Source organism: Oryx dammah, unplaced genomic scaffold, assembly GCF_014754425.2.
Source record: "Oryx dammah isolate SB20612 unplaced genomic scaffold, SCBI_Odam_1.1 HiC_scaffold_3, whole genome shotgun sequence".
Classification (NCBI taxonomy): Eukaryota; Metazoa; Chordata; class Mammalia; order Artiodactyla; family Bovidae; genus Oryx; species Oryx dammah.
The window spans coordinates 13,011,377-13,155,555 of record NW_024070187.1 but is presented as its reverse complement, the minus strand read 5'-3'; the positions used below and the strand labels follow the sequence as shown (position 1 = coordinate 13,155,555).

The window sequence follows — 144,179 nt, the reverse complement described above, 5'->3', positions numbered from 1 at the left end:
GAAGTAGAATTACAAAATTATGGAGAGGTAGGGTATGCTTCTCCCGTTCCTCAGCAGGGTGCCAGGAGAGCCTTACATTAGATAAGATTTCTAAATTTTGATACTATACTTGGAAAAAAAATGTTTTTTGTTAAAGTGAGACTTTCTTGTGATTGTAGGAACCAGAAAGTTATTCAACCTGCCAAACATTTCATTCTAGGTAGGAAAGAGTAAGTCCAAATTTGAAAAGTGAGAATAGAAAATAATTCACACACTCGAGAGGCCAATTTGTTCAATAAAAATGCATACCTGATTTATGTTTATGTTTTGAAGCAGATGTAAAACAAGAGCTATGGAGTCAACAGAGAGCTGGAATTACCTAGAAAGCAAAGGCCACCTGGTGACTATATCGAAGCCAGATAAGATCCCCGGCCTGGTCAGGGTTAGGACTTTTTATGAAATAAATATATTAGCTAGTTCAATTGCTTGGATAAGTCATAAAAACAGAATAAGAGCAAAACTGGGCTATACTTAATATTCTTTTATACTTTTCTGTTAAAACATCTTGGTCTTTTTTATTGTTTTTTTTGAGGGGGTAAGAGGAAGTGATTCCTGGAAGCCCAGTGGATGTGGGATTAATTTTAAAATGATTCTATGTCTAATATTCTACACATGACCAGTGGATGAAGTAGAATTAGTAAGTCAGAGTAAATCACACAGAGCAAGACAAGAAGCTTGATTTTTCTCTTAGGTGGTCTTTTATAATATATCCTATAATTTAAATTCTCTTTAAATAGATATGTGTGTTCTTTTTTCTTTTATGTTCAGAAATTTTCATGCCAAGAAAGATAGAGTGCCTATATCCCCCGCTCAAACTTTGAGTGGGCATGTGGTCCCTTTTTAACCAATAGAATGGAGCAGAAGTGACACTGTACGACTCCCAAGGCTTGGTCATAAAAAGCAATACAGCCCCAATTTTGTCTGCCAAGATACTGACTTTGGGAGCCCTAATGCTGCACAAAGGGAATTACCCTGAGACTGCCGTACTTTGAGGAAGGAACCAACAGGCCAAATGGAAATGTTCCAGTTGACACCCCCATTGACCTCACAATTAACAACACCAACCACCAGGCAAATTACTTCAGCCCCCAGCTCTTGAGTCACCTCTAGCCACCGAATCTTCTCAACTGAGGCCCTGATGGACCTATGAGCAGAGAAAAGCTATGGAGCTAGGCCTCATCTAAATTTCTGACCCACAGGATCTGTGAGCATCATCAAATGTTTATTTTCAGCTGAAAAGTTACACAGCAACAGTAAGTACAACAGTAGGAATTTTGTAAAATAGTGACTGACCTGGCCAATTTCTAGAATTCACAAACTCCACCAATCTCTTTATCCTATAGGTCCACTTTTCCCTTATACATCTGTGTGGGTTGAATCTTGTCCCCTAAAATTTCATACGAAGTCTCAGCCCCAGTGCATCAGAATGTGACCTTATTTGGAGCTGAGGTAAATAGAGAAAGAAGCTAAAATGAAATTATTAGAGTGGCCCTACATTAATATCTTTATTTAAAAAAATGATAACAACTAGAGACAGACACACATACAGGGAGAAAACCCAGTGAACGTGAAGGTAGCCATCTACCAGCCAAGGAGAGAATCCCAGAACAGGTCCTTCCCTTGAAGCCCGCAGAAGGAACCAACTCTTCCAACATCTTGATTTCTGATGTCTGGCCTCCAGGATTGTGAGACAGTAAATTTCTGCTGTTTAAGCCACCAAGATTGTGGTACTTTGTTATGATGTCCCTAGAAAATGAATACAGCATCCAAGCTAAAGCCAATAGTCAGGGAGAATTCCCTGGGGCCAGAGATAGTTGGAAATTCAAATTTCAGAGTCACATCTATTGGAACTGTGCCAATGCGTGTCAGCTCCAGTAATCTCATCAAGTGGTCTGCTAACCTATTTATCCCTGCTAAAGATGTTACTCCCAAAGTTTCCACTGAATACTTACCCAACTCTGTTAACTATTTAATAGGATCACCTTTAGGATCCTAGTTGTTGCTATTGTTGCTTAGTCATTAAGTCAAGTCTGACTTTTGTATCTCCAGGGACTGTAGCCCACCATGCTCCTCTGTCCATGGGATTTCCCAGGCAAGAGTACTGGAACATGTTGTCATTTCCTCCTCCAGGGGATCTTCCCAACCCAGGGATCAAATCTATGTCTCCTGCACTGGCATGTGGATTCTTTATCACTGAGCCTCCAGGGCAGCCCTTATGATCACAAAGACTGAATTTAATCTACCTTACAAAGGATGGTTCTTTACAAATTCTCAGACAGCTGTCTATCTCCCTGAGTATACTCCTCAACAAAAGAAACTTCCCCAGCCTTATGCAGACCTTCCTTACATGATGTAATTCCATGTCCCTTCACCACCATGATTATTCTCCTCTGAATATAAGTCCATTTATGCCAAAACAAAACAATAAATTTCCTATAATAAAAACTGCCAGTAAAACCACAGACTACCTTTCAAGTAGTTTACTGTCACTTAAAAAAAGAGCTTTGAAGACTCAGGAATGCTGTAGAGCGATTACTAAATCAGAGAACACATCAGACTCATTCTCCTCAAGGATATTTTTGGATTTTATGATTTAATAACATATTAGACATTTGAGGTTCTGCTTATATTCTTTAATGAACTAAGTAATAAATGAAGTACAGAAGGGACTCACAATAAAATCTTTGATGATAGTACACTTTAGCGAGGCTTCACAAAAGTGAAAAATTGCAGGCAAAAAAAAAAAAAAAATGAGAGCATTCTGAACAATAAGCAGCAAGCCAGTTATTTATCAGTGCATCTCATTTAGCTTCCCTTTGGATAGCTAGGTCTTTAATCCTTCTACCACAGATACTCATGAGAACATTTTTTTACAGAAGCAGGTTTATGGAATTAGGTCTAATTGCTTGATTCTTTTTATTGATGTTGAAATCAGAAAGTTCAGAGGAAGATTTTTTGACATGGTTAGCCCCATGGTATTTTCATAGAAACCTATCTACAGATCACCTTCTAAAATATAGTTCCTTTTAGTAAAACATATTTGAATAAGCTTTTGTCTTTGAACAAAGGAAGTTTTTGGAGTGCCTGAGCCAAAGCACAGCGAGGTCATGAATGGTTGGTTTTAAGCTGTCCAGCTTCCTGCTTTCCTTAACAGTGCTGCTGAGCAAGAGAACTTGTCTACAGATGGAGAATTCCTAAGATTCTATGTGCCTTCATTCAAACTCCTATTCTGCTCATAAAGCTAAATGAGCTTCAGCAATGATGTTTACTAATAAAATAGCAAATACAGAATATCATAGCCTGAGGAGACCAATATTTCTGTCATGGCCTCATCTTTGCTCTGGAGATAGGGGCATTTTCCAGTTCACAAACTGTTCACTCCCTGAAACTACTCCAGAGAAGAGTAGTGTAGGAGTCAGGGGAAAGAGCTGCCTAAGGGGAATGAAAGGGTGTTTGGTGCCTTTGTATGATCTTTTAAAAAAGTAGCTTCACAAAAATAAACTCAAAATGGATTAAAGATCTAAATGTAAGACCAGACACTATAAAACTCCTAGAGGAGAACATAGGCAAAACACTCTCCAACATAAATCACAGCAGGATCCTCTATGACCCACCTCCCAGAATACTGGAAATAAAAGCAAAAATAAACAAATGGGACCTAATTAAAATTAAAAGCTTCTGCACAACAAAGGAAACTATAAGCAAGGTGAAAAGACAGCCTTCAGAATGGGAGAAAATAATAGCAAATGAAGCAACTGACAAACAACTAATCTCAAAAATATACAAGCAACTCCTGCAGCTCAATTCCAGAAAAATAAATGACCCAACCAAATAATGGGCCAAAGAACTAAATAGACATTTCTCCAAAGAAGACATACAGATGGCTAACAAACACATGAAAAGATGCTCAACATCACTCATTATCAGAGAAATGCAAATCAAAACCACAATGAGGTACCATCTCATGCCAGTCAGAATGGCTGCGATCCAAAAGTCTACAAGCAATAAATGCTGGAGAGGGTGTGGAGAAAAGGGAACCTTCTTACACTGTTGGTGGGAATGCAAACTAGTACAACCACTATGGAGAACAGTGTGGAGATTCCTTAAAAAACTGGAAATAGAACTGCCTTATGACCCAGCAATCCCACTGCTGGGCATACACACTGAGAAAACCAGAATTGAAAGAGACACGTGTACCCCAGTGTTCATCGCAGCACTGTTTATAATAGCCAGGACATGGAAGCAACCTAGATGTCCATCAGCAGATGAATGGATAAGAAAGCTGTGGTACATATACACAATGGAGTATTACTCAGCCATTAAAAGGAATACATTTGAATCAGTTCTAATGAGGTGGATGAAACTGGAGCCGATTATATAGAGTGAAGTGAGCCAGAAAGAAAAACACCAATACAGTATACTAATGCATATATATGGAATTTAGAAAGATGGTAACGATAACCCTGTATGCGAGACAGCAAAAGAGACACAGATGTATAGAACAGTCTTTTGGACTCTGTGGGAGAGGGAGAGGGTGTGATGATTTGGGAGAAGGGCATTGAAACATGTATACTATCAGGTAAGAAACAAATCGCCAGTCTAGGTTCAATGCAAGATGCAGGATGCTTGGGGCTGGTGCACTGGGATGACCCGGAGGGATGGTGTGGGTGGGGGGGAGGGGGGAGGGGGGTTCGGGATTGGGAACATGTGTACACCCGTGGCGGATTCATGTTGATGTGTGGCAAAACCAACACAATATTGTAAAGTAAAAATACTAATAATAATAATTAATAAATAAATAAAAACATTTTTAAAGAAAAAAAAAGTGGCTTCATTCTTAGCCAAAAACAAATCTAAATTTAAGATCAAAAGATTTAAACAAAACAACACAAAACAGAAACCACAAAATATCCAGAAAAAAAATGAGAGATTCTTTTTCAGTCTTGAAACATGAACTTTATAAGCATGATCCCAAACACAAAATCCATAAAAGTATAAGTTTAATGTCATAAATTTTTTAACTCTCTGAATGACAATAAACAAAACCACCGGCAACAGGATATGAAGAGAACAACTAATATAAACAAACAAACAATACTTAATTTCATTCACAATTTTTAAAATGGAACTCAAAGTGAGGAAACTGCATATTTTACCTATCAGATTAGCATTCATTTTAAAACTTAAACCCAGGAAATAGGCCTTTGCATACTGTGTTAATGAAGTAGTAAACTGTTGCAAAAATTCCAAAGGGCAATTTGGCACTATCTATCCCTGATGCTTTTCATCAGTCTTGAAAAAAATTGGCCATTATCTATGTGAATATTGCTCCTGTCTCATTATAAATCTTTTAATATTCCAATTATGTGTATGCTAGCCAAGATAATCCTGAAGAACAGGGCTGAACAACTATGGCACAGATGAAAAACCATTATAAAACTATGGCAATTAAGACTGTGGTAACAATGCTAGTATAGACAAATCAACTATGGTAGGCAGAACTCTAAAGATACCAACTCCTACTTCAAGATCACTATTCGCTGTTATTTAATCAAGCCTAATCAAAATACTGCTGTGAAGGAACTTAGCAATATAATTATAGTTACTAACCACCTGACTTTAAAATAGATTATCCTGGATTATCCAGGTGGGTGCAATGTAATCACTGCTGCTACTGCTACTGCTAAGTCGCTTCACTCGTGTCCAACTCTGTGCGACCCCACAGATGGCAGCCCACCAGGCTCCCCTGCCCCTGGGATTCTCCAGGCAAGAACACTGGAGTGGGTTGCCATTTCCTTCTCCAATGCATGAAAGTGAAAAGTGACGGTGAAGTCGCTCAGTCATGTTTGACTCTTAGCGACCCCATGGACTGCAGCCTACCAGGCTCCTCCACCCATGGGATTTTCCAGGCAAGAGTACTGGAGTGGGGTGCCATTGCCTTCTCCGAATGTAATCACATGAACCCACAAAAGCAAAAGAGGAAGGCAGAAGAGCCTGTCAGAGATGCAGCAGAAGAGTAAGTAGGAGAGATTCTAAGTGTGAGATGAACTTGACTTGCTGTTGCTGGAGAAGGGCCACATGGAAAGCATGAGGAGGAATGCACAGCTTTAAGAAGCAAAAACTAAACCCCAACTGACAGCCAATAAGGAATCGGGGAACTCAGCCCTACAACTGCAAGGAATTTAATTCCATCAACAACCTGAAGGACCCCAGAAGCAGATTCACCTCCACAGCTTTCAGACAAGGGCCCAGCCCAGCCAACACCTTGATTTCTGGCTTGTTAGACTCTAAAAGCTTGACATGGTGCAGTTCATGAAGTTGCAGAGTCAGACATGACTTAGCAACTGAATAACAACAACAAAGACTCTAAACAGAAGACCCAGAAGAGTCACACTGTACCGAGGCTTCTGACCACAGAGCTGTGACACTTAAAATGGGTGTTGTTTTAACACACTCAACCACTATTTTACATCATATACAAAATAAATTGCAGATGGATTGCAGATTTGAATGTGAAGGGGAGAGTTGTGGTATGGGGGAGGGTAAGTTTTCAGAGAAAAACATGAAAGGTCTTTGTAAGCTTCCAACTCCAGTTTTTGATGGTAATTGTATATATTTAGGGTGTACAATGTGGTTTTGTTAAAGGTTTACAGTATGATGATTTAATATATACATCTATATATACACATATATATTAGATATGTATATCTAATATATGCATATATATATATATATATATATATATAACATATCTACCACTTCACATGTCTACTACCTCACATAGGTACCATTTGTGTGTGTGTATGGTGAGACACTTTAGATCTACTCTCTTAGCAAATTCATGTATACAGTGTTATTAACAATAGTCATCATGCTGCACATTCAATTTCCAAAAGCTAGTCATCATATAATTGAAAACTTGACTAACATCTCTCCATTCCACACCCACCCCCATTCCCTGGTAATTACTACTTTAGTGTCTGGTTCTGTGAGCTCAACTTTTTAAGATTCTATACAAACGTGAGCATTGTTTGGCATTGCCTTTCTTTGGGATTGGAATGAAAACTGACCTTTTCCAGTCCTATGGCCACTGCTGAGTTTTCCAAATTTGCTGGCATATTGAGTGCAGCACTTTCACAGCATCATCTTTCAGGATTTGAAATAGCTCAACTGCAATTCCATCACCTCCACTAGCTTCGTTCGTAGTGATGCTTTCTAAGGCCCACTCGACTTCACATTCCAGGGTGTCTGGCTCTAGATGAGTGATCACACCATTGTGATTATCTTGGTCATGAAGATCTTTTTTGTACAGTTCTTCTGTGTATTCTTGCCACCTCTTCTTAATATCTTCTGCTTCTGTTAGGTCCATACCATTTCTGTCCTTTATTGAGCCCATCTTTGCATGAAATGTTCCCTTGGTATCTCTAATTTTCTTGAAGAGATCTCTAGTCTTTCCCATTCTGTTGTTTTCCTCTATTTCTTTGTATTGATCACTGAGGAAGGCTTTCTTATCTCTTCTTGCTAATCTTTGGAACTCTGCATTCAGATGCTTATATCTTTCCTTTTCTCCTTTGCTTTTTGCTTCTCTTCTTTTCACAGCTATTTGTAAGGCCTCCCCAGACAGCCATTTTGCTTTTTTGCATTTCTTTTCCATGGGGATGGTCTTGATCCCTGTCTCCTGTACAATGTCACAAACCTCATTCCATAGTTCATCAGGCACTCTATCAGATCTAGGCCCTTAAATCTATTTCTCACTTCCACTGTATAATCATAAGGGATTTGATTGAGGTCATACCTGAATGGTCTAGCGGTCTTCCCTACTTTCTTCAGTTTGAGTCTGAATTTGGCAATAAGGAGTTCATGATCTGAGCCACAGTCAGCTCTGGGTCTTGGTTTTGCTGACTGTATAGAGCTTCTCCATCTTTGGCTGCAACGAATATAATCAATGTGATTTCGGTGTTGACCATCTGGTGATGTCCATGTGTAGAGTCTTCTCTTGTGTGTGTTTTTCCAATGGTCATGTATGGATGTGAGAGTTGGACTGTGAAGAAGGCTGAGCGCCAAAGAATTGATGCTTTTGAACTGTGGTGTTGGAGAAGACTCTTGAGAGTCCCTTGGACTACAAGGAGATCCAACCAGTCCATTCTAAAGGAGATCAGCCCTGGGTGTTCTTTGGAAGGAATGATGCTAAAGCTGAAACTCCAGTACTTTGGCCACCTCATGTGAAGAGTTGATTCATTGGAAAAGACTCTGATGCTGGGAGGGATTGGGGGCAGGAGGAGAAGGGGACGACAGAGGATGAGATGGCTGGATGGCATCACTGACTCGATGGACGTGAGTCTGAGTGAACTCTGGAAGTTGGTGATGGACAGGGAGGCCTGGCATGCTGCAATTCATGGGGTCGCAAAGAGTCGGACACGACTGAGCGACTGAACTGACTGAACTGATACAAAAGTGAGGTGATACAGTTTTGTTTTTCTCTAACTTATTTCATTTAGCATAATGAACTTCAAGGTCCATCCATGTTGCTGAAAATGGCTGGATTTTCTTCCTTTATGGATGAATAATATTCTAATGTGTATGTGAGAGGGAGAGAATGTTTGTGCACTATATATATATATATTTACATATACATATATCTTACATGTATCTTCAATCTTCTTTGTCCATTCATTCACAGATGGGCATTTGTTTCCATATCTCAGCTTTTGTGAATAATTCTGCAATGAATATGGGAGTAATGGTATTTCTTCAAGATACAGTCATCCCCTGATATCCTTGAGGGACTGGTTCCAGGACCCCCAGATGGTACTGAAATCCTTGGATGTTCAAGTTCCTTATGTGAAATGATGTAGTATTCACAAATAAACTATACACAGCCTCCTGCATACTTTAAATCATCTCTAGATTACATATACTACCTAATATAAATGTTATGTAAGTGAAAGTGAAAGTGAAAGTGAAGTCGCTCAGTCGTGTCCGACTCTTTGCGACCCCATGGACTGCAGCCTACCAGGCTCCTCCGTCCATGAGATTCTCCAGGCAAGAATACTGGAGTGGGTTGCCTTTTCTTTCTCCAGGGGATCTTCCCAACCCAAGGATCCAACCCAAGTCTGCCACATTGCAGGCAGATGCTTTAACCTCTGAGCCACCAGGGAAACAAATGTTATGTAAATGTTATTGTAAATACAGTGCAAATGCTATGTAAACAGGTAATCAGCAGCAAACAGTAAGCTGCTTTTCCTTCATGAAGTTTCTGGGCTTTTTTCCCCGGCTATTTTCTACCCACAGTTGGTTGAATCCACAGATGTGGAACATGAAGATGTGGAGGGCCACCTAGACTAGTTTCAACTTCTTCAGGTATATATTCACAAGTGGAATTCCTGGATCATATAGAAGTTCTAGTTTTTTGAGGCACCTTCATGCTGTTATCCATAACAGCTGTACCAATTTACATTCCCACAGACAATGTACAAGTTCTCTTTTCTCCACATCCTTGCTAACATTTATCTCTTGTCTTTTTGATAATAAACATGCCAACAGGTGTAAGATGATAGTTCATTATGGTTTTGATTTGCATTTCCCTGATGATTAGTGATGTTGAGCTCATTTTCACATACGTGTTGGGTATTTGTATGTCTTCTTTGGAAAAATGTCTATTCAGGTCCCTTGCCCATTTTAAAATCATGGTATTTGTGTTTTTTATCTTTGTAACTTTGAAGTGGCAAAAGATTCCTTAAACAAGACTCTAAAAGAGCACACTATAAAGGAAATCTTTAAAAAAACTGGACTATCATAAAGTTAATAACTTTTCTCAAACAGAAGATATTAATAAGAGTAAAAAACAATCCATGGATTACAAGAAAATACCCACAATGCATATATCTCACAAAGGACTGACATCTAGCATATAAAGAACTCCTGCAAACCGATAAGAAAAAAAATTAGACAACCCAGTGGAACATGAACAAAAGATCTGAACAGATATTTTACATAAGAGGAAATCAAAGTGGCCAATAAACTTACAGAAATTGTGCACAAGTTCATTGGTTGTCAGGGAAGTGCAAATAAAATCACAATGAGATACACTACACACCCATCAGAATGGCTACAATGATGGCATAGATGCAAAGTAGCTAGAATTTTCATATATTGCTGGTGAGAGTATAATTTGCATAACTGGACGTCATTTAGCAGTATCTACCAAAACTGAACATATGCATAGTTTGTGACCCAGCAGTCCAATCCTAGGTATAAATGTACGTCTACCAAAATGAAAGTAAGAATGTTCACAGCATCATGATAGGTAATACACCATGTTTACAAAACCTGGAAATTACAGGTTTCCAGGTACTGGAAGAAACACAAGCTGGAATCAAGATTGCCGGGAGAAATATCAATAACCTCAGATATGCAGATGACACCACCCATATGGCAGGAAGTGAAGAGGAACTAAAAAGCCTCTTGATGAAAGTGAAAGAGGAGGGTGAAAAAGTTGGCTTAAAGCTCAATATTCAGAAAACGAAGATCATGGCATCCGGTCCCATCACTTCATGGGAAATAGATGGGGAAACAGTGGAAACAGTGTCAGACTTTATTTTGGGGGGCTCCAAAATCACTGCAGATGGTGATTGCAGCCTTGAAATTAAAAGACACTTACTCCTTGGAAGAAAAGTTATGACCAACCTAGATAGTATATTCAAAAGCAGAGACATTACTTTGCCGACTAAGGTCTGTCTAGTCAAGGCTATGGTTTTCCCTGTGGTCATGTATGGATGTGAGAGTTGGACTGTGAAGAAGGCTGAGCGCCAAAGAATTGATGCTTTTGAACTGTGGTGTTGGAGAAGACTCTTGAGAGTCCCTTGGACTGCAAGGAGATCCAACCAGTCCATTCTGAAGGAGATCAACCCTGGGATTTCTTTGCAAGGAATGATGCTAAAGCTGAAACTCCAGTACTTTGACCACCTGATGCGAAGAGTTGACTCATTGGAAAAGACTCTGATGCTGGAAGAGATTGGGGGCAGGAGGAGAAGGGGACGACAGAGGATGAGATGGCTGGATGGCATCACGGACTCGATGGACGTGAGTCTGAGTGAACTCCGGGAGTTGGTAATGGACAGGGAGGCCTGGCGTGCTACGATTCATGGGGTCACAAAGAGTCGGACAGGACTGAGCAACTGAACTGAACTGAGGTACTGTTTCTCAGCTCCAAAACCACCATTCTGTAGTCTATTTCTTTTTTTTAAATAATGTTATTTATTTATTTTTGGCAGTGCTTGGTCTTCATTTCTGCAGGCTTTTCTCTACCTGTGGCAAGCAGAGGGCTAGTCTCCATCACAGCGCACAGACTTCTCATTGCAGTGGCTTCTCTTGTTGTGGAGCACAGGCTTAGTTGCTCTGTGGCACGTGGGATGTTTCTGGACCAGGGATTGAACTCACGTCCCCTGCGTTGGCAGGCAGATTCTTATCCACTGCACCACCAGGGAAGTCCTGTAGTCTGATTTGTAATGATGAAACCTGAATTCTGCAAACCACATTTCTGCTTTGCCAGTAACTCTATGTTAGCTTCTGCCAATGGAGATGCCAAAGAAAGACTAGAGGGCCAGCAGAGGATAAAGGACCTGGATTCCTTCTTGTTTTGCTCCTTGTTCTGTCAGCATCATGCCAGTAATGATTCTTCACTCTGATATTAGCAAATGGTTGCAGCTTCCAGTTTGTCCCACACTCCCAGAACCAGTCTCCTCATCCCCTGCTCAGAATGAGAACCATTCAGGCCCCTCAAAGAACTCCTCTTCCAAGGTCCTGAGGTGCCAGCACCAGCTGAGCAGCAGCCCCTCTTTAGCTGTCATGATGCTAGTTCTGCAGAGTTACTTCATCAAACACCCAGTTTCTAATCATCCCTTTGTCCATGAGCCTTACAAGCAGTTATTAGCTTTGTATTGCCTTAATGTTCCCTTCTGTCTTCTCAGTTCTCCTATACTTACTCAGTCAATTCTTCATATTAAGTTCTCACTTTTAAATAATTGATACGTTGATAGTCCATCAACAGCAGAATGGATAAGTGTAACATATTCTCCACATGTGACACTATACAAAAATGAGGACGAATGATCTACTACTATGTTTATCTGATGATACAACTGATTCATGTTGATGTATTGCAGAAACCAACACAATATTCTAAAGCAACTATCCTTCAATTAAAAAAATAAATTTTTTTAAAAAAGAGATAAAATATAAGGGGGGAAAGTAGACCATAGCAGACAGAAAATATTGAATAAATTTAGCAGAAGAGAAGATGGAGCAGGGATAACTAAGTAACTTAGCAGTGTGAGTGCAGTGTCTACACAGAGGGGTACAGTAATCCAGCCAATTTGTAGGTTAGAGGCTCGGAGCTAAGATGTCTGAATTCCTATGGAGAAAGGTAGGGGTGAGGGATTGGAGGTAGGGAGTGTCAAGCTAAAACCAGGACCTAGTTGAAGGTCTGTAGGTTTGTACCTTAAGCAGTTGGAACTCTAGGTCCTCTTCCCACCTCATCCACCAAGGACTAGAAATTGAATCAGAGAAGCCCAGACCCTCATGATACCAGAGACTGGTGTGAAAAACAGAGGAGAGGATTAAATAAAAATCTGAATACTAAAAACTGAGGTCTTTTTCTATCCAACTCTCTACACTACTTTTTTCCCACCCTACTTTCAACAGTAGCCAGCCGTACAAGCCAACTCTCTCACATTTACCCTTCCTTTCCAATTCATGCTGCATTTACATGTATTCAAAATGCTGTTGCCAGGCGTGTGACAGAGATACAGTATTTGAAAAAATCAGCAAGGAAATCTGGCAAATGAAAAGACGAGAGAATTATTAACTGCAGGGGAAAGTAATATATGAGAAAAAGGAGTGATGTTATATACAACGTGGCTTAATAATGCATAGCACTTGCACAGTCATAAAAATGTAAACACTGAGTTGATTTAACCCAAATTTATTGTCTTACTCCATCAAGGAATGTAGCAGAAGAAAAGGAAAGTGTTTGGGACTTGGGAGTGTGCTAGGTATGATTGCCTGGTTCTCAACATATATTCTCACCCTTTCAAGGTACCCCCTTAATCACAGAAGCCACAAGCTTAAAACAACCACATTTCCCAATTCATCTTGATGCTACAGTTCTGCATATAATTTAAACTCTATCATAAGATGTACTCACTTCAGATTTAGAAAGCAGAAGTGAGGCACAGGCCATTTCCTTGTAGCTGAATCTATTGGTAATCAAGGTTGGGCAGATAAGAACATATGCAGTAGGCAGACTTTACATCCCAATGTGTATTCAGGACCCAATGGGTATGCCATGCACTCTGTAAGGTATGCCATTGAACCCAATAGTCTTGTGTGGCCTTTGCCTCCCACTAAATTGCTGCCTGGCCAACCCCCTAGCAATTTGGTAATCACCTAATTCCCTGCTCTAAATCCCTAGAATTGTTGCAGTTTCCTGAACCAAACACCGAGAAAACTTAAGTACCAAATGACAAATTGAGAAACAGCAGTATGAGCACATTATTGAGAAATCCAGAATTTCATACCAGGGAAATGAGTTAGCAGAGTGAGAGTGACCAGAGAAGCACTGGAGAACAGACCTGGGAATATACAGAAGCGAATACAATTGATAAATTACAAGCATAAACTAGATGTGGCCTCATACTAATCTAATACTGTTACAAGATTCAGGAAAATATTACCATAAGGCAGTGGTACACCTATACAGATTCCAATAGTATATTACCAAATATTTAAATGGTATATTTGAATGGTATACAGATTCAAATGGTATATTCCAAAATATTACCATAAGGCAGTGGTACATCTGTACACCTATACAGATTCCAATTCTCTTCTCTAAAAATATTTCTTCATTTCAGTTGTTCAGCCATGTCCAACTCTTTGCAACCCCATGGACTGCAGCACACCAGGCCTCCCTGTCCATCACCAACTCCTGGAGTCTACCCAAACTCATGTCCACTGAGTTGGTGATGCCATCCAGCCATCTCATCCTCTGTCATCCCCTTCTCCTCCCACTTTAATCTTTCCCAGCATCAGGGTCTTTTCCAAGGAGTCAGTTCTTTGTCTCAGATGGCCAAAGTATTGGAGTTTCAGCTTCAGCATCAGTCCTTCCAATAAATATTCAGGGCTGATTTCCTTTAGGATGGACTGGTTGGATCTCCTTGCAGTCCAAGGGACTCTCAAGAGTCTTCTCCAACACTACAGTTCAAAAGCATCAATTCTTTGGTGCTCAACTTTCTTTATAGTCCAATTCTCACATCCATACCTGACTACTAGAAAAACTATAGCTTTGACTAGATGGACATTTGTTGGCAAAGTAATATCTCTGCTTTTTAATATGCTGTTTAGGTTGGTCATAACTTTTCTTAAAAGGAGTAAACACCTTTTAATTTCATGGCTGCAGTCACCATCTGCAGTGATTTTGGAGCCCCCCAAAATAAAGTCTGTCACTGTTTCCATTGTATCCCCATCTATTTGCCATGAAGTGATGAGACCCGATGCCATTATCTTAGTTTTCTGAATGTTGAGTCTTAAGCCAACTTAAAATATTTCTTGGGTCAGGTTTATAAGTGCAGGCAGCTACGACCCAGCGCACTAAGCCCGGCCAAGAGGAGTTACCCCACGTCCGAAGTCAGGGGCAGCGGCCGAGAGTGCCAGGCTGCAACGGCGCAGGAACGGCCGAGAGGAACTACCCAAGTCCGAAGTCAGGGGTGGCCAGGAGGAGACGCCCTGCGTCCGAGGTCAGGGGCAGTGGCCGAGAGGAGCTACCCCGCGTCCGAGGCCAGGGGAGGCGGCCGAGAGGAGCTACCCCACGTCCGAGGTCAGGGGTGGCCAGGAGAAGCCACCTCGCGCCCAAGACCAGGGGCAGTGGCCCTGAGGAGCCATCCCGCGCCTGAAGGCAGGGGCGGCAGCTGGGAGGAGCAACCTGAGGAGCGGTGGCTGCAAGGGGGGCAAAAGGGCCTAGTGGAGCTATCCCACGTTGAAGGTCAGGAAGGGCAGCGGTAAGGAGATACCCTTCATCCAAGGTAAGGAGCAGCAGCTATGCTTTGCTGGAGCAGCCGTGAAGAGATTACCCCATGCCCAAAGTAAGAGAAACCCAAGTAAGATGGTAGGTGTTGCAAGAGGGCATCAGAGGGCAGACACACTGAAACCATAATCACAGAAAACTAGTCAATCTAATCACACTAGGACCACAGCCTTGTCTAACTCAATGAAACCAAGCCATGCCCTCAAGGAAACCCAAGACAGGCGGGACATGGTGGAGAGGTCGTACAGAATGTGGTCCACTGGAGAAGGGAATGGCAAACCACTTCAGTATTCTTGCCTTGAGAACCCCATGAACAGTATGAAAAGGCAAAATGATAGGATACTGAAAGAGGAACTCCCCAGGTCAGTAGGTGCCCAACATGCTACTGGAGATCAGTGGAGAAATAACTCCAGAAAGAATGAAGGGATGAAGCCAAAGCAAAAACAATACCGAGCTGTGGATGTGACTGGTGATAGAAGTAAGGTCCGATGCTGTAAAGAGCAATATTGCATAGGAACCTGGAATGTCAGGTCCATGAAGCAAGGCAAATTGGAAATGGTCAAACAGGAGATGGCAAGAGTGAATGTTGATATTCTAGGAATCAGCTAACTAAAATGGACTGGAATGGGTAAATTTAACTCAGATGACCATTATATCTACTACTGCGGGCAGGAATCCCTCAGAAGAAATGGAGTAGCCATCATGGTCAACAAAAGAGTCCGAAATGCAGTACTTGGATGCAATCTCAAAAACAACAGAATGATCTCTGTTCATCTCCAAGGCAAACCATTCACTATCACAGTTATCCAAGTCTATGCCCCAACCAGTAACACTGAAGAAGCTGAAGTTGAACGGTTTTATGAAGACCTACAAGACCTTTTAGAACTAACACCCAAAAAAGATGTCCTTTTCATTAGAGGGGACTGGAATGCAAAAGTAGGAAGTCAAGAAACACCTGGAGTAACAGGCAAATTTGGCCTTGGAATAAGGAATGAAGCAGGGCAAAGACTAATAGAGTTTTGCCAAGAAAATGCACTGGCCATAGCAAACACCCTCTTCCAACAACACAAGAGAAGACTCTACACATGGATATCACCAGATGGTCAACACCGAAATCACATTGATTATATTCTTTGCAGCCAAAGATGGAGAAGCTCTATACAGTCAACAAAATCAAGACCAGGAGCTGACTGTGGCTCAGATCATGAACTCCTTATTGCCAAATTCAGACTCAAATTGAAGAAAGTAGGGAAAACCGCTAGACCATTCAGGTATGACCTCAATCACATCCCTTATGATTATACAGTGGAAGTGAGAAATAGATTTAAGGGCCTAGATCTGATAGATAGAGTGCCTGATGAACTATGGAATGAGGTTTGTGACATTATACAGGAGACAGGGATCAAGACCCCCATGGAAAAGAAATGCAAAAAAGCAAAATGGCTGTCTGGGGAGGCCTTACAAATAGCTGTGAAAAGAAGAGAGGTGAAAAGCAAAGGAGAAAAGGAAAGATATACGCATCTGAATGCAGAGTTCCAGAGAATAGCAAGAAGAGATAAGAAAACCTTCTTCAGTGATCAATGCAAAGCAATAGAGGAAAACAACAGAATAGGAAAGACTAGAGATCTCTTCAAGAAAATTAGAGATACCAAAAAAATAAATAAATAAAATAAAAATTAAAAAAAAAAGAAAATTAGAGATACCAAGGAAACATTTCATGCAAAGATGGGCTTGATAAAGGACAGAAATGGTCTGGACCTAACAGAAGCAGAAGATATTAAGAAGAGGTGGCAAGAATACACAGCAGAACTGTACAAAAAAGATCTCACGACCCAGATAACCATGATGGTGTGATCACTAATCTAGAGCCAGACATCCTGGAATGTGAAGTCAAGTGGGCCTTGGAAAGCATCACTACGAACAAAGCTAGTGGAGGTGATGGAATTGCAGTTGAGCTATTTCAAATCCTGAAAGATGATGCTGTGAAAGTGCTGCACTCAATATGCCAGCAAATTTGGAAAACTCAGCAGTGGCCACAGGACTGGAAAAGGTCAGTTTTCATCCCAATTTCAAAGAAAGGCAATGCAAAAGAATGCTCAAACTACCACACAATTGCATTCATCTCACATGCTAGTAAAGTAATGCTCAAAATTCTCCAAGCCAGGCTTCAGCAATACGTGAACCGTGAACTTCCAGATGTTCAAGCTGGTTTTAGAAAAGGCAGAGGAACCAGAGATCAAATTGCCAACATCTGCTGGATCATGGAAAAAGCAAGAGAGTTCCAGAAAAACATCTATTTCTGCTTTATTGACTATGCCAAAGCCTTTGACTGTGTGGATCAAAATCAACTGTGGAAAATTCTGAAAGAGATGGGAATACCAGACCACCTGACCTGCCTCTTGAGAAATCTGTATGCAGGCCAGGAAGCAACAATTAGAACTGGACATGGGACAACAGACTGGTTCCAAATAGGAAAAGGAGTATGTCAAGGCTGTATATTGTCACCCTACTTATTTAACTTATATGCAGAGTACATCATGAGAAATGCTGGGCTGGATTAAGCACAAGCTGGAATCAAGATTGCCGGGAGAAATATCAATAACCTCAGATATGCAGATGACACCACCTTTATGGCAGAAAGTGAAGAGGAACTAAAAAGCCTCTTGATGAAAGTGAAAGTGGAGAGTGAAAAAGTTGGCCTAAAGCTCAACATTCAGAAAACGAAGATCACGGCATCTGGTCCCATCACTTCATGGGAAATAGATGGGGAAACAGTGGAAACAGTGTCAGACTTTATTTTGGGGGGCTCCAAAATCACTGCAGATGGTGATTGCAGCCATGAAATTAAAAGACGCTTACTCCTTGGAAGAAAAGTTATGATCAACCTAGATAGCATATTCAAAAGCAGAGACATTACTTTGCCGACTAAGATCCGTCTAGTCAAGGCTCTGGTTTTTCCAGTGGTCATGTATGGATGTGAGAGTTGGACTATGAAGAAGGCTGAGCACCGATGAATTGATGTTTTTGAACTGTGGTGTTGGAGAAGACTCTTGAGAGTCCTTTAGACTGCAAGGAGATCCAACCAGTCCATTCTGAAGGAGATCAGTCCTGGGATTTCTTTGGACGGAATGATGTTAAAGCTGAAACTCCAGTACTTTGGCCACCTCATGGGAAGAGTTGACTCATTGGAAAAGACTCTGATGCTGGGAGGGATTGGGGGCAGGAGGAGAAGGGGACGACAGAGGATGAGATGGCTGGATGGATTACTGACTCGATGGGCGTGAGCCTGAGTGAACTCCAGGAGTTGGTGATGGACAGGGAGGCCTGGCGTGCTGCGATTCATGGGGTCGCAAAGAGTCGGACATGACTGAGCGACTGAACTGAACTGAACTGATAGCCAAAGGAAGAAGTACATCCAAGTATTTCACAACGTATGCCTCACCATACAACTTTTCACTGACCTCTGAGAACAAAAGAAATAGTATGTGTTAATACAAACAAAATGTTTTGATGCTTTCTTTTTTAACCCATTAGCAAGAAGTTTTGTTGTTGTTGCTTCCCCTGGTGGCTCAGATGGTAAAAAATCCACCTGCAATTCAGGAAACCTGGGTTCAATCCCTGGGTTGGGAAGACCCCCTGGAAAAGGGAATGGCTACCCACTCCAGTAATCTTGCCTGGAGAATTCCATGGATAGAGGAGTCTGGCAGGCTACAGGCCAAGGTGTCACAAAGAGTTGGACACGACTGAGTGCCTTTCACTTTTCATCATTTCAAGTCATGTCTGAATTTTTGTGACCCCACTCACAGCATCAGGCCAGGCTTCCTGTCCTTCACTATCTCCCTGAGTTTGTTCAGACTCATGTCCATTGAGTCAGTTATGCCATCCAACCATCTCATCGTCTGTTGCCCCCTTCTCCTCTTGCTCTCAATCTTTCCCAACATTAGGGTCTTCTCCAATGAGTCTGCTCTTCACATCAGGTGGCCAAAGTATTGGATCTTCAGCTTCAGCATCAGTCCTTTCAATGAATATTCAGGATTGATTTCCTTTATGATTGACTGGTTGGATCTCCTAGAAGTCTAAGAGACTCTCAAGAGCATTCTCAAATACCACAATTCAAAATCATCAATTCTTCAGCGCTTAGCCTTTATGGTCCAACTCACATCTGTACATGACTACTGGAAAAACAATAGATTTGGCTAGACAGACCTTTGTCAGCAAAGTGATGTCTCTGCTTTTTATTACACTGTCTAAGTTTGTCATAGCTTTCCTTCCAAGGAGCAAGTGTCTTTTAGTTTCACAGCTGCAGTCACCATCCACAGTGATTTTGGAGTCCAAGAAAATGAAATCTGTCACTGTTTCCATTGTTTCCCCATCCATTTGTCATGAAGTGATGGGACCAGATGCTATGATCATAGTTTTTTTAATGTTGAGTTTCAAGCCAGCTTTTTCACTCTCCTCTTTCATCCTTAGACTGCAATGAAATCAAACCAGTCGATCCTAAAGGAAATCAGTCCTGAATATTCATTGGAAAGACTGATGCTGAAGCACCAATACTTTGGCCACCTGATGTGAAGAACTGACTCATTAGAAAAGACCCTGATGCTGGGAAAGATTGAAGGAAGGAAGAAGAAGGGAATGACAGAGAATGAGATGGTTGGATGACATCACTGACTCAATGGACATGAGTTGCAGCAAGCTCCAGCAGTTGGTGATGGACAGGGAAGCCTGGCGTGCTTCCTTGGGGTCACAAAGAGTTGGACACAATTAAGTAATGAACTGAACTGACACTGCATATAAGTTAACTAAGCAGAGTGACAATACACAGCCTTGTTGTATGTCTTTCCCAATTTTGAACCAGCCAGTTGCTCCATGTCTGTTCTTCTTGACCCACAATACAGGTTTCTCAGGAGACAGGTAAGGCAGTCTGGTATTCCCATCTCTAATAATTTTCCACAATCTGTTGTTATCCACACAGTCAAAAGCTTTAGCATAGTCAACGAAACAGAAATAGATGTTTTCCTGGAACTCCCTTCCTTTTTCTATGATTTAACAAATATTGGCAATTTGATCTCTGGTTCTTCTGCCTCTTTGAAGCTCAACTTGTACATCTGGAAGTTCTCAGTTCATCCGTGAAGGGGAACAAGGAGTTTTACTCTTTCTCAAATCTCTAAGAATTTCCAAGAAGTTTAAGGTCTTGCCATCATTTTTGGTTCTGCATCTACTAAATTACCATTCACATTTGCTAACTCTTCAATCCAAAAAGATTCACAAAAGGAACTCAGCTTCTTTTCCTGCTTTTCTCTGTCTCATCACTTCAACCATCCATAAAAAAAAAAAATTTTATGTACATACTTGCATACATGCTTTTGAGAAGACCTGACTCTGTCAACTTTGGGAGAATGTAGAGAAAATTTATTCTGGAGATATATAAACATCTGAAAATCAAAATTTTAAATTCCTGTTCCTAAAAAGCCCTGTGATCATTTCTGCAACTGTCTCCTGCTTTTAGCTCTTCTCTTCCTGGCACCAACCCTCACAGGGGGGAAAAATAGTCATATTTTCTTATGTGGAAATTTTATCCTTCAAACTCATCTGAGAGCCTCCCATTACACAGCCCAGGAATCAGCAGAAACATAGAAATCATGGTTGTCAGTTAAGCTACAGCACGTTTTCAGAACAGAGCCAAAAATTTTCCCTATTTTTGTCCCAAAGTAAGATGTAGGTTTTTCATTCAAATGAAGAGAAGAACATATCGATTATCAGAGCAATGAAATAATGAGAGGAATGCCAAAAGGAAATTCTAACGTGTAATATTTGAAAATATTGTTAAAAGAAATGGCAACCCACTCCACTACTCTTGCCTAGAAAATTCCATGGATGGAGGAGCCTGGTGGGCTACAGTCCATGGGGTCACAGAGTTAGACATGACTGAGCGTCTTCACAACAATCTCTCCTAGATAGTTTATATTAGGTTTTGATGATCTTTTTGCCATTGTGTGGTAAAATTCTTCATTCATTGCTCCCTCAGGAGCACATAGAATAAGACGAGGTAAAGAAACGTAAAATTACCCTTGAAAATAAATTACTTACTCTGTGTGTATGTGTGATGCATGTGATGTATTTTTATTTCATCATGCCATCGTTAAAATTTTTCTGTTTTGGCAAACACGTCATAGGCAATATCTCTCAGTTTTCCTATTAATATTTTTGTTTCTTCATAGGCAGTCATTGGGTTCTAACTTAACTCATTCCCCAGTGGCTCAGTGGTAAAAAAAAAAATCCACCCATAATGCAGGAGACACAAGAGACTTGGGTTTGATCCCTGCGTCAGGAAGATTCCTTGGAGAAGAAAATACCAACCCATTCCAGTATTCTTGCCTGGAAAATCCCATGGACAGAGGAGCCTGGCAAGCTACAGTACAAAATCTAACAGGGTCAGACACGACTGAGTGACTAAGCATTCAAAAATGTTTTCATTCAGGAAGCCAGTTTCTAAATGGCAAAGTGGTAAATATTTTATTCTTTAGATAAGGTCACTTACTGAATGTTTCTAGACCCACTTTCCTCATTAAAGATTGAAAGAATTTGAAAACTGAAAGGTTAAATCCCTTGAATACTAATTTATTACTTTCATATCTTAGTGACAAACACATAAGTGAATTTGTGATTTTCAGGCTTTTTCAGTTCAGTCCAGTCACTCAGTCATGTCCGACTCTTTGTGACCCCATGAATCGCAGCACACCAGGCCTCCCTGTCCATCACCAACTCCGAGTTCACTCAGACTCACATCCATTGAGTCCATGATGCCATCCAGCCATCTCATCCTCTGTCGTCCCCTTCTCCTCCTGCCCCCAATCCCTCCCAGCATCAGAGTCTTTTCCAATGAGTCAACTCTTCGCATCAGGTGGCCAAAGTACTGGAGTTTCAGCTTCAGCATCATTCCCTCCAAAGAACACCCAGGGCTGATCTCCTTCAGAATGGACTGGTTGGATCTCCTTGCAGTCCAAGGGACTCTCAAAAGTCTTCTCCAACACCACAGTTCAAAAGCATCAATTCTTCAGCACTCAGCTGTCTTCACAGTCCAACTCTCACATCCATACATGACCACTGGAAAAACCATAGCCTTTTCTAGACGGACCTTTGTTGGCAAAGTAATGTCTCTGCTTTTCAAGATGCTATCTAGGTTGGTCATAAATTTTCTTCCAAGGAGTAGCGTCTTTTAATTTCATGGCTGCAATCACCATCTGCAGTGATTTTGGAGCCCCAAAAAATTAAATCTGACACTGTTTCCACTGTTGAGTTTAAGCCAACTTTTTCACTCTCCTCTTTCACTTTCATCAACAGGCTTCTTAGTTCCTCTTCACTTTCTGCCATAAGGGTGGTGTCATCTGCATATCTGAGGTTATTGACATTTCTCCTGGCAATCTTGATTCCAGCTTGTGCTTCTTCCAGCTGACTGTTTCTCATGATGTACTCTGCACATAAGTTAAATAAGCAGGGTGACAATATACAGCCTTGATGTACTCCTTTTCCTATTTGGAACCAGTCTGTTGTTCCATGTCCAGTTCTAACTGCTGCTTCCTGACTTGCATATAGGTTTCTCAAGAGGCAAGTCAGGTGCTCTGGTATTCTCATCTCTTTCAGAATTTTCCACACTTTATTGTCAAAGGCTTTGGCATAGTCAATAAAGCAGAAATAGATGTTTTTCAGGCTTTTTAAAACAGCTTAATTGAGTCATAATTTACATATTCTAAAATTTGACCATTATTAGCATACAGTGACTTTTAGTAAATTTATAGAGCTATGCAATACCATCTCAATCTAATTTAAAAACATTTCCACCGCCACCCCTCTATGGTTTGGGGGTGCTGACACTTCCCATCTCCCTACAGCTACAAACACACAACTTTGGTTCTCCAATCAGAGTATTTCACCTCTTGTCTTCTGAGGTTGGTTCACAAAAGGCAAATGGACCAGTCCAGAGCCCTACCTAGAACTTTCACTGGAAGGAGGGGCACAGGTATGCCCTGAGTTTGGAAAGTTCAGTTTATGCCACTTCACTTTTATGAAAAACCTACATGAGCACCTGTTTTTGCTATCCAAAAGAAATCCCCCCAAAAAGAGAGAGACAAAAAGTGAAAACAGCATTCAGGGTTTGTTTTGCAGCGAGCTGTTACAAAGGCAGTGAGCATCCTAAGAAATGATAGTGGCACTGCCAAGCTCCATCCCAATGAACTACACTCAGTATCTCAGCCTCTAGCTGCCAAAGCTTTGAACTGTGCCTGTGAGCATCTGTGCCTTAGCGAGATGTGTTTTGTGCATCCACTAGTAAGATGAGTCCTAAAATAATTGCTTCTTCACTTTACACCACTGCAGCTCACAAAAGCTTTCATAGGAATTCTCTACTGTCAGATAGCATGGGAAACCTGTATTATTTTTAGCTGAGGACACTAGGCATGAGGACAATGAAGCCTGGAGGTTTCTTTTCTCAAATGGGAAACCACTCTTCTCCCACTATCTAGTCATCAGATTTGAAAGAGATTTTTTTTTTTAAATCAATTATCCCATCTCTCTTTCTATAGTACAAAACACTCCCCCTCCTCCCTCCCCACCCCCCGCTACTGGTCTAGAAGCAATCCAGTGACAGCAAAGGTCAGAACTTTCAATCAGTGGTTAAGGAACTTAAATGCTCTCTTTCCCAGAAAGTGACATCAGTGCCCTTTAGTAGTCATGAGAAAAGTCAAGCTGAGGATAAATCAAACACAAGGAGAGTGGAAAAGCCCAGAAAATCTCAGAGAAAGATTCAAAATCCTGAAGAAGCTATTCTTGAAGAAGTTGTGTGGACAACACTTTTTCCAGCCATTTAAAATTCACTTTTCTAATACTTTCAACAAAAGCAACCTATCCAGTTGAATATCTTTCTGCCCTGGTTTGTTTTGTTAAATTTTCTATATTATTTGACTCTGTTGATCACCTTTTGGAATTTTTTCTCCTGAGGCTTCAACCCTTCCCTCATCTTCTGCTCTTTAAAGGCATCCAGCATATCCATGAAAACAAGCACGGAAAAACATAGAGAGCACAGCACATTGCTGTTGATTCAGGTTCATCTCTCCTTTTCCTCTCATCACAGGTTTATGTGATGAGCACGGACATCCTTGTATTGTTCCTAATCCTAGGGGAAATACTTTGTTTTTTACTGTTGATGTTCAGTTCAGTCGCTCAGTCAAGTCCAACTCTTTGTGACCCCATGAACTGCAGCATGCTAGGCCTCCCTGTCCATCTCCAACTCCCAGAGTTTACCCAAACTCATGTCCCTTGAGTCAGTGATGCCATCCAACCATCTCATCCTCTGTCATCCCCTTCTCCTCCTGCCCTCAATCTTTCCCAACATCAGAGTCCTTTCAAATGAGTCAGCTCTTCACATCAGATGGCCAAAGTATTAGAGTTTCAGCTTCAGCACCAGTCCTTCCAATGAACACCCGGGACTGATCTCCTTTAGGATGAACTGGCTGAATCTCCTTGCAGTCCAAGGGACTCTCAAGAGTCTTCTTCAACATCACAGTTCAAAAGCATCAATTCTTCTGTGTTCAGCTTTCCTTATAGTCCAATTCTCACATCCATACATAACCAGTGGAAAAACCATAGCCTTGACTAGATGGACCTTTGTTGACAAAGTAATGTCTCTGCCTTTTAATATGCTGTCTAGGTTAGTTATAACTTTCCTTCCAAGGAGTAAGTGTCTTTTAATTTCATGGCTGCAATCACCATCTGCAGTGATTTTGGAGCCCCCAAAATAAAGGCAGCCACTGTTTCCACTGTTTCCCCATCTATTTGCCATGAAGTGATGGGACCAGACCACCATGATCTTAGTTTTCTGAATACTGAGCTTTAGGCCAACTCTTTCACTCTCTTTCTGTCACATAGAGCATTTATTATATTAAGGTATGTTCCCTCTATGCCCACTTTCTGGAAGTCTTACAGGTTATGTTGTTCAGTTCTTTCCATAAAATTGGGTCAGTGTTGTTGTTCTTTAGTAAAACAAATAAAGATTTAGCATAAGAGATTAAGATTTGGCCAACAGATTGTCCAATCTTATGGCTGTAAGATTTGGTCAATTTCAGCAATAACCAAGTAGCCAAAAAAATCACAATTGGTAATTAGTTTGGGGTTTTGGAAAACTTAAGACATCGTGAAGTCTATCTCAATTTAGATATAGCCCTTGTTCTGATATCAAATGCCCTAAATATCAATCAAATCCAGGTTTGGGCAAACTAATCTTCCTTTGGTGAACTTATGTCCCTTTAAGACTAAAAGCTGCAAAGGGATGATGTTTTCCTGTGAGAAGGCTTGAGAAGGAGAGCAAAGAAGAAAATCAGCCACATATTTCAATAAAGTACAAACCCTAGGAAATTTTATATTATCCAGGTTAGCCTTCAGGATTTCTGGGAAACAAAAAGGATTCAATAAAACCCTGAGGCATTACTGTCCGGGTGAATTTTTTTTTCTCCAAGTTAGCACAAAGAAGTATTGGTTAACTTCATCAACTGGAACACTAAAAAATGCACTGCATACATCAATTACAGTTAAAAATTTGCTTTTGGTAGGAGTGAGTGTTAGTAGGGGTGTGAGGGTTAGAAACAGCAGGGTGTGAAGGGATAGCAATGTTTATTGCTCAGAGGTTCTAACCAAACTTCCCTTTGGTTTTCTCATCAGCAAAACAGAAGTATTTCAGGGACTAGTACAAGGAATAATGAGGCCTTGACCTTGCGATTTTCTATTGTGGGCTTTATATCTTTAAAGGCTTCTATACATAGAGGATATTGATTATTTCTGGAGAGAGGTTCTAAGAGACCTATTTGAATCTTGATGGGAGGTATGCTGTGGATTTTGCCAACATCAGTTAGACCTTTTGCCCATAAGGAAGGTGATAGGTGATTCAGTAGGGATAAATTGATCAGTGCTACATTTTCAGAAATGTCACAGACAGAGCAAACAGAAGACATTAAAGCCTCATTTAATTCCCCTGGTTGACTGTTTTGATGACTATTGTCAAATTCTAAAATCATTTCCTCCTTTTGGGAGAGAGAAATTCTAGCATGATATTTATCTAATAAATGAATGGGGTGGTGGAACTAAGGGCCTTAACTAAAGGAAATAGGCTCAGGGACAGGAATCTTCTAAGGTTCATTAGAAAGCCCCACTATTTGAAATGTTTTAGTACTCCAAGGCAGGAACTCTTTATGGTAGTGGGATGGAGCAACAAGAGTGTTGCTAGTGTGTCAGTTAGGTCTGGAAGAGTCTCCCTCAATCTGGAGAAATGTTCCTGCAAGCCAATTAAGAGGGAGGACTGGGAAGAGCCCCAAATAGTTCTTTGAGGCATGTCTTGAGAATGGGTAGGGCATTAAAAACGCTGCTTCAAGGGCTGAATGTGCTTGAAGAGCTGTACTTAAATTTATACCAACCCCTTTTCTAATATCCTGGCCCACTGTAATAATACCAGAAACCAGAAGGACTTTGTTTTTGGTTCAGTTCAGTTCAGTCACTCAGTTGTGTCTGACTCTTTGCGACCCCATGAACCGCAGCACACCAGGCCTCCCTGTCATCACCAACTCCTGGAGTTTACCCAAACTCATGTCCACTGAGTTGGTGATGCCATCCAGCCATCTCATCCTCTGTCGTCCCCTTCTCCTCCTGCCCTCAATCTTTCCCAACATCAGAGTCTTTTCCAGTGAGTCAGTTCTTCGCATCAGGTGGCCAAAGTATTAGAGTTTCAGCTTCAACATCAGTCCTTCCAGTGAACACCCAGGACTAATCTCCTTTAGGATGGACTGGCTGGATCTCCTTGCAGTCCAAGGGACTCTCAAGAGTCTTCTCCAACATCACAGTTCAAAACCATCAATTCTTCGGCACTCAGCTTTCTTTATAGTCCAACTCTCACATACATACACAACTACTGGAAAAACCATAGCCTTGACTAGATGGACCATTGTTGGCAAAATAATGTCTCTGCTTTTGAATATGCTGTCTAGGTTGGTCATAACTTTCCTTTCAAGGAGTAAGCGTCTTTTAATTTCATGGCTGCAATCACCATCTGCAGTGATTTTGGAGCCCCCCAAAATAAAGTCAGCCACTGTTTCCACTGTTTCCCCATCTATTTCCCATGAAGTGATGGGACCAGCTGCCATGATCTTCGTTTTCTGAATGTTGAGCTTTAAGCCAAATTTTTCACTCTCCTCTTTCACTTTCATCAAGAAGCTCTTTAGTTCATTTTCTGCCATAAGGGTGGTGTCATCTGCATATCTGAGGTTATTGATATTTCTCCCAGCAATCTTGACTCCAGCTTGTGCTTCATCCAGCCCAGTGTTTCTCACGATGTACTCTGCATATAAGTTAAATAAGCAGGGTGACAATATACAGCCTTGACGTACTCCTTTTCCTATTTGGAACCAGTCTGTTGTTCCATGTCCATTTCTAACTGTTGCTTCTTTTAGGTAAGGGGCTTTCATTTAATGAAGATGAAGAATTTTAGCAGTCTTCTTTTTAGGGGATTAATCTAGATTGTGACAGAGCTCGTTACCCAGATTAATTAAATCTGGAGTGGACCTAGTTTTCAATTTTAGTCCTTTTTAAATAGAAGGGAAAAGCCATAGTTGAGACCACTAATAAACAGAGTTATTGTTTAAAAGCTATACAAGTGGAATGAAGGAAGGAAGACCAGAATTCTCTAAAAAATATTCTGAAGTCTACTGTAACAATTATGGACAGTTTTGTCAGATTTTTGTGTGCAAGCCTGAATTTTGTTCCAATCAACAGGCTTTGGAGAAGTCCAGGAATTGCCAGATGAAGGTGCCTAGTGATTGCATAAAACTGAAAGTTAACAGGCTGGGTTTCTGGTTGTGACTCTAGAGACCTTTCAAAGCTTTTCTAATTAGTCATTTTCATGCAATGCTGGGCCTAGGCTTAACAAGTACATGAACTAACTGATATAAGTCAGAGAAATAAAGTTGAAGAGTTTGAATGACTATGTTAAATTCCTCAGTACATCTGTGAGGATCTTCAATTCCTTTGAGAAAAATCTTTGTGGCCTGCAGTTCAGCTTTAGTCCAAGGAATATAATAAATTAAGCGTTTAGTCTCTGGATCCTCAAAAAGCTTACTATTAAACAGACAGGTTCTAATAGATTAAAAGGAAAAGGAGTGGGGAGAGTTTCACAGAAAGGGTGGGGGTGGGGGTGGGGTGTTGACAAGAGAATTAGTACAGGAAAACCGAGGGTATAGAGGGGAAGTAGGCAGTATAGAATGGAAGGAGGAAGATGGCACTGGAGTTAGGGCCTGAACATAAGGAAACAAGGGAGAGGAAGAAGATCGTGCTAGAGGCAGAGCCTGAGAAAAGGAGCCAGGGAAGAGGAGCTTGAGGCTTCAGAAGCCATCTTACCTTTCTTGAATCATTTGCCACAGTTAATTGTAAAACCTTATTTTGCAGAGAGGTAATTTTAGGCTCCTGATAACATTTGGAAGCCTCAAGTTCAGTTCAGTTGCTCAGTCATGTCCGATTCTTTGCGGCCCCATGAATCGCAGCACACCAGGCCTCCCTGTCCATCACCAACTCCCGGAGTTCACTCAGACTCACGTCCATCAAGTCCGTGATGCCATCCAGCCATCTCATCCTCAGTCGTCCCCTTCTCCTCCTGCCCCCAATCCCTCCCAGCATCAGGGTCTTTTCCAACGAGTCAACTCTTCACGAGGTGGCCAAAGTACTGGAGTTTCAGCTTTAGCATCATTCCTTCCAAAGAAATCCTAGGGCTGATCTCCTTCAGAATGGACTGGTTGGATCTCCTTGCAGTCCAAGGGACTCTCAAGAGTCTTCTCCAACATCACAGTTCAAAAGCATCAATTCTTCAGCACTCAGCCTTCTTCACAGTCCAATTCTCACATCCATACATGACTACTGGAAAAACCACAGCCTTGACTAGACGGACCTTTGTTGGCAAAGTAATGTCTCTGCTTTTGAATATGCTATCTAGGTTAGTCATAACTTTTCTTCTAAGGAGTAAGCGTCTTTTAATTTCATGGTTAGCTCAGCCCTAACCAAACGCATGTGAGGAAGGGTCATGGTTTTTAAACATAAAATTGGCCAGAGTCCCTGGGGATGGTACCCTCAGAACATTTAGATAACTTGAATCTCATTTCTCAGAAGTTTTTCTCTAAAGTTAAAGAAGTTTCTGACAGTCTAAACAGATCAAACAGTTCAAATAGCCTGCAGGCCTAATACCAGTCAGTCCCAAGGGAACCGTCTGGTCCCAAAAAAGCCAAGCTAAAGGCTGCACGGCACAGTTCTAGTCAAATAGCCATTCCCAAGGGAGTGAGGACAAAGGTTAAACAAGCACAGATCCAGGAGAACAGCCCCTACTGCAAAAAAAATCAGGCTGAAGGTTGAATCAACACAGTTCCAATGAAATAGCCCATGTTCCACAAGGAACAGGCCAAAGGCCAGCCAATTTCAGGAGGGATAACTCCTGTTTCAAAAGGAATCAAGCTGAAGGCTAACACAGTTTCAGTTGGAACTGCCTGTTTGTTGCTAAAGCACCAAATGAGTACTTGTATACAGAACAAGGCCTTAATCAGAATCGGTGATACCTGAAAATAGATTCGAAATAAAATCTGAAGAGCTTCAAAACACAAAGAGGAAAGAGGCTGAAAAACAGGAGAAAGGCTTACTCCAAAACGCTGGGGTCTTTGACAAAAGCTTTGTGCATAAATGTGCTCAATGTAAGTACTATACCTGTTCGCTTACCAGCCTGGAAGTCAACAGGGGCCTTCTCTGGATCCCCATGTAGACCACCAAAATGTTTAACTAACAGAGATTACCAGTTATTTCTCCAGCAAACATGGCATTTAATTGGAATCAACAAGGATTTGAAATTTGAGGTCTACAACCGTGGCGAGCCACCACAACAAAGAGAGGAGAACTCTTTCAAAGAGAGGTAAAGAAAGTTGCCAGGTTTATGGAAAGCAAGAGTCCACTGAAGAGTTGAGAGTTCGAAGTATAGGGGCTTCTCATTGGCTGAATTGTGAGAGTCTCTCATTGGTTGAGCTCTTGCCAGGCAACAAGGAGAAGTGGTTTTCCTTCCGGTTGAGTTCCATTATCCTCATAGAGTATGAGATTGGAGAAGGAAATGGCAACCCACTCCAGGGTTCTTGCCTGGAGAATCCCAGGGGCAGCGGAGGCTGGTGGTTTATGGGGTCGCACAGAGTCGGACACGACTGAAGGGACTTAGCAGCAGCAGCAGCACAGAGTATGAGAGCTTCCCCTTCTGGCCTCCTGACTCTTATTTTAATTGAAGTCTCTGTTTATTAATTTTTACTCCTTGCATACCACTGGAACACTGCATGTACTAATTACCCTGTGATTCCCTACAGAGAACTCTGGTCCCTCGTGTAAGAAACATCCTGCCTTGGAGCCCAGCCCAGGTTCAAGCTGAGCTCATAGGATACACCTGTCGAGGGAAGGAATCAGATATCTGTGTCAGCTGTTCTACTGGTTCCCTTCTGGCCTTTTTGACAACTCCGTTTCAATTATTTTCAATGGCTCTAGGAGCCATGCCTGGGTTTCCCAGGGGACTCAGCAGTAAAGAATCTGCCTGACAACGCAGGAGATGCGGGGGTCATGGGTTCAATCCCTGGGTCAGGAAGATCCCCTGGAGAAGGAAATGGCAACCCATTCCAGTATTCTTGCCTGGAACATTCCATGGGCAGAGGAACCTGGTGGGCTACAGTCCACAGAGTTGCAAAGAGTTGAACGTGACTAAGCAAGTGAGCACCACAAGCCATGCCTATTCTCTAAACATTAGCATTTCCTCAGGTTTAAATGCCACATAGTAATCTCAATATATACTGTTAAGTAAAACTAAATCCACATAAACTGAGTAATCTGTTCATATCCACAGTGACAAATTTGGGCTTGGTATTCAACTTTCTAAAGCCTAGGAGAATGGTTTACTTTCCACAGCATATAGAACAGTCTTGTAATAGCCATCGTTGGACAGACTCCATGAAGCACTTTATATTTGATTCTGAAAGTGACATTTTAAGCAGCATGTTGATATATAGTCATTCTAAGAGGGAAGGATCCAAAAGGCATTATCAAGTGTGAAAGTAAAAAGACTAAGAATGTTCTCTCTTGGGAAAAAAATTCTTAGGAGAGAGCAGTCAGTGATCTCAAATATCTAAACATCTGGGCTGTATAAAGGAAATCAGATTTATTTCGTGCTTCTCAGGAGGAATATTAGGAACAATGAGCAAAAGATGCAATTAATTCAGTCTGGGCTAAATGCATAATATGAGACATTTCCAATGATTAGAATTATCCCAAAATATCATTACCTTGTGTGGTAGTAAACATCCATCGGTAAAAATATTTTAAGCCAAAGTTAGATGCCAAGCTATCAGAGATGTTGGAGACACACACCCAATTTGGTCAAATAACTTAAGATTCCAGATGCTTTTTAAATACTAGACTGTGTCTCAAGGGAATTGTAATCAGTAAAAATTTAATTAGTGCTTCTCAAACTTTAGTATGTGTAAGAATCATCGAGAGAGCTATCAAGAGAGTTATATTCAGACCCCAACCCACAGAGATTCTGATTCAATGTGGGCCCCCAGAATTTGTTTTTCTAATAAGCTCCCAACTGATGCCAAATCTACAGGTGCAGAGGCCATACTTTGAATAGCTCTGCAAATCATAATTATTTATTAGATATTTGTGAAACGATGAACGAAATTAAAAGGCTTTGGCAAGCAAAAAAGGAAATGAAAAGTGAAGTGTACTTGGCATTCCTATAGAAAGTAAAATGGTGTAATGACTACTTCAAGGAAAAGTTCCCTCCAAAACACAGGCCACATCTATGCAACAAAATTTTAGAGAAGAAACTAATTGGTCCATATGGCTGTGGGTGCTCATTTTTAAACATTCCACCAAAGCCCTTCTTTTAAATGTTTGGTTAAGTAATTCTAATGTGATGCTGCCATTTTAAAACTTCCGGCGGGGTGGGGGTGGGGGGGGATGGGCTACCCACTCAAGCACAGGTATCTCTTCTGCATATCTCTAACACCTTTATTAGCAACTCAAAAAACAGACCAGCAATAAAACCTGGGGAACTTGTCAGGAGTAAAGAACAGCTTGTTTGGGACAAATAGTACAAATCAAAACTGTAGGTGTCTTTACCCTTTGAATTGAGATCTGAGGCGACCACCTTAAAATACAAGCTACCTAAATGGCAAATTCAAGGAAAACCTTATCCACCCTTCAGAACTCATCTCGAATTGCACTCCCTCATGAAACCTTTCTTGATTCCATCAACAGAGCTACAAATCCTTACTGCACATTCAGATCTCTTACTTTATTCTGATTTGCAAAGGATAATTGTTGTATTGGTGTGGGCCCAGTCACAATGGGTTAAACAGAGGACATGTAGTATAAAGAATGATTAAATTCTGATAAATAAGTATATTGTTGTAGCTGTTCAGTGCTTAAGTCATGTCTGACTCTGCGACCCCATGGCCTTCAGCAGACCAGGCTTCCCTGTCATTTGCTATCTCCCAGAATTTGCTCAAACTCCTGTTCCTTGAGTTGATAATACCATCTAACCATCTCATCCTCTGTTGCCCCCTTCTCCTCCTGCCCCAATCTTTCCCAGCATCAGTCTTTTCCACTGAGTTGGCTCTTCACATCAGGTGGCCAAAGTATTGGAGCTTCAGCTTCAGCATCAGTCCTTCCAATGAATATTCAGGGTTGATTTCCTTTCTAATTGATTGGATTGATCTCCTTGCTGCCTAAGGGACTCTCAAGAGTCTTCTCCAGCACTACAGTTTGATAGCATGAATTCTTCAGCACTCAGCCTTCTTTATGGTCCAACTCTCACATCCGTACACGACTACTGGAAAAACCATAGCTTTGACTACATGGACCTTTGTCAGCAAGGTAACATCTCTGCTTTTTAATACACTGTCTATATTTGTCATAGCTTTCCTTCCAAGGATGGGAAGAAGTATAAGAAAACTGTATAGGTTTTCTTATACAAGGTACAGTAGCAATGGAAGAACAAAGTTGGAAGGGATTCTCCTACCCAAGCTTCAGACCTCACTAAAGAAAAGGGACAGTTCAGGCCACTGGATAGCAGAAAAGTTCACTGATTTGTTTTAGCCAGAGCTGACTGAGGTCACTAAGAGAGAAGGAGGCATCCTTGTACAGTGTGAACCAATGATAATCAGCAGCCAGAGAAATTAGTGTGCACTGGGGATGGGAGCCCTGGGAACAGGCAGGCCAGTGGAGCTGGAGAAGGAAGTAATAGCTCAGTGAAAGCTTCCAGGCTTCCAGCAATCCATATGTGGGACTGTATAGGGAATGAGGGCTCTCATGCTATGGGCAGGAAACCTGTGAAAAACTAGCTTCTATATCAAAGCTGGAAGTGCTGTGGGAAGATTATTGCCATGTGAGGCTGAGGCTACAAGGTCACCTGGTGACCTCACAATCTGGGCATGTGGCTAAAGCAGAGCTCCACTATCTTATACCCACTCTAGCTACTCATTATGCAGCAGCTGTAAAAGGGGAAAGAGCAGGAGACATCCTCCAGCAGCCTCTCCTGAGAAAGCACAGCCTCATGCTCACAGTAAAGAGGGGGCGCTTAAAAATAATTCTGTCCATTCGCAGAGACATATATTGAAGAACAAATTTGGAGCTGAGAGATAGTAAGCTGATAACTGATGTATTTGTATTATTCCTAGAATTTTGGTTCCTTTTTTTTTTTTTTGGATTTGGCTTCATGGCACATGGGATCTTCATTGTATCATGCAGGATCTTACACCGTGGCTTACAGACTCTCTAGTTGCCATGCTCAGGCTTAGTTGTTCTGCAGCGTGTGGGATCTTAGTTCCCCGATCAGGGGTTGAACCTGTGTCCCCTGCATTGCAAGGTGGATTCTTAACCACTGGACCACTAAGGAAGCCCCAAGAATGTTGGTCTTTTAAGATTAATGGCTAGGCTTCATTTTTGTAGTCTCTTCATTGCCTAGTTTCTATAACAATATATGCATGCAAGCTAAGTCACTTCACTCATGTCCAACTCTTTGTGACACTTTGGACTGTAGCTCGCCAGGCTCCTCTGTCCATGGAACTCTCCAGGCAAGAATACTGGAGTGGGTTGCCATTTGCTTCTCCAGGGGATCTTCCCAACTCAGGGATCGAACCATCTCTCTTGCGGCTCCTGCATCAGCAGGTGGGTTCTTTACCACTAGCACCCCCTGGGAAGCCCTATAACAATATATTCCTCAGTAAATAACTGAGAATTCTTAATCGTCTTTTTTGCTGTTGTTATTGTTGCAGAAATTAGCAAGATTATCCTAAAATTCATATGGAAGTGTGAAGGCCTTGGAATAGTCAAAACAATCTTGAAAATGAGCACAGTTAGAGGACTCACACTCTCTGATTTCAAAACTTGCTACAAAGTTACAGTAATCAAGACAATGTGGCACTAGCAGAAGAATTATATATCAATGAAAAAGAATTGACAGCCCAGAAATAAACTATTAAGTTCATAGTAAATTGACTTTTGACACTGGTGCCAAGATCACTCAATGGTGAAAGATTATCTTTTCGACATATGATTCTGAGACAACTGAATATCCACCTGCAAAAGAATGAATTTGGATATAAGGATCCTACCTCATACACATACAAAAATTCACTCTAAATGGATCATAGATCTAAATGTGAGAACTAAAACATAAAACTCCTAAAAGAGGAGAGTAAGTCATCATGACTTTGGATAAGGCAATGGTTACATAGATATGACATCAAAAGCACAACCAATGAAATAAAAAATAAATTGGATTTCATCAAAATTCAAAGCCTTTGTGCTTCAAAGGACATCATCAAAGAAGTAAGAGACAGCCCACAAAATGGGAGAAAATATTTGAAGATCATATATCTGATGAAGCATTTGTATCCAGAATATATAAAGAACATTTACAAATCAACAATTAAAAAAATAATGAACCAATATTAAAAATAGGCCAAAAAAAGGAACAGATATTTTCCCAAAGAAGATAAACAGCCAATAAGCACATGAAAATAAGCTCAATATCCTTAGTCATTAGTGAAATTCATATCAAAATCCCAGTGATCTATTCACCTCATACATTCTAGGATGGCTATAATCAAAAAGACACTAATAAAAAGTTGGGAAAGATATGGAGAAATTGGAACCCTTGCTGGTGGGAATGCAAAATGGTACAGAAGATAGTCTGCACCATTTGGAAGACAGTTTGATAGTTACTCAAAATGTTAACATAGAGTTACCCTATGATCATCAATTTCACTCATACACAACAGCATACACAACAAAATTTCAGCATACACAACCAAAAAATTGAAAACATATATACACAACAAAAACTTATGCATGAATACTGTTGCATTCGCACTAGCCAAAAATTGGAAACAACTCAAATGCCCATTAAATGCTGACTGGCTAAACAAAATATACTATATCCATGCAACAGAATGCTAAAAGCTACCATTAAAAGGAAAGAAGTGTTGATGTTAATACCTCCTACCACGTGAATAAACCTTGAAATCTATTCCAAGTAAGCCACCCACAAACAGCTACATATGATTCCATTTATATCAAATGTTCAGAATAGGAAAATACATAAAGCCAGAGTGTAGGTTAGTGGTTGTCAGGGGCTGGAGGAGGGGAAAAAGAATGGGAAATGACTGCTAATGGATATGGGGCTTTGTCAAAAAAAGATGAAAATGTCCTGGAACTAGATAATGATGAGGTTAGCACCATAATACCAGAACGAATGAAGAGACAGAGCAAAAGTGAAAACACCACCCAGTTGTGGATGTGACTGGTGATGGAAGTGAAGTCCAATGCTGTAAAGAACAATATTGCACAGGAACCTGGAATGTTAGGTCCATGAAAAGGTAAATTGTAAGTGGTCAAACAGGAGATGGCAAGAGTGAGCAACATTTCAGGAATCAGTAAACTAAAATGGACTGGAATGGGTGAATTTAACTCAGGTGACCATTATATCTACTACTGTGGGCAAGAATCCCATAGAAGAAATGGAGTAGCCATCACAGTGAACAAAACAGTCTGAAATGCAGTACTTGGGTGCAATCTCAAAAGCGACAAAATGATCTCTGCTTGTTTCCAAGGCAAACCATTCAACATCACACAATCCAAGTCTATGACCCAACCAGTAATGCTGAAGAAGCTGAAGTTGAATGATTCTATGAAGACCTACAAGACCTTCTAGAACTAACACCCAAAAAAGATGTCCTTTTCATTATAGGGGACTGGAATGCAAAAGTAGGAAGTCAAGAGATACCTGAAGTAACAGGCAAATTTGGCCTTGGAGTACAGAATGAAGCAGGGCAAAGGCTAACAGGGTTTTGCCAAGAACATGTACTGGACACAACAAACACTCTCTTCCAACAACACAAGAGAAGACTCTACACATGGACATCACCAGATGGTCAACACCGAAATCAGACTGATTATATTCTTTGCAGCCAAAGATGGCTGCAAAAATGGAGAAGCTCTATACAGTCAGCAAAAACAAGACCGGGAGATGACTGTGGCTCAGATCATGAACTCCTTATTATAAAATTCAGACTTAAATTGAAGAAAGTAGGGAAAACCATTAGACTATTTAGGTATGACCTAAATCAAATCCCTCATGATTATACACTGAAAGTGACACATAGATTCAAGATATTAGATCTGATAGACAGAGTGCCTGAAGAACTATGAATGGAGGTTTGTGACACTGTACAAGAGGCAGGGATCAAGACCATCCCCAAGAGACAGAAATGCCAAAAGGCAAAATGGCTGTCTGAGGAGGCCTTACAAATAGCTGAGAAAAGAAGAGAAGTGAAAGGTAAAGGAAAAAAGGAAAGATATACTCATCTAAATGCAGAGTTCCAAAGAATAGCAAGGAGAGATAAGAAAGCCTTCCTCAGGGATCAATACAAAGAAATAGAGGAAAACAATAGGATGGGGAAAACTAGAAATCTCTTCAAGAAAATTAGTGGTACCAAGGGAACATGCCATGCAAAGATGGGCTCAATAAAGGACAGAAAGGGTATGGACCAAACAGAAGCAGAAGATATTAAGAAAAGGTGGCAAGAATGCATAGAAGAACTGTACTATAAAGACCACCAGATCACCACGATGGTGTGATCACTCACCTAGAGCCGGACATCCTGGAATGCAAAGTCAAGTGGGCCTTAGGAAGTATCACTATGAACAAAGCTAAGTGGAGGTGATGGAATTCCAGTTGAGCTATTTCAAATCCTAAAAGATGATGCTGTGAAAGTGCTGCACTCAATATGCCAGCAAATTTGGAAAACTCAGCAGTGGCCACAGGACTGGAAAAGGTCAGTTTTCATTCCATTCCCTAAGAAAGGCAATATCAAACAATGTTTAAACTACCGTACAATTGCACTCATCTCACACGCTAGCAAAGCAATGCTCAAAATTCTCCAACTCAGGCTTCAACAATATGTAAACTGTGAACATCCAGATGTTCAAGCTGGACTCAGAAAAGGCAGAGGAACCAGAGATCAAATTGCCAACATCTGCTGGATCATCAAAAAAGCAAGAGAGTTCCAGAAAAACATCTACTTCTGCTTTATTGACTACACCAAAGCCTTTGACTGTGTGGATCACAACAGTCTTAAAGAGATGGGAATACCAGACCACCTTACCTGCCTCCTGAGAAGTATGTATGCAGGTCAAGAAATAACAGTTAGAACTGGACGTGGAACAACAGACTGGTTCCAAACTGGGAAAGGAGTACATCAAGGCTATATATTGTCACCCTGCTTATTTAACTTATATGCAGCATATATCATGCGAAATGCCAGGCTGGATGAAACACAAGCTGGAATCAAGATTTCAGGGAGAAATATCAATAACCTCAGATACGCAGAGGACACCACCCTGATGGAAGAAAGTAAAGAAGAATTAAAGAGCCTCTTGTCGAAAGTGAAAGAGGAGAGTGAAAAAAACTGGTTTAAAACTCAACATTCAGAAAACTAAGATCATGGCATCCAGTCCCATCACTTCATGGCAAATAGACGGGAATACAGTGGAAACAGTGACAGACTTTATTTTTGGTGGCTCCAAAATCACCGCAGATGGTGACTGCAGCCATGAAATTAAAAGATGTTTGCTCCTTGGAAGAAAAGCTATGACCAACCTAGACAGTATATTAGAAAGCAGAGACTTTTTTTTTGCCAATAAAGGTCCATTTAGTCAAAGCTATGGCTTTTCCAGTAGTCATGTACGGATGTGAGAGCTGGACTATACAGATAGCTGAGAGCCGAAGAATTGATGCTTTTGAACTGTGGTGTCTGAGAAGATTCCTGAGAGTCCCTTGGACTGCAGGGAGATCCAACCAGTCCATCCTAAAGGAAATCAGTCCTGAATATTCATTGGAAAGACTGATGCTAAAGCTGAAACTGCAAAACTTTGGCCACCTGATGCGAAGAACTGACTCATTGGAAAAGACCCTGATGCTGGGAAAGATGAGCGCAGGAGGAGAAGGGGATGACAGGGGATGAGATAGTTGGGTGGCATCACTGATTCAATGGACATTAGTTTGAGTGGGCTTTGGGAGTTGGTGATGGACAGGGAGGCCTAGCGTGCTGAAGTCCACAGGGTCACGAAGAGTTGGACACGACTGAGCAACTGAACTGAACTGAACTGATGTTAGTACAAAATAGTGCACATACCAAAAACCACTGAATTATCCCCTTAGGGTGAACTTTATGGTATGTAAATTATATCTCAATATACCTGATATTTATTTTTAGAACTAAAATTTTGATATTTCCCTCCATTTTCTTCTTTCCTTTCCAAGTACAGAGTTACAGCCAAAGAATGTGTACTGAAAAGAAAAGAAAATTCCTTCCTTTTTTTGGAATAATTAGGATATAGAGAGAATTGGAATGTAATAATCAGTGACTTCAAGTTTCATAAATTCTTACAAAATGCCTATTGTGAACGGTTGCCATGAATCCTGAAAATTCTTGTAAACAAGTGAATAGTGGAGAGGCCATACAGCTGATTAACCTATGGAAGAGAAGACTTGAGTGAGCCACTTGGGCTCTCCCTGGACCTTCAATTCCTCAACTGTGAAATGAGGAAGTTGGGGTAGATGACCTCTTGCATGCCCTAGAAAATTAGCTTTAGAATCAAATTTTCAATGAGTTAAATAGTAATAAGGATTATATCCTGACCACAAAAATTTATATTAAATATGGATAGAAATATACATTATGATTTTCTTTTTCTCCTGATGGAACCTGTGTCTTTATTACTAGGCTAAAATATATAATTCTAACCCTGTGTGTATGTGTTATTATGTTTGGATGTTTAAGTATTCTTTGAGGGAATTTTTACCCACATAGCAACATAGGCCTTCTAATTCTATACATATTTGTTCATATTTTACATAGATTCCATTTTCCTCTGTGTAGAGTTAAAATTAAGACAGCTAAAGAAAAGCATGAGCTATTTTTGCCAACCTTCTCCTGGGACTCTGATCCCAAGTTAGGCAGTTATTTAAAACTGAGCAATTGTACTGTCTTTTTTCTAATAGTTATCATTTCAAAAACTGACAGCACTTTAAAAAAAAAAGAACAGAGAATAAAGCAAACCTTCTTCAACTGGTCAGTGTGTTCCCTTGAAACACAACAGATACTCATCTATCTATATTTGGATTTAAGTATATATTTAGACTCTTTATCCTAGGGAGCAGACTGCTTGCACTCTGAAGCATGTTCTCTTCTATTGTTAGTCATCTTCAGAAATCATTACTTCTTCCTTTTCCATTTCAAAATAAAAAGCATAAGAGCTAATTTAAAAAGAAACAATTTGATTAAGAGCAGGAAAAGAGGATAAGCAATAAGAAAGAAAAATCACAGCAAATCAAGTTCTGTGAATCTGTTATGTCCACCCACCTGCTCTCCATAAAAATCATTGCCTGTGTGTGAAGCCCTCCAGGACCGCTGAAGTCACAACAATCCCATCTCTTCTCTGGGGCCCCTCAGCATGTTCCTCATGACTCCATTTGACCCTTATTTTATTCTGCTGTATGTTATATGAGTTAGTTAAATGTTTGTCTCCCCCATCAACAATTATTTTTCCTCAAGTGTTGTGGCAGAATACTGCTGAGTCACACTGAATAAAAAACTAGTCATTTCCCAATTTAAAGCTCTCCAAATTCTTCTAAAATGGTGGAAGTGATACTTAAATTCCTTGAACAGCTCCCTGTACAATGATTTCATAAAATGTGTCCTCAATACAATTCATTGAATTAAATTCACTTGTGAGATCATTCAGTTAAGCCTTTTTGAATGGCCATTTCCTTGGGTTAAAAATTGGCGAGAATTCCATTACCTGGTCCAAATCAAGTTCAGAAACCCACTGTTTAGTGTCATCTTCCTCCTTCCCTGTAAACAGGCTCTCCAATTAGCTCCTCACTTTCAAGTGATTTCTGCCAACATTTCATTCAGCTTGGTTTAAAAACATTCACTAAACAGTTTTCAAGTTATAGAAGTATTTTAATTATAAAAGCACTATTGGAAATTAATTTCCTCTTGTCTATCACAGATTTGGTATTTAAAAAGTGAAGCAGGGAAGCAATGACCAATAGGAATAGAACATAAGGCAGAGCAATGTTTGTTAGTCTTTGGAAGAGTTATACTTTGAGACTCTGACAGAAAATATGGACACACTTCTTAGAAAAAGGTACACATTCATACACACTCCATTTCGTATATAATTCCAGCTGTTAACAGATCCTTCCATTCCTGTCAAGCTATTGATTAATAACTTTTCTTCTAGAGGGCTACACTCAGAAGATGAAGAAAGTATTGAGTAATTGTCCAGTCATTTCAACTATTTCCCAATTTTAGATCAACGGGAAAAAACAGTTTATTCTGGGATCTACCCAGTCCACAAATTACCAGATGGTTGCTACTCTTGGCCTGTATGCTGCTGCTGCTGCTGCTGCTAAGTCGCTTCAGTCGTGTCCGACTCTGTGTCACCCCATAGGCGGCAGCCCACCAGGCTCCCCCATCCCTGGGATTCTCCAGGCAAGAACACTGGAGTGGGTTGCCATTTCCTTCTCCAATGCATGAAGGTGAAAAGTCAAGTGAAGTCGCTCAGTCGTGTCTGACTCTTAGCGACCTCATGGACTGCAGCCTACCAGGCTCCTCTGTCACACATGGGATTTTCCAGGCAAGAGTACTGGAGTGGGGTGCCATTGCCTTCTCTGCTTGGCCTGTATAAACACAACTCAACTGGAAGAACACATGGTATGTTGTCCAAACTGAGACACTTCTGAGGGTGAAAGGGGCACCAACAATTGTACCAAGATAGCAGAACCATGATCTATAAAAAGAAAACGTTATCACTAAATATTTGTAGAGTTTACTTTAAAAATGTATCAGACCTTTATTATCCAGATGATAATCCCATTTCTTCTCTTTCTATAAGGGGCTAATATCTATCACCATAAAAGACAATGACCAAATTTATGGATTTTTCTTTCTTTTATATTTTAACTAGAATAAGTCAGTTAAATGCTATAGGACTCACCCTCATTAGTAAATTAGCAGGTGGAATATATTAGCTTTTAAGTGTGGCTCTACCATTGTATAAGCCCAATTTTAAAGTGAGGTTTTTATCAGAAATATTTCTAAGTAAAAAGATTTTTAAGCCTTCTGCTTAGAAAAAAAAAAAAGCATTTACAATCACAGTGTGTTTGTAAAATGCAAATAAACTTGATTGAAAGTAGCTAACAGCTTACAATCAGACTTACAATCTACCATATAAATAATCAGTCTGTAATTTTGAAGTATAAATTGTTAAAAGCTCTTATATATTATTTATTACCATATTAACTAACATTTATAGAGTATTTACTATGTGCCAAGCACTATGTTAAGCACATCATGTATCTTCTCACATAATTATCACACATGAGGTAGGTACCTTAGACCCACTCTACAAACAAACAAAACAGAACTTAGAAAATTGACTGATGTTACATTGCTAGCGAATGACAGAATCAAAATTAAAAGCAAGTTTGTCTGCAGGGCATTGGTTCTTCTAAACTAAAGCTAAAACTAAAAAATTCACCAAGTAATGTCCCAGCTTGAACTTTTCTGTCATTCTACTTGTAGCCCTGACATACATAAAAACACCATATTTCCTGTCTCTATAACAGATATCTCTTGGCCAGTCACTTAATTGCTTATTATTACAGTAAGTAATAATAGTCATGCTATTGGTTTAGATAGGGGGAGAAGTATATTCAACATTTGTTATGTTGTTGTTCAGTCATTAAGTCATTTCAGACTCTGCTACCCCATGGACTGTAGCACACCAGGCTCCTCTGTCCTCCACAGCCTCCCAGAGTTTGCTCAAACCCATGTCCACTGAGTGGGTGAAGCCATCCAACCGTCTCATCGTCTGTCGTCCCCTTCCCCTCCTGCCTTCAATCTTTCCCACCACCAGGTCTTTTCCAATGAGTCAGCTCTTTGCATCAGGTGGCCAAAGTATTGGAGATTCAGCTTCAACATCAGTCCATCCAATGAATATTCAGGGTTGATTTCCTTCAGCATGGACTGGTTGGATCTCCTGGCAGTCCAAGGGACTCTCAGAGTCTTCTCCAACACCACAATTTGAAAGCATCAATCCTTTGGTGCTCAGTCTTCTTTTGGTCCAACTCTCACATCCAAAGCCATGGAATAACCATAGCTTTGACTATATGGACATTTGTCAGGCAAAGCAATATCTCTGCTTTTTAATACACTGTCTAGGTTTGTCACTGGAGAAGGCAATGGCACCCCACTCCAGTACTCTTGCCTGGAAAATCCCACGGACGGAGGAGCCTGGTGCACTGCAGACCATGGGGTCACTAAGAGTCGGACACGACTGAGCGACTTCACTTTCACGCATTGGAGAAGGAAATGACAACCCACTCCAGTGTTCTTGCCTGGAGAATCCCAGGGACGGGGGAGTCTGGTGGGCTGCCGTCTATGGGGTCGCACAGAGTCTGACACGACTGAAGAGACTTAGAAGCAGTAGCAGCTAGGTTTGTCATAGCTCTTCATCCAAGGAGAAAGCATCTTTTAAGTTCATGGTTGCAGTCACTATCCACAGTGATTTTTGTTAGTACATGTTAAAAATATCATCTACTGAGACCAATAATCTAGGAAATAGTTCATAATAGACTACATCCTTGAATATGAAATAGCTACAATTGTGAGGAATATTATTCTACCTAAAATAACTTTTTAAACGACAACCCCAAAACCATACACTATATTTCTATATATGGTATTTAAAACCAACTTCTATCAAGACTTTTTAATCTTAAAAAATTAAAATATGCATGTATAAGACATATATGAAAAGTGAAGTGTTAGTTGCTCAGTTGTGTTCAACTCTTTGCAACCCCATGGACTATGGGCCACCAGGTTCCTCTGTCTATGGAATTCTCCAGGCACAAATATTGGAGTTGGTAGCCCTTCCTGACCCAGGGATCAAACCCAGGTCTCTTGCCCTTCAGGCAGATTCTTTACTATCTGAGCCATTAGGGAAGCCCATATATATGTGTGTGTAAATGTCCATTTTTTCAGCATTAGGAAGATACATTAGCACAGCATATGACTACTATTACTATCACTTTAAAAGACACGACCTATATTACCTAAATATGTACTACCTTGGAGAAAGTCATAGGCCTTTATGGATTTTTAAACCTAACCAATTACAGGCTTAACGTTTTAACCTTGAAGTCTAATATGCAAGAATATAATGCAGATTTTCCTGGAGATATACAGAAAAGTCAAGTAAAATTTAGTAAAGGACATTTCATTAAATAACCAAAAATGAACCACTTCAACAATACTTAATAATAATTGCTGAGTAATGTGTCATTTTATATGCTCAGGGCTAAAACAAAGATCATGGCATCTGGTCCCATCACTTCATGGGAAATAGATGGGGAAACAGTGGAAACAGTGGCTGACTTTATTTTGGGGGGCTCCAGAATCACTGTAGATGGTGACTGCAACCATGAAATTAAAAGACGCTTACTCCTTGGAAGAAAAGTTATGACCAACCTAGATAGCATACTCAAAAGCAGAGACATTACTTTGCTAACAAAGGTCCATCTAGAAAAGGATATGGTTTTTCCAGTGGTCATGTATGGATGTAAGAGTTGGACTGTGAAGAAGGCTGAGTGCTGAAGAATTGATGCTTTTGAACTGTGGTGTTGGGGAAGACTCTTGAGAGTCCCTTGGACTGCAAGGAAATCCAAGCAGTCCATTCTGAAGGAGATCAGCCCTGGGATTTCTTTGGAAGGAATGATGCTAAAGCTGAAACTCCAGTACTTTGACCACCTGATGCAAAGAGTTGACTCATTGGAAAAGACTCTGATGCTGGGAGGGATTAGGGGCAGGAGGAGAAGGGGACGACAGAGGATGAGATGGCTGGATGGCATCACTGACTCAATGGACATGAGTCTGAGTGAACTCCGGGAGTTGGTGATGGACAGGGAGGCCTGGCGTGCTGCGATTCATGGGGTCACAAAGAGTAGGACACGACTGAGCGACTGAACTGAACTGAACTGATCCTGTAACCAGTTAATCATATGATTTCTAACCATAATTGTCCTCCTCTCCTTACATGAACCTGCCAGTTTCGGTCTATAATAAGGCAGAACAAAGATTATTTCAGAATAGAAATCTTTGAAGACCCTAGAGATGTTCCATTAAATTGCTTTAGCACTTTCTCTCTTATTCTTTCTTGTGTAAGTGTTATATAGTCCCTATCAGATTTTTAGCACGTGACGAGGAGGATCTCTTAAACAAGCATGTGTTGCTAGCTAGCAAAACAAGAAAAATATCAGAAGATAATATTAAATAAGCTTATATTCTTGGTGACCCAAAAGCTTTAAATTTCAAGGAGTATTTTAGAAAAAACTTAAGAGTTCCAAACCTTACACCTAGAATGTAACTTAAGTCCATGTAAATCATAACACAAACAAAAATTATAATCAATTCACATGCTACCCCTACAATTAGGACGAGAACAGTATACACTTTCATTGGTAGATCATTAGATTTGTACCAAATAACATAATTAAAACTAAAAATAATAAATACGTGAGTGGAACACCAAAGCTGTAGATAAACTGTCTTGTAAAATACATCAATACATAGGTCCAAAACCAAAGGCAATCTTTAACACAGACCCAAAATTTTACTAAATCAAAGGCAAAACTTGAAGGTTGTTTTAGCACTGCTCCCAGAAACTTTAAACGAATTGCGTACCGAAAAAAACAGGTTTCTTCGAAACCACCCACACAGTGGCTGTCTTTCAGCTCCTCTCAGGCCTACCCGAGGAGACCAGCTTCCAGCTCAAGCATGAGGAGCACACGGTGCAAATGGGAAACCTTAGAGTCAGCCAAATTCCCACCCACATCAGTTCCTCTCCTCAACAGCACCCTGACAACCCACAGAAAGCAACAGGCTCCATGCGATGCGAGATGAAAGCAGGACCCGCTTCTCTTGCAGAGACTCAGTCAACCCACAGAGCAGATCAATGAAGTAGCAAGAGTTTTAAACAGCAAAAGCTGAAAAGATACATGTGATTAAAAATGCAGGCTTGAAACATGGAGGAATTGTGTTTTCCTAATTATACTTGGAAAAAGGAGTAAAACGTATTAAGTGATCACATAAAGAAAACTTATATGGTAAATAAAATCCATTTTAAGGGAGTTGGAAAAAATACTTTGAGTAATGTAAACAAAAATTTAAACCATTTCTCTTCAGAATCACTAGTGAATGAATTATGGCATGCAGAGATTTTTGGAGAGCTGGATGGTTATCCTTTAACTGACACACTGTAAACAAATTTAGCTTTCTCAAATGCAAATCTTTCTAAAATCTATTATTTTATTTTAAATGATTATCTATTACTTTGCTTTCTTAATTAGTATTAAAGGCTTATGATAAGAAACACTGTATAATGATTTACAAACTCCAGCCTGAGGTCAGATTCTAGGTTGATTCGTAAGAATCACCTGAGAAACCTTATAAAAACATGATTTACTAGGGCAGGAGTGAAGCCTAGAAATCTGTACTTTTAAAAAACCTTCCCTGGTGACCCTGGTTGACAGCCAGATTCATGACACTTAGAGCATAAGAGGTGGAGAAGGCACTGGCACCCCACTCCAGTACTCTTTCTGGAAAATCCCATGGACGGAGGAGCCTGGTGGGCTGCAGTCCATGGGGTCGCTAAGAGTCGGACACGACTGAGCGACTTCACTTTCACTTTTCACTTTCATGCATTGGAGAAGGAAATGGCAACTCACTCCAGTGTTCTTGCCTGGAGAATCCCAGGGACGGGGGAGCCTGGTGGGCAGCCGTCTATGGGGTTGCACAGAGTCAGACACGACTGAAGTGACTTAGCAGCAGAGCAGCAGAGGAAGAACACTTGCCTATTTGTATTCAAATAGCTTTATTTCTAAGACCTATGCATGCATTCAACACACAATGATAGGGCATCTAACATGTCCTAAAATTGAGCACCTAATAGGGTACTCAGTACACAAGATGAATAAAACAAGGTCTCTCAAAGAGTGCATGTTCAAAACAGGGTAGCCAAATTATAGTATAGGTCTGTCCAATAATAGGACACAATGAAAATCCATCCCTAGACAATGAAAGATCTCCTCAATCTCAGCCTGGGCTCCCTGGAGAAGATGACATCTGAGTCCTAAAAACTGTAATATTAGCCAAGTGAATCTGAATCTGGAGACAGAATGAGGAGAGAGGGGGAACAATGTGCCAAACACCCCCTCCCCCATTACATACCCCCATACAGTATAAGGAGTGGTAGGAAGCAGAGAAGGGCTGGATAGGAATTCAAAATTCAAGTTCCCATCTTGCAAGGAATGGGAGGCTACTGCAATACAATCAGTGAATGTCACCATCAGATTTTCATTTCAACCAGATGTCTCTGGCTGTATAAGTGGTATGCAGATTTAAGAAGGATAAGAAATGGAAAGAGAAAGATGAATTAGGAACCCATGGAAGAATTCCAGACAAGAGATACTGAGGGTTTGATATAAGGCAGTGAAAACTGAGATAGAAAAGGGAAAACAAATTTCAGGAAAATGAAGGCAAAAAGACAAACTGATAGCTTAGATGGAGATGGCAAGTGGGAAGGATGGAAAAAGTGGAGAAGAGTAAAAGGAGCCAAGGATGAGCCCACCCCCATCACTACCAGATTGAAGTGAGTGACTTACCCTTTCTAAATGTCATGAATAAAATATGGAGCCTGGATGGGCTTTAAGAGAACTTCTAATTCTAGAAATCTATGTAGTATTTTACAGCACTGATTATTGAATTATTCAATGATGTCCTCAAAGCCTCTTAAAGTTGGCTTTACACTAAGTGGCTCCTGGACATTTCAAGTTCATATGCCTGCTTTCTAGAATATTGCCAATCTATTTCTTAATGTTAAATTATCAGCTATAAAAGTAGTGGCTGACAGCATCCCTGCCTAAAGCAGCTCTTCCCTCTTCTAAATTTGCTATTCTAGATGTACACTGTAGGTATGGAAGTTAGGTAAATAAGTAATCTTCCTCTCTTCTGAATTACATAGCACTTCATGTGTAATTCCTTATGACACTTTCCTCATTCTACATTGCTTTATTCTTAGTGTGTAAATGCTTTATATGGCCTATTTAAGCACCTGAGAATATGAAGAATCTCAATATTCTTTGCACCCCTTCACATAAATCATTCCATACACAACCACCTTGCATACAAAATTTAGACAATATATATGTGTCATTTTGCACCAGGATTGTTAGAATGTGAATAGACTGTGAATAAATAGACTGTGAGTGAGGACCCAAGTAGCATTTTTTTCTGAGTAGAGGAACTATAATATAGCGCTCAAGAGGCTTAACAGTCTTTCAGAAGATCTTTTGCTTAGTTCTTTGTTCTCAGTTGGGTTCTGGATAGATAGGATTGTTAAGAGGCAGAGATATAAAATAGCAAGACATCATTAAAGCAAGAAAAATCAAACATATTATAGTACAACTTGAGAAAAGAGGCAACTATCAAATAAAATATATAGATGGTCCCCTGCTTTTGCATGTAATGCAGTTCTGAAAATCTATAAGAGGGTTAACTGTGTACATTCTCAGAAAGCTAAAAACTACAAAAATCTTTAGGTACATCTTATTGGTGTAATTTGAAAAATATGTCTAGCAATATGTATCAATTATATATTTTTACTTTCCCTGATAAATAAACCTCACAGATAACTGAACAAACTTAAACTAGATAGTGTATTGTTAAGGCCAAAATTGTGCTATTAGGGACATGCCTGATGAGTTTTACTTTTGTTAAATCACAACTAAGTTTATGAGGCCTATACTGCTTATGTTTCAACAGAACTTTAATTTTTCTAGCTCACAGCTTCATATCTATAAAAATGCTATATCAAGGTTCAACTGAATAAATTGTCACTATTGTTCAGAAAAAGAAAGCAACGTGGCCAAAACCGAGTGACTGGGCCTCTTCCTCTAATGGCTCAAAACAATCTTTTTCCAGCTGCTGAATATCACACCACCTGTGTTATCTGTGAGTGTCAATTAATGACGTGGAAATTATAGGTCTGACATAATTTCAGAAGTTATGACTTAAGGACTACCTACAATTTGAATATTTGAGAAGACATGTAATCATAGAATTTTGACTTTGTTTTTTAGTATTTAACGTATAATGTGTCTAAGAGGTAGAAAAGAGCAAGTTAGTATGTACAAAAGATCTAAAATTTTTGCATCTCCAGGGTCTTCCATATCTCTATTTCCTACCTGAATTCTGCCCTACAAGAACTCTGTAAAAGGGTTTAGCCATCAGGGGTTTACTGCTCTTTATTCTTTTTTTAAAATTGGAGTTTAATTGCTTTACCATGTTGTGTTAGTTTCTGCTGACAACGAAGTGAATCAGCTATACGTATACACATATCCCCTTCCACTTAGACCTCCACTTAGACCACTCCACCCCCATCCCACCCATCTAGGTCACCACTGAATTGAGCTCCCATGCTGAGCTCCTATGCTATACAGTACGTTCCCACTAGCCATCTATTTTACACATGGTAGTGTATATATCGGAGAAGGCAATGGCACCCCACTCCAGTGTTCTTGCCTGGAAAATCCCAGGGACAGGGGAGCCTGGTGGGCTGCCGTCTGTGGGGTTGCACAGAGTCGGACACGACTGAAGCAACTTAGCAGCAGGAGCAGCAGCAGTGTATATATGTCAACCCTAATCTCCCTGTTCATCCCACCCTCCCCTTCCCTCCAAGACCACACTTCTGTTCTCTATATCTGTGTCTCTACTCCTGTACTGCAAATAGGTTCATCTGTGCTATTTTTCTGGTTTCTACATATACACATTAACATATGATACTTGTTTTTCCCTTTTTGACTTACTTCACTCTGAATCACAGACTCTAGGTCAATCCACACCTCTAAAAATGACCCAATTCCATTCCTTTCTAGGCCTGAGTAATACTCCATTGTATATATGTATCTTATCATCTTTATCCATTCATCTGTCAATGGATACTTAGATTGCTTTCATGTTCTGGCTATTGTAAATAGTACTGCAATGAACGCTAGGTCTCTTTGAATGTGTCTCTTTGAATTATGGTTACTCAGGGTTTATACCCAAGCAAACATCTTTTTGCTCTTAGTTTACTTGCTATAAGAGGAGAATTTTCCAAATGTATTTTTAATAGGAAACTAAGCAAGGCAGAAGCTTTCAAAAGAAGCACAGAAATGTAATAAGTTTTACAGGGTAAGGACTTTCAACCCAAATCTAATCAAAATTTAGATACAGCCGAATCAGCTCAAACCTTGATTATGTACCCACTACATACATAACACTTTATAATGCACAAAGGATAATAGTGGGTCTTCCTTCTGAAAACTTCTATTCCAATTAGAGAGACAAACCCATAAACAAAGGAGTTGCTATAATGTGGTAATGCTAAGATAGACATATGCACATAATACTGGTTTGCTAACAGGCTTGATGGAATATTTCACTTAAATCTACTAATTTTTCTCTCTCAGCCTTAAATGTATTTACTATCCAGTTGTCAGCTTCACTTCCCATTCCTGAAACTCACTCTGCTTGTCTTTCAGACCTAGATCAGAGGGGTAAATGCACAGCACTTGTGCTATCACTCATATCTCCCTGCCGCCGCAGTTATTCTCTCCCCAAAAGTTCTCACAAGCTATCTTCCACAGTGTACCAGGCAGCCATGAAGAGTAATCGGCACGTGAGATGTAACCCATCTGCTACCCTTATCTAGTTTTACTTCCACTAGTACCCTGTTGGCAGAAGCTATTTGAAACTTTCAGCACGGGGTCTAATTTCTTGCCCAGCCAAAAATACATACTCTTTCTGTTTCAGCTTTTTGCATTCCCTTTTGAGCCAACCACAGATTTATTTCCCATGTGAGGAATCTCAAGGTCCAGCGTTATTTGGAGAGCACAGATAACTATGGTTTCTTACAAGCAATGAAAAATCACACACATCTCATGTGAGCTCTACTCATATAATAATACTAATATGTTTAATATTAATACTAATTAATAGGTACCAATAATAACTGTATTTTGCAAATATGATAACTGAGAATTAGAGAGAGCCAGGATTGAAAATCAGGCAATTCCTTCTAACCTTTTGCTTTGGAGAATTAACCTCCCAACAAGAACTTGACCAATTGGGATAAAAGCAGAGGACAGCAGCCAAGACACTCAGGTTAAACCTGGGGGTGAAGTCACATAGAAATCATAGAGTTTTAAAGCAGGAAGGGGTTTTTCAAATTGGCTAGTTAAACTTGCTCATTTTACTGATGATGAAATCCAGTATCAGAGACTTTAAACGAACTGCCCACATTTCTTCAGTCTGAGAGTAGCAGAACTACTCATTTCTTCTGTATCCCAGGTTAGAGCTTGTATCATTCTAACTTTTTTAGTAAGTGACAAAAAGCCAACCCCAGATGATGTATGAAAAAAAAGATGGGGAAGTGGCATTATTGTGATAGATTTATTGGTAGAATATTTGAAAAAGCTACAGGATACAGGAATAGCTCAACTTTGGGAGTAGTTAAAAGCTGGTCTTAAGAAGCTCATCTCTTAGTCATGAATTCTGCAGGACAGACTTCATTCTCAGGCCCTATAAGGTGGTTCTCTTGTAGTTTCAAGCTCATATCATCACACACCAATCCTGTAGACAAGATCTGCTTTTTCTACAATACAAAAACCCCAAAATTGAGTTTCACTGGCCGTGATGGACCTGACTAGGGCCATGTGCATATCCTTAAACCAGGTCACTGTGGCCATGGGAGGTAGGAAGGGTAAGATGCATTTGAATTACTTAATGAAGTTCATATTCTCCACTCCTGGACCCAAGAATAGATTCATCTTTCTCTGAAATCACAGACTGAGAGTGAAAGACAGTTGAATCAATATTTTTTTTTAAAGTTGAGGTACTGTTAACATAAGAAATAAGAAGTAGGTACAGATAACAAATGGCAAAATCTACAAATTCTACATCTATCCATAAATAAGAGTTGAAAGAATAAAGGCTAAGAGAAGACAAAAATTGCCTTTTTAAAAATATCCAAAAGACTGTCTTGAGGGGAAAAAAAAGATTAATCAATTCTCTCGTACTTCAAGAAAGAACTGAACCAGTAGGCAGAGACAAGAATACAGATTCAATTCAGTAGATGTAAAGAACTTTCTAACAACTAGAGAGATCCAGTAATTGAACAGGTGGCATCATGAAGTAATGAGTTTCCCATAGTTGGAAGCCTTCAAACAGAAGGAGGGTGACCATCTGTTAGGAATGTTATAGAAGGGATCCCTATACTGGGTGGGAGGTTGTTCTAAACTGCCTCTTAGATTCCTTCCAACTCTAAGATTCTAAATTATTGAGAACAGCATGAATAAAAGATCCAGAAGTCCATTCAAGAACTAAATTATTCAACAAAAGGTAATGGAACTTTCAGCTATGAAGTCAAGTCAACCAGACTTTTCATGCCAGCCATTCAATTTTACAAAAACAGAAACAGATCTATAAAAATGATTATTTTTAAATTACAACATTAAAATAAATTTTACAAGGAAACACAAAATCCAGAAAGCATTCAAAAAATTTCTCTTATGAATTTTATCTATATGTTCACATAATTTCACTTGTCAGATTTATCCCCTAAGTTGAACAGAGTTAAGTTCCATATTGCTCTTTTTATCTTCCCAGCTCCTGAGATATAGGATAGCTAAGTGGCTTTGTTACTATCAGGCTGTGCTTTTTCATTTAACATTATATTAAATATGTTTACCACAATGATATAAAATCTTCATCATTACTGTTATAAGGTCTCATACATTTAATTGTTGGTATACCATAGTTTTGGAGAAGGAAATGGCAACCCACTCCAGTGTTCTTGCCTGGAGAATCCCAGAGACAGGGGAGCCTGGTAGGCTGCCAGCTGTGGGGTCACACAGAGTCAGGCACGACTGAAGCGACTTAGCAGCAGCAGCAGCAGCAGACCATAGTTTTCTCAGCCATGTCCCTATTGAAGGGCAGGCTTCTCTCAATTTTTTACTATAGTTTTGCCTTGAACATCAAACAGTTTTTTTTAACCTCTTTTCAATTTTTTCCTAGGTCTGCAGTTGGGCAAAAGGGTATGGATATTTTAATCATTTTGAATATGTCCCATATTCAGAATCATAACAAAGAATACCATCAGTTTGTGGTGAACTAGCAGTAATTGATTTAACCATTTCCCCAAGACATTGTCCACATTAGGCTTTATTCAACATTTTAAAAATTGCTAACACTTATTAAGTAGCACTTTATAATTGTTTACATTTCGATTTTTTCTCTACTAACAAGTTTGAATAGCCTTCTCAACTCTTTTTTTTTTTTTTTTAATGAAAACGCAATTCTTATCTACATTGCTATTGTTAGGAGGAAACTCATAGTACATGTGGGTGCAAAGAAGCCATATCAGAAAAGGGGAGTAAAACAGTTAATGTAAACAGATTAGGCCCAAGATGGAATCACTCATGCTAAACCCTACCTTGGCAAACCAAAACTTAACTGCTTTGATCCTTGGAAAAGACAGGCCTAGGTCAACTGATCAGTGCTTACTTGTCCAGCACAAGTTATCTCACCAGGCTCCAAGACCTCCCTTTGCTCCATGTAAGGGAATAACCCTGCATTAAATGGCACCCCACTCCAGTACTCTTGCCTGGAAAATTCCATGGACTGAGGAGCCTGGTAGGCTACAGTCCATGGGGTCGCAAAGAGTCAAACATGACTGAGTGACTTCACTTTCACTTTCAACCAATCAGCAAATGCCCAGTATAACTTTCCTATTCCTGCTCACTTTGGTCTATAAAACTCTGTTGTATTGCACAATTCTTTGAAGCTCCTTTTTGTCTTCTAGTCTGGATGCTGCCTGACTCATGAATGGCTGAATAAAGCCAATGTTATTATTGTTTTTGTTTAGTCGCTAATTTGTGTGCAACTCTTTTGTGACCCCATGGACTGTAGCCTGCCATGCTCCTCTGTCCATGGGATTTCCCAGTCAAGGATACTGGAGTGGTTTGTCATTTTCTATTCCAGGGGCTCTTACCAACCCAAGGATAGAAACTGTGTCTCCTGTACTGGCAGGCAGATTCTTTACCACTGACCCACCAGGGAACAAAGGCAGTAAGATGTATTCAATTGACATTCTTTAACAAAAGAAAGAATAGAAATTAATTCCAAGAAGAAGGGCAAATTTTTCCTTCTCCCAATCAGACCATGTTCTCTGGGATGGCTACAGAATATTGAGAAACTGTTGGTTCCACATATTTCTGATATAGCTTCCCTAAAATAAAGGGAAAATAAAGAAAGTGAGTGTTCTCTAGTAAGTTCCTTTTCCTTTAAACTCACATGTTATCCAGAAACCATCGTTTTTCCTGGAATTTTAAGATTCCAAACATCTCAAAAAGTATTCCCCATACCGAAGCCTCGGCTAAACAGGAAAGAAAACAAATTAAGAAATGAGAGGCCAAAATTAAAGTATAGGAAGCATATAATAACATCATGTGCTGCAGCTGCTAAGCCACTTCAGTCGTGTCCGACTCAGTACGACCCCATAGACGGCAGCCCAGCAGGCTCCCCCGTCCCTGGGATTCTCCAGGCAAGAACACTGGAGTGGGTTGCCATTTCCTTCTCCAGTGTAGGAAAGGGAAAAGAGAAGGGGAAGTCGCTCAGTTGTGTCCGACTGTTCGCAACCCCATGGACTGCAGCCTACCAGGCTCCTCCGCCCATGGGATTTCCCAGGCAAGAGTACTGGAGTGGGGTGCATTGCCTTCTCCATAATAACATCATAGTATGTCAAAATTAAACTGAAAAAATGAAGTTTGGCTCAGTTTCTACAAATAACTGCACTTGCTTCTAACACTATATTACTAAATGAGTACATATCACTCTGATTCATTTTTTTCTTTCTAGAAAGATGTACACATGAGTGGAAGAAGATTTAAAATAAGATACTAAAAGTGTGAAAGTGAGAGATTCAAAGTCCTTGTTCCCACAGCAATTGCACAAGACACATTTGGGCTACACAGGCCACTCCTGAGAAAGAATCTGGTTTTTGCCACTTACTAATCCCTAGGAAATCACAAGGTAAATACACCAATAAAATCACAACTAAACTACTTTACAATTTGAGACCAACAGGTTATAGTTGCCTAGGTAATAAAAAAATCTTATATTTCTCATGGGAAACTGGCAGTAATAACTTTATGTATTTATTATTCATATTATGCAACAGAGTAAAAAGGTCCCCCTCAATAAGATGCACTTGAAAGTATGTGATCTGTGAATGCAATCTGAATAATGTCTTTTGTATAAAATGCTACTACTGGGTTTTTGGAAAAGAGATGAGCCTCTAAATCTTTAAGAAAGACCAAAGTCTTTATAAACAAATGAATAACAGTTCAAAGAGGAAACTCATGCACTAAATAAAGGATAGCTACTGAGAAAGAAGGTTCTGACATCGGTTCTAGGCAGGAATCAGAGAATTCTGCCCAACTTTTGCTGAAAATTCTTGGTGTTTACCAGGAAAAGCCGAATAGAAATTCAAAAGAAATAAAATGGAACCTTCATGAGAGGAGGAACCTAGACCTGAGTCTAACGCCTAGAGGTGTTCAATAAATATCTGTGAAATAACTGAAAGAATACACTTCTCAAAGAATCATAAAGCAGCACTCTTCAAAAGATCAGACATATAGTCTAAAGCACTTTAATAAGACTTGTCCCTTAAGTTGAACAAAGTTAAACAGTATTATTCTTTTTTCCTGGCCATATACACAACCTGTGCTTTGAGTCCTCATGTAAACAAGTTCACTCTGTAACCTGAGTGAAGTGTGCATAGCTGCTTGACTTACCATGTTAAGAGATAAAAGCCAAAATAGGGTAAAAGTCAAAATGTGCCTTAAGCTCCAGAGAGCTGGTAGTAAAAGCTGATATTCTCTGTACCACTACACATAATCCTAAAGTTTTCTTAAAATATGTAAAGTCTTTTTTTTTTTTTTCATAAGAAACGCTACTAAGAGCCAAAGCAAAATTTTCAGAACAGAGTGGCATTAGAGGAAAGCAATGAGGGCCATCAGGGAATGCTCTTGGGTTCCCATGGTGACATTTGTTTCTGATTATATATATAAAACATTAAATACTTTCTTCCTGGAGTCTAAAGGCTTTTAAGAAAGGAAATAAATCAGATTCATTTTCTTTCTAATTTGTGATATCCAAAGGCATATTTCCTGGTTTCTGCAGTCCTGACTACCAAAGCCAGGAAACAGGTCTTTAAAATAAGCCTTTAGGTTCCTGCCTATTTTAATTGCCTTCTCTGGGCCTAAAGACATTTTAATAGAAGAATCAAATAACTCATTCTTCTCCATACCTAGGCATATTTACTTTCCATTGAAAGATAGTCTGCTATTATATCTATACAATAGTCTGTATTTTCTCAAAGTTCAGATAAGAGATATACGAAATTTGATATGGGATTTAAGTGCCCTGGCTTCCCTTTAACAAAATGGATAGGGGAGTCTAATGTGTATTTTTCAACCACACCAAGCAATTAACTCAGTTCTGAAACTACCTATCTGGAGACAAGATCACAGATCTCAGAGGCCAAGGACTCAGTTCCACAAAACTGCTGCCCACCTCTTCCCCTCCGTCCAACTCCACCCCACCCCACACACTTCAGAGGTCAATTGCAAGTCCAGGTTGTAACTTGTGCTTCTATTAATACCAGCCAGCTATATAGTGATCACCCTCTTTGGGTTCCATTAGTTTGCTAGAGCTGCTCACAGAACTTAACCATTTTATTACAAAAGATAGTACAAAGGATATGGGTAAACAGTCAGATGAAGAGGTACCCAGGGCAAGGTGTGTGGGACAGGATGCAGAGCTTCCATGACCACTCTAAGCTGCCCCTCTCCCCCCATTTCCACCTGTTCACCAACTCAGAAGTTCTCTACCCCCCTGTCCTTTGTTTTTCTACAGAGGTTTCAGTATGTAGGCAAGGCTGATTAAACTCTTGAGCTTTGGTGATCGACTCAATCTCAGTGCCGCTGCCCTCCCAGGAAATCAGGGGGTGGGACTGAAAGTTCCAATCCTCTAATCACAAGGTTGGTTCTTCTGGGAATAGGACCCATCCTTAAGTTTCATAGGGGCTACCAAAAAGTTACCTCCTTAACATAACAAAAGACATCTTTATCCTTCTCACCAATTGGGAAGCTTTAAGGTTTTAGGAGCTCTGTGCCAGGAATGGGGACAAAGGCGAAAAAATATATATATAATTCTTATTATAAATCATACCACCAGAAGTAGAAAGAAAAAGAATTCTAAACTAAATGTATCCCCCACACTGAGAGTGACATATTCTTACCCCTTTATAGAAACATACACAAAAGCATACTACCTATGCTCCCAAGGCTTTGACAACCAACACACACCAGGGAAGCACTCAACAGAGAGATACCTTCAGACCTTCGGAGAGACACAGAAAGGAGGCAAAAGGAACGAAATAGACATGGAATGTGTATGACTTGCACGGATGAACAGCTACTCAGGACAGGCAGCCAGCAGCGTACCCAGGCGCACCAGTAGTGCCAGGCAAACCCAGAGGGGTCTCGCTGGAGTGTGTGTGTGTGTTTCCCTCTCGCTCACACACACACACCAACACACGCTCTCCTCTCTCCCTCACAAACGCATACATCCTGTCTTTCACAGTCTCTAACACACAGCCTCTCCTATGCACACACCATCTCTTACACACAGTCTCTCACCGTTGTTGTACTGCACTCATACACAAAATTTCTCTCGCATAGTCTCTCCCACAGTCTCTCATACACAGCTCCTCTCTCTCATACACAATGTCACACGCACATATAGTCTCTTAACGTACAGTCACACAGACTCCCTCTCCTGTCACACTCGCACGCGCGCGCGCGCCCCTCGGCCCCGCCCCCCGTGGCCCCGCCCCCGCCCGGGCTCCGCCCCGGCGGCTGAGGGCGGGGCGAGCCCGTGACTCGAGGGGCCGATCCTGGCTGGGACTTGTGCCGCCCCAGCCGGCGGGGCGCGCTCTGGAGGCGCCTGTCAGTGGCGAGCGCGGACGATCCTACGGCGGCCCTCGGGCATCGGGTCGCTGCCTCCGGCTTGGCGGCGGTCCCGGGCGGCAGAAGTTGGCGGCGGAATGTGCTCGGCCGGGCAGCTGCTAGGCGGCGGCGGCGGCGGCGGAGGCAGCGGCGGGGAGCGCGACGAAGACCGAGACGCGCTGGCGGAGCGAGCGGCGGCGGGGACGGAGCAGGAGTCCGGGGCGAGCCCGCGGCGGCGCGGGCGGCGGCCGCAGGAGGAGAGGGAGCAGGTGAGCCGAGCGGGGCGGCGTGGTCTGGCCGGTTTCCCGAGCCCCACGCGGCGGCGGAGGGAAGTGGTCCGGCGGGAGGGCGGCGCCCGGGCTGTGCTCGGCTTGGGGAGCTGGGCTCCGTGGCGTTCGGGGAAGCCGAACAGTTGACCCCGAGGGCAGTTGACGGCGCGCTCGGGGCGGGCCGCGGGGTCGCGTGCCGAGGGCCGACCCGGAGTCGCGTGCCTGGCTGAGTGAGCGCCGCCCTTTCCCACCCGTCTGGCGGAGAGGATTCTCAGGCCAGAGCCCGGGGCTCTGGGGAGGTGCCCTCCATAACGGTCACTTATCTGAAAGCCTTCCATGTAAACACTCTTCCACTTGGAATCGGTTCCCCGGGGCTGCGTTTTAGGGGCCAGCGACTCCCCTCCCGCCTTCCATCTTGGCATTTCTGAACACACCTAGCGCCTCTGTACGGTGTAGGTGTATTTCTGTAGCCATGCAGTCAGTATCTGAAGGCATGTGTAGGAGCGAGTATTACAATGGATGTCTTGACGGGGACTCTCCCAGAGCAAGTTTTTCACATGAACAGAAGGGAGATCTAAACTTGATTGAAAAACTGAAAAAGCCGGAAAATTGCTTTCAGTTGTTACAAAGGGAGAAAAAGCATGATTCCAGCCATAATAAAGGAGAGAAGTTGGGCAATTTTTGAAACTCTGAATTTGCTTTCACTAAATAAAATATGGTGATAATAGGCATTATAGCATGTATGTTGACAATTAGGCAAGACGTTTAATGAAAGAAATTGAATTATCCCACATAGTGAGATGAATTTTCACCATCGAATACAGTAGACCTTCAAAAATACCCGAGATTGGCTTACCCTCAGAATCCCATTGAAGCGCAAGAAATAAAATTATCGTTTGCCTTTATTACAGGGTATACTGTTGAGATCAATTGATACCTGTCTCCTCTCATTATCCTTCAGCATCTTTTTGTCACATTTCACAAACTCCAACATCACTAAATGCATTAATAGGTAATTTCTCTGCCTTGTGTTTAGGAAACAGAAATAACCGTGTGGCAGGCACAAAATATGCCTTAGCATTAGGTTTGTTCACCATGTGGAAGTGTAATTTTTCATTCTTTTGATGATATAGGAGATGGTAACTGAAGCATATAATTAGTAGCTATGAGATCTTCCTGACTAGTTTCCTGATGGTTTTCCCCCATTAACTGTACCATGACTTAGTAGCTAAAGGACTGTTTCCTCTTACTTTAGTTGTTCAACTGGCAAAGTGAAGAAAACAGCAACAGAAATTCCCTGGGGCGGGGGAAATATATTTGAACTGAAGGTCCCAAAGTAATTTTCAAGTGGTTTTAAGGGAGTATGTAAAATACTTCATCTAAGCTTTTGTGGATTTTTCATCAGCAGTAGCTCTGGTCTTAACAGAATTAGTTATGGTACACAAAAAGGGATGAAACAAAAAAAGAATGAAATATATACCCTAGAAAACAGATATACTTTGCATACCTGCCTCTATCATTGTATGTCATGGAAATTTATTTCCCTATACTCCTGTGAAAACGTTATCATTTCATTTTTATCACATGATTTATTTATGTACTCTAAGCCCACATACACAATACTTGAAAATTACACCTGAGATATGCATTCCCTCCTAATAATATATATGCACCAAAGAACTTCTCATAAGTAAGTCAAAAATAAACAAAGAGATTGATGCAACCTAACCCATTGGTATAAGAAACAAGATTTTGTGATAAATCACTTCTTGGTAATGAAAAGTGTTAGTCTCAGTCATGTCCAGCTCTTTGCAACCCCATGGACTGTATCCTGCCAGGCTCCTTTGTCCATGGAATTATCCAGGCAAGAATACTAGAGTGGGTTGCCATTCCCTTCTCCAGAGGATCTTCCCAACCTAAGGATGGAAGTCTCCTGGTCTCCTACATTGCAGGTGGATTTTTTGCCATCTGAGCTATCAGTTCAGTTCAGTTCAGTCGCTCAGTCCTGTCCAACTCTTTGCGAACCCATGAATTGCAGCACGCCAGGCCTCCCTGTCCATCACCAACTCCCGGAGTCCACTCAGACTCACGTTCATTAAGTCTGTGATGCCATCCAGCCATCTCATCCTCTGTCGTCCCCTTCTCCTGCTGCCTCCAATCCTTCCCAGCATCAGAGTCTTTTCCAGTGAGTCAACTCTTCGCATGAGGTGGTCAAAGTACTGGAGTTTCAGCTTTAGCATCATTCCTCCCAGAGAAATCCCAGGACTGATCTTCAGAATGGACTGGTTGGATCTCCTTGCAGTCCAAGGGACTCTCAAGAGTCTTCTCCAATACCACAGTTCAAAAGCATCAATTCTTCGGCACTCATCCTTCTTCACAGTCCAACTCTCACATCCATACATGACCATAGGAAAAACCATAGCCTTGACTAGATGGACCTTAGTTGGCAAAGTAATGTTTGCTTTTGAATATGCTGTCTAGGTTGGTCATAACTTTTCTTCCAAGGAGTAAGCGTCTTTTAATTTCATGGCTGCAGTCACCATCTGCAGTGATTTTGGAGCCCAAAAAAATAAAGTCTGACACTGTTTCCACTGTTTCCCATCTATTTCCCATGAAGTGATGGGACCAGATGCCATGATCTTCGTTTTCTGAATGTTGAGCTTTAAGCCAACTTTTTTGCTTTCTTCTTTCACTTTCATCAAGAGGCTTTTTAGTTCCTCTTCACTTCTGAGCTATCAGGGAAGCAATAAATGTAGCTTTTTTCCAAGTGCTGAAAATGAAATTTATATGCACTGTCTTGTAATGACAGTAGAGACATAAAGATATTTGAGAAAGAGGTAAATGAAATTAACAACTACAAAACATAACCTAAGGATTTATTTTAATTTGCTTTTCTTTAGGCAGATAGTATGTGTGTGTTTGCTGCTTTAAGGACACGTGGACTCCAAATTACAAATGGAGTACTTTTAAAAACTTGGTTTGTAAACTTGTTGTTAATATTTGGAACTTGGAGTGAACTTTTCCATAGAAACAATGATAGGAACAAAACCAAAACTAATTAGCTGGAAATGAGACAGAGGCCATCTCCTTGCTGTCCTTTCTGCTTGACACACTCAATATTCCAGAATCTGAGTGGCCTCATGGATGTTAAGAGAGAATTGGTCGCAGCGGCTGCAGTAATAGCAGTTCAGTTCAGTCGCTCAGTCGTGTCCGACTCTTTGCGACCCCATGAATCGCAGCACACCAGGCCTCCCTGTCCATCACCCTCTCTGAGTTCACTCAGACTCACGTCCATCGAGTCAATGATGCCATCCAGCCATCTCATCCTCGGTCGTCCCCTTCTCCTCCTGCCCCCAATCCCTCCCAGCATGAGTCTTTTCCAATGAGTCAACTGTTTGCATGAGGTGTCCAAAGTACTGGAGTTTCAGCTTTAGCATCATTCCTTCCAAAGAAATCCCAGGGTTGATCTCCTTCAGAATGGTCTAGTAATAGCAGAGGCTCCCTGATATCTGGGCCAGGGTTATGGGTGGTGTGTTCTTGAATGCAGTAGCTCCAGAAGGCACCTGACTTTTGCTCCTCCATCTCTTTCAAAGATTTTTGTCAGCCCCTAATTTTCTGTATTAAATCCCTTTCTATTTCTAGTTCTTTCACAGTTTGCCCTTACCTGATAATTTGATGAAGCAGGTTTCTTCCTTTGGCTCTTTCCCAGGCTAAAGCCTCCTCTGCATACATCTTTCCCTTCACTTTTTCTTTACGTTGTTGACTCAAAAGCTCTTGCCCTTCCTTCAACCTGGAGGGCTCTTAGATCAGCTTTGATTATACCAAATGTATCTTTGGCTCATTGTTACGATACCAGATAAAAATGGTATTTATTTCATGTAGTACCAAAATACTGGTATTTATATAGGTATTTTCCCAATAACTAAGATCTTGTCAGCATATTTTTTTTTTTTTTTTTTTTACAATTTATCCTTAAATCCTACTCCATTTGAGGGAAAAACTAAGGTTCCTCTGTCCTTCTGACCTGACTCTTTCCAGGTAGGATGATTGACAAGGCAGCCTGTGTACTAGGAAAGGAGGACTTAAAAGACTGGACCAGGTTCCCCAGAGGAAAGAACTGTGTCAAGTCTGAAGTAGGAGTTTGGCCTCAGAGAGAAAAGCCAGGAGACAGGCAAAATGCCCAAGGAACTGAAGGGACAGGACATAGCTATCCTGAATGTGTGTTGGTAACTGTGTGTGTGAGAGATGATCAAAATATGTTCTGACTCAGAATGCCGGGTCCCATAGAGTCTCTGCCCTGCTATATACCTAGAAGGTTAAAGTCCCCAGTCCTCTTATTACATTTATGTATGTAATGTGAGTGGCATCCACTCAGACGTGGCATTCACAACCTGAATAACCTAAGATGTCCCTGCCATCTTAGAGCATAGAAAGGTACTGCTATTCTTGAATTGACTTTAGAATCATTATTTCTAGCTTTAAGGTTTTTATGATTATGTGTTATGTACTTTGGAAAATGTACAAATATAGAACAATCTAAACAAGAAAACAAGAGCATTTGAAATCTCACTGAGTAATATTGTGCTATAAAATATGAAATATTTGGTGTTACTGCATTCATATATCTGTGTGTATGTGTGTATATATACACATTTTTTAACAGGTTGTAATGTAATATTTGAATGTGATATCTTGTTTTATCTACTTTGGCATGTTAGTTTCTAATTTTATCAAAAATTCTTTGCAAAAATTATTTTTAGGGCTGCTTAATTGTCATTCCTTTAATACTACATATTTAATTTGCTTCAAACTTTCTTTTATAGATAATATTCTAATAAAAATCTTTGCTTATAAAGTTTATATAAAGTTGCTTATAAAGTTTATAAATCTTATATAAATCTGCTTTGCAAAGTCTCGGGCCTCACCCCAGAACAACGAAATTGTAACCTGTATTTAACAAGGATGCTTTGTTTGCCCATTAAAGCTGAGGAGCACTGTTCTATTCCTCCTTCTTCCTAGGGCGGCTTTCTAGCTGTGGAGTGTGCAAAACTTACAAATAACATTTCTCAGATTTCTTTTTAGTTAGGGTTCTAGTTGAAAATTAGGTTCAAAAGCTAACCTTTACATGCTTATTATATGCTAGATACTACTCTAACATTCTACATGTATTACATATGTATATACATATAACAATTTTGTGAGGTTTTATTATAAGATATGTATTTAAGATAAATAAATTTATTTATTTATTATAAGATATTAATGCCATATTTCACTTTGCTTATAATTATTTTCCCTGCTTGCTATTTGCTTTATAATTTTATGATGTTTTTGATTTAGAAATGCTTTAAATTTTTATTAGCCAAAGGAATACTTTTGGAAGTACACACACACACATATTTTTACATATTTCTTTAGAACATTCTTTCTAATCCTGCAGTTAATTAAAATATCCACTAACGTTTCCTTTATGTGTGTGTTTATAGTTTTATTTTTATTTTTTCACTCTCTGTATTTAATCTCTTTACAATGACTTCATGTATTGTGTGAGATATGGAGCTAATCTTTTTTTCCCCCTAATCACTGAATAATCCACTTTCTCTTTGGGTTCACAATCCTTTATAGTAGTTATAAATACTGAAATAAGCTTTTACATTTTTCTGTTGGCATTCTGAAGGGGATTTCTTTTTCCATATCACATTTTTGCTACTGGTTTTTATATATTAGTTTTAAACTAGCTACCTTTCTGACTTCTTTTATTAATTCACTTTTTAAGAGAGTGTTCAGGGGATAAAGCCTTTTTTATATTATTTATTCATTTGGCTGCTCTGGGTCTTAGCTGTGGCGTGTGGATTTTATGGCTTTGTTGCGGCACGTGGGTCCTTCAGTTGCGGCAGGTCAGCTCTTAGTTGCAGCGTGTGGTGTCCGACCAAGAATCAAACCTGGGCCCCATGCATTGGGAGTGTGGAGTCTTGGCCACGGGATCATTCGAGAAGTCCCTATTAATTCTAACACTAATATATACTAATATCTCTTAGACTTCTAGGTATATAATCATCCACTCTATAGATAAGGTTGATTTTGATTTCTTTCAGATGATAATGCTTTATTTCTGCTGCTTGTCTTTTGCAGTCCTGGAATTTTCAGATAAGTGTTGGCTTATAGATAATAAATAAATGAAGAAACGTGCATAATAGCATTTATCAAAGAATGTTCCACAAGATCATCTGTTTTAAAAAAAGTAGCAGCAGCAGAAAGCCTTATATCTGCTCTTTCATCTGTCATTAAAGATATGATTAGCAGTACATATTCTAGATCCAGAATACCTAGGTTTGAATCCTCACTCTGCTACTTACTAACTGTAACTTTGGGCAAGTTAATTGACCTCTTTGGCCCTCAGTTTCTTCATCTGTCTAAAGGGGAAATCAACCTCACAAAATTGTTATATGTGTGTGTATATATATATATATGTATATATGTAATACATGTAGAATGTTAGAGTAGTATCTAGCATATAATAAGCATGTAAGGGTCAGCTTTTGAACCTAATTTTCAACTAGAACCCTAACTAAAAAGAAATCTGAGAAATGTTATTTGTAAGTTTTGCACACTCCACAGCTAGAAAGCCGCCCTAGGAAGAAGGAGGAATAGAACAGTGCTCCTCAGCTTTAATGGGCAAACAAAGCATCCTTGTTAAATACAGGTTACAATTTCGTTGTTCTGGGGTGAGGCCTGAGACTTTGCATCTCTCACAAGCTCTTAAAGTGAGGCTGATGCTATGTCCATGGACCACACTTTGAGTGGCAGGGAGAAATAAGCATGCCAACCCACCATACTTTCCCTTCAACATAGTATCAGTAATAGAAATGTATGGAAGTTATTTTACTTTTTACTATTTCCCTAGAAGGGTACATTTGAACTCTAGGTAAAGTGTAAGAAGCCAACAAGCCTTGGTTCCCCAGGCCAAGTGATTTGCTCTCAGTGTTACAACTGTCTCGTACTAGAGCACACCAGAACCCAGGTAGGTCTCCAAACTCCAGAGCCGGTTTTGTTTTTGTTTTCAGAAATGAGAGCCTTCACCCGTGACGGAAGAACAGTGTGATAAATCTGCTGCCCCCCTTTAGATTGTGTAGTTCAAAAATAGATATGAGTTTGTACCCACTTCCTTTCACATCTTTTAAAAGCAGTCTGCAAACAATACTGTAGCAAGTTCCTTGAGTTTAGATGAACTTGGCCCTAAACGTAATCTAATTTCTTTCCAAGGGGCATCTAGTCACTAGAGTAACTCCCGGAATAATTTTGCATATAGTAGATATCTTTTGTCCATTTCTGTCATTATCCAAGACTGGAACCTCTGAATCAATGGCTCTCAGGGCAGTTAGACTCACAAGGGACACTTGGCAATGTCTCGAGACACGTTTGAATGTTAAGACTGAGGAGGTATAGTACCATTGGCATCTAATAAGAAGAGTCCAGGGATCCTGCTGAACAGCCTGTAATCCACAGAACAGTCGCCTACAGCAAAGCATTGTCTGACCCAAAATGTCACTAGTGCCCAAGTTGAGAAACTCTGCTCAAAATGAATTAGGGTTACAGTGATTTGAGTTGTTGAAAATGCTCTACTGATAGATACTCCAGTGGATACGTAATAATTGTTTATTTTCTTGACACCTACATTCCAAACACGTGGTCTCCCAACAGATCTTTTCTTGCATCTTTTCTTCAAGCAACTCCTTATATGCAACTTTCTCCAGTTTTCTTTCCCTCTCTATTGGAGGATGGAGGGAACAAAAGGTGCCCACCAAACTAAGAAGGTTATCTATAGAAACTAAAAAAAACAAGGCAGGCAGTTCCATGTAATCAGTGGATCACTATATTATAGAGTAACTTGCTCACAGAGTGGGATTGAGGAGACAAGGATACGGGAGCGTTTGCAGCTGCACTCCACACTGCCAAGGGGCCACTGAGACAATTTTACAGTTAACCTAGGGTATGGGGGTACATGCTTGGAAACAGGAAGTGCCTTCCTAAGTCAATATTTATGAATAGATAACTAGTCTTGTGGACACAGGGAATAAATCAGTGAAGGTTGTCATCATTGTTTGGGGACTACAGAGCAAAAGGCCAGCCTGGCCCTAACAGTTATTAAACAATGCTGATTAGCTCCAAAGCCCTTGACAACAGGGAAATGACTTACTGCACAGTACAGTCCTGGGTGGGGTCAGCAGAACAGGAGGAACCCTGTGGGCCCAAAATGGAGTCAGTTATGCTAACAGCCACATACTCTCATGTTCTTTTTCTGCCCTTCTCTGCTACTACCCATCTCTTTTTCATCTCTCCTTACTGAGTGTCGCATTCTCCCGTTGTCTTTTATTCTTCCTCACTTCCATCTTAGCCACTTTCTCTTCGTTTCCATACACCTTCTCCACCCCACTGCCTCCTTTCTTCTATAGCTGACGTTGCAGAGCAATGGAAACGGTATTGGAGTGTGACTGTTCTAAGTTTGAGTCTTGGCTTTACTGCTTTATTGGTCTTGTCATCCTAATAACTTAATCCCTGAGAGACTGTTTCCTCATGTGATAGGTATAATTCTATCTACTTAAAGTTCTTATGAGGGTTCAGGAACATTTTGTCTTATGAAAGACCTACCATATAGTAGGCCCTCAGTGAATATTAGCTACCTGTTTTACCCTCATCTTCTCTCTCATCTTTTTTCTATGGTTCCCTTCTTTTTCTTCTTAACTAACCACATCATAGAACTGTATTTTTAGTCTCTGCAATTTTCAGATTTATAGAATAGTGTTATTTATTGAATAAAGTATTAAGATTTCCTAATCTGAAAATCAGATAAGTATTTCATATTTCTTTTTCTTTAAAGCAGATTATGTTGCTTTTTGTATAGATCTCTAGTTTGATTTTTTTTTGTTTTTCTTGTTGTGGATCACTGATCCTTGATAGGAAAAATACTCACCCTCCTCTGTTCATGTTATTCTCAATTTACTGATCAGGAGAAGTGGCAAAGCAAGGCTAAAGAGAAAAATCAAAAGTCGTACTATGATACTAACCTTGCACTAAGAGACCTAAGTAGAAACTGTATCTTTTGTTCACATTTCCTTTAAGCCTTAGCCACACTATCTTTAATTTCTGTGATCTCTGGAGTCATAGTCTTATCTTGCAGTAACAGCCGCATATCTTCAAGAAACTTTGAGTCTCTACTAGTCATGTTTTGGTTCCTTAAGAGTGTGGTGTATTCGTGTGTGTGTGTGCATGTTTAGGGGAATTAACAAGATAATCAAAGGGTAGTTTCATTTGGACAGAGAAACTGAATTTCTAATTAAGTTAATGCAAAAGATACTTTCTGTCTTCTGATCTAATTTTTCCCACATCCAGGGGGATTTTTTCTGTTGTTTTTTGTTTTTCTATTTAACGTCATTGGCAGCTATGCCTTGTCTTGGCTTAGGAAGAGGAAATGGTTGGCTTTATTTGTTGCTGCTGTTTTCTTATGGCAAGAACTAGAGCTTATCTGATCAAAGGGAACGCATGGTCCAAATGTTTTGAACTTTATAGAAAACGAAGGATAAAATTATTATTAATATTTTATATCAAACACACTGCTAAGAAAATTGTTTCCATTTGTGGTTTTTACTATATTCATTTGATATAATTTTTTCTAACATTGGTGAGATTTTTTTTTAATTCCCTCTTCCAATTAATCCAAAAATTTTTATTTTTGTCTTTTATCCTCTTCATCAGAATTTTACTGGGATGTGTGCACACCATGTACAGAGGCAGGGAATTTAAGGTTGATTTCCCATGGCTGGCAAATTTCATCAGTTTGATTGAATTCAGAATTCCTTATTCCATGGTTTTCAGAGATAATAAAATCTAACAGGAGCTGTTGTCATGCCACAAATTGAGAATTAAGAAAAAAGTCATTTTTAAGGAAAAATGTTTGATTTTGGCTTCTTTAAATAAACAAACTATTCCATCTGTGGTAGCAGCCAGCATACTTCCCTATATGTACAAGGTACTCAATAATGTCACCAGAAACTTCATTTCTTTAAAAAAAAAATTGATTTTAGGGAAAGTACAAAAGGTAGAAATTTTTAACCTGCAGCTTGAATCAGTCATACTCTTCACTTCATGGCCTGTTATTATCTATCGTTGGTTCATTCACAGCATTAACTTTAATTGATTTATTTTTATTTTATGTAATTAATTTACTTCCTCATTGCAGAAATGTTCTCTTCCACTGCAGTAGGCAACTCTTTAATACGTTTGGTAGATATGGCTGAAATTGTGTGTATTTTTTTTAATACTTGGTTTCATTTGTCTGTTTGTAACTATGGTTTTAAATACTGAATTCTATTGGTTAAAATGACAATGAAAGCAAATTTTTGTATTTTTCCATTTATAATAATTTCAAAAACTAATTCAAGAACTAGCTGATATTCTCAATGATTTGTATCCATCCTCCCAAATGGATACAAAAAAATTTTTTTCTCCTTTATTGGTTATATGTAGTTTAGTGTAAGATAAGTGTAAATAAATGTTAAAACTTTGCATTTAATTTAAAAGTGACAAATTATAAATGTAATAATAAACATGTTATAAATTATATAGGCTGCAGCTAGGTGAAGCTTTATATACTTAGTAAATCAGCGACATTTAGTATCCAGTAAGGAGGAAAACATGTCCAGCCTCACTGGAAATAAAAGAAATCCAAATTAAAACTATTAGGGACAGTATTTCACCTATCAAGTTAATAATTTTAAAAATGAATAATGTGGATTTAAAGGAATAGTTTATGAAATAACAATACACTGAAATTAGAAGTAAAATTGATTTGGTCTTTCTGGAAGGAAATCTGATATGAAACCTCACAGGTTTGATCTACTGCTGTTGCCTCCCACTTTAAAGCTGTAAACACTGCAGAACAGGGAGGCTAAGTAATATATTGAAAGTATCACAGCTAGTACATTGCAGAGTTGAGATTCAAACCCATGCTAAATAACTATCAAGCTAGTGTTGGTTCATGAAATTAATTTAGTGAATTGTGAACAGAATAGGATAAGACAGAAATCATTAGACTGCTTCACATGTGGTATGAATGTCATTTTGTGGAACTTTAGTTTATATGTATTGGGTCAAGAAATAAAATATATCTCTTATTGTGGATCACAGTCAAAATCACTGCACTAGCCCAGACAGCTCAGTTCTGTCTCAAAGCCTGTGCCTGGGTTCTTTTCCCCAGATATTCCTTTGGCAAATCTTCATATCATTGGCTTAACTATAACCTCTCTGAGATTCCAGCTCTGCCTAATGTATAGAAAGAACCTCCAGTCCAACCCATCTTCCTCTCTGCCATTACTCTGTTTTATTTTATGCATAGCCCTCATATTACTTGAGATTATTTTGTTTGTTAATACATCTATTCTCTGCAACTTCCCACTCTCCCCTTCACAGGCTCACACAGGAAACATCATCTCCATGAGAGCAGAAATTGCATATGGCAAATGCTTCAGATAATTATTTTGGCATGTGTGAGGTAGTATAAAGACTAAATTTTTCTATCTAAAATGATACTGCTGGTATAAACGCAGTTGATGTTTTTGTTGAAGCAATGTGGCTTCCCAGGGGAAACTTTCATAACAAAAATTAGTTTTGAAGAGAGAGAGAACTTTTTGTATAACAGGAACATACTCTATTGTCAGAATCAATAGAAAGGAAATGAATGATGGTAGCTGTGCATTGAGCTAAGTTCAGTTCAGCCACTCAATCGTGTCCAGCTCTTTGTGACCCCATGGATTGCAGCATGCCAGGCCTCCCTGTCCATCACCAACTCCCAGAGTTTACTCAAACTCATGTCCATTGAGTCGGTGATGCCATCCAACCGTCTCATCCTCTGTTGTCTCCTTCTCTTCCCACCTTCAGTCTTTCCCAGCATCAAGGTCTTTTCCAACGAGTCAGTTCTTCTCATCAGGCGGCCAAAGTATTGGAGTTTCAGCTTCAGCATCAGTCCTTCCAAAGAACACCCAGGACTGATCTTCAGAATGGACTGGCTGTATCTCCTTGCTGTCCAAAGGACTCTGAAGAGTCTTCTCCAACACCACAGTTCAAAAGCATCAATTCTTTGGCACATTGAGCTAAAGATCCTTGTAAAACATTTGTAAGAATTTAGGCAAGGATTATGTTCCTTGATGTGCTGTATTTAAAAACCACAGTATCAAGAAGGTGAAATTTAACAAACAGGATCTTGGAATACTAACTAGCATTAATTTATGTAAGTGGTCAGAACTTGCTATTTTGTTTTTCATTTTTCTTGAACTAAACAGAGGAAAGACAGTAAATGAAATGCGTAACTAACATAGGTTAAAATTCAGATCAGCCATTTCAGTAACAGCAAAGTTAAAGGATAATTTTCAGAAAGAGGTAAAATTATAATGCTCATTAACTATAAAATGAACACACGTTAAGGGGTTTATTTAGCTTATCAGTAGTGAGGGAACCAGACAAATGTGAAAACTGCTTCAATGGAGAAATCAGTCAGAAATGCATATGGAAAAAGGTATGTTGAAATGAATTTACAAATGGCTGAGAGACTGGCTTTTTCCATAGGTGGGGTAGGAAGACAGTTGAACCTCTAATGGAACAGAATTTGTCTGTCTATTAATAAGAATTATTTGCATTGCTGTTGGTTATTTGTAATTTACCAACTTGTAAAATATCTTGAAAGTCATAAAGGCTAAACATTCTTTTCAATGTTGCACAGTTTCCCATGGAGAGACCCATAATTTTTTTACTTATTCTTAATTTTCTTATAGTATAAAAAAAGTCATTTCTAAAATGTGCTACACAGAATAGATTAATTTGTGTATTGTGAGGGCACTTGAACTTTTCCTTTACAATGTCTCATGTTCTTGTGCTGCTATAAAAAATTAATTCTATTCTAGTCTTCCATGGTAGTACTGTATAATATACATTCAGAGTACATGTGGAAATGCATGACTTATATGCATGTGAAAAGCAAGGATTGATTTATATTTGAAGTTCTTTCTGCTGAGTTATATAACTGAAATTAACCTGATACTAAGGTAACTACTGGGGCTTTCCTAGTAGCTCAGCTGGTAAAGAATCCGCCTGCAATGCAGAAGACCTGGGTTCGATCCCTGGGTTGGGAAGATCTCCTGGAGAGGGGAAACGCTACCCACTCCAGTATTCTGGCCTGGAGAATTCTATGGACTGTGTAGTTCACGGGGTCGCAAAGAGTTGGACACGACTAAGTAACCTTCACTTTCACTCAGCCTGAAAAGTCTCCCCCTCCAAAATATCAGAATCCACCTCACCATCTTACTAGACCTCTCAAAAGAAAGACTTGTTTTGAAAAATATCTTGAGGCTTTCTTTTAAATGGGCAGGTGTCTCACATTTGCAAAACCTCAAGAGACAGTATCATACTGTGATAAACAAGACAGTAAGAAATTAGCTATAAAATTTAAAAGCCTCTGGATTACTTCTAGATTTTGCCATTTACTTTCTCCTTGCAGAACCCACAGTCTACATTCAACCACAAATTCTTGCCTGGAGAATCCCCAAAGACAGAGGAGCGTGATGGGGTTAGATACAACTGAGTGACTAAGCACAGCACAGCACAAGACAACTCCCAAAAGCAAATTTTAATAAGAACAAGATTCCATATTCATGTCTAGTTTTTATTCAGCACACAAATCCCAATTGCTTGTAGCATACTTTCATACATTCTAGCATACTTTCTCCATGTGTTGAATGGTTATTGGTTTCACAGACGATTGTCTTCTCAAGAGCTTCATGGGAGTGTAGATGTTCATTTAGTTTAAGCTTTTACATTTAAAGGAGGGCAAGAACGAAGTGATTTCTTCACAGAGAATTAGCCAGTTAATTATAACCATTTCTGGTATCCATAAAAATACTCAGTGGAAAACATATGAAAATAATATATGAAGAATAAATTAAAAGAAGACACTAAACTTCCTTCTTCATTATTCAGTATGTGAAGTTTATTTAACAGTAACATCATGAAAATGGCATAATGATTCTGCCATTTCTGGATGACAGCATTTTCTCTTTGGAATTTAAGTGATTAAGTATTTGGAAATCGGTCTTTGAGCACTTTATATTAGGCTACTAATTGAAGACTTCAGTTGCTCCAACAACCTGGCCATACACTAAAGACATTTTCATTATTCATTTGTGTCATATGGAACATCAATTGCTTTAGCAACTGGTAATAGTCATTGTAGTATAGACAGTTTTCTGTATTATTTATTTGTATTCCTTATTTGTTATTTATTAAGTATTATTTATTATTTGTTCCTTATTTTCTTGGTAGCTTTTAATTCATTGATTTAAAACATTTAATGAGCTCCTATTCTTCCCTGGGCAGTGCTGTAATCACCCAGAATACAAAGAAACAACCAGAAATAGGCCCAAATCTCTCCTCTCTTTAATCTTCCATTGTAGAAGGGAGACAAAGACAGTGAATCAATAAACAAGTACATCAGTGAGTTATAATGCTATGGGAAAAAAATAAATGGAAGGTGGGTAGAGAGTATGTATATGGGATAGGGCTGCTATTTTAAATAAAATGATCACAGAAGGGCTCACTAAGGTCATGTTTGAGCAGACACTTCCAGGAAGTAAGAATTACTAGGCTGTACCACGCTTGCTTTGAATCCCTGGAGGACAGAACCAAATTTGAGAGTCAGTGTTGGTAATCATAGTTACATCTTTCCCCAGTCTAGACTCTCAATTGTTTCTTATCCATCCCCTCTTCCAGGTTTCTATATTTCATTACTGTTTTATTCATTTGTTCCTACTATAAACAAATTCAACTCCCTTGTAGAAAGTTGAGAGGAAAAAGTAAATTAATTATGGACTTAAGTAAATTAATTAAAGACTATATCTTTTTAAAAGTACCTTTCTTAAGTATTATATAATCACACCTTATAATGCATTTGTTTAAATATTTTGCTTTCTTCTTAATACCTGATTCCTTTGTACTAAGGTCTTTAGAGATTTGCAGTACAGTTTATTGAGAAGAGCTCAGAATTTATAATCAGAAAATTCCTGTTTTCCAAAACTCAAATTCTGGCTAGTTGTCTACTTCTGAAAAAGTCACTCGACCTCTAGAGTCTAATAATACCCACCTTATGGTGTTTTTGTGAGGAGCAAACACTTGGAATATGTGTATTTAATAAGTTTATTGAACAAATGGCTAATAAGGAATAAAATGGGGATAGGATTTTATTTTTAAATGGGGGAGGATCAAAACTACAGCAATTTTTTCCTGAAGAAATTAAAAATATTTCACAAGTAATTTTCTCTTAGCAAGGGTATGATTTAAAAGGAAAGAGTCTTCAGCATATAAACTATAAAAGACTTAATAAAATCATTAGAATACATGAAACCTCCATCAAGAAATACTGTAGGATAAGAAGAGAAGCCAGACTGCCCATAAGTTCCTGAGAAGATCCAGCACAGGCTCAGCGGGCAATGAGCTGGCAGAAGTGGACCAAAAAGGACAAAGGTGATGAAGACACCTAGAATAACTAGCAGTCTTCTTGCTTGTACTTCTGCGTTATGCGATTTACTGAGGTAGTGGACCTGTGGAGGAAAACCAATATTAAGGCAGATGACCATGAGTTTGGGACCGGGGATGCTGAGTTTCAGGTCCTCAGTGAAGAGGAACTAAAGAGCCTCTTGATGAGAGTGAAAGAGGAGCGACAAAACTGGCTTGAAGCTCAACATTAAAATAACTAAGATTATGGAAAAGTTATGACCAACCTAGATAGCATATTCAAAAGCAGAGATATTACTTTGCCGACTAAGGTCCATCTAGTCAAGGCTGTGGTTTTTCCAGTAGTCATGTATGGATGTGAGAGTTGGACTGTGAAGAAGGCAGCACCGAAGAATTGATGCGTTTGAACTGTGGTGTTGGAGAAGACTCTTGAGAGTCCCCTGGACTGCAAGGAGATTCATCCACTCTATTCTAAAGGAGATCAGTCCTGGGATTTCTTTGGAAGGAATGATGCTAAAGCTGAAACTCCAGTACTTTGGCCACCTCATGCGAAGTGTTGACTCATTGGAAAAGACTCTGATGCTGGGAGGGATTGGGGGCAGGAGGAGAAGGGGACGACAGAGGATGAGATGGCTGGATGGCATCACTGACTCGATGGACGTGAGTCTGAGTGAACTCCGGGAGATGGTGATGGACAGATGCGTGCTGCAATTCATGGGGTCGCAAAGAGTTGGACACAACTGAGCAAATGAACTGAACTGAAGTGAATGGCATTCATTTCCATCACTTCATGGCAAAGAGAAGGAAAAAAAAGTGGAAGCAGTGACAGATTTTATTTTCTTGGTCTCCAAAAAGTCCCAGCAGACAATGACTGCAGCCATGAAATTGGAAGATGCTTACTCCTTGGAAGGACAGCTATGACAAACCTAGAGAGTGTATTAAAAAGCAGAGACATCATTTTGCTGACAAAGGTCTGTGTAGTCAAAGCTGTGGTTTTTCCAGTAGTCATATACAGATATGAGAGTTGGACCATAAAGGCTGAGCACTGAAGAACTGATGATTTCAAATTTTGGTGCTAGAGAAGACTCTTGAGAGTTTGTTGAACTGCAAGGGGATCAAACCAGTCAATCCTAAAGGATTCAACCCTGAACATTCACTGGAAGGACTGATACTGAAGCTGAAACTCCAATACTTTGGCCACCTGATATGAGAGCTGACTCACTGGAAAAGACCTTGCTGGGAAAGATTGAAGGCAAAAAGAAGAGGAAATGGCAGAGGATGAGACAGTTAGGTGGTATCATCGATTCAATGGACATGACTTTGAGCAAACTCCGGGAGATAGTGGAGGACAGAGGAGCCTGGCATGCTAAAGTCCATGAGGTCACAGAGGGTCAGACACAATTTAGCGACTGAGCAACAGCAAGATCAGTTCAGTTGCTCAGTCATGGCCAACTCTTTACAACTGCAGCAGGCCAGACTTCCCTGTCCATCACCAGCTCATGGAGCTGGCTCAAACTCATGTCCATTGAGTCGGTGATGCCATCCAGCCATCTCACTCTCTGTTATCCCCTTATCCTCCTGCCTTCAATCTTTCCCAGCATCAGAGTCTTTTCCAGTGAGTCAGTTCTTCACATCAGGTGGCCAAAGTACTGGAGCTTCAGCATCAGGACTGACTCCATTAGGATTGAATAGTTTGATCTCCTTGTAGTCCAAGGGACTCTCAAGAGTCTTCTCCACCACCACAGTTCAAAAGCATGAATTCTTTAGTGCTCAGCTTTCTTTATAGTCCAACTCTCATGTCTATACATGACTACTAGAAAAACCATAGCTTGGAGTAGAGGGACTTTTGTTGGCAAAGTAATGTCTCTGCTTTTTAATATGCTGTCTAGGTTGGTCATACATAGCTTTTCTTCCAAAGAGCAAGCATCTTTTAATTTCATGGCTGCAGTCACCATCTGCAGTGATTTTGGAGCCCATGAAAAGAGAGTCTGTCACTGTTTCCATTGTTTCCCCATCTATTTACCATGAGGTGATGAGACCAGATGACATGATCTTAATTTTTGGGATGCTGAGTTTTAAGCCAGCTTTTTCACTCTCCTCTTTTATTTTCATCAAGAGGCTGTTTAGTTCTTCTTCGCTTTTTGCCATAAGGGTATCATCTGCATATCTGAGGTTGTTGATATTTCTCCCAGCAGTCTTGATTCCAGCTTATGCTTCATCCAGTCCAGCATTTCACATGATATACTCTGCATATAAGTTAAATAATAATATAACAAGGGTAACGATATACATTCTTGACATATTCCTTTTCCAGTTTGGAACCAGTCCTTTGTCCCACATCTGGTTCTAACTGTTGCTTCTTGACCTATATACAGATTTCTCAGAAGACAGGTAAGGTGGTGTGGTATTCCCATCTATTTAAGAATTTTCCACAGTTTGTTGTGAGCCACACAAAGGCTTTGGCATAGTCAATAAAGCAGAAGTAGATGTTTTTCTAGAACTCTCTTGGTTTTTCAGTACTCCAACAGATGTTGGCAATTTGATCTCTGGTTACTCTGCCTTTTCTAAATCCAGCTTGAACATCTGGAGAATCACGGTTCACATACTGTTGAAGCCTGGCTTGGAAAATTTTAAGCATTACTCTACTAGCATGTGAGATGAGTGCAATTGTCCTTTTGTTTGAACAGTCTTTGGTGTTGCCTTTCTTTGAGATTGAAATGAAAACTGACCTTTTCCAGTCCTGTGGCCACTGCTGAGTTTTCCAAATTTGCTGGCATATTGAGTGCAGCACTTTCATAGCATCATCTTTTAGGATTTGAAATAGCGCAACTGGAATTCTATCACCTCCACTAGCTTTGTTCCTAGTGATACTTCCTGAGACTCACTTGACTTCACATTCCAGAATGTCTGGGTTTAGGTGAGGGATCACACCATTGTGGTTATCTGGGTCATTAAGCTCTTTTTTGTATAGTTCTTCTATGTATTCTTGCCACCTCTTCTTAATATCTTCTACTTCAGATATCTACATAGAAATGTTGAATATGCAATTGAGCATACAAGTCTAGAAATTTGAAAAGTTGCCTTAACTGAGAAAAACAAGAAAACTATCAATCTTTATAAAAAGTACAGGTCATTTTAATTGTTAGGGGCAGCTACAGCCGTGTTTGAATATGGTGATTTGAGTACATATCTTTCCTTATATATTAAGCAGCTTAATAGCAAGGAGTGTAGATTATTTGCTTCTGTACCTCACAGCACTTACCTTGCTCGTGGTAGGCATCCAGTTATTATTTATTGAATTGAACTGAATTGACTAAAGGATTTATTTTGCAAGCCAGATTATTCTGTGAGTCAAGGACTGTGAATTATGAGAGTTGGAGTTTAGTAATCAAAGATTAGTGGTACTCAGGGAGGACGTGACACACACCAAGAACAAGAGTGTGGTTTCCTGAAAGTAAGCAGCTGTTGGTCTGGCAAATCTTTCAGGTCTGTGCAGGCTTGCCACAAGTAGGGCACAACACATCTTGCATAAAACCCAGGTACAAAACAGGCCGAGAGAAGACTGTAATTTTAGAACATGACTACAGGCTTTATTACAGTAGGCAGAAAACCTGTCATTTTCATTATATTACTATTAACCCAAGATTAAAATAAGTAATACACTTCATTATAAAATAAGGTAGCTTACATAGATATACTATTTTTCAAAAAAAATGTTTTCCATAAGAAATCTTGTAAACCCACATACTTTTATTTACAAGAATAGATTCCTACAAATTCTTTAGTGTCATAAATAAGGAAAGCAGTTAAATTTTTCACCACTTAGTCCAAATGGTTGATTGATAATGCAATAGACATTTATTACATTTCATAAGAAAGTGCACCGAAGTGGTTATTTCAGAATGCAAGGAAAAAATATCAGCCAAGTCACTGAATCAGACAAAAGTGCAGTATATAAAACAAGAAGCTGTTATTATACAGAACACAATAAACTACTCACAAGCATTGTTATGTGAGTGGCATTTTCATAGCTTTTTAAAAAATTGTCCCATTCATAAGTACTCTTAGATTTTCTGTAAGGCAGAAATCCCATTATAGATCTTAGTAAAAAATTAATGATAAAAAGCTAACCATAGAGGAAAGAGGGAACTTAATTCTAACAAGGATGGTCCATATTTTTGCCTCGTTTTAGTACACATAGCAGCCATATTTATCTTTAACTCTTTAAATATAATATGGAAGAGATACATAATAGCATAAGCGAGTAGAATTTTCAAACTTTCATAAAGCTATATACTTCCTTAAGCCTAGGAACAAACTTAAAACTCCTATGATAAAATTTAATTTTAAAAGGGGGCATTCCCAAAGTCATAAATGTTGATGAGTCTTTCAATAGGTATGGTCAAGCAACTGGACAACAGTGGACCCAGTGGTTTTAAGAATCAGCCCTCGTCTACTTAGTGCTTCAGATTCTGACAAGTGTCTTTGATTTTGTAATGTCTTTGCCTTTCTTGATTTTGTCTTGGAAGGAAGTGTGACTTGCCTGATGCACAAATGTTCCAGTTTCAATCAGGATCTCCATATTGCTTCTTTTGCTTTAGGAATTAAAGTATGTTACAGTATAAATCCATTTTTGTCTTTAAATTTATGGATGCAAACATTTGGAGTTATGAATCTTGTTTAACCTTAAAAATAAATAGCAACACCTCTAAGAAGGAATGATATAGTAGGAAAGATTTGGAACAATAAATACTTGGAATTGGACGGGTAGTTACCAAGAGGTGACACCCTCCACTTGTGTAGGAGTACCAAGATGCTGAGGCAACATGATTTTGTAAGGAGGCATCTGAGCACAGTTTTACTAACACCACCACCACGTAGCAGCTTAGAAGGAGCAGGGAGACTGGAGGTTGCTGGAAATCCGAGAATGTGGGAGAACATGTAGCTATGAATTTGTGGTTGAATGTAGACTGTGGGTTCTGCAAGGAGAAAGTAAATGGCAAAATCTAGAAGTAATCCAGAGGCTTTTAAATTTTATAGCTACTTTCTTACTGTCTTATTTGTTTATCACAGTATGATACTGTCTCTTGAGGTTTTGCAAATGTGAGACACCTGCCCATTTAAAAGAAAGCCTCAAGATATTTTTCAAAACAAGTCTTTCTTTTGAGAGGTCTAGTAAGATGGTGAGGTGGATTCTGATATTTTGGAGGGGGAGACTTTTCAGGCTGAGTGAAAGTGAAGGTTACTTAGTCGTGTCCGACTCTTTGCGACCACGTGGACTACACAGTCCATGGAATTCTCCAGGCCAGAATACTGGAGTAGGTAGCGTTTCCCTTCTCCAGGGGATCTTCCCAACCCGGGGATCGAACCCAGTCTTCTGCGTTGCAGACAGATTCTTTACCAGCTGAGCCACAGGGAAGCCCTTTCAGTCTAAAATCCCTCTGAAACTGACTTCCAGCTTGTTTCTGTTGTTGTTCTTGATCCTTCATTTTGCCTCTCCTTAATTATAATCAATCAAAAATCATTTTATTTAGAAAGGTAGCCTTTCTGTGATCATTGGAGCACATTCTACTGTATTAGAAATTCATCGTTTGTACTGTGAGGACAAGAACATTTCAAGGGGAAAGAAAAGGTGTTTATTTCCTGTCCAAATAAAATACATGTTTCTCTCAAGTGGTGGAATTAAGAATTCGATGTTGGTTTAGTTTTTAGTTTTAAAGAAAGAAAAATTTTAAATCTTAGTCAAATTTTATCACGATGAAGACCAGTTGCTATATTGTACAGTGAGTCAAATGTAAACTAGTCAAAGCTATTTTTAAATGACATTATTTTTATTGAATATAAATTAACCAAGACAAGGATAACTTTGAACTGCTGTTAAAACTGATGCATTAAAACAAATAGAATGTGAGTGATTACAAGAGTGATTTTATATTTATTTATAAGAGAACTTACAGTGTAGGGCTTTAGAACATGGGGTTTAGGGCAGACTGTCTGAACATGTGTGTTCACTCCACCAGTTATTAGGTGATCTTGACTAAATTACATAATCTTTATTCAATTTTCTTTATATTTTGAAGATTGAAGTATTTAAAACACTACCCAACACATAATAGATATTCAATAAATATTAGGGCTTTAAAAATTAATATGTTGTGAAATTCATTAAAAACTTCATTTAAGCATTATTTATTGTGTTTAAGGCATATATATCAGAGCATCTCCACAGAGGGCCAGCCTTTGAGATGAAAAGGAATGAAGAGGGGAAAAATGAGTCTCTTCAGGTAACTAAATGCTGAGGTAAAGATGTTTTAACCATGGAGTCAGTTTATAGTACATTAGTGCTATAAACCACTATTCTGTTTTTCTGTTATATAATAAGACAAAAGCAGTTAAATATGCTTATGTCATTTTTAAAGAAATCATCTAAATATTTGAAAACAGTGTAGCCACTTTTTTTTTGCCAGTTCTCCTGATTTAATTTTTTTTTTACTAAATTGACCTTTTGTTATCTAAATGCCAAGCATTTTGCAACTCTTAAATACATCATACTTTGCCTTAAAAATCTACTTATTTTTATATAAATATTAACCTTTTTACTGAATTGTTAGCTTCTTGGAGTTAAGGATATAGTCTTATTTATCTAATACATTTTAGGTATCAAGAAAATTTTATTGAATTGGTTCTCAAAGCAGAAGTGTTTGGAAAGTAAAATAATTTTAAATGTTTTATTGAATAAACATGATAGCTTAAGATAGTCTTATTTCTAACACCATATACAAAAATAAACTCAAAATGGATTAAAGATCTAAATGTAAGACCAGAAACTATAAAACTCCTAGAGAAGAACATAGGCAAAACACCTTAAGTTCTTACATATATTAATATGTTTATTTCTTTGTTTACTTTCTTCTTTCTGGGCTGTAAAGATTTATTAATAATATGGGGAGTTAGAAAAGAGGAAATGATTTTAATGCTCACAAAGCATTCTTGATTTACTTCTGACATTTCTGCATCTCTTACAAGCTTTTCCAAAGGGTTATAAATACTGATAACAAAGAACAAAGTATTTTACTATGGTAAAAATTACTTTAAAAAACAGACTTGGGGTATAAAATTTAATGTATTGGAAGCAAGTAAAGGGAAAAGCAAGACTATTCTGAGATTTGAATTTCCAGTTAACTTTCCTTAGGCTTAATTTTTTTTAATGAATTAATTACCAACTAAAATATTTGCTAGACTCTGCTGAGTAAAGAGGGAAAACTGCCTCTTTAATGGTTGATATGAGAGGAAGTGAGAAAGAACAAGAAAGCCATTATTTTTTATTCATTTAGGCTTTATGTATAAGTAAATATTTAAAGGTTTTTTTTTAAGTCCTTTTAAAAAAAAAATAAAGTGTTAGTGGGACCATATGATTAAATGGGAACTTCAAAAGTTGAACTTTTATACCCAGAATTTGACTATCACAGCGTATGTGAAAAGTAAACACTCTTCAGAGTGCTTAATGTCCTACAGCTAATTCCAGAAATCCTGCTGAGTACTACCCAGGACCCCTGGCTTATCCTTACAGGAATTATCCTTCAATACACCATCAAAAGTAATTAATGTCCAGAGACAACCATGGTAGGACTTCCAGAAAAATGAAGTAAGAAATTCAGCAGATTTTGTCCCAGCAAAACAACAATTTAAGAGGAGAAAATTATTCTGGGAGGTGGGTCATAGAGGATCCTGCTATGATGTATGTCAGAGAGTGTTTTGCCTATGTTCTTCTCTAGGAGTTTTATAGTTTCTGGTCTTACATTTAGATTTTTAATCCATTTTGAGTTTATTTTTGTATATGGTGTTAGAAAGTGTTCTAGTTTCATTCTTTTACAAGTGGTTGACCAGTTTTCCCAGCACCACTTGTTAAAGAGATTGTCTTTAATCCATTGTATATTCTTGCCTCCTTTGTCAAAGATAAGGTGTCCATAGGTGCATGGATTTATCTCTGGGCTTTCTATTTTGTTCCATTGATCTATATTTCTGTCTTTGTGACAGTACCATACTGTCTTAATGACTGTGGCTTTGTAGTAGAGCCTGAAGTCAGGCAGGTTGATTCCTCCAGTTCCATTCTTCTTTCTCAAGATTGCTTTGGCTATTCGAGGTTTTTTGTATATCCATACAAATTGTGAAATTATTTGTTCTAGTTCTCTGAAAAATCCTGTTGGTAGCTTGATAGGGATTGCATTGAATCTGTAGATTGCTTTGGGTAGTATACTCATTTTCACTATATTGATTCTTCCCATCCATGAACATGGTATATTTCTCCATCTCTTAGTGTCCACTTTGGTTTCTTTCACCAGTGTTTTATAGTTTTCTATATATAGGTCTTTAGTTTCTTTTGGACTCTGTGGGAGAGGGAGAGGGTGGGATGATTTGGGAGAATGGCATTGAAACATGTATAATATCATATATGAAATGAATCGCCAGTCCAGGTTCGATGCATGATACTGGAGGCTTGGGGCTGGTGCACTGAGACGACCCAGAGGGATGGTACGGGGAGGGAAGAGGGAGGGGGGTTCAGGATGGGGAACACGTGTATACCTGTGGCGGATTCATGTTGATGTATGGCAAAACCAACACAATATTGTAAAGTAATTAACCTCCAATTATAATAAATAAATTTAAATTTTTAAAAAAAAGAGAAAATTAAAAATATCATTTAAAATCTTTGGGAATCATGCTAATAGCATACAGCAAGTGAAAAACATTCATTTAAAAAAATCTACCAAATCTAGGTAAGAACAGTAAGTAATCCATTACCTCCCTATCACAGTGTTATGTTACAGAAGCTCCATCCCCAGCATGTGTAGCCAAGAAGATGAGGTTCCCCTGTCCCCCTAACTCAGTCTAGGGCTATAGTTTCACCCTGGAAGGGTAGGGCTTCTGATCCCTTCCCCACTCCTGTCTCAGTTCCCTATTAGAGGAAGTCTGTTCCAGGTCAATGTGGCTGAAGTCTGTTCCAAATCTCCCTTACCCCAAGCAACCCCCACCCTAAGAACAGCAGCTGAGAACACTGAGGCCCAGTTACCCTGCCCCACATCACTACAGAGCAGAGGTTCCACACCCAGAGAAGCAAGCCAAGACCAAGAGTGGCTCCCCACCCTCAGTGCCTACTACTGAGCAGGACTGTCACTCTAGGAAAACAGAGTCTCTGCCCCCAGCTCCAGTGCAGTGGTGCAGGTGTTCTGCCCAGGGGAAAGGCAGGTAATAAAAATAGGGAGGTCTTTGGGTCTGCCTAAGAGGACTGACTTCCTGGGAAGAAAGAGTGGAGAACTCCATGCCTAATGGTGGCATTGAAAACAGTACAGATCTTGCTGAAGCACAATTGAAAGGAGTCTGGTAGCCCCATAATACATGAAAACAACAGAGCAGCCAGAAGTTTTGCCTAAAGAGCCATGGAGAGTCAGCCATGAAGAACCGTCTTGGGCTCATAGTCACCTGTGAGGATCAGGAAGGCAAGTGTGCAGGCGCGAGGCTGCGTCTACTTGGGAGCATTACAGCAGGATGTGGGGCAGACTTGAAAGCATTCCCTAAGCTGCACACAGACCCACCGACATAGAGCAGAAGCCTCAGTAAGAACAAGGGGCTTAATTACAACCTGTGACCAAACACTGACTGAACAGTACACTACGCTGACCCAGGGACAACTCCTAGGAAGCAAGGCTCAGAGATTTCACAATCACCGGCAGCAGTCTGGAAAATTGTATACATGCCCAAGGCTGTACCCTCTCATGAGTAGTAAGTGTAGGCACCTCCACGCTACCAGTCCCTGGCTGAATGTAGGGCAAAGAAGGAAGGAGATCCAGCCAGTCCATTCTAAAGGAGATCAGTCCTGGGTGTTCATTGGAAGGACTGATGCTGAAGCTGAAACCAGTACTTTGGCCACCTCACGCGAAGAGTTGACTCATTGCAAAAGACCTTGATGCTGGGAGGGATTGAGGGCAGGAGGAGAAGGGGACGACAGAGGATGAGAGGCTGGATGGCATCACCGAGTCGATGGACATGAGTTTGGGTGAACTCCGGGAGTTGGTGATGGACAGGGAGGCCTGGCGTGCTGCGATTCATCGGACCCGACTGAGCAACTGAACTGAACTGTACTTTCAACTCCAGAATTTCCCTTTAATTAAGAAGAAAAACAATTTATCTCAGTATTTTCTACTTGATGAGACACTGTCATCATACTTTAGTTCTTTAAGCATGTTTCCTTTAGTTTGTTGTATATTATAATAGCTGTTTTGAAGTCTTTGTCTGCTAAGTATATATCACTGGGCCCCATCAAAGACATTTTCTATTGTCTGATTTTTTTTCCTATTGATGGATCGTATTTTCCTGTTTTTTACCATGTTTCATAATCTTTTTTCAATAATTGGACATTTCTGATATATTTTTACAACACTAGATACTGACCCCTACCACTACTCTGGAGGCAGTGGTGATGGTGGTTTCCTTATTCGTTTAGTGACTTGGCTGAACTAATTCAGCAGTCTAGTCCTTTGCAGTGTGCAGCCTCTGATTTTCCTATTCATGTTTTCTCCCTTGTTTTCATATTTTACTCTCATTACCTAGAGGCTGCCCCTGGGGTAGTATAGCCATTTATTGTTTAGAGGTTGTGCTTATGGTTCCTTAGCCATTATTTTTATTCTTCACCACTGGCTGTATTGGAAACTGCTGTTATAGTTCAGAGTCTTCTCCAACACCACAGTTCAACACCACAGTCAATTCTTCAGCATTCAACTTTCTTCACAGTCCAATTCTCACATCCATACATGACCACTGGAAAAACTATAGCCTTGACTAGTCAGACCTTTATTGGCAAAGTAATGTCTCTGCTTTTGAATACACTATCTAGGTTGGTCATAACTTTCCTTCCAAGGAGTAAGCATCTTTTAATTTCATGGCTGCAATCACCATCTGCAGTGATTTTGGAGCCCCCAAAAATAAAGCCAGCCACTGTTTCCACTGTTTCCCCATCTATTTCCCATGAAGTGATGGGATCAGATACCATGATCTTCATTTTCTGAATGTTGAGCTTTAAGCCAACTTTTTCATTCTCCTCTTTCACTTTCATCAAGAGGCTTTTTAGTTGAAAGTACGGTAGCCCAGTTGAATAGGCAGAAGATAAAAATCAGTGAATTTGAAGAAGAGCAACAGAAATTATGCAACCTGAAGAATGGAGAGAAAAAAGGAAAAAATGAACAGAGCCTCAGAGAATTGTGGAACATGATTAAACACATCAGTATACAAATAATAGGAATATTAGAAGAGAAGAGACAGAAATATTCTATAGAATATAAGAAATACTCGGGACTTCCCTGGTGGTCAAGTGGTTAATACTCTGTGCTCCCAAAGCAGGGGGAGCAGGTTTGATCCCTGGTCAGGGAACTGAGATCCCACATGCCGTGTAACATGGCCAAAAATTAAATTAAAAATGATAAGACTAATAAAGTAATTTTAAAAAATATAAGAAATATTCTAAGATATAATGGCTTAAATTTTTTTTAACTTAATGAAAAGCATTAAGCTACACACACAAGAAATAACAATGAAATCAGACACATTATGGTCAAAATGTTGAAAGAGCATGAGAAAGTCTTGAAAGCGGCAAAGGAAGAACAACTCATCACATACAAGGAAACCCCAGTAAGATCAAGTCAATTGCTCATCAGAAACTTGAAGGACAGAAGGCAATAGGACAACACATTAAAAGTGCTGAGAGTAAACACCTGTTCACAGTCCTATATCCAACAAAATTATTTTCCAAAAATAAAAGTGAAACACATTCCCAGATAAAAACAAGTTTTTCCCAAAACATCTATCCTACAGGAACATTTAAAGGAAATTATAAGGATGAAAGCAGTTGATAGTGACAGTGCTTTGAATCTACACACACAGGGGGAAAAAAAAAAAAGGATTGGTAAAGATAGTATAACAGCACATGTTCTCTTGACGGATTTAAAGAAGCAATTGCATAAAATACATATATAATTATATTGTTGAGCCTATCACATACTGAAATATATTTGACAATATCAGCACAAAATACAAAGGTGGAAATCAAGTTGTATTGGAGTAAGGAAATGACACCAACTAGTAGCTCATATCCATAGGAAGGAATAAAAAGAACCAAAAAGGGAGGTGTTAAGAAGGCACACTGTATACCAGTCCACACGAAAGAAAAGTTAGAAAACTGTAAATGCCTGAAATATTTAGGATTTAAAATCAACAGAACCCATTGATAAATTGGATACAGGATATTAGGAAAAAGAAGGCTTTGCAGATCATTCTTGAGTTTCTGACTTGTAGAAATTAAGGATAGATTTTATTCCCGAGGATCTGTTCATTGAATGAAGACCAGTTTTGAGGAGGAAAATCAGGTTTGGCCTTGGATGTGTTGAATATTGAAGTATATTCAAGATAAGTGCTGCGTCCTACAAGTTGTTTCAGTGAGTCTTTGCGACCATGTGGACTGTAGCCTGCCAGGCTCCTCTGTCTATGGGGATTCTCTAGACAAGAATACTGGAGTGGGTTGCCATGCCCTCCTCCAGGGGATCTTCCCAACCTAGGGATCAAACCTGCATCTCTTAGGTCTCCTACATTGGCAGCTGGGTTCTGTACCACTAGCACCACCTGCGAAGCCCATATTCAAGATATCCAAGTGTAAATGTTGAGAAGGCAGTGGAATATATGGTTTTAGAGTGCAGAAGAAAGGTCTGAGCTGGATATAATGTTTAAGTAACTGATGTACTGATGGTAATTGAAACTGTAAAATTTGAATGAGCTTATTTGGGAAGAAAATACGGAGAGAAAAGAGATGAAAGCTTAAGACCCGATGTTGAGGATTGATATTTAATAGCTAGGTTGAGGATGGTGAACTCACAAAGCAGACTGAGAAAAGCATGGCCAGAGAGAGAAAAATAAAACCAGGAGAATATAATACCGTATAATTCAGAAGAAAAGAAAAAGTTGTTGCTGTTCAGTCACTAAGTCGTATCTGACTCTTTGCGACCCTGCGGCCTGCAGCATACCAGGCTTTCTTGTCCTTCATTGTTTCCCGGAGTTTGCTCAGATTCAAGTCAATTGAGACAGTGATGCCATCCAACCATCTTGTTCTCCGTTGTCCCCTTCTCCTCCTGCCTTCAATCTTTCCCAGCATCAGGGTCTTTTCTAATGAGTTGGCTCTTTGCCTCAGGTGGCCAAAGTATTGGAATTTCAGTTTTAGCCTCAGTCCTTCCAATGAATATTCAGGATTGATTTCGCTTAGAATTGACTGACTTGATCTCCTTGCTGTCCAAGGAACTCTCGAGAGTGTTCTCCAACACCACAGTTCAAAAGCACCAATTCTTCGGCACTCAGCTTTCTTTATAGTCCACCTCTCACATCCATACATGGCTATTGGAAAAACCATAGCTTTGACTATATGGACCTTTGTTGGCAAAGTAATATCTCTGCTTTTTAATATGCTGTCTAGGTTAGTCATAGCTTTTCTTCCAAGGAGCAAGCATGTTAATTTCATGGCTGCAGTCACCATCTGCAATGATTTTGGAGCCCAAGAAAATAGTCTGTCACTGTTTCCATTTTTTCCCCATCTATTTGCCATGAAGTGATGGGACCAGATGCCATGATCTTAGGTTTGTGAATGTTGAGTTTTGAGCCAGCTTTTTCACTCTCCTCTTTCACCTTCATCAAGAAGCTCTTTAGTTCCTCTTTGCTTTCTGCCATAAGGGTGGTGTCATCTGTATATATGATGTTATTGATATTTCTCCCACCAATCTTGATTACAGCTTATGCTTCATCCAGTCCAGCATTTCACATAATGTACTCTGCATATAAATTAAATTAGCAGGGTGACAATATACAGCCTTGACATAACTCCTTTCCCAATTTTGAGCCAGTCCATTGTTCCATGTCCAGTTCTAACTGTTGCTTCTTGACCTGCATACAGATTTCTCAGAAGACAGGTAAGGTGGTCTGGTATTCCCATCTCTTTCAGAATTTTCCACGGTTTGTTTTGATGCACAAAGGCTTTAGCATAGTCAATGAAGTAGAAGTAGATGTAATTCTGCTTAGAAGTTGAATCAAATGAGAACTGAAAAACTTTTTTCTGTTTTTCTGGGTTTTTTTTTTTTTTTTTGGCCGTGCTGCACAACTTGTCGGATTCTAGTTGCCTGACCAGGGACTGAACCTGAGTCCCCGGCAGTGAAAGCACACAATCCTAACCACTGGACTGCCAGGGAAAGCCCCCTAACAGATCTCTTAATGTATTGATATGGTAGTTTATTGGTAATCTTTACAAGAGCTATTTTGGTGGTGTAAAAGAACAGAAGCCAACAGAAGTTGAGGTCTGATTGGAAAATTGTTAGGAGCAATTCTCCATGGGTTTCTTGCATTGAGAACTTTTGTTAAGGACTGTTTTTCAAAGATGTTTGCTAAATGAACAGACTTGGAAGATAAGAATAGTGTCTCCTTTCAGAGTAAAGGACAGATTGTTTGCCACCCAGTGTAATAAAGATGATGTCTCCCCCGGGACAAACATCAGGCAGATTTGCTTACAGCCCATTGTAAAAGGTGAGAGTTCCCTAAGCGCGGAGTCCCTCAGCTGTGACAGAGACACGCTGCATGCAGCATCCACTCGGCCACTCTGTCACCCTGTGGGACTTACAGTCCTCCGCTCTACCAGCTGAGCTATCGAAGGGTGAGCCCCTGTGGGACTTAAAGAGAACCAGCGTCGACATGAAACTCAGGCTGCTGCTTGTGGCATGAGTAGTGAGTCATTTATCTCCGACCCAGGAGACTTGTGTCTGGTACCAATATCCCTGACGCCAAGCCAGGGATCCTAACTTGTAGGATAAAACAGGCATCCCCAGTCCCAGGCCTCAAAACAGGAGGTGAGCGGAGGGCGAGTGAGTGAAGCTTCATCTGTGTCTACAGCTGCTCCCCATCTCCTGCATTGTCACCTGAGCGCCGCCCCCGTCACATCAGCAGTGGCATTAGATTCCATAGGAGCTTGAGCCCCAACTCTGAAGTCAAGGCAGAATATCCTGAGATCGCCACAAACTAGAAATAAAGCGCACAGTAACACAGTGTGCGTGAATCACCCTGGACCATCCCTTCCCCCACCCCAGCCCTGGTCCATGGAAAAAGTGTCTTTGTGAAACCAGTCCCTGGTGCCAAAAAGGTTGGCAACTGCTGGGGTAAAACACCAGCCCCTTCACAGTTCCTGACAAAGATGAAAAAATGGAAACAAGCAGAGTGAATTGTTTCAGTTCGGTTATGAAGAAATAAAAAAGGCCAGGCAGAGCTAGTGGCATTAATGGAGGAAAATCTAAGCATGTCTAAATACTGATGAGAAGGAGCCAACAGAGGGAAAGACTGAATATATATGAGACAGAGGGGTAATGGAAAAGGAATACTTCCTTATTTCTTTATTTGTGATGAAAGAGAAGGAAAGATGGAGGTAAACTTTGGTAGCTGATACATTTAGTATCACAAACTTAAGGAAATTCTTCTGACTTCTCTCTTTCCTGAGAAACAGGAGGTCAAGTAATTTGCTAGAGGAGAGGGAGAAAGGTAGGAGTAGGAGGCAGTTGAAGATTTTTTAAAGAGATCTGAAATAGCTCTGTGTAGAGAGCAAAAAAAAAAAGTTCAGCAGAGAAATGAAACAGGAATGTATTTGAAAATCTGTTTAGGGTTGTCATAAACTGTTGGTACCCTATGGTATAACTTTCACCAGCACCACAGGTACTCAGGTACAGACATAGAAAATAATTCTTACTCCAAGATTAGGGTTTCCCCGTGAGACGGTGGAGTTTTAAATTTTAAAGAGATTTGGGTCATAGAACTCAAGCTGAAGGAGAAAAGTGAAGTACAATCCCAGTAAAGTTGAAAAGAAGTTCGTGGGAGTACATACAGGTAGTCCCTGTTTCCAAAAATTTGCTTTGCACCACTTCACTGCACTGTTGTGAAAGTTGGTACCTGTTTTTGATGAGCAAAGAAATCCAAAGAGGATTTTTTCTAAGGGGGAAAAAAAAGTGTAAAGCAAAAACAGCATTTAGTTTTTGTTTGTAGTGAACTGTTAGAGAGGCAGCACACATCCCAAGTGTGCCAGGCTCCTTCCTCAGGAACTACACTCAGCATCAGGCCACCAGTGCTCTGAATTGTGTCTGTGGGCATCTGTGCTGTTTCTCAGTTTGTTTTGTGTATCTATTATTAATACCAAGATGTGCCCTAAGATAACGCTTCTTTGCTTTACACCACTTCAGTTTACCAAAGGTTTCATAGGAACATTCTACTTTTGGATAGCAGGGAAACCCTAGAGTTGAAAAAACAGTTGAAAGGAGAAGAGGTTGCAGCAAGATTTAGGAGTTGTTCATTCACGTGTTCCTTTCTTCATTCACTTAATAAGCCTCAGTTCACAGGTTACTATGTGCTATTGGTCTAGTGGTTAGGATTTGGTGCTCTCACTACCGTGAACCGGGTTCAGTTCCCAGTTAGGGAAAACCTTCTTCTGAGTTTCCCTACTGGCTTAGCCAGTAAAGAATCCTCCTGAAATATCCCCTGGAAAAGGGAATAGCTGCCTACTCCAGTATTCTGACCTGGTCGCAAAGAGTCAGACACAACTGAGCAACTTTCACTTCACTTCATCCAAAAATCATTCCCCTTTTGCTCGCTGTGCATTTATAAGTTTACCTTCTCAGTTATGATTTCCATGGACTTGGGTTATTGAGGCTGGCTCTGCTTGACGGCTCAAGAAAGTTAACCTAAAGTAGCAAGAAGAAATCAGCATTTCAGTCCTTACTCTTTATTCTTTTGTGTTATCTGAATACAATCACCATTTACCCATTTTTATTTATTTATTTTTTAATTGGAGGAAAATTGCTTTACAGTGTTTTGTTGGTTTATTCTTGTGTAATTTTTAAAAACTTTCAAGAAGTTATCTAAAATTTTCTACTTGCCTAACCCAATTATTATTTTTTAAATTACTAATATATTCTTCATGTTAATTATTGCTAGTAACAGTAAAACCCAAATTAATGAGGAAGTTCTTGAGCACTATAATTAAGAACACAGGGCTTTGAAATTAGCTAATAATACTTATTGTAATAAATAATGATTAAATAGCATAATGAATATAAAGCACTTAGCACAGTATCTAGCATATAGTAAACATTCAGTTAATGGAAGCTGTTGCTACTTTTCTTTCTTTTGAAATGCCATGAGGCATGCCTAATCTTAGTTCCCCAACCAGGGATTGAACTCATGCTCCCTGCGTTGGAAGGGTGGAAGTTTAACCATTGGACCACCAGGGAAGCCTGGTAGTAGCTATTACTATTACTATTAATAATGGTAGCTATTACTACTTTTATCATCATCATCATCATCTGTAGTCAGAACTCTCAGTTCCAAGTGACAAAAATTCAACTTTTACTAGATTTTGCAAAATAGGAATTTATTAGCTCATGTTATTTTCAAAAAACAAAACAAAAAACAGAGGTAGATGCCCTAGCTGGATTCAAGTATTCAAACAATATCCACTATGTCATTTCTTGGCTTTATTTTATATTGACTTCATTCATAGCAAGCTTCCTCCTCATTGTAATAAGATGCTCTACACCTTAGCAGCTAACCGTTATCAGTTGAGAAGGGGGGAATGGGGAATGCCTGTTTATCAGTAGATGCAGCAGACGTCTTGGGTAGAACTTTCATTGGCCTGTCTTGGGTTATACACTCATTCCTTAACTAATCATGTGCTCAAGGAAATGAAATGTTCTGAGTGACCAGGCCTGGAACTTGGGAGTGGGCACACATTCCACCAGAATACAGGAACTAAGAGTGGGTGGGGGAGGGTTTTCCCAAGGTTAAATCAAGATGATATCAATAGAAGAAAGTCGAATAAAAACCAGACAGGCAAAACCAGCAGACTTCCAATATTACACTCGGAAAAAAACAGTTGAATCTTGAATTGTTACCCACTCAGTGAAAACCTGTTTACAGAATGTAGCTTGTACTATTCTTAAAGTGAATAAGCAGATTCTGCCATACTGATGTGCACAGATTGTTCCATAGATAAGGATGTGCCATAGAAAACATCCCACCTCAACTTCTATATAATTAAGTTGTCATAACACATGAAAAAAAATACAGCTGAATTTAATTATCACAAGAAAGATGATCACTAAGGTATTAGGCAACATGTTATAGTAGAAAGAAAACAGAAGTTAAAAAAATCACAAGACATAATTTCTACCAAAAATGTAGTAATAATATTAGTTACCATACATTGAGTGATGATTGTATGTATTCTAAAGTTTATGTTTCCTCATTTTATTAACACACTTTATGAGGTAGATAGTGATAAGCTCCTTTTATACGTGGGGAAACTGAGAGTCAGTGCTTAAGTAATTTGCCTCGTAAACCTGACAGAGAAAGATTTGAATCCGTCCTGCTTGTTTCCAAAGTCTGTGTTTTTGGTTAATAAAGCTGTGTGATTTAACCTCTTATTTCTTGTTTCTGAAGTAAGAGACTTTAATTACCTTTAAAGGTCCTTTGCTCTCAAAAATCCTATGATTATTTCAGGGCTCACCTTTAATTTCTCATCACTAATTCTGCATATTTTTAAGAGATTGTCAGTCAATTATAACACTACTATGTCATTAATTATGGACAAAATGCTGACATCACTATTTAATGTGCATGTCATGGTCTGTACTATTATATGACCATGAAGTAAACTGTCATTGGATAAATGTTCTTCCATTGGGACCTCACATACAAAGAATAAAATTTGGCAAAGACACAAAGTGATTAATGTTAGAACAGGGGGGAGATGCCATCTACATTTTCATATTGGTATGTTTTTATGTGTGAAGTGTTTTATGTGAGTGTGTATTTGGTTGGTTGCTTTGGGTTTTTGCCTTATTGCAACTCTGCCAAGCATATCTCCTCATTCTTGCTTGGAGTCTCTTTTTTTCACATTTGAATCTGAATTCTAGTCAATACTGAATGGACTATAAAAAGATTTACTAAACTGCTGCAAATAGCTTTTCCTTGTTTAAATTGTTATATAAGACCAATTAAAATTTGAGCAATTTTATGCTTGATAAAATTCACCTTCAAGTATGCTATAAACTGGAAAAAGATGTAAAGCACAGACAGATATTGATGTTCATTTCACTGTGTTAAATGTACTGTTTCTGTGAAAAATGAAAATGTGTTTACATAGTTTTTCTTTTTTCAGAGATCAAATATGTAAAATTTCTCTGAAAGCTTCCATTACACAGATGTTAGCTATTAATAATATAATATCTGGAGAGAGTATAACATAGGGATTACTGGTGTGGTCTCTGGAGTAAGAATGTCTGGGTTCATCTCATAGCTCCTTCAATATAATATAAGTCAATGGCCAACATTTAACTCCTCTGAAACTTAGTTTCCTTATCTGCAAATGGGGAAAATAATAGTGCCTCCCTCCCAGCCTCTTGGAAAGACGAAACAAGAAAACGTACGTAGAGCACAGTGCGTGCCACATAGGCACTGAGCGCTCGCTGTTCTGCTGCGCCACTAGTGATACCACCGCGCATTACTCTGAAAATTGTAGACCTCTGAGCGAGCCAGGGACTTAAGAACTCATCTGTTCATATTAGCCTCTGCTCTTAAAATACAGTTGTTTAGCAACTGAACTAAGCATGTAAATTTTAGCTAACAGCTACCATATCTTACAATCTCTCTCAAATTTATTTATACATATTTGAACAAATTCACAGATGTACTTATGGGGAAATGAAATAATTGATGTTGTTTGTAAATTTTGTTTTTATTTTTGAGGAGCTTTTTGCCTAACATGTCATTATTATAGAATATTTCTATTGTTCATTCAACAAATACTTCTTATGATTCTGCTAAGGGCCAGGCACAGTGCAGTATAATAAGTACTCTTCTTCGAACTTACATGGTTCTTGTCTTCAATGACCTTACCCTTCCTATCACAGATAGTGACAGGAAGTAGATATATAAAGAAATAATTGCAAAATTAAATATTGAAGTGGGTAGAATAATGGTTTCTCCCCCCTCAAAGATGTCCACATCTTAATCCTTAGTACCTATGAATATGATATCTTACATGGCAAAAAAGATTTTGTAGATATGATCAAATTTAAGGACTTTGAGATGGGAAAATGAACCTGGATTATCCAAGAGAACTAAACTTAATCACATGGATCCTTAAAAACAGAAAACCTTCCCCTGTCATGGTCAGAGGGAAAAGTTAACACAGAGGGATGGTCTGAGAGTTACAGTGTTGCTGGATTTGAAGGCGGAGAAAGGGGTCTAGGAGCCAAGCAAGATGGACACCCTCTAGCAACTAGAAAAAGTAGAGAAATGGATTCTCTACTTGAGCCTCCAGAAGGAAACAAGCCTGCCAGTTTTTACTTCTCAGCTGCAAAACAGGTTAGAAAAAAGTGATACGTTTGTGTCATTTTACATCACTAAGTTTGTACTAATTTCATATGGCAGCAATAGAAAGCTAATTCAAATATAATAAATTCTCTTTATTTAAGGTCTATCTGTGGAGAAATAGTTCTTCTATTTCTCCTAAAGTATTAAGAATCACTTTCCAAAGTTGAATCAGAAGAGCTTGAAAGAATTTTCCCCAGAAGACACTCAAAAGTCATCATTCCAAAGTAGATCACAGGCCCTTTCCAAGGCCAGCTTCTCATAAAGGACAGGGGATTACTCTTAGACTTGTCATCTCTGAAGCTATAGATGAGGTTTTCCTCAGGTAAAGAATATGGACTGGATTAAGGAAAGAGTAAGTGGATCTTAATAATATCCACAACAAAACATACTGATAATTCCATAAAAATCTATAATTGCTTTGAGATTACAATTATAACTAATACTTTGGAAAAAATAAGGCCATCTTTTTGTTTGGCAAGAAGTGGAGCAGGTAGAAAGTCTATCAAGATATTGCTCTAATGCTTGCCAGCCACAAGATAAATTCTCCCCATGTATTCAACAGATATTTACTGATACAGAAAACACTGTAGTGAGATTGACTGTAATGTCAGTGATATAAGAATGCTGCCTGTTTTCTTTTCCATGTCTTTAAGTGTCTTTCCTCTAGGGTTATTTGAACCTTTACCCAGTTCTTTGCTGAATATCGTTGATGTTTCCACAGAACTTTATTTGTGAAGATATGCCACCACTTTTAGGCATTTTTCTAGTGACTTTACTTTTTTCTTCTCCTTCAGATTGCCCAGATTAAGAAATGCTTCAGTAAGGTGGCAGATTTTTAGTAATTATTTTATCTGGTTGATAGGTACTTAGGGGTTCATTGTACTATTTTCTCTCGGAGAAGGCAATGGCAGCCCACTCCAGTACTCTTGCCTGGAAAATCCCATGGACAGAGGAGCCTGGTAGGCTGTAGTCCATGGGGTCGCTAAGATTCGGACATGACTGAGCGACTTCACTTTCTCTTTTCACCTTCAGGAAATGGCAACCCACTCCCGTGTTCTTGCCTGGAGAATCCCAGGGATGGGAGAGCCTGGTGGGCTGCCATCTGTGGGGTCGCACAGAGTCGGACATGACTGAAGTGACTTAGCAGCAGCAGCAGCAGCAATACTGTTTTCTCTAATTTTGTGTTTGAAATTTTTCATATTAAAAAAAAAAGCAGCAGCAGGCTGCCGCAGCCACAGCACCCCAGGCCAGTCTTTTTGGCCTCCCATCTCTAGTCCCCGTCCCCCTAGCTGCTCCCCGGATCTCAGACTGCTGCCTCTGCCCCTGGCCTTGAGGAGTTAACTGAGCATTGCAACACCTACTTCTTCCCCTGAAAAACCCACAAACAGTTTGTAGAAGAATTTAAAGTGGATCTTCAGAAAGAATCATTTTAGATTAGGGTACTCACTTTGTACTAAAACCACAAATATACTGAAAAAGTTTTAAAAAGCTTCAGTAACAACAGAAAACCCCAAAGTACAATAAGTGCTTAGATTAAAAGAAATTAGAGGTGGTAAAAAAGAAAAAAGCTAAATAAAAAAAGAAAGAGCCAAAAATGATACCAGCAGTGTAGACACTGGAGTAGAAGAGGAAGTTGAGGGACCAGAAGAACTACAAACTAAATCAAGAACTCTTTGAGTTCTGTCCTAAAGAAAAGAAAGCCTTAATCTCAAGTAAGACCAAGATTTTTGTTTTTCTTTTTTAATATAGTATATTATCATGGAACACATTAAAAAGTATGAGAAGCTAAGAAACATAAAATCGATCACAGCATATCAGTGAAGGAAAATATAATTTAGAAGTTAAAATACAAAAAATAAGGAAAGGTTAACAAATAAATTATAATTCACGAGTATATTATCAGTATCAAAAAGGATTCATATAAATCCCATTTTATGGATTAGAAAACTGAAGCTCAGGAAACTGAAGTAGTTTGATCAAGGTCATTCAGTTTAAGTGTTGGAAGCCTAGATTTGAACTCTCCAACTATCTCAACAACATTTTGTTTTTCTCATTCTTTTTTTGGTAGAAATTAAAATCCAAAAGTAATTTATTATATGTATAAATTAACTCAAAAATAATTCTGGTTTAGACTTATATACATTTAACAATGATGCCCCGTTGAGTCTCATTTTTTCATTACATCAATGATACTCTGTACTCAACATAAATTACTATTATATGGGAAAACACTGCCTTAAAGTGAAACACTTCAGTGAAACACTGAAAATCATTTTGTCTGACTATTGCACATAAAAGATTTTTTTCATTTTTTCCTTATATATGTAAACTATTATGTAGAATTAAAAAATGCATTTTTAAATGAAAAAATATTTTTAGTTATTTATTGATTACTGAAATGATTAAGTTTTGGTTTCTACTAAAGGAATCTAAGACCGATTCTTGTGTTTGAAGTGTGTCTTAAGTTAATTAACTATTTTCTGGCCTAGACAGCCTACTTAGTAGCTTTTAATACTTACTTGTTATTATATGAAAGGCTATACCCAAAGTCTTCTTTTTAAACACGAGTAATTTTCTGTCTTTCACCTACTATGAGCAAGTATATGTTCAGTAAATAATTACTAATTTGAATCATCACACCTAAAAGAGATTAGGTTTAATAAATTATAATTACAACTGTGTCACTGTGACATAGTTTTTCTTTTGTGACCAAATTAAGGGCTAGTGAAAAGAGAGAAACTATACCAATTTTTTTAACAAAGATAAGTTAATACAAAGAATTGTTAAGCAGGCATTGAAGAACAGGAAAGGCAAAAACAGGAAGGCAGTGATAGTCAAAAGATGTAAAAAAATACCAGCATCATAAGCATTACCTGGAAACTTGTTAGAAGTGCAAATTCTCAGACTCCAGGCCTCAGTTGTGGCTTACTGAACCAGAAACCTTGGCAGTGGACTTTCAGAGCCTTCCAAGGGAGTCTAACGTATCAAGTTTTAAAACCACTGCACTAAAGTAGGCTAGAGTGCCACAGGTAGTAACACCAGGAAGCAGCCACCACTCCTGGGCCTGAGGAAGCAGAGAGAGAATTACTAAAACTGAGAAAACTGGGGAAGGCCCCATCACACGCAGCTGAGACTCAGGCTTCGAAGAGCCTGTCGCCACCCACCTGGAAGTGGTGTTTCTGAGCTCAAAGGAAGAACAACACAGACCCTGGGGACCAGAGATCTGAGGGAAAGGAACCCACGGGTTTGATCTGGTGTCTCAGGAAGGCACATTGAGTTTCTGCAGGTGCTGGGAAGTCACTAAACTGAAATCAGTGGCTGCTACCAGAAGGACCTACTACTGCCAGAGTGAACTGTCACTGGAGTGAGACCAAGAGGATCAAGAAACCCATGAGAAGCAAACAAGAAAGAGCAAGTCCCTTCCTCCTCCTCCTGCTGTGCAGTGTCTCTCTAGTTCCTCTACTGGCAGAGCCTAACAGGGAACCAGATATGTTTGTAGAATTTCAAAGAGTGGGGTTGTAGCTGAGAGATAGTAGCTTAATATCTATCTACTAGAGATAGTAGTATAAAGACCCTAATTGTAATAAGACTGAGAGGTAATAGAAATAGTACATAATTTTTGGTATGTATAATTGGGTACACATGGACATTTTCTGGGGAACTGATATCTAGCTAAACTTTTAGGCTTATTATACAAAATTATTCCTATGTGGAAACTATGTTTCTCCTGATGAGATTAATAAGCATTTAGGACATCAAGGACCTAAACTGAATTCTTAGCTTCCCAGCTAAAATCAAAAGATCACAGCCATAATACCTGAGAATTGCTCAACAGTAGCAGCAAGCTCTGCTCCAGAGAGATGAGGCTGGGTCCTTGAAGTCTTAGTGTCAAAGGAATGGACTAAAAAGAAGCTTACTTGGCAGGACAGAGCAATCCAGAGCCTGCCTCAAAACAGGAGATTGGTATAAAAAGGTTGTTGTGTAATCACAGTCATTGATAAGAATAATACGAACATGATTTTTTGCTTAATAAGTTGTTTTGTGCAATTCCAGGGAGCTTGAAAATGAATGGAAATGATCAGCTACTTCCTTCATCTTGTAAATCTGTGTTCTAGTAGTTGAGTGTCCAGTCAATGTCAAGGCCACATAAATCAATAAATCAGTGCTTTCCATACTCTTGAAAGGTGATCACAGTCACAGCTGTTCTGGGTGACAATCAAAAGGAACATTCCCAGGCATTATCGAATGGTTATCACAAGTATGCCCAGTACATAGTCTGGAAGATAAAGAACTATGAAATGATCCTTACTCTTAAAAGACCTTCACTTGTTTCTCATTTTATGTTTATATTTTGTCTTGTTTTTGTTTTTCAAAGGATATTGAAGAATCACAAAACCACACTGGCGAGCCTGTGGGAGATGACTACAAAAAGATGGGAACACTTTTTGGTGAACTGAACAAAAGCCTCATCAACATGGGCTTCACAAGGATGTATTTTGGAGAACAAATTGTAGAACCAGTAATAGTCATTTTCTTTTGGGTTATGCTGTGGTTCCTTGGCCTACCAGCCTTTGGACTAGTTGCTATTCTTTGCCTTGTCATTATTTATGTGCAGCAGTAAAATATGGCCAAATGAACATTTGGTTTGACGTTTGGTAGCCAGATATGTAATTAGTGAAGTTATATATTTCACTACATCAAGGCTGAAAAGTTTGCCTTGTTTCAAATTGTGTTGTTTTGCAATTAAATTTGTAAATTGATGTTGTTTAAAATTAAATTCAACTTGATTGTAAGAGGGTTGAATATATATAGTAGCTTATTCATAACTCTTGTTTAACTACTGTGATCTGTGCCCACTTTTAAATACTCCTATTCCCATGCCAAAACTTAAATAACACCAAAAAGTGAGCAGGGAAAATAGGATACAAAATTCAAATAAGACAATATAGCTCTTGTAAAAGCTCTAATAAAACATTTTAGAAGAAAAAGGGTGAAACAAGGAGTGAAAATTTTTAACTGGAGAATTGCTCCTCACTTACCCCAACCAAATAAATCCATATCTTCTGAGAAATAACTTGAATTTCCATTGTCCCTGCTCAACCAAAACTAATGTAAATGACAACTTCTATACACTACCTTAATATTTTGATGAAAATCAGTAAAGTTAGCACATTTTCTAAAGATTGTAAAGAAATATATTTATTATAACTGGGGAAACTTCCCAAGCTAAATATAACTTTTTTATAATGTAATACTTGGGCTTGGAATCACTTCAGTATATCATTTGGAGTTTTAGACAATTTTGGTGCTAATTAGTTTTTGTGAATTTTTAAAGTCTCATAAGCCAGGTCCATAGTTGACTGTACCCCATAGTAATGAATATTTTCCTCGTATTTTTTCCTAAACATTTTCAGTGTATTTTTTTCAGAAATTTACATTTTTATAATTCTTTTATAGCAATTAGTCTAAGATTTTAAAAATCTATTTCCTATCTTGACATGGATTTTCCCCCCAAAGTTGATTTGTATTATGGCTGAAATTCTTTATTATTCCTTTTTTTAAAAGAAAAAGCTCATTTTCTTTAATATCTGTATTAGAGATTACAGTATTACAGTATAAAACCAAATGCTTAAATTTGGAACTCAACAGCCAATTGTATCATATTCCTCTAATGCTAAAGTCAAGTCAGTAATTGGCCAGGCATGTTATTAATGTGTCTTAATTCAACACTTTGGGGTTTTATATTAAAAAATAGCATTTCTTTAAACATATTTAGAAAATGAAAAATGGCTTACTCATATTTTGGATTTTGTTTAAAAAAATCTAAAATCTTTATACTTTGGTCTAAAAAACTTTCTGTAGACAAAAGATAGGTAGTTGAGATAATTATCTAGAAATTTCAGTTAAATAGAGGAAGATGGAGCAATAGGTTATTTTTATCTTTGGCAGGGCAATAACTAAAGTGTGTAAAATGTTTACTATTCTACTTTATAAAGTTTCTACCCAATCCTGTTTCTAAAATTTATTCTATATGTCCTCAGCGTCTTCCATCCTGAAGCAGAAAAATGATGAAAATGTTCAATTTAGATTTCTAAAATTAGATTATCTTGAACAACAGTACCAATCAGAGGGCACTAAAAAATATTATTCCTCTGTGTAAATATAGATCTTTTGAAGTTTGACTTTGAAAAAAGACTTTGTACTAGATCATTGTGTTTTTACTGGGTTTGCAATATTTTTAATGGTAACCTTTATGAACCTGGCATAAGTGCAAGTTATTGGAAAAGGTGTCATTATTCATGTGCTGTAAAATTGCGAGGTTTTTAATAGAAGTCATGAGATTTTGTATATCTGCATTCAATATTAAAGTGTATTCCTTTGTAATACTACTAAAAGTTTTAATTTCCTTTTGGAATGTAAAAAAGAAATAGTATGCATAATAGCAGCTCTGGTTCCACCGGTGCCTAATATTGAAAATATTTTTTAAAGTAATTTTTAATTGTCAAATACTGTGCATCTGTATACTGCTGTTAATAGGATGTATATTAAATTCTGTAAAGAAATGAGATATTTTGATGCTATCCTTTCTGCATATATTATTAGAAGAGCATACCAACAAATCATTTGCTTTAATAGGGAAAAAGCAAACTTTGCTCATTTGATGGAAATAAAATATTTTCTTTTATGAAAGATATTAGAATGCAAATTATACTGATATCTTGAAATAAAAAGAAACTGGTCATTTCTTTGGTTCATGCTATAAGGAACTGATTCAAAAACATTCTCAATCATTTCAATCTGACACAAGCCAATTTTAGAAATTACTATTACTAGGAACAAAGAGATAGAAATTACAGTGCTATATTATTAGATTTGTGTATATATATATCACTCATACCTCAATTCAAAAGGAAAAGGTCAAGACCTATGAGTAAACTGACTGTAGATGAATGAATCAATTTTCACTAAAGGGAAAACTAAGTTTTGCAGAATGCAGTTGTCTCATATGCTGAACTGTCATATGCAAGGTATTTTTCCATTCCTGGCCACCAGTCAGATCATTCTTAGCTCACTAGTGTGCTGGAGCCAGCTTACACTGGCTTGCAAAAGCCAACTGTATACATTTAATCCCTCTCTGCCTTCCGCGACATCAAGTTGGTAGCCTGACATTGAATATGAAGGGAGTATTTACACTATAATTGGCAAACACAGCAAATCAGGGCTCTTTGTTTGTGGGAAGCCAGTTGTTGAACATGTATCATCAGCGCATCACTGATTAGCCACTCTAGAGGCCACATTTCCATTTCTACTCTTAAAAACATAAAGGAAGCATATCAAGGCAAATCCCCACAGACCCATCCAAAATTGCATTTGAATCTTTTCCATGTGGGAACTATGGGCCATAGTTGTCTTCTGACCAAAGTGTATCTCTATTTAATCACGTTTTGATCAGAGAAAATCTTTCTGGGCTATCACTAAGCTGCCAATCCATTAAAGACTATCCAGATAATCAGGAAATAAGAAACAGTTACGGAACTGAGGAGGGCAAATTACAGCATAAGGTCTGTTATAAAGTATTAAGATCAAAATAAAGCTAGGTATTGAGCAATCAAGGGCTGTTTGTCTGGTTTGTGATTCTTAATATAATTACATATTTTAGTTATTTAGTTGTTATTTTAATTAGTTATTTTACAAATGTTTATTGATTTCAGTTTATTTTAGAAGTTTTCATTGTGAATTAATGGCTTGACAGGGTGAAAGAAGAATTTAAAAAATCAGACTTTCATACCTGTTAGTACTTCTAGTACTAACAAGAAGAATATAAACTACTGTACAAACTAGTGCTTCAGGATTATTGCTGGACTGAATATTTTCTAAGTCCTATTTCTCTGCCATACAGTTGTGTTCATTTCACATGCTAGTAAGGTTAACACTCAAAATCCTTCAAGCCCGGCTTTAGCAGTACGTGAACCAATAATTCCAGATGTACAAGCTGGATTTAGAAAAGGCAGAGGAACCAGAGATCAAATTGCCAACATCCAGTGGATCACAGAAAAAAAAAGGGAATTCCAGAAAAACACTTACTTCATTGCCTACACTAAAGCCTTTGACAATGTGGATCACAACAAACTGGAAGATTCTTCAAGAGATTGGAATACCAGACCACCTTAGCTGTCTCCTGAGAAACCTGTATGCAGGTCAAGAAGCAACAGTTAGAACCAGACATGGAATAATGAACTGGTTAAAAATTGAGAAAAGAGTACATCAAGGCTATGTATCGTCACCCTGCTTATTTAACTTCTATGCAAAGTACATCATGTGAAATGCTAGGCTGGATGAAGCACAAGCTGGAATCAAGATTGTAGGGAGAAATACCAATAACCCCAGATATGCAGATGATACCACTCTAATGGCAGAAAGTGAAGAGGAACTAAGAGCCTCGATGAGGGTGAAAGAGGAGAGTAAAATGGCTGATTTAAAACTCAACATTCAGAAAACTAAGATCATGACATCTGGTCTCATCATTTCATGGCAAATAGATGCGGGGGGGTGGGGGATGGAAACAGAGACTAATTTTATTTTCTTGGGCTCCAAAACATCACTGCAGATGGTGACTGCAGCCATGAAATTAGAATACGCTTGCTTCTTAGAAGGAAAGCTATGACAAACCTAGATGTGTATTAAAAAGCAGAAACATCATTTTGCCAGCAAAGGTCTATATAGTCAAAGCTATGGTTTTTCCAGTAGTCATATACGGATGTGAGAGTTGGACCATAAAGAAGGCTGAGTGCCAGAGAATTGATGCTTTTGAACTGTGGTTGGAGAAGACTCTTGAGAGTCCCTCGAACTGCAAGGAGATCAAACCAGTTCAATCCTAAGGGAAATCAACCCTGAATACTCATTGGAAGGACTGACGCTGACGCTGAAACTCCAATACAGCAGCCACCTGATGGGAAGAGCTGACTCATTGGAAAAGACCCTGATGCTGGGAATGATGGACGGCAAGAGGAGAAAGGGGTGACAGATGGCTGGATGCCATCATTGACACAATGGACATGAGTTTGAGCAAACTCAGGGAGATAGTGAAGGACAGGGAAGCCTGGTGTGCTGCAGTCTGTGGTGATGAAAAGAGCTGGACACGACTTAGTGACTGAACAATAACAGTTTCTCTGCCCAACCCTTAATTTTTGATGTTCCAGACTGTTCTTTCATCGGTCTACACATTACCTTGGGCAATACCACCATCACTCCCATGGCTTCAGTTTCCATTTCACACTAACAGCTCTCCAGTCTACATCTCCATTTCAGAGAGTTCTATGCAGAATATCAGATTCATACATTCAACTACTTGCCCAACATCTGTTCTTGCTTATCCCTTAGTACCCAAAATTTAACATGTCCAGAAAAGGAACTCGGCATCTTTTTTCCAAACATTTTCTTCTTCCTGTGTTTCTAGTCTTAGCAAACGACACGATTGCCTCCTACACAGCCCACATATAACCTATCACTCTTTCACCTTGTTCTTTTACCTCCTAAAAAATCTTGCCACTTCTTCCATTCACAGTATCAGTAACCTAGTCCATACTGCCATCCATAGATTGCTATCAGAATCCTCACTGATCTCCTGCCTTCATTTTTCCATGTTATAATCAGAATAATTTTTCTAAAATGTGACTGATGTTCTTGGCCTAAATCTTTTCAATGACTTCCTGTTACCATTATGATAAAATGCTTAGTCCTTAGTATAGATTTCATGAACCCTTCGTGAACTGGTTCTTACATACCTTACCTGTCTCTGCAGCCACCTTCCCTTCCCAAGTCTCACTATACTGATTGTTTTCAGCTGAAAGCTGTACTTTCTTTCTTCCAAAACTCTTTTACCTTCTTTCTTTAGCTCCTCTCCACCAAATTGACCAGCACATCCACAGCTTTAAGACTTATTCAGATATTGTGTCCCCTGGGGAAAATTTCTCTGCCTCTTTTAAATCCAGTTTTGTATTTCATAGGGCTTCCCTGATAGCTCAGTTGGTAAAGAATCTGCCTGCAATGCAGGAAACCCTCGTTCGATTCCTGGGTCAGGAAAATCCGCTGGAGAAGGGACAGGCTTCCCACTGCAGTATTCTTGGGCTTATCTTGTGGCTCAGCTAGTAAAGAATCCACCTGCAATGCAGGAGACCTGGTTTGGGAAGATCCCCTGGAGAAGGGAATGGCTACATACTCCAGTATTCTGGAGAACTCGACAGACTGTATAGTCCATGGGGTTGCAAAGAGTCGGACACAACTGAGCGACTTTCACTTTCACTTCTCACTTTGGTATTTCATGTGCTTTCAGAGGACCCTGTGTTTCCCCTGTCCACATTTGTCTTGTTATATTGTAAAAGTTTATGGTCAGCTTCTTCCATTAAACAATAGGCTTCACAGGCAGAGATATGTCTATCGTGTCCATAATTGCATCACCTAACACAACGACTGGTATACAGTATGTGCTCAAAATCTTTGCCAAATAAATAAATCAGCTTCATTTATTCATATTCTCCCTAGAGGGTGTTCACAAAGACCTAGAGTTGGTTGTACTTTAAAGATTTTTGACTCCAAAAATATACCCTATTTGCATAAAGAGCATGAATTGATTTATATGTTATCACTTATAAAGTTTATTCACTTTCAATGGAAGAATATTGCTGTTTTTGCATACATATACAGTATTGCTACTCTAGGCTTACATTTTTAGAAGAAAAATGTATTTTCATGTTGTGCCTGATGAAATCACTGTTTCTCCAGAATGCAAATGGTAACTCACGCTACCTAAATTTCATATTTTTCCAGTATTTTTCAATAGATCTTTATTTTCTAAACTTTAATTTTTAAAAATCTCAGAAATGTAAGCAGGAATTCTCAAGTATCTAACTTTGGTATTTTACGCTCCTGAATAAATTCACAACTAGAGTGACCTAGCTGCCCAGATTATATATGTTAAATAACACATATATAATATAAAATACTTTGTTATTTCTAATAAATAATACCCTTTCACAGCACTGCATTCTGAGTCTCCCTTCTGACTCCTTATATTGTTTTCTGCTTGTCAGTCAATTACTGCCACATCAAGTTTGGGTATAGTCACCTGAGAGTGAAAAGAGCATGTTTTCCTCATCCTTATTGCTGGAGCAGAAAGCCAAGGCCTGATGGATGTACAGCCTCCCAGACAATAGAATACCGGGAAAATCCAGAACTAGATGAGCCAAACTGTATTTCTTCTTTAAAATTATTGAATGAACTCAGCAGAAGCCAGCTAAGATCCAAAACTTGGTCATTCAAATGCTTATTAAATTTGAATTGTTATTTTTTCAGCAAAGTTCAATCACTTAACCTTTCATTGACTTCATCAGCTGGAAATTCTTTACTAGAATACAGTGATTTTTACCACAAGACCGTCGACCTTTTTTGTTATGGGTTTACCCCTGTATTACAAGAGGCTAGCTGATGGTACATTTTTTAATGTGAGATTTTTTTAAGGAAAGAATGAAAATTCTATAAACAGTATACTTATTTATACCATAGTTGGTTCAAAACAAAATCTTCAGAAGTATTTTTGTGGGAGGGGGGAATGAGATATATAACAACTCAATATTTGAGACTATGTACCATCTACAAAATGCCCTTCTCTGATCTGTCAATAAATTTTCCTGGTTTTCAGTTCAGTTCAGTCGCTCAGTCATGTCCGACTCTTTGCGACCCCATGAATCGCAGCACGCCAGGCCTCCCTGTCCATCACCAACTCCCGGAGTTCACTCAGACTCACGTCCATCGAGTCAGTTTTACATATATATCAAAAATATTCATGACTATCATTTAATGTATTTTCAGCTTTAAAAGGCACAATAGTAAATGTGTAAACACACCATACAAATAAAGGTGAAGAAGAAACAGTTACGAAAGGAAAACACTTAGATGTTGGTTTGTAAAAATTAACCTAAATTAACCCTGCACAAAACCATAATGATGATTTTCATATAAGGCTTAGTATAACGTTTAATTGTTAGACCAGTGGCTTTCAAAGGTTTTAGTTTGTTTTGCTTTAAGGGGGCTATAAATATATGAGTGATTATGATAAAGCTGAGCTTTATCTACACAAACATAAATGATAAAAGCAGAGCTGTTTTAGTTGATTTTGCTGTAGGCCCCAGTTCCCTGGGAAGTTAGTAAGCAGGAAATTTACTAGGGAGTGCCCTAGAGTAAGATCCTATAAAGCGAGTAAAAGAAGCAGGATGGGGCAGTTCAGTACAGTCACAGCAAGGCCTCAATGACTCTACTGGGTGTTCTCAAACAGGAATGACCTATAGTTGGGACAAGGGAGCTCTCTTCAGCCAGAAGTGACTGCCAGAGAGGACTGATAGCTGGGGGTTGTCAGCTGGCAGCATTCCAGCAGTCATCAGAGAAGACTGGTGCTTCAGAACTTTGGTTCTAAAGGAAGGATCTGAGCAGCACACACAGCATCCACATACACCCCCTTCTTTTCTCACCTCATCTTCCATAACCTGACTCTTCAGAGTATAGTATGAAGATGACTAATTTCAAACTCACTAGTCAAGATGCTTTTAAAAATTTAAAAAGGGAGCTTCCCAGGTGGCTCAGTGTAAAGAATCTCCCTGCCAAAGCAGGAGACGTGGGTTCAACCCCTGGGTCAGGAAGATCCCTTGGAGAAAGAAATGGCAACCCATCCTAGTAGTAGTCTTGCCTGGAAAATCCCATGCACAGAGAAGCCTGGTGGGCTCCAGTCCATGGGGTTGCAAGAATCGAACACAACATAGCAGCTAAACAACAACAGCCTTAGTCTATTGTGTTGCCTGCTTCCGTAATGAGATTTGGCTGTTAGATTATGACAAAAGTTTTAGTTGACTAAACAGTGTGCCCTGAATTCAGAAAAGGCTTGAGGTTGCTACGAATAGGTGAACAGATGATTGATAGAAAAGCTCATTACTTAAAATCAGGAGTAGGAAATCCATGAAAGTTTGTATACGTAACTGCTTACACCAAACGTATGCTAGTGAGTCCTTCAGGTAGTCCCTCACAAGACATCAGACAAAGCATCAGGGCGTGTGTTGGGAGCTGGGTAGGTTTAAGCCTAGATGTAGGTAAGTGCTTTGTGCTTCCTGGCCCCTTTCTCAAGTTAAAGTAGTTTTCATCCTCAGACTTTGGAAGTGAGTTGAAAATAAGATTTCCAATGGTAGAGCAGAACTCACTTGTGAAAAAACCATATTCCCCTTGACCCCAGCACACTGCTGCAACTGATTTATGACTTGGAGATTTGGCCCTAATCATGGCTTTTCTATTTATTTTTAGCACAAAAGGTAGCAGCAGCCAAATTTGGTAATTCAGTAGGCATGAACTTTCTCTTGTCTTGGCTCAGAATATTTGGGGGGCCCCTAAGAGTAATTTTATTTACTATTTTTAATCCCTGGAACTTTAGGAGTGAGCAAGATCAAGCAACGCAGTGGCCCCAAGCCAGTTATATACTAAAACTATAACATTGTTTAGGCATGATTTCCCCCTTTGGTTATAGAAAAATATATTAGAACAACATACAAACTTTCAGAATGATCTCTTTATGTTAGACCTGACTTTAAGACTTGGTTCTGCATTTACTAACTGTACAATCTGTGTAAGTCATAACCACATCTCTTTAAAATCCAAGATTCTCTGTAAAATGGGGTAACTTTATGTAAGACTGAATAAATTATTGCATATCTTATCATAGTACCTTACACATAGCAAGCTTTCAATAAATGCTAGTCATTAAATATAAACATCCACACATAAGAGAGGCCATTCTTCACTGTCCATGGGTATACTTGCAGCCATAAAAGATGAGTGTTTTATTGTTGCCAAAAGATAGCTAAATACAAGGGAATTCTGTAATACTGCTATGGTTCACAATTCCTCATGATTAAAATCTTTTGTGAATTGTCTTATTAGCTTCAACTATTAGTGTTTCATGAATCAAAATGATCATAAAAATAAGGAATTTTAAAAAATGAAGTAAAGAGTGCAAAGACTTGAATAGAAATATGCTCTGGGCAACCACACCTTCCTTAATGAGATGTCATTTTCTCTAAACACCTATTTACTGCAATACCATACATTTTATGTGCTCCTTTGCCTTAGTAAACTTAGGTAAGAAACACACTCACCAATGCATACACAGGCCTGCTGTGGATTTGAAGAGTTTACAAAACGAAATCAGTTCTAAAACTACTTCTCTAAGTTTTACTCCATTGCATAGGCCAGGTGAAGTGAAAGTTAGTTCCTCAGTCATTTTTGTGACCCCTTGGACTGTAGCCTGCCAGGCTCCTCTGTCCATGGACTTCTCCAGGCAATAATATGTGCGTGGGGAGCAATTTCCTTCTCCAGGGGATCTTCCCAACCCAGGGATCAAACCCAGATCTCCTGCACTGCAGGCAGATTCTTTACCATCTGAGCTACCAGGGAAGTTTTTTATAGTTTATAGAATGGCAAACAGTATCTTGCTTTGATTACAAAGAAATTTCAGATTAATCTGTTGGGGTTTATATGTTTCGTGTTTTCAATGTGCCCCAGGAATGCTGTCACCAAATATAACTGAACCCTGGGACTCAAATGCTTCCTGGGCGGCTCAGTGATAAAGAATCCACCTGCCAATGCAGGAGACACAGCTGACACAGGATCAATCCCTGAGTCAAGAGGATCACCTAGAGGAGGAAATGGAAGCCTGCTCCAGTGTTCCTGTCTGGAAAATTCCATGGACAGAGGAGCTTGGCAGGCTACAGTGCATGGGGCCACAAAGAGCTGGGCATGACTCGGCAACTGAACACACACTCTCACATAGGAAAACGAGTATATGCCAGTGTACATGGATACTTTCTGTGCACAGGAGAGGAGAAGCCAGTAAACCTTATTCATATATAATGTTTAAAAGTATTCTTAATTTGTTCATAAAGTCTTATTTTTTTAGTCTGCAAAAACACACTAAAGGCTTATGACGATCTTAATTTTTTTTTATTGCAGTAGATCTTCAACTGCATTTTTTCCATCCTGGGTTTCTCTTTCTTTCTTTTTTTTTTTTTTTTAGCACTTAAGAGGTGATCTTTAGTTGAAGTTTATTTTTCTTCCGCAGCCACAAAACTCAGGGTTGACTTGCTTGGTCAGGTGAAGGCAGAAAAGAAAAAAGTTTTCAGGATGGAAAGCACAAGTCCAGTCTTCAGAGTAAATGCATAGTCCATTTTGAAGCATAGGAAATGTTCATCAAATTCCATTCCAGTGACTCAAGCTGGAATTCCAAGTGCAGCCCCTGGATTGTCCTGGGCATGACATGGAAGGCAAGTGTGTGAGCACTCAAGGCTGAGCATGTGGGAACATGAATGCTACTCATTGCACAGCGTGGGAACCTGAGTGGTAGCTGAACACCAGAAGGAGTGTATGATTTTATGCCAAGAAACTAAGGATCTAGAAGATGGACATCTGTGAACTCCTTGGAGGATCTTTACTCTTGGTGGCTGTCTAGGAAATCCTCTCCTGGTCTGGAATCTGACAAAGGAAACAGGTGCAGACCCCTGTGGTGACTGGCCACAGGTTAGGGGGTGGTTCACTCGCCCAGAGTGGTGGCATCCTCTTGTTAGCAAGACCCTGTTGGCACTCCTGGGACAGTATCACCTGTCATCCATCATAGTTTAAGGCTGATGCCTTAAACTAAGACTGAAGCCTCGTAGTGAGGCTTCTAGACCTGGGTCAAGGCTGATGGACAGTCACAAGCTCCCTTCTGGATCCAGATCTTAATGAAAGAAGGATTCACTGAGGAAGCAAATCATGATTTGGAAGACAGAGTCCGGGCTGGCTTTGTGGGCAGGGAAGTTGTGCAGTTGCACAGAACCTGATGTTCAGAGAGGCCCCAGGCTTGGCTTAAAGTGCTGCTGTTTCCATCTCGAAATTCTTAATCCTTTCCTCTTTCAACTTGTGTTTTGGCTTCATGAGCACAGAATCCCACTGGACTGATGGTGCATGGGAGTTGAGTGAGACAAGACGTGAAGCAAGTACGAGGTAAGCCAGAGGGCAGCTGACAGCCTAGAGAGGCCACGCTTCCCATGAGAACCAGAGCTTGCTTCAGACACAGAAAGAAGGCAACGATGTCCTAAGAACCATGAATGACCAAGGAACTCCCTTAAACTCTATTCACTCATGCTTCATGCTACCCTCCTGTATTTCCAGTCACTTACACTGCCATAGAATGAAGGAGAAGAGAGGGCAACTCAACAGCGTTTTTCCCCTCAGCACTTTCTTACTTATTTGTAAGTCAAAGGCAGAGAGTGTTGGTAGAATGTGGATGAATCAAGAAGCAAACAATTTAGGGACTTCCCTGGTGGCCTAGTGGTCAAGACTCTTCGCTCCCAATGAGGGGACCTGGGTTAGATCCCTGTCAGGGAACTAGATCCCACATGCCATAACTAAGAGCCCACATATCATCCTACTGCAAGGCATGGCATGCTCAGTCATGTCAGACTCTTTGCGACCCCATGGACTGTAGCCTGCCAGGCTCCTCTCTGTCCATGGAACTCTCCAGGCAAGACTACTGGAGTGGGTTGCCATTTCCTTCTCCAGGTGGGTTTCTCTTTCCTATTTCCTTTTCTTTTAAGTCATTCTCCCTCCCTGAAAAGTGAACGTTCCTCAAATCAGACATTTATGCTGTGAATGTTTTATAATAAGTTATGGCATATCTTTAGTGCCATCTCCTAGTGTATTTCAAAACTGGTTCTCCCGCATTTTCCTTAACTGTCAGTTTACGCTTTCAGATATTTTTATAAGATGCTCAGATAGAGCTTATGTTGGCAAAACACAGCTCTCCTCAGGCATTTCTTCCTTTTTCAACTTGAAACATTTCTTGAGAGCTGCATGTCTAGCTACCTGACCACCACAGTCCTCTCCCTCTGTAATGGAAAGATACTGAGCTTTTCCTTTCCTGCCATATCACTGACACCTAAGTCAATGACACAGGTTTTTTTTTCTACCAACTTGGCAAAAGACCTGTGCTAACAAAGAAGACATTATTTTTGTAATGCAGAAAGAGTTAGACTTAAAAAGACCTGAACATTAATACTTGTTTTAAATTTCAGATGCTTTACTGATACCACTTACTAGTGCCAGGTGCTGCTGTTTCGTCTCTGCCAAAGACAAACTGCTATTAACGTGACCTCTTTACCACATGAGTCACTTCTCCCTTCTTCAAGGTCTGTCAGAAATGGTCATACCAGGAAAGAAGGGATTCTAGTAACTTCTCTAAGTATATCCAAACTTCATATTTAACCTCTTCACTACCACCCGGTCAAAGAGCAGGCTTGTTGCTCCTGCTGCCGACTTCTCTATTTCTTCTAATGCTGACCGTGCTTCCAGTTCTATGCACAGCTTTATGCCTCCGAGAACCATGTTTTTCAATGCAGACTGCATTGCAAGATTAGATTAATCTTCAGAGGAGGCCTAGAGAATGGACAATGATTTTTTTAGTAGATTTGGCACATATCATCAGAGCAAGACTAAAAGGAAACTTTCTGTGAGGCACCATCTGCTGCCAACTTTTTCTTTCTGGAACAAGGAACATCATCAGCATGAACTCATGTTTATCCTAATATAAATACAGATAAATAAAAACAGATAAAGATAAATAAACAGATAAAGAAAGAAGTATAGATATGAGTACATACAAGGGGTTACTGTTGAAAGAGTTCAGGTCATGCCACCCCTAAAATATATCACCTGTCTACATTGATTATTTTGAGCTGAAAGCACTTAAAAAGCAGCCAATGCTAAGGAGGTTTTCTGTGAACTCCCCTTATCTGCCTAAAGACAGATCCTCTAAAAGGAACTCAACTGTCATAAATTCCCTTGACAGGAGTTTCATCAACCAGGGAACACTGACTCCTATCAGACTAGTGCTCCTGAGAGTCAGACAAACTTTGTCACAAACCACCATACAATACGTCCCATCTATTCTTCTAAAAGCCCATTCACCTTCCCTGAAAGTCATTTCCTGAACTGCCTACATCCCCTTCCCCGATTAAGATGGCATCATGTTTGTGCTTGGTTGCTCAGTCCTGTCCAGTCGTCTCCAGCTCTTTGTGGCTCTAGATTGTGGCCCGCCAGGCTCCTCTGTGCATGGGATTTTCCAGGCAAGAGTACTGGAATGGGTTGCCATTTCCTCCTCCAGGGGATCTTCCCAGCCCAGAGATCAAGCCTACATCTCCTGTCTCTCCTGCATTGCAGGCGGATTCTTTACCTGCTGAACCATCAGGGAACCCCAACTAAGATGTAAGTTCTCAAATCTCACCAACTTAGGGGCGAGGGTATTCAATTTTATTTTCTGTGTGTGAGATATTAAAGTTTAATGCATTTGTATACCTTTATCCTGTTAGTCTGCCTATTGTCAGTTTATTTCATAGACACATATTTCCAAACTGAGAGCACCCAGAAGTCACAACACCCCAGTGGTAACCAGCACACTAGTAGCCCTTTGTTTCTGAGGTCTTCCTCTCAGGACACCGTATCTCCATGCGTATCACGGGGAAAATATTTGACAAGTTCAGATTGAGGATCGTTCTAGAACATATCTGAATGGTGCTCCTCGCACCTGTCAAGGTCATCAAGAACAAGGAAATTCTGAGGAACTCTTCCAGACAAGTGGAGGCTTAGGAGACATGATTATTGAATATAATGTGGTATCCTGGAAAGGACTGTGAAAGAAAAAGAACATGAGGTAAACAAAACCAAGGAATTTCTGAATAATATATGTACTTCAATTAATAATAATGTATCAATATTGGTTTATTAGTTGTGACAAATGTACTATACTATAAATATGAGATTTTAATAGGAGAAACTGGATACTGGATATATAGGAACCCTATGCATACTGTTTGCAACTTTTCCATAAATTTCAAGCTATTCTAAAATTAAAAGTTTGTTTTAGGGTGGGACACAAACTGGGAGGGAAGCTCAAGAGGGAGGGTGTATACGTACACTTAAGGCTGATTCGTGTTGTTGTATGGCAGAAACTGACACAACATTGTAAAGCAATTATCCTCCAATTAAAAATGAACTTTTTAAAAAAGCTTGTTTTAAAAAGAAGCAACTTAACACATTCTACTAAATCCTTAGTCAAGTCAGTAACTGTGTATTATCCCCTTTACTATAAATGTAATTTGTGTTATCACACAACATGAGTTCTAATGACTTCTCCTTTCATCCTCTTCTTTCTATGTATTATTTTATAGCAGCAATACAAAGTTCCCAATAATTCACTCTTCTTTGAAAATTTATTGATTCGTTACTTTCCGTGTATCTGATTAATGTTTAATAAGTTTCCAGGGGAAGGGAATAGGAATCTAAATGTCCTCATGCAAAGCAATGAGCTCATGCTGAAGAGAGCCTTTGGGTTTGACATATACTCCTGTGCTTCTAGAGGTTCCTGCTGGGTGTGGAGTATACCTCCAGAAGGCCCTGAAAGTGGACACACTGCCACTATATCAGAGTCTGCTGGCTCAGAGGTCCTGAAGAGCCTCACCCCTGTTGAGAACTCTGACCTGCTCAGGACACAGCAAACTGGAACATCATCTCCTTCCCCCACCAGCCCCCAAAAGACAAACTGAATCTCAGAGCTTACCCAGAAGAGAATTCCTAGACTAGAAATATCTTTAAAAGTCTTTCCAGAAAGACCTCCCAGGTCCATATTGACATGATTCTGTGGCCTAAAGGCAGCTGGAGAGGAAGGATGCAGGATGGGTCCTGCAGCCTGGCAACCTCCTTTCGCACTCATGCCTACCCATGGGGGCAGCCTCAATGTATCTGCACCAAGAGGCCCTCCCGGGGGAGGGAAACAGGTGCTGGGTACTCTCTGTAGCGTAAGGCTTTACCAGGTTGATAACTGCTTAGGACAGCAACACCTGTTCTCATTAAGCTATCTGTGCTTTATGAGAATTTGAAATTATTTCTGCCTGAATATCTTCAGTATACTCTCTACCAGCTTTTGAAAAAACTTTGAGAAGTATAGAGTCAGTGACTCTGACTACCCATGGGTGATTATAGAGATGATCTGTACATTGAACAGGTGAAAAAAGAATGTTGCTTGCAATCTGCTCTTCACTCCTGCCCTCAAGGAAGCCAGCTGCGCCTGGATTTTCTTGCTTGTCAGTGTCAGTTTAAGCACTCAAAGGGATAAAGCATTATCAGAGAAGGTTTAAAAAACATCTTGACCCTAGTTAAATATCAAATTTAAATTAATTGGGTTACAGTTATAATTCTATATATAATTTATTATGAATATGTATTATATTTATTTAATTTTTATATACGTTTTCCAGAAGACATAGTAAGGTGTTAACAGTGGTGACCTCTGAGTGGTAGTTGTGTTTTTACTTAATCATTTTTGCTTAGTTTATTTTCTACAATGCAGTCCATGTCCACTAAAAACAAAAGGCTATGGTTTTTAATCTATGCTAATTTATGCATTTCTTGCATTAAATTTTTCTACCTTCTATCTGCTCCCTAGCTGACAGAAAAGTGATTTCTTTAAAGGATAATCTATTTAATGAAACAGAAAAGCTGCAAAAATACATACCAAGAATGCTAATAAACTGAGTTTTTACTCATTAAAAAAATGCTTCTCAAAGTTTTCCATGAGGTACTGACCTTCAGGATGGAAATTTCCAAACTGTTTTTACTTGCTACTATAAAAATTGCATGAGTGATCAGGCCTGAACACAGATGGGGAAATTTGGCAATGCTTAGATGACAAAAAGGATAATAAGGCCCATACGCTGAGCTGTTTGCTTTACACTGCCCTGGTGCAAGCGGCCCCAAAGTGCTCCAAAGCCAACGTCATAACTGGTTGTTGGGAAATGAGCTTAATGTCCCAGAAAGGTCAGTTGTAACACTGAAAACCATCTGAACTGAGAACTTCTTAGCACTGTACTTTGAACATTGTGTTTATACAGTTATTTTGTTCAACTGTTTGCATTGTTGTTGTTCAGTCACTAAGACATATCCGACTCTGCAGCCCCATGAACTACAACACACCAGGCTTCCTGTCCTTCACTATTTCCAGAAGTTTGCTCAAACTTATGTCCATTGAGTCAGTGATGCCATCCAATCATCTCATTCTCTGTTGCCCTCTTCTCCTCATGCCCTTAATCTTTCCTGGCATCAGGGTCTTTTCCAATGAGTCAGTTCTTCACATCAGGTGTCCAAATGTTGGAGTTTCAGCGTTAGCATCAGTCCTTCCAATGAATATTCAGGGTTGATTTCCTTGAGGGTTGGCTGGTTTGCTCTCCTTGCAGTCCAAGGGACTCTCAAGAGTCTTCTCCAGCACCACAGTTCAAAAACATCAATTCTTTGGCACTTAGCTTTCTTTATGGTCCAACTCTTGCATCCACACATGACTACTGGAAAAAAACCATAGCTTTGACTATATGGACCTTTATCAGCAAAGTGATGTCTCTACTTTTTAATATGCTGTCCAGATTTGTCATAGCTTTTCTTTCAAAGAGCAAACGTTTTTTAAATTCATGGCTGCAGTCACCATCCGCAGTGATTTTGGAATCCAAGAAAAAGAAATCTGTCTGTTTCCACTTTTTCCCCTTCTATTCCCCATGAAGTGATGGGACCAGATGTCATGATCTTAGTTTTTTGAATGTTGACTTTTTTTTTTTAAGATGGCAAAAGAGATGATTTATTGTACACATTACATTCAGCCACAACTGAGAAGAGGACTAGTCCATAGTTATCACAGGTCCAAGGCAATAAGAGGGATGGCTTTGGTATGAGCAAGGTAGGTCTCTCAAAGGTGGTCAAGGCGATCAGAATGGCCATAGATGTTCCAGACCCATTGAGAAGTTTTAGATAGCAGGCATGCAGTCCACACTTTGTACCAGCGTCCCTGGCCTCTGGCTTCCCTTGTTTCTGCTTCTGTGGCTTCCTTAGGTGTACAAGTTTACTTGGACCTCTGCTTCATCTTTCTTCTTTTGCGCTTCAGCCTGCGCATTCGCTTCTTCCTCCACTTCGCTCTCATGGTGCAGAGGTTTCTCAAAAGATGGCGCTAAGGCCGAGAGCTGAATGTTGACTTTTAAGCCAGCTTTTTCACTCTCCTCTTTCACCTTCATCAAGAGGCTCTTGAGATCCTCTTCCCTTTCTGCCATTAGAGTGGTGTTATCTGCATATCTGAGGTTATTGATATTTCTCCTGGCAATCTTGATTCCAGCTTGTGCTTCATCCAGCCTGGCATTTCACATCATGTACTCTGCATAGAAGTTAAATAAGCAGGGTGACATACAGTCTTGACATACCCCTTTCCCAATTTGGAACCAGTCCATTGTTCCATGTCTGGTTCTAACTGTTGCTTCTTGACCTACATACAAGTTTCTCAGGAGACAGGTAAGGTGGTCTGGTATTCCCATCACTTTAAGAAATTTCCACAGATTGTTTTGATCCACACAGTCAAAGGTTTCAGCATAAGTAATGAAGCAGAAGTTTTTTAGAATCCCTATGCTTTTTCTATGGTTCAATGAATGTTGGCAATCTCTGGCTCCTCTGCTTTTCTAAACCCAGCTTGTACATCTGGAAGTTGTTGGTTCATGCACTGTTGAAGCCTAGCTTGAAGGATTTTGAGCATTACCTTGCTGGCATGTGAAATGAGTTCAATTGTACAGTAGTTTGAACATTCTTTAGCATTGCCTTTCTTTGGAATTGGAAAGAAAACACCTTTTCCAGTCCAGTGGCCACTGCTGAGTCTTCCAATATGCTGGCATATTGACTTTAACAGAATCATCTTTTAGGATTTTTCAAAAGCTAAGCTGAAATTCCATCACCTCCACTAGCTTTGTTCATTGTAATGCTTCCTAGGCTTCCCTGGTAGCTTGGACATTAAAGCGTCTGCCTACAATGCGGAAGACCCGTGTTCGATCCCTGGGTCGGAAAGATCCCCTGGAGAAGGAAATGGCAACCCACTCCAGTATTCATGCCTGGAAAATCCCATGGACCGAGGAGCCTGGTGGGCTACAGTCCATCAGGTCGCAAAGAGTTGGACACGACTGAGTGACTTCTCTTCCTCTTCCTTCTTCCAATGCTTCCCAAGGCCCACTTGACTTCACACTCTAGGATATCTGGCTCTAGGTGAGCGATCACACCACCATGGTTATCCAGGTCATTAAGACCTTTTTTTGTGTAGTTCTTCTGTGTTTTCTTGCTACCTCTTCTTAATCTCTTCTGCCTCTCTTGGGTCCTTGCCATTTCTGTACTTTATTGTGCCCATCTTTGCACAAAGAGAGTATGTAGTTAATGCAGTATAAATAAAGCTCATGTTATATTAATTTGGCTCCAAATTTCACTTGACTAATTTTGGAAGTTCTATATAAGGATTCTAATTCTTTTGTTTGAATTTTTTTTTTTCTCTATTTCATGAATCAAAAGAAATTCAAGGCAAAAACAATGTGACAGAAACTATTCATCATCATCAAGCATGCATGCGCTTCTGCTCATGTCATAGCATTCCCTACAGTCAGGCTGGGGCCATGTGTCAAGCTCTAGTCATACATTGTGAGAAGTGATGGATGTAACAGTCATGCTGAGATGAGATTGTTAAACCTTGAGTTGCCTTTTCAAGCCCTCTTTTCTCTCCCAAAGCAACTTTGAATAGTACATGTTCCAAATCTATAAGAAGATATCTCAATCATTATTGAACTATGTTGTGAATGCAAAGTAAATATTTATTGTGTTCAGTTACTAAAGTCTGAAGATTAATCTATTAATTAAGCACAGCAAAGCATACAGTGACTAATTCATACTGCCAATACTTCAGTTAAATATTTAAAAGTACAGTTTTTATGTCCTAAGTAAATTGTTTTTATCCTTATGAGAAAGTAAGCTATTTCCTTTCAAGAACAATAAAAGCAAATGATACTGGAATACTTAGTCACTATAACATCATACTGAACCTCAGTTAATTGTGATCTAATGGGTAAGACTTAGAGAAAAATAGCTTCAAGTACAAAAATGCTTTGAGGAAAAATTACTGAATGGAAGTCAAGCTCAGAAAAATTCAGGGATTAAGATAAATTATAAAATAAGTTCATTATTTCATGTGAAATTCACTATCAATTGACACTTCCCAAAGTTAAATGCATAACTTAAAAAATAATTCATGAAAGAAAGAAGAAAAATTCAGTGAAATAAGCACATTCCTAATCTTTGGAGGCTAAAATCTGAGATAAATAATGTTTTACACATGGCAAGACTTATGGTTATGTACATACTAAATGATATAAAATTGAATTTCTAAATCCAACCATTATTTTTTAGAAATCTTTTCACATGTGTCTGTTGGAATGGAAGATTGTTGAATAAGGGAGGTGAAGAGGATGAAGTTGTCGAAAGAACAAGTGAAAAAAAATGGGAATTAGGAAAACTAGCAAAAATCAGGAAAGACTGGTAAAGCAGTGGGAGAAAGAAGGCGCTAGATTATTGTATTAATAAAGAAAAAATGAGTATTGATCACAAATTCAATCCCATTCAAAAAGAAAAAAGGCCCAGTGAAGGTGTTATTTTATTTTGTGCCAGCAGGTGGCAGCTCTTACTAAGTGTATAACGGAGATGTTCCAGAGTATTTCTGTACCGTTCTCTGGCAGGCAATCCTGAGAATGTAATCCAGGCTCTCACTTTTTTTTTTTTTTTTTTAAGTGTAAGGATGGACTTTATTTTTTTTAAAAAGCCTTTTGAGGACTACAAATTACAAAGTAAAAGAAGATCACTATGTAGAAACCTAGTGAATACATTTTGCCTGTGCATGAAATCTTTATCAAGTCATTCGTTTAACAATTTCACCCCCTTCACAACGGTATCAATTATAATGCTCTTCTTCATAAGGTTACACCTTTATTTCAAACTATATTACATGTTATTCCCTTAAGATAAACTTCTAAACACAAATTCTTGGCTCATAAGAATGGCACCTTTGAAAAAGGCAATTCCCACTCAAGTCTCTCGTGGCATTATTCCAAGCTTGTTTCTTTCACCAGTCAAAAAACTTTCAGAGTGTTCACTTTCAACATGAAATCTTTCCAGCAAAAAGCGTGGCCACACTTTGTTTTCTAATGACTACATATAAAGACAGGTAGCAGCAAGAAAAGATGGAAATTAAAAAGGCAGCCATTAAAATAAATGGATCAACTGTATAGACGAGATATTTGGCTCATGGCAATTTAAGAAACTGGCAATTAGGTTAAGTTAACAGCCAGATAGCTGTGTCATAAATGAACCTGTGAAGAGAATGAAGCTGGTCCGCTATGACCAAGTAGCAATACATCATTATCACCGCACTTCTCTCTCTACAACAAATACGCTAAGCCAACAGGCAATACGGAGTTATATTTGGAGTCCCAATTAGAACATGCTAATCATTTTTCTTTCAACAATTTTCTGGGTTTAGTACAGTCATTTGCTTTACTCGCACTATTTTTGGTCCTCTCTTACGAATCTAAGTGCAGGATAAGTGTAGAATACTTTAAATGGCAAGGCTTTTTCCAAGGTATGTTTGAAAATGGCTTTGTGAAAAGAATATTCATTTGTTTTGTGTGGAAAGAAACAAACTGAATGCAGAAGTTTCTCAATGGGAAAAAGCTTAATTTTTTTCTTCCCATTACCTTTGCCACATACAATTTCCCAAATACCCCACTTTCAAGTTTGTTCTCCATGGCTTCATTTTAGGGAATGAAAATCAGAGAGCAGACAATTGAGCTCAAGTACATCTGGGGCTAAAAATGCCAAGAAAATGTTAACATGGAAGCAATGGTCCAAATACTCAAGATTCATGTTAATGAATTCAATTACTGTATATGATAGTTTTCATTGATGAGCAGGGCTTTGGGTATATCAAATCATCACACAAATCATTGCCTTCTGAGACACTGGATACTTTTACAGTTTAATTTGCAAACAGAATTTTTATAACAAATTATTTTTAACCAAATCATATCTTGAAAACTGTTTATATAGAAAACCCAGGGAATAAAGTGAACTTTGTGGAAGGCCTTAAATTACATTATTACAGTAGAAAATACAGGAGGTAGAAGATAACTGAAAAGACTAATGCAACATCAGATTCAAATCTATAGCTCCTGTAGCTACTTAAAACATGGTTTTAGAAACTAAATCCAACATTTCCAGTAACCATAGAAACAGTTAAAATAAACTTTGCCATGAAAGCCCTTATATCATGCTTGATATGGGGAGGTAGGAAGATGTAAGAACCAGGACACATGAGACATGACATTTTATCTACAACTCCTGTTTGCTTTACTGAGGGTGTAGTTTCAAAATTCAGTCACCTTCTTCAGCTTCAGACTCAGATTCCTCTTCAGCATTTTTGAGCCACTCTACCAACTTTTTCATTTGCTCAAGGAAGACACTCTTCCCCTTGGCAACGTGTGCATCTTTATACCATTTTAGAATGGGTTCTTCACTCAAAACTTCAGCTTTATAAAAAAGCACCACTATTTTCTGGAAGGCTTTCATGAAATGAATGTTGTCATAGCAGTACTCCTGAATCTTCAGTAACAGAGTCAGCTCAGACTGACCTTGAGTTGTAAAGGCAGCAAGTAGAGGGCTGTATTGCTTCAAGTGCTTGATGGCTTGCTCTGCTACAAGCTCCTCTTTTTTGTTCCATTCCACAGTGCTCATTACGCTGGACCATACTATTCCAATGACAACGGGTTCTGGGATGTTGGTTTTTTTTCATTTCTTCCTTGACATATAAAATTATATCCTTAAATGGATCACCACGGGACATCTGTTCTTGAAGTTCTTTCTGGAGTTCCTTACGAGCTCCTATGGTTTGCTAATTCCAAACATATTCTGAAAGCTCTTTCAAGCCTGCCTCAGTAAAATACTTTGTGACGTGTTCAACGCTTTGTTTATTGGCAGGAAAAAGTTCCATCAGTCTGTTATCCATGCTCACTTTCCGAAGACTTGCAGCTACTGCATTGATATCTTTTTCATTTATCCATGATTTAAAGAGCTTTACAGCAAAAGCTGCTGAAACCCCTTCTTTAACCAAATTCTTATTGTAAAGGCTATTAAGAATGGACGCATTAAGTGTTCCATTAGCCAGAAGAACACCAGTCAACATAGCCAGCTTGTTCCTTTCCGACTCTGAAAAACCCTTTAAGAACAGCAGCAGCTTTTTAACTTCATCTTCAAAACCTTTCTCCAGGTATTTGTAGCGCCTGATTAACTTGTTAAAAACCTGAGCAAATGCTTGCATGGTCTCTAGGTCTTCTTGTGCTGCAAACACACAGACATCTGTACGCATCATGTCATCTGCCAGTGTACCACCTGGGGCCAGCATTCCGCCAGCCACCAGATTGTCAAAGAGTGTTTCTGCATATCGTCGGTAGTCAAGTTTTGCTCCAGAAGCATCAAGAAACTTTGCTACTGCTTCCAAATCAGTACCAGTTTCAGTTAAGCCTTGAATAATGCAGTCTTGAAACTGAGTAGGGTCAAACCTCTCTTTTTCATCTCTTTTTCTGGTTTTAAAACGCTGGCCTGATAGCGTTGGCTTTTGCTGCTTTTGATTATTCATAAAAGACACCCGAATTTAAGGCGATGAGAAAAGAGCCAGAAACCCCGGAGGTGGCAGCAACTGCGGCGGTGTCTCCTCTGCTACCGGAACTCCAGGCTCTCACTTTAAAATGGAAAGAAAGGAAGAAGCCAAAATTTTATATCAGTCACTTCTTTATTCAGCACTAAAATAGGACGTTTCAAAATTGTTTAATTGTAAGAAAAATACAAAACAATTACCTTCTAGGGGTACAATAGAAACAAAATAATATTTCCTCCAACAGAACAATTTTCAGTTACTTCTTGAATTTCTTTCTGTTTTGTTTTGTTTGTTTTTGTAAACTTTGAGTTGTCAGAACTCACTCGTGTACTCTAGGTCAGATCATGAAATGCCAGGATTGGATGTATGGGACTTGGCATTATCCTAATCACATAAAAAGTGTTAAACACACACAAAAACCACTGTGTATTTCTCAAGGGTACGTATATCTCGCATGTACACCTGTGGTGGATTCATGTCAATCTATGCCAAAACCAATACAGAATTGTAAAGTAAAAATTAAAAATAAATAAATAAATTAAAAAAAATAAATAAATAAATAAATAAATAAGTATCAAGAAGGTATATTGAACGGACATATATGCATTAGTTCTAATGTTTATGAAGGAGAGGGAATGGGATTAGGTATAGAAAATGGAAAGAAAAATAAAGTATATTTAGATTTATCCATAAATATGTCATAGTTTCTGTAACAGCATATTTTTATTACACTTCCACTTGCTTGTTATGATACATACAGAAATACAGTTGATTTTTGTGTATTGACCTTATATCCTGAAATTCGGCCAAATTCACTTATTGACATTAGTATTCTTTTGTAGATTCATTCAGATTTCCTGTCTACAGGTTCATGTCATCTTTGAATAAAGACAAGGACTGACTATCACCAATCTGTATATACATGATTTCTCTCTATTTTTTGTCTACTTCACTGCCTAGAATTTCCAGTTTAATAAAAATGGTGAAAGCTGACATCCTTGCCTGTTTTTTAATCTTAGCAATAAAGTATTCACTCTTTCATCATTAAGTATGATTATAGCTGGAGGTATTTTATAGAGTTTCTTCATCAAGTTGGGAAAGTGTCCTTCTTTTCCTAGTTTGCTGAAAATTTTTATAACAGATGTTAAATTTTGTGAAATACTTTTTTCTGTGTCTTTGGAAAGGGCTGTATGGTTTTTCCTTTATAGTCTGTTGATACGGTGAATTACACTGATTAATTAGCCTGAACCAAGCCTACAGTCATGCAGAAGGCAATGGCAACCCACTCCAGTACTCTTGCCTGGAAAACCCCATGGATGGAGGAGCCTGGTAGGCTGCAATCCATGGGCCTGGTAGGCTGCAGTCCACGGGGTCACAAAGAGTCACTGAGCGACTTCACTTTCACTTTTCACTTTCATGCATTGGAGAAGGCAATGGCAACCCACTCCAGTGTTCTTGCCTGGAGAATCCCAGGGGAGCCTGGTGGCCTGCCATCAGAGGGGTTGCATAGAGTCAGACATGACTGAAGCGACTTAGCAGCAGCAGCAGCAGCAGCAGCAAACCTACAGTCCTGGGAGAATCCAACTTAGTTATGATGTTTTATCCTTTTTATATATTTCTGGATTTTATTGGCTAATATTTTGTTGAAAATATTTGCATCCATGTTTACGTGACATAAATTGTCTTTTCTTGAAATGTCTGACCTGGTATCAGAGTAATGATAGTCTCATAAAGTAAGTTGGGAAGTATTCTTTTCTCTTCTATTACCAAAAAAATTTGAGTAAAATTGGTATATTTCTTCCTTCTTCCTTAAATGTTTGGAGAATTTACCAGTGAAGCCATCTGAACAAGGAGTTTTCTTTATGGAGAAGTTTTTAACTATAAATTCAATTCAATCTATTGATAAAATGTCTGCCATCCAACTGGGATGTTTGAAGCATTTATATTTAATGTAATTATTTATGTGAAGTATGAAAGTGTTAGTCGCTCAGTCATGTCTGACTCTTTGCAACTCCGTGGACTGTAGCCCACCAGGCTTCTCTGTCCATGGAATTCTCCAGGCAAGAAGACTGTAGTGGGAATTTAAATCTACCACTGTGTTATTTGGGCTTCCGTCATAGCTCAGTTGGTAAAGAATCCACCTGCAATGTAGGAGACTCTGGTTTGATTCCTGGGAGATCCCCTGGAGAAGGGAAAGGCTACCCACTCCAGTATTCTGGCCTGGAGAATTCCATAGACTAAAGACCACCGGCTTGCAAAGAGTCAGATGTGACTTTCACTTTCACTGTGTTATTTTTTCCTTTCTCCCACCAGTAAACTGTTATTGTTTGTTACTTGATGGGTAGTTTATGATGGGACTTTGTTGTTGTTATTATTGTTTAGTCACTAAGTTGTGTCCAACTCTTTGTGACCCCATGGACTGTAGAGCACCAGGCCCCTCTGTCCATGGGATTTCCCAGGCAAGAACACTGGAATGGGTTGCCATTTCCTTCTCTAGGGCATCTTCTTGACCCAGGGATGGAACCCATGTCTCCTGCATTTGCAAGCAGATTCTTTACCAGTGTGCCATCAGGGAAGCCTCATGGTGGAATGAAGAAGGTTCTTATTTCTCCTGCCCATCCTGAGCCTTAGGCAGGCCATGTGTACCCGGGGCCTTAGGTAAGCTTTCCCAGTTTTCCCAACCCTGCCAGCTCTTAGAATCAACCTCTTGAGAGTCTTGGGCTAGAGAAGGTTTTCTGCCCCTTCTGCATCATCATACTTCTCCTCTTGTTACTCATTGCAAAATTCATGGTTGGGCAGAGGGGTTTCTTGTCCTTCTCACTATAGCACATGGCTTTTGCTTCTGTCCCTTCCTTAATAGCACTGTACCTTTGCCTGGGCCCTGGTAGTACAATGGTTTCCTGCTCATCTCCCAGAGGTTTACAGCTTCTGCTTTGGATGTAAGAAGAGTCTAGAAAATGCACAGATTTTCACTAAGGAGCATGCTCTCAGATCCCCTGGTCTGTACCCAAGATTGTACTCATAGTCATTTTCGTGAATACCAGGTAGAGACCAATGGAAAAGAACTGATAAATGAATGACTCCAAGGTTCCCAAAGACCCTAAACTGCCACTGTAGTTCACACTCAGCCTTTAAGGATTTCTTAAAAGTTTAGCTGTTTTCTTTTTCCTGCTTTTATGACAAGAAACTCTTCCATCTGTGATCTGTGAAAGGTGAAACAGATCATATGTGCCATTTGTCCTTGGAGACACTTTAGAATTTATCTGTTTGCCTAGCAACCTCACTTCTCTGGTAGGTTTGATAAATTATGATATTACCTGAACTTTTCTCATTGTTAGGATGCAAGTGACATTTGTGTGTGTGTGTGGTAGGGAGATGTGCTAGGAGATAGATGAAACAAGACTGGTGAGATGTTGATAATTGTTAAATATGATAGCAGATGGAGATTAATACTTTTTTTTTCTAATTCTGTATATGTTTGAAATTTTCCAGAATAAAAAGTTTTTGAATAATTGCTTGAATATTGAAACACATTAGAGATTAGGCTTTATATTCTAGAAACTGCTTTATAATTAATATTTATTCTAAGTAGAAAGTCTAACATGCTGCTGAATAACCAGCAAATCACAGAAGAAATAAAAATATGCATAGAAACAAATGAAAATGAAAACACAACAACCCAAAACCTGTGGGACACTGTAAAAGCAGTGCTAAGGGGAAAGTTCATAGCAATACAGGCATACCTCAAGAAACAAGAAAAAAGTCAAATAAATAACCTAACTCTACACCTAAAGCAACTAGAAAAGGAAGAAATGAAGAACTCCAGGTTAGCAGAAGGAAAGAAATCTTTAAAACTAGGGCAGAAATAAATGCAAAAGAAACAAAAGAGACCATAGCAAAAATCAACAAAGCCAAAAGCTGGTTCTTTGAGAAGATAAATAAAATTGACAAACCATTAGCCAGACTCATCAAGAAACAAAGGGAGAAAAATCAGATCAATAAAATTAGAAATGAAAATGGAGAGATCACAACAGACAACACAGAAATACAAAGGATCATAAGAAACTACTATCCGCAATTATATGCCAATAAAATGGACAACTTCGAAGAAATGGACAAATTCTTAGAAAAGTACAACTTTCTAAAACTGAGCCAAGAAGAAATAGAAAATCTTAACAGACCCATCACAAGCATGGAAATTGAAACTGTAATCAGAAATCTTCCAGCAAACAAGAGCAAATAAAAGGACCAGATGGCTTCACAGCTGAATTCTACCAAAAATTTAGAGAAGAGCTAACACCTATTCTACTCAAACTCTTCCAGAAAATTGCAGAGGAAGGGAAACTTCCAAACTCATTCTATAAGGCCACCATCACCCTAAACCAAAACCAGACAAAGATGCCACAAAAAAGAAAACTACAGGCCAATATCACTGATGAACATAGATGCAAAATCCTTAACAAAATTCTAGCAATCAGAATCCAACAACACATTAAAAAGATCATACAAAATGACCATCTGGGCTTTATCCCAGGGATGCAAGGATTCTTCAGTACCCACAAATCAATCAATGTAATACACCACATTAACAAATTGAAAAATAAAAGCCATATGATCATCTCAGTAGATGCAGACAAAGCCTTTGAAAAAATCCAATATCCATTTATGATAAAAACCCTCCAGAAAGCAGGAATAGAAGGAACATACCTCAACATAATAAAAGCTATATATGACAAACCCACAGCAAACATTATCCTCAATGGTGAAAAACTGAAAGCATTTCCCCTAAAGTCAGGAACAAGACAAGGGTGCCCACTCTCACCACTACTATTCAACATAGTTTTGGAACTTTTGGCCACAGCAATCAGAGCAGAAAAAGAAATAAAAGGAATCCAAATTGGAAAAGAAGAAGTAAAACTCTCACTGTTTGTAGATGACATGATCCTCTACATAGAAAACCCTAAAGACTCCACCAGAAAATTACTAGAGCTAATCAATGAATATAGTAAAGTTGCAGGATATAAAATCAACACACAGAAATCCCTTGCATTCCTATACACTAATAATGAGAAAATAGAAAGAGAAATTAAGGAAACAATTCCATTCACCATTGCAACGAAAAGAATAAAATACTTAGGAATATATCTACCTAAAGAAACTAAAGACCTATATATAGAAAACTGTAAAACACTGGTGAAATAAATCAAAGAGGACACTAACAGATGGAGAAATATACCATGTTCATGGATCGGAAGAATCAATATAGTGAAAATGAGTATACTACCCCAAGCAATCTATGGATTTAATGCAATCCCTATCAAACTGCTGTGCTGCTGCTGCTAAGTCGCTTCAGTCATGTCTGACCCTGTGCGACCCCATAGATGGCAGCCCACCAGGCTCCCCTGTCCCTGGGATTCTCCAGGCAAGAACACTGGAGTGGATTGCCATTTCCTTCTCCAGTGCACGAAAGTGAAAAGTGAAAGTGAAGTCGCTCAGTCATGTCGGACTCTTAGCGACCCCATGGACTGCAGCCTACCAGGCTCCTCCATCCATGGGATTTTCCAGGCAAGAGTACTGGAGTGGGTTGCCATTGCTTTCTCCCCCTATTTCACAATTTGTATGGAAATACAAAAAACCTCGAATAGTCAAAGCAATCTTGAGAAAGAAGAATGGAACTGGAGGAATCAACCTGCCTGACTTCAGGCTCTACTACAAAGCCACAGTCATCAAGACAGTATGGTACTAGCACAAAGTCAGAAATATAGATCAATGGAACAAAATAGAAAGCCCAGAGATAAATCCATGCACCTATGGACACCTTATCTTTGACAAAGGAGGCAAGAATATACAATGAGGAAAAGACAATCTCTTTAACAAGTGGTGCTGGGAAAACTGGTCAACCACTTGCAAAAGAATGAAACTAGAACACTTTCTAACACCATACACACAAAAAAACTCAAAATGGATTAAAGATCTAAATGTAAGACCAGAAACTATAAAACTCCTAGAGGAGAACATAGGCAAAACACTCTCCGACATACATCACAGCAGGATCCTCTATGACCCACCTCCCAGAATATTGGAAATAAAAGCAAAAATAAACAAATGGGATCTAATTAAAATTAAAAGCTTCTGCACAACAAAGGAAACTATAAGCAAGGTGAAATGACAGCCTTCAGAATGGGAGAAAATAATAGCAAATGAAGCAACTGACAAAGAATTAATCTCAAAAATATACAAGCAACTCCTGCAGCTCAATTCCAGAAAAATAAACAACCCAATCAAAAAATGGGCCAAAGAACTAAATAGACATTTCTCCAAAGAAGACATACAGATGGCTAACAAACACATGAAAAGACGCTCAACATCATTCATTATCAGAGAAATGCAAATCAAAACCACAATGAGATGCCATTTCACACCAGTCAGAATGGCTGCGATCCAAAAGTCTATAAGCAATAAATGCTGGAGAGGGTGTGGAGAAAAGGGAACCCTCTTACACTGTTGGTGGGAATGCAAACTAGTACAGCCACTATGGAGACCAGTGTAGAGATTCCTTAAAAAACTGGAAATAGAACTGCCTTATGACCCAGCAATCCCACTGCTGGGCATACACACCGAGGGAACCAGAATTGAAAGAGACACGTGTATCCCAATGATCATCGCAGCACTGTTTATAATAGCCAGGACATGGAAGCCACCTAGATGTCCATCAGCAGACGAATGGATAAGAAAGCTGTGGTACATATACACAATGGAGTATTACTCAGCCATTAAAAAGAATACATTTGAATCAGTTCTAGTGAGGTGGATGAAACTGGAAGTAAGCCAGAAAAACACCAATACAGTATACTAACACATACATATGGAATTTAGAAAAATAGGAACGATAACCCTGTATGTGAGACAGCAAAAGAGACACAGATGTATAGAACAGTCTTTTGGACTCTGTGGAAGAGGGCGAGGGTGGGATGATTTGGGATTATGGCATTGAAGCATGTATAATATCATATGTGAAATGAATCACCAGTCCAGGTTCAATGCATGATACAGGATGCTCGGGGCTGGTGCACTGGGATGACCCAGAGGGATGGTATGGGGAGGGGGGTGAGAGGGAGGTTCAGAATGGGGAACATGTGTATAACCGTGGCAGATTCATGTTGATGTATGGCAAAACCAATACAATATTGTAAAGTGATTAGCCTCCAATCAAAATAAATAAATTTATATTAAAAATAATAATAGAATAGTCTTTGATAAACTGGGTTTATATAGTAAAGGATTTTACCTCTGAAAGCAGAAGAATGTTAGAAAGAATGGTGAGGAATTTGCCCTAATAATTAACTCATAGACTCTGATTACTGCATTTCCATCCCATGACCTCTACATTTAGCAATCTTCTTGTTTGCCAGTGTTGTTAATTTCATTCAGTGTAAAGGCATTAATTTTATTGTCAACTGAACTTTTTGTTACCAGTCTTTTTGTTACTAGCTATTACAGATACTTGCAAAGATTTCAATCCTGGGAGAAAGGACCCCAATGATGAAGAAAACTTATGAAATACTCCAGCCCATAAGAAAAAGATTCTCCCACTCCTCTTTTTTTTTTTTTTTTAATTGAAATAGAGTGGATTTACAATGCTATGCTAGTTTCAGGTATCCAGTTTGTGATTGCCTCACCCAGCATCTGAGTTCAGGCCTTCATTGTATAACCTGCATTGTTGTCCTGGCACTACAACTGGTTTCCATTATGCTGGTATCTAATATATTGCTGTCAGAATAAACTTCTTACAATGCTGCTCTAATTATGTCACTACAGAACATGATTTTTAAATTCTGTGTAACTCAATTGCTTGCCAAATTAAATACAAACTTTTCAACTAGCTTTCAAGACCATCCAAAACATCCCAAATATCTTTCTAGACTTGCATCACCCTAAACCTTTGTTCATTCATTCAATAAATGGGAAGCAGTACCTATGAAGTACCAAGGCACTGTGCTGGAATGAACCAGTGATCTAATAAAGAAAATGTCTTTTTGAGTTCTGTAAACTACTCTGCAAATTAATCAAACTGAAGGAAGAGGTCATGGGAACCTTCATTATATAACTGGTTGGTCAGAAGCACAGATAACAACCTCAGCTTGCAATGGGCATAGGAAACAGGGAGAGACTGGGAAGCCTTGTGCAACTAAGCCCTCGACTTGTGGAATCCAGTGCTATCTCTGGGTAGATAAGGTAGAAATATAGAATACCCAGCTGGTGTCAAAACATTGCTTGTTAAAGGTGTGGGGAATCAAACTCCTCACCTTGCAACTTAGAATTGTGTGCTCAAAACTAAAACTATTTTACAAAACGATTTCACGAAACTATTTTACAAATTGGAAAACTGCAGCAACAGAAAAGCTAAGTGTCTTGCCTGAGGCTACGTAAGTAGTAGACCTGTCATTACAAACCAAAGCAACTGGTTCAAGAGTCCGCACTCTTAACTATGGAATTAATAGATGAAAAGGTAAGAGAAAGAATGACAAGCAGATGAAACAGCCCATGAAAATACCCTGTGGGCTTGGTGAGAATGGGGACTCAATGTCCAGGGTGGCTAGAGCAGAGAGGGGAAATAAGCATGAAGATGTCTCTGAGAGGAAGCAGAGGCCCATCGTGCAGAATCTTCTAAACCAGGTTGTGGAATACTGTCCACTCCGAGAACGATGGGATGCCATTTAAGTATTGTAAGTAGGGACTAATAGGAATTTTGAAGATATTCTAGTCTCAGTGTGGAAAAGAGATTAGAGAGAGGATTAGAGTGGATGTGAATAAACTAGTTATGGCTGATGTACACATGAGATACGTTGATAGGTGGACTATGATAAAAGTCAGCTTGAAGAAAGAATGGCAAGTTGGAAATACATGTCTTATTGCATAACACAGAAGTCCTTTTCTAGACTTTTGTACTTGGTCTAAATACTTCCCATAAGAATTCATCTCCAATCTTATTATGGAAGTTAACAGGAAATAAATTCCTATAATATTTAACTTTAAAGAAATAATATTAGATATTATGTTCTGTGGCTACATTCTGTTTTTACAAATGAGAAGACTCATCCAAGCAGTGGTGTTAATACTTTAATAAACAATAAAATAACTTGGAAAAGTACCTGGCAGAAGACAGCATGTATTAGTCACTCAGTAATATTTATTGAAACTGCAATCATAGACAACTAGCCAATCTGATCACACAGACCACAGCCTTGTCTAACTCAATAAAACTAAGCCATGCTATCTATGTGGGGCCACCCAAGACAGGCGGGTCATGGTGGAGAGGTCTGACAGAATGTGGTCCACTGGAGAAGGGAATGGCAAACCACTTTGGTATTCTTGCCTTGAGAACTCCATGAACAGTATGAAAAGGCAAAAAGATAGGATGCTCAAAGATGAACTCCCCAGGTCGGTAGGTGCGCAATATGCTACTGGAGATCAGTGGAGAAATAACTCCAGAAAGAATGAAGGGATGGAGCCAAAGCAAAAACAACACCCAGTTGTGTATAGGACTGGTGATGGAAGCAGGGGTCGATGCTGTAAAGAGCAATATGGCATAGGAACCTGGAATGTTAGGTCCATGAATCAAGGCAAATTGGAAGTGGTCAAACAGGAGATGGCAAGAGTGAACATCGACATTCTAGGAATCAGTGAACTGAGATGGACTGGAATGGGTGAATTTAACTCAAATAACCATTATATCTACTACTGTGGGCAGGAATCTCTTAGAAGAAATGGAGTAGCCATCATGGTCAACAAAAAAGTCTGAAATGCAGTACTTGGATGCAATCTCAAAAACGACAGAATGATCTCTGTTCGTTTCCAAGGCAAACCATTCACTATCACAGTAATCCAAATCTATGCCCTGACCAGTAATGCTGAAGAGGATGAAGCTGAACAGCTCTATGAAGACCTACAAGACCTTCTAGAACTAACACCCCAAAAACATGTCCTTTTCATTATAGGGCACTGGAATGCCAAAGTAGGAAGTCAAGAAGCACCTGGAGTAACAGGCAAATTTGGCCTTGGAGGACAGAATGAAGCAGGGCAAAGGCTAATAGAGTTCTGCCAAGAGAACAAACTGGTTATAGCAAACACCCTCTTCCAACAACACAAGAGAAGACTCTACACATGGACATCACCAGATGGTCGACACCAAAATCAGATTGATTATATCCTTTGCAGCCAAAGATGGAGAAGCTCTATACAGTCAGCAAAAACAAGACCAGGAGCTGACTGTGGCTCGGATCATGAACTCCTTATTGCCAAATTCAGACTGAAATTGAATAAAATGGAGAAAACCACTAGACCATTCAGGTATGACCTCAATCAAATCCCTTATGACTATACAGTGGAAGTGAGAAATAGATTTAAGGGACTAGATCTGATAGACAGAGTGCCTGATGAACTATGGATGGAGGTTTGTGACACTGTACAGGAGAGAGGAATCAAGACCATCCCCAAGAAAAAGAAATGCAAAAAAGCAAAATGGCTGTCTCAGGAGGCCTTACAAATAGCTGTGAAAAGAAGGGAAGTGAAAAGCAAAAGAGAAAAGGAAAGATATACTCATTTGAATGCAGAGTTCCAAAGAATAGCAAGGAGATATAAGAAAGCCTTCCTCAGTTTTATGATTACTATTGCTATTTTTGATAACCATGATGTTAACAATAAGAATTCAATAGATGTTTATTCAGTGAGTTCTATGTGTCATGTTGGCCTAGGTTTGGAATATAAAAATAACTAAAATGCAATCCTATGTTTCAGCTCTTATGTTCATATCCTACTGATGATTAAGTAAAAGGCTGCATTACAACATGGGAGATAACTGCAACATAGTAAGGGTTAAAGCATTACTTTTAATTGTATGGGAATCCAAGCCTTATTACTCTCAATTGGTTTTAACGTAGGGATTTTCATAGCATGAATACAGTAAAAATCAATATCAAAGCTCAAAGCTTCTGTGGTTCAAAGTGCAATAAAATAGTTATACTTTTATTTTAAGAGCAATCTGGATCCCAGAGAAAATGTAACCAGATAATTGGTTATAAAACTGAATTTTATTCGGATTTTTATGACTGGGAGAATCCATGCTTATAGGATTCTTTTGTTTAGATTAAGACCCCAGGCACCTCGTATTAAGTACGCATGCATGTGTGCTCAGTACTGTCTGACTCTCTGTGACCCCTTGGACTATAGCCCACCACGCACCTCTGTCCACAGGATTCTCCAGGCAAGAATACTGGGCGGGGGGTGGGGGGGGGGTGGGGGTTGCCATGCTGTCCTCCAGGGGATCTTCCCAATCCAGGGACTGAACCTGCATCGCCTTTGTCTCTTAAATTGCAGGCGGAATTTTTACCCACTGAGCCACCTGGGAAGCCCCACATTAGGCATAATGTTAAATATATTAAACCTGAGAAGGTTTTCTGATATATGTGGTAGAGGACATTTCCTTTCTGCTCAGCATCCTTTCCTTTGGATTAGTGTGGAAGTTCATCCATTCCATATTAATATTTTCAGTCCATGCAAAGCAGGTAAGACTGTCATGACTCAAACAAAATCAATTAAAATATCTCCAGATCATCAGAGATTTCATATCAGGTCGCTAGGAGGTAGTGTGACGTTCTCTTTTTCTGGACAAATGACTTGTAAAATGAAGTCGATTTGGAGCAACATTAGGCATCTTTTCATTATGATCATCTCTTTCTAAGAAGGTCAGGGAAAACTGGGTAATCTGAGCGATGGAGAGAAATAGAGTCCTAAGGACATCATTTCAGCCCTTGTATCTATCTGTGCCTTAAAGTTCTAGCTCCTTCCATCAAAATGTCCACATACATGAACCAAAACAGTATGTATTCTACTTCAGCTTGTAGGAGTTGAGTTTCTTTTGTTTGCAACCAAATGGTCCTGACCCCTACATGCTGGTAGTACATAACATTTATTGCTGTTATTATTTCATAATTATTCAGCAGCAGTAATACATTATGCAAAACATTGAACAATATAAAACAATTTTAGCACCACAATTCCTAGGAACTTATTTAAATTAAGTCATAAAAATGAGAAGGATATTCATTTGCCAGGAAAGAAGATGAGGTAAACAGAAAGGAAAAGATTGTGATATTACACTGATCTCTCTGATGGGCTTTTCCTTAGATATCGCTCTTACCCTTTCAGAGGACAACCTGCAGTTATTTTACTAGATTAAATCAAAAATGAGAAGGAAGTCTAACAAGAAGATAATTTAATTGCCATATACTCATAAAACTAGAATACAACAGCAGTAAAATAAATGAACCACAGCTTCACACATCACATTGATGAATCTCGAACGTGATGTTGAGTGACAAAGCCATTTCAGCCAGTAAGTGTTATAAATAACACTTAACATACCACTAGAAGTATATACAGATGGAATATAATGAAAAGTGAGGAGATAATAAAACTAATATTCAGAATAATAGTTACCCTTGGTAGGAAAGGGGAGAGACCTTATTGGAGAGGCACAGACAGAGGCTCTCAGAGACAGGGTTAGTGTTCTATCGCTTAACCTGGGGTGACAGCATATAGGTGTATGGATTCCTATTGCTGCTGTAACAACATACAGCAAACTTGGTGGTGTAAAACAATAAAAATTCATTATCTCACAGGTTGAAGTTCAGAAGTCTGAAATGGGTCTTATGGGGCATAAATTAAAGTGTTGGCAGAGCCAAGAGTTTTCTGGAGGATCAAGAAGAGAATATATTCTGGGGCTCTTCCAGTGTTCAGAGGCTGCTGCGTGTCTTGACTTCTAACCATCCTGCTCCAGCCTGCTTCTATCATCACATGTTCCTCTCTGATTCTGACCTTCCTACCTCCCTGTTTATAAGAACCCTTACTATTGCACTGGGCCACACAGATAATCCAGCTATATTGTACACAGCTATACCCTATCCACACAAGCGAGGATTTATATGGCTAGGGGAAACACACTGTATGAACTGGCAAGCATAGACAGATGTTGCCTGGAAGCACTGAGCTATTTGGTTTGGAGCCAGCCCTAGTAGGAGAGATCTAAACCACCATGGACTCAGAGACTGGGGAAAAAAGTCTATTATGGAGTAAACACTCATTTGTCAGCAAGTGTGTAGTGCAGGATAGGTGGCAGACTTTTTTTTTTCTGGAAATCTAGCCTTGGCCTAAAAACCCAACACAATTTTAGAACTCACTAGGTACTTTGAACCGAAAATAACAAATCCAAAACCTAAAAATGAATTGAAAGACAAATAAAGCAACCTACCTTCTAAGATCAGGAAAGGTACTATTTTAGACTTGCTCCTTAGTTTCCCATGTCCAGCTTAATGTTAGCCTCCTAGAACAGTAAAGAAAAAAATGCTTTTGAAATCATATGTGGACCTAAATCATAACTATGCCACATTTTTGTTTTGTGAGCTTGGACAGTGCCTAATTATTTTAACTTCAGCTTTCTCATTTGCAAATCTAATTTCCTCACTGAGAAGGAAAAATGAAATAACTAATTTAAACTTTAAGATTCTAAAACACTATGAAACTATGTTTCTGTCCTTAATGAAACTGGTGTTGATGATGAGGGGTTGACAGTGTTACCACCTTGACTATAATCAATAGAATCAAGACATTAAAAGAAAAAGAAAGAGGAGTCTGGTGAAGCAGGCCTTCTGTCCATTCAATAAATGACTAACAAAGACAATTACATTAAAAATAATGTTAATATTAGATTTGTATACTAAAGCAATCTACCTTTTAGGCAGCCATCCTAGTTAACCAGTGAATCTAGCCCTTCTTCCCAGGTGCATAATTCATAAAATATGTTAATACCATAAGAAACAGTTAACCAAGTCATAAGCTCATTCTCGTATATACTAAACAACAAAAAACATGAATTACTAACTTGATGGTCTCAAGATTATGTTTCTCATAATTGCAGGAAAAATGCTAGCATGAGTTCACTTCTTGTCAAGGCCGTTGGTTCAAAGGCATGACATTATAGAAAAGGAGGAGAAAAGAGGCTAACTTAGAATATCATAAATGACTCAACTAGTTGTCAGTAACCTGAATTCAAACAAATGAACAATTTTACTTCACATAAGCCACATTATTTGGCTGGGCTTCAGCAGTTACAAATGCATTCATTACTCATTAGTTTGTTTATTCAACAGATGTTTCTTGATCATATACTAAGTGCCAAGCACTGCTTAGTTGCTAGTTATTCAGTGGTGAGCAAATAGAGATATAGTTTCTACCCTCTTGGAGTTAACACTAAAACTTGTTTCACTTTGCAAATCAACTATACTTCAATTTAAAAACAAAACAAAACAAAACAAAAATCTCTTTCACTGAATAATTGTGAGAAAGAAACAGTTAATATACTCACAATATTTTGCTGTAATGGAAGAAAAAAAAAAGCTTCAGTGTCTACCATTCTTTAATTATTTAAGCATTTAGAAAAGTATGGGAAATGACATAAAACTATTCCAGCTCTAGTCAATCTTGCCATTGTGCCTTGTTTCGTTTCTTTGTTTGGTTTAGCTCTCCTCTGCCTCTATTTTTTCCCAATCTTATTTCCCTTCCTTCTTCCCTACTTGTAGCTACTATCCTCAATGTTGTGCTTAACATTTCTGTGTGTTAAAAAAAAAATTTACTATATAAATTAGTACCTTACAGTAGTATTGTATATTTTGGAATTCCATATAAATTGTATTACTCTGTACATATTGTTCACCAGCTTGCTTTTTTTTCATTAAAAATTTTATTGTTGATTTAAAAAAAATATTACCATAGTAGTGCTGCTGCTGCTGCTAAGTCACTTGTCGTGTCTGACTCTGTGCGACCCCATAGACGGCAGCCCACCAGGCTCCGCCATCCCTGGGATTCTCCAGGCAAGAACACTGGAGTGGTTTGCCATTTCCTTCGCCAATGCATGAAAGTGAAAAGTGAAAGTAAAGTGGCTCAGTCGTGTCCGACTCTTTGCTACCCCATGGACTGCAGCCCACCAGGCTCCTCCATCCATGGGATTTTCCAGGCAAGAATACTGGAGTGGGGTGCCAGTGCCTTAGTTCATTCATTTTCAGTGCTATAGAGAAAGGACTGGCAAACTTTTTCTGCTAAGGGCCAGATAGAAAATATTTTAGGCTTTGCAGACTATATGGCCTTTGTGGCAATTAATCTGTGCTGTGGCACAGAAGTAGACATAAAGGACACACAACAAATGAGGATGACCATGTTCCAATAAAACTTTATCTACAAAAATAGGCAGCTCAGGGCAGTAGTTTGCCAGCCTCAGCTGCTGAGCAGTAGTTCTCAACCTTGACAGTAATTAGTATTACCCAGAGAGCCTTTTCAAAATACCCATGCTTGGTATTGAGACAGAGCTTCCCAGGTGGCTCAGGGGTAAAGAATCCGCCTGCCAAGCAGGAGACACAGGTTCAATCCCAGGGTTGGGAAGATCTCCTGGAGAAGCAAAAGGCAGCCCACTCCAGTATTCTTGCCTGGGAAATCCCATGGACAGAGGCGCATGGCAGGCTATAGTATATGAAGTCACAAAAGAGCTGGACTCAACTTAGCTATTAAACAACAGCTACAGGTACTGAGATTAATTCAGTTCAGTTCAGTTCAGTTCAGTCACTCAGTCGTGTCCAACTCTTTGTGACCCCATGGACTGCAGCACGCCAGGCCTCCCTGTCCATCACCAACTCCTGGAGTTTACCCAAACTCATGTCCATTGAGTCAGTGATGCCATCCAACCATCTCATCCTCTGTTGTCCCCTTCTTTCAATAAACTCTGCACTAAACTGAGAGTAATTGGGTGACTCAATAGTCTCAATACATAAAGAAGTTCTCTTAATATTGCTACCGAGCAAGGGCTTGACGTGCAGAGAAGCCAATAATATTGCACCAGCCTTTGAGCAAAAAAAGAGCTTGTGTGCGAGGTCACCTGTCATGGCAGGAGGCAGGGCTCAAGTCTGTCTCCCCTGTCTAGGGCTTGGTTAAACTTTTTTTGAATTATGGACAACAGGCTGGTATGTAGAAGCGCTAGCAGGGCAGTTTCCCATTGGAGAGCTTTGTGTTTAGTCGCTCAGTCGTGTCTGACTCTTTGTGACACCATGGACTATACAGTCCATGTAATTCTCCAGGCCAGAATACTGGAGTGGGTAGCCTTTCCCTTCTCCAGGAGATCTTTCCAACACTTGGCCATAGATGGTAAGGTACAGAATGGTGGGTTTTAGCACCGGATCTTCCAGGACAATGGAACCCTCATTTCTGAAAGGGTTCCAGTGTTCAGGTTCCAAGTGGAGGAGATGTGGGTTCTGAGTGTTACCTGAGGGAGATTTCCTTATCTGCACATGCTCAGGTTCCTGACTTGCACTTCTGGCCCTGTTGTGTCTGCAAGACAACTAGCCAACCATTTACCTGTCGACAGAGAAGGACCAATTTGAGCTGGTCCTGAAGTTACATTAACAATTTTAACTGTTAAAATATTGACTTATATTAATTTTTTCCCAATTCTCATATTGCCATCTAAGATTTTTACATAGTTACTAAGTCTATTATCCCTTACTGGATTATCATACTTAACTAGGTTACACCTAATCCTACAATCCAGAAGCAGCACAATATGGCAGTGATCACAACTGGCTCTGTGTTGAAGCTTCCTGGGTTCAAATCTCAGTTCTGCAACTTAAGTTTTTAATATCTTCGTTATGTTTTAGCATTGCCATTTGTAAAATGAGAGTGGTAGTAATAATTCTATGACCCAAATGTGTTAATGCATGTTTAAAGGGACACCTGGTACAGAGGAAGCAGTATAGAATTTAGTGCTTATTTTTATTACAAGAACAAATGTTGTGTGCCTATGATGGAGAGTGGTAAAAAGGTTTTAACAAAGTCATCCAATTAAATAGAACTGAAAATAAATAAGGTAACAAAAGGGGCACCCTCTGGCTTCAAACCACTCATGTTGGTCTGCTTATCCTCTCTGGCCTTGTGTCTGTCACAGAATGTCTCTTATGCTGGAAGAACCTGCAGCATCGGAACAGGGCCAAAGGTGTCCTCCATTACTGCTATCAACTGATTTCTCTGTTTCATCAGAGCTTTCTCAGAGGCAAAGTCCTAAGGAGATTACAGGTTCTACAAGTGGTCATTCAAAGGTGAATCCAAAGGAGCGTCAGCCTGCAGCAGGTGGCCACAGCATTGGAGAGGGAGCCAGCCCGGTGCTGGGTGTTGGTCCCCCAGGATACAAGCGCTGCTACCAGTGTGGCAGACGGCCACTTTGGCCTGGAGAACACTGTGTGATGGGTGCTGGCACCTGGGAGCCACTGACACCTGTACATACTGTCAGTGGCACCCACGTGGACCCCACCCCCACAACCAGTTCCAGGTGACAGGCTCAGGCAGAGCATAGGCCGGTCCTTGGAGGCTCTCTGGGATACCCAATGGCAGTGCCTGGGGGGGCCGGATGTAACTAAACAAATTAGAAACCAATCACAGGGCTGGAGCAAGGTCCTGTAAGCCTCCCTCTGTGCCAGGGATTAACCTTTTAATGTTAGATTTTAGAGAGATGAGAGGGAAGGCGCTAAGGGACACTCCGAGGGCTTCTGTGTGTGTGTGCTCAGTCCTGTACGACTCTTTGTGACTCCATGAACAGTAGCTCACCACTCTCTGTCCATGGAATTTTCCTGCCAAGAATACTGGAGTGGGCTGCCATTTCCTCCTCGAGGAGATCTTCTTGACCCAGGGATCAAACCCACATCTCTTGTGCCTCCTGCATTGGCAGGCAGATTCTTTACACTGCGCTTCCTAGGAAGCCCCCAGAGGGCTTGGTGCAATAGCTATTTACCAATCAACATGAAAGTACCCCAGTATCTGAACAACAGTTGTGTGATATTTTTAATAAAATAGGTATAACAGATATTTTTATTTTGCTCTGACTGCTGAACAATGTTTTATTTGGGTATTGGTTTATTTTCTCTCAGCACTTTGAGTATATTATTCCATGGTCTTCTGGTTTTTATTACAGCATTGAGAAGTCTTTTGAGGGTCATTATTCCTATAAATGTAATATGTTTCTTCTTTGGCGTTCTTTTTTAATATCTTTATGACGCAGTTGTTTTTCAGTTTTCATATGATACTTCTAGATATGGATTCTTTTTTTTCTCAGGTATTGCATTTTCCAAATTTGAGGCTTCATTTCTCATCAAGTATTGATAATACTTCAGCTATTATCTTTTTGAGTATTTCCAAACCTTATCTTTTCTTGTTTCTCCTTCTAGAACTCCTATTATACCCGTCTATTCTATTTCCTACTCTAGTAACTTCTTTTTCATATTTCCACCTTTCTGTACTAAATCCTGGGCAACTCGCTCAGAATTTTTATTAATGCATAAGTTCTCTTTTAAAAAAATTATTTGTACCATGGTAAGAGTTTAAAGTATCAAAGAGGCAACCACTTTAATTTTTTATACTGATCCCTTTCGATATGATTTTCATATCTCTAAACAACATGCTTTCATTGCTAGTTGATTTTTCAGATATATAGGTATCGTGTCTATTATCTATTGCTGCACAACAAACCACCCAAAATGTAGTGGCTTAAAACAACTTATTATCTTTCATTATTCTGTAAGGTGACATGGTGGTTCTTCTTCATGTGATACCAACTAAGATACTGGACAACTGGGAAGGCTTAGATGACTCTCTCTTGAAGCTGACCATTTGTCTGGGCTGCCAGTTGGAAGCTCAGACAGAGCTGTGGGCAGAGCACTTCAGCTCTTTTTCATAGGGTCTAAAATGGCAGCCAAATTCGCAGATTCAGTTATTAAGTACTTGACACAAGTTAGGGCTTCTTCGGTGACTTGATGGTAAAGAATCCACCTACAATGGAGGAGACACAGAAGACATAGTTTCGATCCCTGAGTTGGGAAGATCCCTTGGAGGAGGGCATGGCAACCCACTCCAGGATTCTTGCCTGGAGAATCCTCACGGACAGAAGAGCCTGGCAGGCTACAGTCCATAGGGTCACAAAGAATCGGACATGACTGAAGTGACTCAGCACGACTTAGCACGCACGCCACGCACAAGTTAGAATTGCTATGTCTTCTTGATTAATTCAGTTTTACCACAATTAAAACATCCCTCTTTACCACTGGTAATGTTCCTTGTACTGATGTCCAATTTGTCTCGTATTAACATAATCATACCAGTGCTATGGTTTAATTAGTGTTTGTATAGTTATCTTGATCCTTACTTTCAATCTGTTTCCACATTAAAAGTGCATCTCTTGTGAACAACACATAGTGGGATTTTGTTTTAATCCAGTCTGTGAAAAAAATTCTTACTTTTGAATTGAAGTGTTTAGCCCCTTTACGGTAATTTTTAATATGATTGGTTCTACCATCTTGTAATTTGTCTTTCATTTATCCCATCAATTCTTCCTCTTTTTTCTTATTTACTGCACTATTTTGGATTGAATTCTTTGTTTATTTCCTTGCTTTTAACATGCCTTTTTACTTCTTCCACAGACTTTATAGCTATTACTATTTGGGGTGTGTGTGTGTTTCCTTCATCGTGTGTCTTCCAATGATTGCCTTAGGGGAGCGGTTCTCAATAGAAGGCGATATTATTTCTCAGGGGACACTGTCAATAACTGAAGGAATTTTTGGTTGTCACACTGGGGGTCACGGATACCATGCACCTGCTGGTTAGAGGCCAATGCTGGTGCTAAACGTCCTGGAGTGTACAGAACAGACCCCCATGACAAAGAATCATCTGGTCCAATATGTCAATGACGCTGAGAATAAGCAATCCTGTTTTAGGAATTATCATATGCATCCTTAATTTGCCATAGAAATTGAAATTATATTAAACTATTTCTCTACTAATAGAGGGCTTCCCAGGTGGCACGGTGGTAAAGAACCCACCCGCCAATGTAGGAGATGCAAGAGACTCAGGCTCTATCCCTAGGCGGGGAAGAGTCCCTGGAGCAGGAAACGGCAACCCACTCCAGAATTTCTTCCCTGGAAAATTCCATGGACACAGCAGCCTGGTAGGCTACAGTCCACGGGGTCGCAAGGAGTCAGATAAGATTGAGCACACACACACGTACTGCTAGTCGATGAATCTTACAACTGTATATTTCTATTTAACCTTTGTGCTACTATACATATTTAACTATTACATGCTATAACTCCCACAATACACTGTTGCTCTTTTTGCCTTATAAAGTCAATTTTCCTTTTAAAAATTTAAAGAAAAGAACCAATGGTTTATATTTATCCACATTTCCAGCACTCTTCATTCTTTTTTATAAATCTGCATGTTCATCTGGTATCATTTCCATGCAGCCTGATGAGCACTTTTATAGTAAAAATATGTTGCATTAAAAATTGTTTGTGTTTATCAGAAAATCTGCCTTCATTTCTGAAGGATATATTCCCTAAATACAGACATCTAAGTTAACAGTTGTTGTTTTTCTTTCAGCCCTTTAAAGTAGTCCGTTGTGGCTTCAGTCAGTCAGTTCAGTCGCTCAGTCGTGTCCGACTCTTTGCGACCCCATGAATCGCAGCACGCCAGGCCTCCCTGTCCATCACCAACTCCCGGAGTTCACTCAGACTCACGTCCATTGAGTCCGTGATGCCATCCAGCCATCTCATCCTCGGTCGTCCCCTTCTCCTCCTGCCCCCAATCCCTCCAAGCATCAGAGTCTTTTCCAATGAGTCAACTCTTCACATGAGGTGGCCAAAGTACTGGAGTTTCAGCTTTAGCATCATTCCTTCCAATGAACACCCAGGACTGATATCCTTTAGAATGGACTGGTTGGATCTCCTTGCAGTCCAAGGGACTCTCAAGAGTCTTCTCCAACACCACAGTTCAAAAGCATCAATTCTTCAGCACTCAGCTTTCTTCACAGTCCAACTCTGACATCCATACATGACCACAGGAAAAACCACAGCCTTGACTAGACGGACCTTTGTTGGCAAAGTAATGTCTTTGCTTTTGAATATGCTATCTAGGTTGGTCATAACTTTTCTTCCAAGGAGTAAGCGTCTTTTCATTTCATGGCTGCAATCACCATCTGCAGTGATTTTGGAGCCCCCAAAAATAAAGTCTGACACTGTTTCCATTGTTTCCCCATCTATTTCCCATGAAGTGATGGGACCAGATGCCATGATCTTTGTTTTCTGAATGCTGAGCTTTAAGCCAACTTTTTCACTCTCCTCTTTCACTTTCATCAAGAGGCTTTTTAGTTCCTCTTCACTTTCTGCCATAAGGGTGATGTCATCTGCTATCTGAGGTTATTGATATTTCTCCTGGCAATCTTGATTCCACCTGTGCTTCTTCCAGTCCAGAGTTTCTCATGATGTACTCTGCATAGAAGTTAACTAAGCAGGGTGACAATATACAGCCTTGACGTACTCCTTTTCCTATTTGGAACCAGTCTGTTGTTCCATGTCCAGTTCTAACTGTTGCTTCCTGACCTGCACTGTGGCTTACACTTGTTCTAATAAATCAGATGGAGTTCTTGCTATTGCTATCCTGTAATGAGTGTTTTCTCCCTCGAAGCTTTTTTTGTTTTTTAGATTTTCTTTTTATCCTTGATTTTCAGCAATTTGACCATGATATGTGTAGGTATTGATTCTTTGTATTTATCCTGTTTAGTGTTTGTTTTTTTGGATATATGGTTTGATGTTTTTCATCAAATGTAAATAATTTTTTTTGCTATTACTTCTTCAAATACTTTTTTCTACCCAATTCTCTCTTTCCCTGTTTTGTAACTCAAACTCAAATAGGTTGAATTACTTGATGTTATCTCATAGGCTGTTGACAATCTGACTTTTTTCCCCTATCTTTTCTCTCTTGGGATTAGTTAATTTCTTTTTAACATTTTCAAATTAACTAATCCTTTCTTCTACACTATCAAATCTGGATGTTAAGACTAATGGATACTTTTAAAGAATATTTCTGGTATTATATTTTTCAATACAATTTTTAGTTCTAAAATTTATTTTCTTCTGATATTTTTCTTTACTGAAATATTATATAGCTTCACCTATTATATCTATGCTTTCTTATATATGGTTCCATATATTTATAATAGTTGTGATAAAGTTCCAGTCTATAGAGTCTAATAGGTGGGTCTTCTCTTTGCTGTTGTTCAGTCACTAAGTTGTGTCCATTTCTCTG

General features: G+C 39.3%; 2 protein-coding genes across 2 annotated transcripts; one reads left to right on the top strand and one right to left on the bottom strand.

Moving 5' to 3' along the window:
* The first annotated feature begins 57,924 nt into the window (after nt 1–57,924).
* FAM241A (family with sequence similarity 241 member A) lies at nt 57,925–101,031 on the top strand. The gene is made up of 2 exons (XM_040237462.1): nt 57,925–58,237; nt 98,661–101,031. The coding sequence occupies exons 1-2, from the start codon at nt 58,067–58,069 to the stop codon at nt 98,904–98,906; spliced, it is 417 nt and encodes a 138-aa protein (XP_040093396.1). The 5' UTR covers nt 57,925–58,066; the 3' UTR covers nt 98,907–101,031.
* An 18,929-nt stretch (nt 101,032–119,960) lies between these two features.
* On the bottom strand, nt 119,961–122,019 carry LOC120861715 (basic leucine zipper and W2 domain-containing protein 1-like). The gene is given in 2 exon segments (XM_040237461.1): nt 119,961–121,078; nt 121,080–122,019. Coding segments are annotated over 2 exon segments (1,260 nt in total). The 5' UTR covers nt 121,935–122,019; the 3' UTR covers nt 119,961–120,673.
* Nucleotides 122,020–144,179: the final 22,160 nt, after the last annotated feature.

Coding starts and splice junctions, on each gene's coding strand:
- FAM241A (XM_040237462.1), top strand. CDS start 58,067: ATGTGCTCGGCCGGGCAGCTGCTAGGCGGCGGCGGCGGCGGCGGAGGC. Junction 58,238..98,660: donor CGCAGGAGGAGAGGGAGCAG/GTGAGCCGAGCG, acceptor TGTTTTTCAAAG/GATATTGAAGAATCACAAAA.